This window comes from Dermacentor silvarum, chromosome 4 (genome assembly GCF_013339745.2).
Source record: "Dermacentor silvarum isolate Dsil-2018 chromosome 4, BIME_Dsil_1.4, whole genome shotgun sequence".
Lineage (NCBI taxonomy): Eukaryota > Metazoa > Arthropoda > Arachnida > Ixodida > Ixodidae > Dermacentor > Dermacentor silvarum.
In genome coordinates, this window is record NC_051157.2 from 47,662,160 (window position 1) to 47,804,514 (window position 142,355).

A 142,355-nucleotide genomic window follows, 5' to 3' on the forward strand; every position below is an offset into this window, starting at 1 on the left:
CCCGACGGCCACGTGCGCCGACGGCGTCCATAGCCTCTCTCTCACCTATGCGAGAGCGTTCTCGGGATAGCGCCCCTCGCCCACGGAGAAAGAAGCTTTGAGCCTTCGCCTTCACTCTTGGTTACGAACAGTTTGCCAAGCTGACCGCTATTTACGTAGCGATGTAATTAAACGTGTTGTTGTTCGTTGTGTCCCCTCGACCTTGTCTGTACCCTCTCCTCTGCTGGTAAAGCTCCAGACCACTGAGCGAGCGCTACCCTTGTAGGGACTCGAGTACCTGTTTCCACGGCGGCAATCAATCTGCGGTTTGAACGGCACAGTCATACATAGCTCGCGCTTCTATCTACGGAACACTCTGTAAGCAATTTGAGCGTAGCCGGTATGGGAATGTCGCTGTCGTGTGTCTTTAGAAGTAATATCACCACAGTGGCCGACAGGCCGTGTCCTTAACTTCTAAACAGAAGACGCATCCGGTGATGCGAGAGCCATTATATAGCTTATTGATGCTATACTGCGCGCGTAAGAGAGGAATATTTCCTATAAAAACAGCAGCTCTCAAGCTGATATCGCCACTAAAAAATATAAAAAATAATAAAAATAAAGTTATTACAGCTTGTAAAAAAATATTAGGAACTCGCGCGACGCGAGCCGCCATGCACCTGCCTCTTTGGTGACCCACAGTGGTCTAACAGGGTATGTCTCGGGCTAGAGCCGACGTTACGGCAAATAACATAAGGCCTTCCTTATACCCCTCTCTCTCTTGCCTACCGCCTTCTTTAACCATATATCCTGCAACGCGGTTTTCGCATCTGTGCTTACAAACAATTGAGGCGTAATAGGTTATTTGTGAATATGGGGCCCTTGGTGTCGGCGAAGTCACGCCGTCAACTGCGGCGCTTGAGTGCCGCCTTTTTAAGATGACTAGGTCACAGCGGTAAACATGGAACTGTTGGGTTGCGTGGCACAAAACTGCACTAAGAAGGAAGACGAGCAGCAGCAAGCATGCGGCAGCGTAAATGACTGTACATAACAGAGCCATGCGTGGTGTCCGCAATGGTTAAAGACGCTTAATTAACCGCTTCAGGCCCCGCTTCCGTATATGCCAAGAGCAAACGCAAATTAAGCACTTACACGGACTCCTCGACCTCAACTCCCTCGTACATGTAGTCGTCCATTCGCATCAGATACTTGGCGAGCTTAAGGTTGATCACTATTGTGGCCGAGAAAAATAAGCTGACGAGCCACAGGGCGAACCACACACCGTTCTGTAAGAAAACAAAAGATGGATCACTGCCGAAGAAGTAGAAGAAAGTCAGCAGAAGTTCCTAAACGTGTCAGGATGGAACTTTACCCCCACAAGGATGCGTATTTTAACTCCAATCAGTACACATCTTAGGGCTGAGCATGGTGTCCCGCGCGCACAGGCAACATGAACACATGACTGCGGACACTCGCTGTCAAAACGCTGACGTGATGAAGAGCGGCAGCAGCAGCAAATTGCCCTTTGTGCTGCCTCTCGGTTCAACGCGAATTTAGCGGCGAGAACACAGTGCCCACGAAGCCATCAGCCCTCGGCGCGAATAGACTCCGTACCTACCGCAGATCGCTTTCAAGGCCCGCCCTGCCACGCTCAGCCGCGCCTTACGCAGCCGCCGCCGGAGTACAAGACGTCGCGTTTCCTCCCTTGCGCGCACGAAATCGAGCCAATAACCTTCTTGGCTCACCCTCACAGGCCCCCTTTCGCTATTCAAGGAAGCATACAATAAATTTCAAACTTCAAAAAGCAACGTTGGCATCCCATATTGTGGGTAAGTTGCCTTAAATAATGAAAGTAAGTGAGTCGAAAGCTTTGACCATTACAACAATAATAAAGAAGAAGAAACCTTGTGCCAATCAGCCGAACAGGCAAGAAGCGTGGAGGAAAATATGATCGCGCACCATACGCTTGCACGCACTCCTGCCAATTTCAACATGTCTTATATTTGCGGAGCTATTAGAACACATCTGGCCTTTGCGCCACGAAACGTCACACATGAAACAAGTGCGAGTACTTGGACAATCGGATGTTTGTCTTTGTCTAATAAGCGCAGACCCATTAGTCTTTCATCGCTTGGTTTAGGCTGGTAATACAACTATAGCCGCCGCGCGACCTGCATTTGCAGTATACGGAACGACAGCTTTAGCGCTCACCAGGTTCGCGAGTATTGCGTAGCAGAAGACGTCGAAGCTCCTCTTGTAGAGCGTGGCGATTCGTAGGCAGCTACTGACATGGCTGTAGAACTGTATGGAATGCACAGGGAATGTAACACAGATTCGCTCGCGTTCGTATTAGAGGGGCATCGTGGCACCCACGTTCCAGTGCTTGAAATACCGAGAACCTCGGTTAGAAAAAAAAAAAAAGAAAGAATGGAGATATATTCTTACGCGATCAGTCAACTTCTGTATGGTACTTAGATGGTCGCCCACTCTGGCAAGGATGAAACTGTAGTGGTTCTGTGCAAGAAGCACGCGCATATGTTTCAGAACAAAGGTGCATAATAGTTGCGATTCAGAATGACGAGCTTTTCGAGGCTACGCAAATCTGCTATCCGCTTACTTCGACACAAAAAATAAAGCAACAGTCCTACCCTGGTGCAAACCTCCTCGATCGCCTAATTATCATGCCTGTCTCCTCCAATAAGCCATAAAACGCTTTTTTCTTCAATAAAGTTTTATTCATTCATTGACGAAGTTAACTTACCAAAGCATCTCGAGCGCTGTGAGGTACGACTAATTATAATAGAGGCTTCAGTATAATTTTGACCCCATTTTGTTCGCTTAACGCGCAACTAAATTTAACAGAACCATTTTTTTTACGTTAAACGTCTTTCAGTTCGGTCTGCATTAGGCGGTCGCTTGCTAAAACCGCATGTAACAAAACCATGTTATAATATTATCGCTTATGTCTTTGCACTCGTACTGCACACGCGCCTTACTTTGATATCGTTGTGTAGAGAAAAAAAAAAGCCATTGCTCGATCAAACATGCCTTACCTGCATTGAGGGCGCCGTTTTCACGTCGCGCATGACGTAATTGGAGCTAAATTTAGCCTCTCGCTCGGTGTTTAGAGAAGCCTATAGCGTGGCAGTACCTTATTTTTTGTCGATCCGAGCGGGAGCTTGCGACAGCTCATTCTGCCATAGTGGGTATAATTCACCGAGCTCAAATTGGTGCTCACAATAAATTTAAGACCAACTATTGTGTAATTTCTTCCAAGATTTTGATGGTTGCTCGGCCATGGCGCCTCCGCGTTCGACGCGTGAAGTCCAGAAATAGCGGAGATGCGAATTCGCACCCACCACATTTGACCATGGAGGGCCCACTACGAATATTACAAGATTAGACAGTAAAGGACCCCCACTAGCTGTTAAGCTAGTGAGGGTCATAAGTTAATCATATAAAGTTAAGCAATTAAGCTTTGTAACGCGTGAGGTAATGTCACTTCCGTATTTTGTTACGTCAATTCCGTACTCTAGTCCCCATACACCTGTAGCAGCACTCACAAGACGTTTCACGTAGCCCCCTGCGGCTTCATCTCCAACACAGCCTACCCAATTTTTAATTACTCCGCCGCCATTGGAATGCGGTTGTTGTAGCAAGCAACTGAATCCGCAACCTCGCGTTCAGCAACACAACACCATAGCCGCTGAGCCAACGCGGCGGGTCCGAAAATCAGACAATACGAGCGCACGAGTTGTCTGTTTCTTTACTACGCCCGTCTGCATTGGCTGTGATGTGCAATGACAGTATGGATTACCGACAAGCCCGTCGCGATATCTCGATAATGCACGGTTAATAATGGGCTAAATAAAGCGCGCATATTGCGCTGCAGTCGTCGGAAAAGCGCTAACATGCTCCTAGTCGCAAGTGCGGGTTGTCTTCATATCCGCCGTGATAAAGATAACGATCGACGAAGTACACTTGGTTGGGCCAGTTGGCGAAGCATAGCTGTTGGAAGAGAGGCGCAAGGTGACACAAATACAGAGAGAACAACAAATGAGACGAACGCCGCGACGAACGCTCTTATCTATCCTACTCTGTGTATGGTCAACAGTGGTCCAACAGAGAATGTCGCTGAAGCCAATATTTGGACAAAGGGATTTCGCCGATTTCCTCCACGGCATGCAACTGCTTTTCTTAGCAGCGCTTATCTATAGGCATGTAGCTCACTCTCCTCCACCCACAATAAGGGGACGAGAAAGAGACTTACCATACATATATCTTACCATACTCTATAGGCTATGGTAATCACGGAAGTAGAAGTCTCCAAAATTTGGCAGCTTCACCCTTGACAACAATAGCAAGGTCTACATAGTGCTGTGCTCGGACACCTTGGACAGTGCCCTTACTAAATGTTGGTGCGACATGACGGCGCGACGCAGCACGCAAGGCGATCTCACCCGTGCAGAAGGAACATCACCCTGCCAGGCATCATATGACAACGCTGGCGTGATGAAGGGTGTCGTCAGTGGCGTTGCAGGCGTTGCACCAAAATGGTGCACGAGACCGACCGCCAGCGTTAGACAGCGCTCAGTGAAGTATTAGATAACACGGACTTGACGTTTACTGCCCCATTCCGCTCAGAGCAGTGCATACACACAGGAAAGCTGGTGTGCTTATATAGTGGCGTGCGCACAACGCTCCTGCCACCAGCGAAAGGAAAGAACGCATCCCTGGCTCCGCCACCATGATTCCCACCCTTATCGAGAAGTACAAGATTTTCATTTCAAAGCCGTACAATTTACTTAATTTGCAGGAATCCCCTTGAGAAATGTGATGTCAATCCGAGCATTTTTTGACATGTCCGTACTCTTTGTGACGTCGGCCATTGATGGTACGTGGACTTCGCTTCGTCTTTTTTTTTTTTTTTTTTTGCCGCCAAACACACTCCGCATCTTTGGAGGCCCGTACGTGAGTGGCGCTTGCGCCGTCGAGCGGAACAGCGCGACAACGGAGGCGCCGACAGAATTTTTGCGTCTCCAGCGTCCGTGTAATTGCTATCGGGGACGGAGGTGTATTGCACTGAGGGTGGAGGAGTTTAGTTATGATGGCGAAGGAACAAGTAGGGGGGTTCTGCTGTACATTCGGCCAAAAGTAGGGAATGTTAAAAACAGAGAAAGATCTACACGTGTAAGCAGGTGCGGTAAGTCCGGTATAGGCCTTTTTTTACCCAGTAAACAGTAAATAAGATAATGTGCGGTGTCAATTCGCGCCTCTCTTCTATTAACGATCGTCGCTTCTTTGACAAACGTTGTTGGCAGAATTTCTGGCGAGTTTCCCGCTGAAGTACCGCGCTTACATCGTTCATCTTGACGCTGATGGTGTTCTCCATGGCCTCCCAGCAGTCGTATAACCTCTTCTCGGCCTCCCTCCACTTGGTCACGTATGCCTGCGGTAGGTTGTTGCAAGTTGCGTCGGAAGGGTGTTGTGGTGCGACAAGACACGACCTTGGGTTCGCACTCGGGGAAACTTGTTTCTCCGTTTGTGCTGACAACGCTGAGCATTAATTAAGCAATCGAACCACTTAAAGTGGAAATAGATGTCAAGTGTGCTTAACCTGTTCGAGTAAATGGGGACTACCGCTCTGAAATACCAAAAATAACATTTTTATATCAGCAGGAGGGTATCCCTTCTTTTTTTGGAAGAAAGGGAGGAAGCCAATAGGTTGCCTCCTTTCTTCCCTTCCAATCTGTACCGACCAATACCAAACGAAGTGTCTTGCGAATTTTTCGCCAATCTCGAAAATACGCATTGTTTTCCACATAACGCTCGCATGCACCTACTTCCTATTTCTCTTCTGCCAGCGTGCCCTAACTGCTCACAAAACCTTTCGCGACACTTATAAGCAAGGAACACGCGTTATGCACTCGTGGCGGCCCGCACGCGCAGTTTGAAATTTAATGGCGCATGGTGTGCCGTATTATGAATTCTGAACAAGCAGCGCAGGCAACGGGCCCACGGAAGGAGGACAACATGTAGTCCTGTTGTCGGCGTTGTTTGCTGAGAATTATGTTCTCCAACAATATCCCAAAATGACACTCTTGGACGGTCCGTATTCGACTTTCCTCCTCTGAACGGTTACAGCAAGCGAGGGTGGACTGAAAAAAAAAAATTCTATGTGAGGGCTGTCTGGTCGCGGATCATCTCGACATTATGTAGAGTGCTATCATGACTGGCGATGGCGCGCGAGCGCCAGCGAATGAGGAAATGTTCTTACAAAAAGAGTACGAAGCTTTTAGTTCGCTAAGTGCTGCTTACCATTAAAAAGCGGTCTCCCTATTAATATGTACGTCATCACGATTGCCTGCACCTGTGTTCTTACACACGGTTCTAACTTAAGTACAGTTTGTTTTGTATACAGGTCCTAATTAACAAGCTTGTCGTTCTTAAGAAGGATTTGTAATTGACCGGCTGCTTTCGCAAGTATTACGGTCGCTCTTACGATTGGCTACCGCCTGTTCTTACGAACCGCTCTAGCGTATACGAACAGTTTTGTGAATACGTCTTCGTATGTCCATATACTCACAAACTTATGGGCTGAATTCACAAAACTTATCTTTCCTAAAAACGTTTCTCTTTCGAAGTCCGACCATCTTTGCTCATGTACGTTCACTATAATATACGCCGGTGCATCTTCTTAGGGAGTGCTTCTTAAATTCGGCCCTGAATTTCTTGAATGCCTTAGTCATGTAGGCAACCGCGTTTGCAGAACAGCAATACTAAATGGATGAAGGTGCTGAAGCCAATTCGACACGCAGCAACCCCCGCCGTCAAATTTTTATACGTGGTGCGCCGTAAGCACGGAAAAGCCGCTTACCTTAGCAGTAGAGATGTTGTTTATTGGACCTTTATGCTGTAGAAAGGACAAAAAAAGGGGGTGATAAGATGTTAATATTCCGGCAGCAGAAGACACAATTCGCACTCTTTACTGCCGTGATATTAGACAAGTAAGCGTGTTGAATGAATTCACTTGAGTAGGAGGTCTTCCTCTACAGCAATTCGTGCGCTTACCGTGTCGGTAGCCAGCGTGTCGTGGAGGTTTTCCACGGGAGTCGCCAGGTCCGCCAAGTCCGTTCCTATGAGACCCTTCCAGTCATCACTGTAGCCTTTGGCGCTGAATGCGGTCTTGTTAATCAGCTTGAGCAGGTACTTTGGCGGATTCTAAGAAAAGATAAGAAACTAAATGCTCACAAGTTCAATTTTGCTCAGCTCATAAAAGTTTTAAGAAACTGCTGCAAAGATAACTTTTCTGTGACACCACTATTTTGTATTTGCAATACGATACAACAAAGCAAGACGTTCTCGATAACTATGCAACACAGCAACTTCTTCAAAACATTGAGGCACCAATATTCACGAATTTTAAGGCTCTTCTCCACAATAACGGTAAGTATGAAGAATAAAAAGTAATTTTCCCGAGTTAAACTTGTGGGGACGTTTGTCCCACGAGAGTGCAAATTTTGTCTTTGGATGGACGGAACCACACAAGTAAGCTTGTCTGGAACACCTGGGCCCATATTAAAAAAAATAGTTTTTACGCTAGAATTGCTCGCAAGAGAAAATTTCATTAATCCTGAGGCTGGACATACTATAAGCAAAAGCAGCCGGCCTATGGAAAAGAGCACTTGCGAATGAATTCGTCCCACGAACCGAATCCGCATACAAAGGTTTTCCTTCGCTTATAGTATGTCGAGCATCAGAATTAACTGAACTTTACTACTTTTACGAACAGTTCTAGCGTAAGGGGCCTTTACGAATTGGGGCTCTGGATCCACATTCACAAATCTTTTTGTACGTAAGAATTTTCATTCATTGGCCAGCCGCCTCCGATTATATGATCGCTATTGCGATTGACAGGCGCCTGTTTTTTATAAATCGTTGTATAGCATGTAGACAAACAGTAACATTATTGTTATTATGTAACAATTCTCGTTTTACTTTTTTCATTGTCAATCGCTGGCGTAAGACTACACCTTCTTATCGCGGATAACGGCCACTCGCCGCGACGGGTGATAAGAACTAAATACACTTGAACGAAAATAATTCTTGACTCATAAAAAGGTTTGCCCCCTGTGGGGTTTATCTGGTCCCACAACAATATTTCGTAATCTATCTTGCGCATCTTTTCTTCCTTTAACGCTGTGAGCCCGGTACTTCCAGATCACGAACGGCATACACGTTGTCAGCGTGACACTGCATCCTTGACAGGAAAGTAGCGAGCGCAGAGTATTCAAGAAAGGAAACACAAGCAAGGCAGACAACTATTATCGTTGCGGGACAAAAGGGCGCGGACATTTTTAAATGTTTTAAAGTGGGTTTATTCAGCTCGACAGCAACAAACGCAGCGGCAGCTCCGAAGCTGAGCAAGCTGACGAGCGGGGTCCGAGCCACGCGATGGCGACGTGAACTGCTAAGCTCTCACTCTTTTTCTTTCCATCTTATCAAATATGGTCCCAGGTTTGTGAACGCACCGTCCTGAAACTTTACGTTTTTTCCCCCAAAATCTCAAGCATTTTCTTTCCACATTTCAGTTCTTCTTCTCGAAGCTATCTTACTTTGTGTGTCTTACGGTACTTTCCGGTACGCGAACATGAGCACAAAGAATCGAGCCCCATATTCACAAAAAGAGCTCTTGCACCAGAACTATATGCAAGAACAGACATACCAGGGTTAGGAGCCAATAGTGGAGTTAGGCATATTGTTAGTGAAGGAGGCCGGCAGTTGACAATAGCTCTTGCGAACGACAAGGTTTGTAAATTCGGTTGTACCCTGCTCTACAGACGCAATCTCGCGCGTCGCTCCCGCCGAGACCGAAGCGAATTTTGGCGAGGGTGCTTTGCAGGAAGTTCTGATGGCTCATACGGTTGTGGTGGGCTTAAGTCTGGTATCTCACTGTGTTCACCCACTGGAAAACTCCATAATTATGGCATATCCTCTGCAAATACTGGCACTGACATGTATGCGCATGTACTCACGGCTACTATGTACGCTGCTTCGAGTGACTTGAGGTCAGTGAGGCTAGTAGTTGCCAGCAGTGTTTCGTTTTTGGCGCACTTCCTGCATCGAATTATAAGCATATTGTACAGAACCCATGAGACATCGCAGCACTCAAACAGGTAAATGACGAGCAGCTCGTCATCTTATTGCCAATATTTCGACACTATTGCACTTTGCTAATGTTAGGTAGAATAAAAAAAAACATGTTTATAAATCGCGAGTACTTTTCGTGCGCTAAAAGAATTCTAACGAGCGAGCGTTTCTAGACATTGCGTAATAATTATTACCATTTTCTTTTTTACAAGAACCCCAGTACACGAGTTCTTCGGCTATAATCATTTAATGAGTTCGGTCAATCATTGCAAGCCAAAATTCTCACTTCCATGTTGACATTAACGCGCTAAGACGCACGGAACAGTTCAGCTGGCGTCTTTCGGTGTGCAAGGAAACGCGACCCGTTTATACTGAACACTGGAAGCGCAGGCGGGTGCTTCACCTGAGCACTATGCTGGGCCTCATGGTGGTGTTGTAGAGCTCGATGGCTTTGAGGTTATATTCCGCCTGGTGCGCCACATCGGCGTCATCATCCCGGTGTGGCACGAACATTGTGAGTAGAATCTGAAATGAGAATATAATTTTTTTTATGAGGGAGCGTTGCAACATCACGGTGTTGTGTCCCAGACAATGGCCCCATTCCTTCGAATCTCTTCCCATGCAGTCTTGTGTTCTGTTTGAGATAACCAGCGGGACACAACGCAGAGGAGTTGAAAACATCAGCTGTTATTCTATTCAAACTCAACATCAGAAGGGGCGCAAAAGAAGGCAAATTAATTTTTTTCTTGAAAAACGACACACGTAACAGGTCCAAGTGTTTATTGAATGATCCGGGCTATGCGTAGAATCAGTAGAATATGCTGCTGGGCGAGTTAGTTCAGCGCTACCCCATGCGAGCCTCGTCAAATTGATGCGATCTTGCTGAAAAATTTCGGCAAGAGTAGAGCAGCGGTAAGCGCGTTTTTTTTTTTTAATGCGATCATCATTCTTTAGGAACTTCACCCAGTTAACGCTATTTCTGTCGATGTTTGTCCTCCTCGGCTAACCTCTTTCCCGCCAACTTGTGTGACGGGGTAGTCCATGGTTTAATGGATAGAGCGTAGGGCTGCTGTGCAGAGGGAACTGGGATCGCAACCAACTGTCAGGTGAACTTGGGTCACTGGTTATGTGACAGTGATTATGTGCCGCTCTTCATTGAACCTTTTCGACGCCAACTTGAGTCTCTGGTTATGTGCCACTGGATTTGTGCTGCTTTTCATTGAACCTCTTTGAGGCCAACTTGGGTCACTTGCAAGTAGGACGCGTACGAGTTCTTGTTGCCCGTGGGCGAAGAACTCGGTTCCTAGCACGCTTCCTAACATTGGGCATGTTAGGAAGCGTGTCCCTGAGTAGGAGCCACTGGAGACAGCACATACTCAGCGCACCACCTACACCCCACGATAGGATATATTGTTAATCGCATTAACATCGTTAATCATCCCCGAAGGATGTATGCACCGTAAGTTTTTTTTTTTATCTCGTGAAGGGAGAGACGCATATCTCTATATGCATGGAAGTGTCCGAAAGTGAGTACTTCGCACTGGCATCTTTCTCAGACATCCAGCACACCTTGAAGAGACGTCTCGCGAACAAAGTTCCGTCTGTCACCGTTATTTAGTATCTCATAGTGACAGCGTGTAATTTTTACTGTCTTGTGATGTTCGAATTATGAATGGTTGTACTTTATTAAAACGCAAGCAATCACTATTGTGTGGGCCGTTATATCGAACGTGAACACCACCGTCCAGTCGCTAAAGTTGCAGAAAGGAAGAGGTCGGCGTCCACTGTGCGTCCTATCGTATCGTTTTCTTCGCTTACTTGTTTGCTTTATGTTACTAAACGCTAATTCAAGATGGGTTACGAAAGAACCAGGACATATTACGTAGTCTTTACCACACGGATACTTTTTTGACGCAGCTGTGACCACGTTTTAGATCAATTACAGTCCAAGGCAAACTGCACGACTAATAATTATATTTATGTGGTACATTACGACTGTTATGATCTGTAGAACAAATATTATTGGCGCTATAATGCAATTATTCCTTTCACTCTAATCTATGCCTTTCTTACCTACCACAGTTTACGGGCGGCCTATGCCAGTGGTGAAAGGGGCTCGGACCACTGGCGATGAGCTAGAAGGAATATCATCGGAATTGAATCGTTACATTATACCAGCTTAGATGCTACGTGAATGTGTTAGCAGCTAAGACGCCGTGTATCTGCACACTCACGTGGCCTGCTATTTACTCTGTTCTTATCTGGTAAATATAGTCGTCTACTTTGTAGCTTGCCGATACAGTTGCTCTAAAATCGTTAACTGACTTAAAAGAGACATTCCTAGGGATTCCACGTGGGCGAAGTTACTCACGTCGTCGAGAAAAGTTAAACGATCGGTCGAATAGGGCTCGCATATGTACTGCTGGGAGATCACGCCACCCATCATGAAGAGCATCGAAGACGGCGCCATGACGGTGCTGAAGAGCCACATGAAGAGTGTGCTCCTGCGGTGTCAAAGAGCAATGACGTGTAAGAGTATAGAAATATTGTCATGATTCTGCGAAGGGCTTTCGCCACTTGTGCGACATAGTAATGGTTATCTATAGATAAGCTTTCCATCTGTAAACAAAGAAGCGTGCACGGTGACTTGGACAATAATCTTAAAACTTTGCCCCCAGTTATTAACCTAGACTTTGAAGAACATTCACGGTATCGTTTGATGAAAATTTACTTTGTTTACAATTAATATGACTGTGGCATATTTATGACATCATGTTCTGCAGTTTGTATGTTTAGGGATTACTTTCTGGCAGTTCGTTGTAATGTTTACCCACACAGACGGCAGCCGGCGAACCGGTTGACACGATGTCACGGATACGGTATTTCGTTATAGCGACCGCGTTCTCGCGGGTCGAATGGGAAAATGCGCGTGCACCGAAATTTCAGCGAACGCTGAAGACATTGCAAAATGATGCAAAGGAACGTTTCCGGTTATCCCCTCCTTCTCGACCTTACATGCATTCGTGCTTACTATGCTTAAACGTGGCTCACTTCAACACGATGCCGGTACACACTGGCGGCTAAACTCGCATCGTTCTGGGGGTAAAGCACGTAAACGTGTCAACAGTTTGCATTGTAAGACGTGTGTATAAATCTATATGGATAGTTTTCTCTCGAGGAAATAGATTCTTTAATCTTATTTAGCCTTTTTTCGACAAATATAGACGCATGAAGCCGGTGGTTCTGTAGCTTTGAGGCAGCATTTCTTTAGTATAGTTCCCCACGGGACGTTCAAATTTTGCTGAGCGCAGAAATCTCAAACGCACACGACAAGCAGGACTCCACACTGGTTCGAGATGAAGCCGCGTTTGTTGGGTGGTATCTCCGGGCTGTGGACGAGGATTCCCAAGACGAAGCTTATGCCGGCGACAGACTCCAGCACAATGGCCGCCGTAGACGCCACCTTGCTGTATTCCTCCCTGAAATGCGTAATTTTGGTACACTTTCAGTAGTGGTATGATGAACATAATTTTAATCTATAGAAGACGGGAGTCAAAAACACAAGAAGAGAGGGAGCAGTCAGTTCTTTCTGTCGAACACGAGGACGCGGCGGCAGGAGCAAGTGATAGCTCACAGCTCGGACTGCGTTGCTATGGTCACTGTCTCTGAAGCTCCTGCGTTTTGGGTGTAGCTTGCGAATGTTGTCACAAATGGGCTTTGGTTATGTATGATCAACTGACTCGCTGCCGAATTACTTAAGTGACCTGAAGCTTCCTGAGTCCTGACTATATATCATCATTAAACTCGACTAAATGCCGCGGCAGATGGTATAAGCCATATAAAAAAGAAATAAGCAATAATTCTATTCATGCTATATTATGCAGTGCCCTCATGGAGAACTCACCCGCTGCCAAAGACTACGTCGTACGGACTCAAGCTGCCGAGAACACTCATGCTTGACACGTTGGGGTAGCGGGTTGCGAGCACCTTGAGAAAAAAGAAAATGAAACGAACATATGAGAATATGCCGCCAGCTGGCAATTGTTGCGCCTAGAAAGGCACGAAAACTAAGTAGGCTACCGCGATCGCAACTTATGCTTTTCTTAAATTCACATGCGTAACATTTCGCATTTTGGAGGTCGGCGGTGTATATTGAATTGAATTTTGAGGTTTTACGTGCCAAAATCGCGATTTCATTATGAGGCACTGTCACGGAGCGGCATATTTTCTCGAGTTTTCGAGTGGTTTTGACGCCAATTAACGGCCGCCAAAAACGTGGTGTCCTCACTGTGCGGCGTATAATTTCGAGAAGGCGACACGCCGAATTACGGGCGTCAAAAACGTCGTGGCCTCACGGGGTCACATCTCGATTCGAGACGCGACACGCCGATTAACGGACCCCGAGGTGTACGTGGGCGACCGTGTGGTACAGTGACAGGGCTCGACCTTGGAGACATGTGAATCTACCGGCCCTCGTCCATGGTGAAAGGGGCGCGGCCAAGACCTTTGGGAGGAGTCATGAATTAATTAGGTGAACTCTGCATACCGGCAGTTCGCCTACATAAGAAACTAGGGAAACGAGAGGCTATTTAAGCGCAGGTTTTGGGCCATGCTAATTAGTCTAGAAGCTGAACCTATGCGCTGCTGAGTAGCCATCGGGGGGCTAGGGCCGTCCAGTAACGCCTGGGCCGCCTGGCCGCGTCGGAACTCCGAGGAACTAGTTGACGTACGCGACGACAAACCAACGTCTGCAACGAAGCTCACGGTAGTTCGCCTCAAGTTAGCTCAACCTGCTTGAGAGAAGTCGTCAGATCTAGACTCCTGGGAAACCCAGCCCAGCAATCACATCCACCTCGACAAGATAGGACCACCAGCATTCTTCGGGAAAGCTCTGTGCACCGACTTCATGGTTTATGGACTTGCTGCTGCTGCCCGGCCATGCGCATTACACCATTTGTTTTCTTTTGAACGTTGTTTTAGTGAAATGCTGTTAAGTGTATTCTTGTGTATTTTATCCTCGCACTGTTTCATTTTCATCATCATCATCATCATCATCATCATCATCATCATCATCAGCCTATACTTTATGTCCACTGCAGGACGAAGGCCTCTCCCTGCAGAAAAGAGAATAACTGCATTATGACACTAACGCGCACCGACAGTGAACGCTTCGGTGGTCTCAGCACTACGACGCCTCGATGCCAGCATTCGAAGGGACGCTGGCATCAAGAAGCACTACCAACGCCAGGTGGCGTTCACCGTACTCAGCACAGCGGAGCGTGGCCTCCGCAATTAGCTCTGAAAATGTTTCTGAAGTTGATCGCGGAGGCTGCAATTACGACGCGCTGTACGCGCTGATTTGACTCGGTGACGATTCAGTTACGTGCTTTGTCTTGCGCGTTGTATTAGTGTGTCAGTTACGTGCTTCGTCTTTCGCGTTGTGCTAGCGTGTGCAGCGTAGTGCAGCTTCCATATGCACGACGGTTACTCATGGTCATCGACGTTGGTAGTCGTGATGGAGGAGACGTGCCACCAGGCGTCAGCGTGGGTGCATCAACGCCTAAGGGCGCTTTAGCCACAAAACACCAATAGACATTATATATCAATGTGCAATAAACATTACACTACTTCTGTGAAGACACGTTTCACTTTCGTGTTCTATACCGATTCCTATATAAGAGGGATCAACCACATTTTTTTATACCGACTGTTAATTGCACGTATTTATTTGTCTTCCTCATTGCGCTATATTAAGTTCAAGTGCGTTAGTCTGTCTTGTGTTTATTATTATTATTTTATTTTATTATTTTGTGTATATTTATCAGTCAATAAATATCTTGTTTTTTTTTTTCTTTACTCCCGACTCTGACTCTTTTCACTGTGTTCACCCGAGTACGGAACGACCAACCGGCTTGTATACCCCGTCGGTTGACTTCGCGCCGACGATGAATCGGTGACAGCTGTGACAGGCACGCTGTAGTGGGTGACTCCGGATTAAGTTTGACCACCAGGAAATCTTTAACGTGGCCCCAATGCACGGGACACGGGCGTTCTTGCATTTCGCCCCCATCGAAATGCGACTGCCGTGGCCGGGACTTGGATCGCAAGACCTCGTTTTCGGTCGGTGGACCGACCGAAACTGTTGGGTAAATAAACCAAAGATAACCCAGATTACCCAGTAAACACACGGCGTTGTCCCATGACGTTGTTCCCAGTGTTTTTCCTTGTCAGTGCGAACCCCAACTCGGCCGACTCACAACTTTAAGCCCGTAAATGCCTTTTAGGGATTGCGCCCAATGTAGCCCAAGCACATCCAACGAAATAGAAGGGATGAAAGGATGATAAGATTCGGGGTTTTCACGAAATGCGTTCGAAATTATTTAAAATTAGGGAAGCTGAGATAAATAACTTTCTCTGGACTGCATATACCACAGATGCACAGATTTGAAAACGAGTCCATGTAGCAATTAGACAAGTAATTATTCAAATTACTTAACTTTCTAAATGAAAGTTAAGCGTTTCACTACAAATAAAGTTCAAAGAAAGCAAAGTTCAAAAAAAGAAACCAACGTTTATGTCACAGCTGTCACCACGCGATTTGTTCCAATGGAAGACTTGAAGCAAACCATCCGAAGAGGTGAAAACGATTTCCAGAAATGAAACAAAGTTGACGCTGCTCATTTTTACAGTGCAATTATTTATGTCGATTACACGCAGAAAAACGAAACTAAGCAACTTAAGAGCGCAACGGTCACGCCCTTATTAGACGCCCATCTATGAGCGACGTGACTGCTTGAGACTCACCGTCGGGCGAGCATCAAGGGACCGTTCTTATTAAGACGCGATCGAGCTAGCTTCATGCTTGCCCGACGTTAAGATTCAAGCAGTCACGTCACTCATAGATGGCGTGTAATAAGGGCGTGACCATTGCGCTCTTCGGCTGTTTAGTTTCGTTTTTCTGTGTGAAATCAGCCTGAATTAATTAGGCTGCAAAAATTAATTGCGTCCACTTTTTTTTTCATTTCTGGACACGGTTATGAGCTCCTCGGATGGCAAACTTCGTCTTCCATTGGAACCAATCGCATGGCTTTTTTGTTTTTAAAAGTAGTCTAATTTGCATATTTACTTGTTTAATTACTACATGAAATCATTTTCCAATGTGTGCCACTTTGGTAAATGTATTCCAGAGGTAATAATTTAATAATCTCACTCTGCTCTAATTTTAAGAAATGTCGATAGCATTTCTTAAATAGAAAAAAAAAACGTTATATATAGTTACGCTCAAATTTTTTTAATGTGTGCCTAATTCGCTGCGCAAGTGGATAACCTTTTTTCAAGGTCACGAGGAGATAGCTAGAAACGTGATAGCGTTCATGCATAGCTTTGAATGCGCAATGACATGCATCAATTAGTATGCGGAAGCTTTGTGAAGCAGTGTACAAAGGCTACGCCGCGTTTATCGGCCTAGCCTGCCGAAGCAATGTTGGAACTCGTTGGAGATATGCAAAACATTTTGGGTTGTGTGACACATACACGTTCAATATCAGGGAGCCTGCTTATTTTTACCGAACACGCATATAGTAAGCGCAAGAAGTCGCTTCGTCGCATGCAAATGTCGACACTTTCTCCGCTAGAGTGCGCACGCACTTACAGCCGATTCCAAGAAGCTTATTTTCTTGATCCTGCCCAAGTCATTGCGGTCTATGTCGTCGAACTCTGTCTGAATAGGGGAGACTGGAAAGGGAGGAGAATAAATGAAAGAAAAAAACACACAAAAGTAAGTTTTCAAATATGACACCGGGCTTCAAGTATTATTAATGACAAATCCTCAGTTTTATTTAAACACTCACGCATGAGGAAGCTCTCTACTGAGGCGTTGAACTTTTCTTGGAAATCGGCGTGAATTGTTCGCGTCACCTGAGAAAGAGCAACAAAATTAACACACCACTCTAACGTTTTCTGGTATCGTATCATATTGTCTGTGCCGGTGAAGAACTGGACAGTGCCAAAAGTGTGAGCCACGAATCTTTCTATTTATTGGGCGAACACATGACCCTAAAAACAAGTAATACTCAAAGCACAACGATATCGGCGAGCGAAACAAAGTACGTCTGATCAATATAGACAAAGTTCTTACTGGAAAGAAAAAAAAATCATATTCACAGTAACGTGCTGCCTAATTGAACAACAGAGATTATAGTATAAGTGACTTTCAGGTAGCCGGTTCTTTCACTCATTAGCTTGCTTTGAACACTGAAGCTTCACTTATGTTAAGGAACTATTTACAGCGAAGATGTTAAGTGGGGTTTCATAACTCTTTTCGTGCGGTGGCGACGAAGGAATGCGGCAGTGGTTGGCATGAAATGTCATTCAGCGAACAGCCAGCTATACTCAGCTCTATAAATAAAGCCGTCGGAAAAAGCAGCCAGACGCCGGTTCAGCATGCAGGAATATGCGTCGGATATATTGGAGAGTATACAAGTATACTAATCTCGAAAATAGTAAAGTATTTGAAAACTCTCGGGCGTAAGGAAGGAATTGTGCCAGTTTGCAAAGTCGAGTAGATATTGAGCAGAGGCAAAAGAGACCCCTACAGAACATCTGATAGATGCGAGAACTCTTAATACAACTTTGCTGTCTTTGAGTACGAGTTTCTTGGATGGCTCAGCGAACTTCTAAAAGTTAGTGTTTATTATTCTTTTTTCTAAGATAAAATTTCTGTAAGACACCAATGCTATGCATATTTATAGCTTCTTACACGTGTTAAAGTTCTATCAAGACGCAGTTTCTGGCGTGAAAGCGCGAAATAGTATTCCGTCTTAGTTTCCAAGAACATGATTAGCGGTGTTCATCGAACTGCTGTTTGTTTGACATTGAGGGCAGTTTCATGCAACTGGGACTGCATGCCATGGCAACCGGCCGTCCGCGTTTCTTCCACGCCTTGCTAACCGAATGTTTAATTAGGTGTAGGTGCTCATTTATGTAGAATACAGAACATGAGGATTAAGATAAAAAGCAGCTTTTAGACAGGGTGACGGAGCTCTCACCCTCTGTAAACCGCACACCGCTACACGGCTCCTTTCTGCCCCCCTCTCCCTGAATTCATCCCTCCGTCTTAGCGTGGAGACAAGACAGCGCACGGGCTAAAGAGGTTCCGGAGTCACTTTTAACGCTATAGTCATAAGGGAGGGGTATTCTGTAAGAGTTCACTTAGTGAAACCCCCAAGTTTCCTCTGCCTATTCTGCAACCGCAGAGTCGATAGTGGTGCAGTCTTCGACTGCTCCGCGGAGCAATTTCGGCACAAGAGGGGCTCTCGTCCAGACAATGGAATGTTCGCGCTCCGAAAGGAGGATATATTGTTGTTTTGAATGCTTCATTGCAATTATTGAATACTTTGAACGAGGCGAGAGCTGACAGTGAGCTTTACTCTAATCCGATATCTGCAAGCCTATTATTTGGGAACCATGTTTCGGGGTGTTTACGACCGTTAATGAGATCATGTATGCCGAATCGGCGTACAGTTCAAAAAGCTATTTGAAAGGAAACATCTAACTTGTTTTCGCGCAACCTCTACTGGTTCTGCGTGAATTCGAACTTGATGTGTGAACCAAGCAGCTTTCATGTTGAACGTATTGTTTTCATGGAACACGTTTGTATGCAGCATGCATGTTTGAGCCCCTACGGCTGATTCATTGCCTGTTGATTTCTGTAACGCAAGAGGAATGAATAAACTTCAATCAATCAATCAATCACCCAATCAATCAAATTTGAGTGCTGTACTTTAATATGATATTATTCTCGCGTAGGTACATACGTTGAGTATATTCACTCTGGCCGCTTCTGCGTCCTTCACGTTCTGCTGGCACGAAGGATCCGACGCGCATTCCTGAGTTTACAAGAAAGGTGAACAATCAAAGGACTTCTGTAGACATCGAAAAGGCGCAGGAAGTTTTATGAAGAGGAAATTCATGGAAGATCATGATATACAGGCGCTACTATGACCAGCAGACGAGCTATGGCTGTAATGTTTCTCGATAGTATTCACGCTCCCTCTCAATAGGCTCGGAAAAAAATAAAGGAAAAAAACTGAACAGTAGCGTGGTCGATTCGGTATGCAGTGTGCGTTACAGGGCGGGTGTTCACAAGCCAATTTATACGACTGTGCAGTTCGTAAGAACAACCAATCTGTTGCAATAGCTAAGGAGGCGTCCAGTGAGACAGTTTTAAGGCTCTCGTACTTTGTTTTTTCGAGATCAACTCGACGAGTGCGAAATCTCTCAAGGATTTGATTGTTGTGAATGCTAAATACCGGAACTAAGTAAAAAACAGTCAGGCACATGTCGGTACAAGCAGGGTAAAACACTAAGTGCGGTAGAGTTAGACTTATTTTTCTTGCAAAACCTATCATTCGTTATACGATGAAGTTAAGGTGGAGAAACTGTAAGTGTTGTTCATCACTTTCCTACGCCATTTGCTGGCACGTCGCATATACCAGCTGTCCCCAAAAAATGTCGCCAAGAATTACAAAAATACTAACGAAGTGACTGAAGTTGAACTTGTTGGTGCGGCTTCATAAAAAAAAAAAAAAAAAGAACGGTGCGATAAATTTTATATGGAAGGGAGTGCAGAAAAATAGGCGTGTACATCTCTCCCATTTTTCTTATCCCGCTTGAGGGCTTTACGGGAACGCACTCACTTCATGTTAATGGACGTTGCACATGTTCACGCTTATTCATGGGTATGTTTCATTGTTCAGAAATAATTAGTTAAATTAACTATAAAGTGTAAATGAAAAAGTTGTGAAAAATGTCGAGAAAGGACCGATAACAGCGTTTAAAGCAACCTATAGTTCTTGTGCGGTTCTTTTATTTTTTTACATGAAAAAATTCCTGCCAAATTAAAAAAAATACTAGGCGACAACGCGTCCATGCGCCAGATAGAGCATTCCTCTCAAACGTAAACTTCTCACACGGTCCTAGGTTAATGCGCTGGGAACGAGCTGCATATGCGACGCCCTTTCTCCGCCACGTCAACAGTTTTCGGTGTCTTTGAATAATGGTTCTTGTCGTCTCTTAGACACTTACTTGTTTGACGCTTTCAAGAACTGCAGTAAGGAGAAAAAAAGAATGGAACATGCGCGTACAGATTTAGGCGAAGGTTTCTTCTAGGTGACCATATTGTCACTTTCATTGCTTTTAAATCAAATGATGCTAGCTAGACGTTATTGCACTAATTAAATGGGTAATGTCCCATAGGACACAAAGGGCAAGTGTGTTCAGTAAACGTTTGGCACGCACGTTTTAGAGAATAGGTATAGGGATCAAGTAAGCCACCATCTACACAATACTAAAAATAAAAGAAATGCAGGAAACTGTACGAAATCCCCAAATGCGATTGCGAACTTCACTTTTTTTAGAGAATACTTGGCTGCTTGAGAAGTACGTTTACTATGCTTGTGCTTCACAGAGTGCATTGCCGAAGATGGGCTAGATGAGGGCGTTCATAGAGTGGGTGGTAAACTGTCCGGGCAAATTGTCTGGCCAACTAACTGAAAATTAGCCAAATATGGGCCAATTTTCATTTACTTCGCTAAAAAAGGTTAGGTGCAGAAATGGGTACGAAAATTCTCTGAAATGAAATTAAATATGGAAGCAATTTTTAGTTACTTCCGCAAAGATAGTTGATAATCACACTTTTATTCTTCGGGTGCAGGATAGCATTAACATTGTCTTTCGCCGCCAGAAAACCTCGAGAAAATGCGATAGTAGAAATCGCTAGCAAGAAGGGCTGGTAAAAGTGGCAAAAAAATCGCCTTTAAGCACAAAGAGTGTGCAGGCGACTCCCTGTGCTGAAGAAAAGGTATGTCTAATAGTGAACACTAAAATCCAGAGTTCTCGAACTCGCCTAAATGAAAGCTGTGCGCAGGGAACATGTCAGGTAGTCTTTGGCTCGAAGCCCTGTCTAGCCGGCCCCAGCCCTGACTAAGCGCTTTTCCTCCGCGCATTCGATGCCACTGACGCTTGCGTCTCCTGGCGCTGATTGCCCCCGCTTGTGACGCACTGCATTCTCGCTGACTGGGTAGAGTAAGCGCACTCCATTGGAGAGTACGTGAACTCTTGGCTATGCTGGGTGTCTAACGTAACTTGAGCCAAAATTTAAAAATATCCATGCGCCACGTAGCTGGACAGAACCAAGGTAATGTTGTTTGCCGTCGCTTGGACCAAGGGGGACAATTTTTTGTATTTCGCCTAATTGCATAATTAGTTATTATTAATTATTCAACCGGTTCAATATTATGTTAAGAACAAAAGTGTCAATGAAAAAATTGTAGACCATCATGAAAATTCCCTATACCTAGGTTTCTGTTTTCAACACGTGCTACATAAAAGCTTTTTCCAAGCCTGAAAACAAAAAAAAGCCCGCGAAATACAAAAAAGGGCCGTGCGACTAGCCGCGCGGCACCTTCTCATTTGCTCCAAGCGACGGCAAACAACATTACTTTGACTCTGTCCAGCTATATATGTGGCCATTTGCATATTTTCAAATTTTGGCACAAGTTACGTGGGACACATGGTATAATCTTGCTTCAAGGAGCGTTCCATTGTGTTCAGACCGCACGACCGGAAAGCAGGAACAACTGCCTGGGGCAACACGTGTGCGTCTCATTTTAGAAGTTACGCGCACACATGAACAAATCCGGGCCCACGTTCACAAAACTTTCTTACGCAAGTGTCATTCGCGACTGGCCATGGCAAGGGTGGTCGTCTCGTTATCACGGCAATCACTACCGTAACTGTATGGTGCTTATTAGGAAAAGCTCTTAAGCAAGAGAAGTTTTTTATTGCGATAGCAATTATATGGACACTCCAAACTAATTTTGCCGCCGCCGTCGTCGTCGCCGTGATGTTCCGTATATATTTAGGTATATGTATGCTATATGCCTGGCCCTGCTATATGGCATGCGGTATATGCGGGTTATATTGCCACACCATTCTATCACTAAAGTTGTTCATACCAGGTTTTACATTCTTGACAGCAGTATTCCTCAGAATTTATGACAGCCCACAAGCAAATGCCATGAAACAAAGCACTAACCGCGCATGCCTTTTATCTTAATTATTATCAGACATAAATGTATAAGAGCGAAACGATAACAGTACTTAAACTTGAAAATGATGCAACTTCATTGGCGCGGATGTGGAATCGGTCCAGAAAAGGAGTTTGAAACATACCCGATTCAGAAAAGTGGCGGTAAAGTCGCTAAGAAAGACGTTGGCTTTAATTAATAAACATAAATGAAACTTTCCGATGGCAGGATTCAGACAGAGTACCGCTAGCATGACAGCTCGTTCTTACTTGTTCCTTTACGTTTACTTCAATTCATACTGCCACTACAGCTACGAGTCTTACACTTCGTGTAATATTCTAACATGTTGCTATTGCATTCATTGCTTCGCCTTTATGGCGAAACTGTGATAATTTTTAATATATAGAACGAGATCATTTGATCGATTAAGCTCCCGAAAACTTGTCAATAAACACGTTTGAATTTTTAATCAACGCCGAGCAATAGAATCTTGAACTTATTTCTGTCACGTACAGTCCTTTAGCGACGCGAGTACAGACGGCGTTGGAAGGCCGCAGTCGGTCAGCACTTGGTCTGCGTGATACGTGATGTTCTTCCGGTACTCTGAAAGACGAAAAATTGGGCTAAGATTTTCGGTGCAGCAGAATTGCTAACTCTTGACTTGTAAAACCTTCTCTACCAACTAAGATAAGAGTGTCCGTTTCACTGTGTTTGCGCTGCACTGTGACGGACAATTGAAGCTTCAGACCTGTTACAGTATTCAGAAAACATCGTCCACTTGAGTAGTTCGTGAGGTCTGTTCTTGCGAGTCTGGCAAGGTAGTGAGAGTATCGTCAACCAAGGCCGCTGGCTAATGAAAAACAGTTGGCATAAACGTAGCCTTTCGCATTTGACCTGGCGTTTGAATCCTAAGACCTTTGATGAAGGTATTCGTAGTTGCTGCAACCGCAGCTTATGTCTGGAAGTGTGCGTTATCTACAAGTAAGCATCTGACAAAAGCTGCGTCCATCATCCCGGCCACTAGCAAGGACTAGGTGCTTCCCATTGTACATGACACATTTGTCGTTTGCATTTGGGTTATCCCTCTTTATTCACGTCTCTTTATTGTGCAGATCATCAGCCGGTTCTTTTAGGGATCGCCCAAGGCCATCCCATAGGCTCTTGGGCTTTCAGTGACGGATGCATCAAAACATTGTTAGACCAGTTTGATTATACTGGTTTGGGCCCCATGGGGCTTTAGAATGCCAGAACTTATACAGACGGCGAGAGTGTTACAATCGGGTCATTTCAAAATTCAATTGAATTGATTGTTGATTTCTTAGTTCATTAAGAGCAAGCTGACCAGAGTACAAACCTTGGTTTCCAGAGGTCATGAGGCTGAACATTTGTTCCCTCGTTGACTTTAGATCGGCAAGCGTGTTTCTCAGGCTCTGTTCAAGCGTCGCGCCGGTGTGAAGAGAAGAGTTCATGGCAATCACACTCACATATGCGCAGGAAATTGATCCGTGAATAATTTTGATGACTCACCTTGATAGTGTCGACGATGTAGCGCCGCACGTCGATGACGCCTGGCTGCAGGACCTTTTCACTCTTTTCCACAGGCGGTGGCAAAGTGGTTGGTGCTGCCCCACAGCCAGAAGATGGAGACACTTCATAGCGAAGCAGTCGCATTGCGGAGAAAAGCCAGTAAATTTCCCGTTGGTCATCACAATTGAAATAATAAACATTAAAGTTACACTTACTGATGTACGATAATTATCAAAATTACTAAAGCGAAGCTTTCCTTGCGGGCTCAAGTGAATGTTGTTGAGAAGGAAGATAAAGCGAGACGACTAGCTGCAGAAGACTACGCAGTCAGAACTAGCCGTGAAGATGACACCAGGCTGACAGATGCCCTCAAAGGCAGGCTGTTGTACATCGGTTATCCTTTTGTGCAACCGGGAGTCTGCGGTCTCGACTGAATACATAAGCCCCAGGTAACTAGTCCGGCAGTGTAATAAGTACCGTGGTGGCTGTTAAATTAAATTGTGGGATGTTACGTGCCAAGAGCACGATATAATTATGAGACACACCGTAGTGTGGGAGGCCGTAAAATGTTGACCAACCTGGATTCTTTAAAGTGCACCCAATGCAAGGTAGAGGCGCGTTTTTGCATCTCACCCCCGTCGATATGCAGCGGCCGCGGCCGGGATTTGGTCCCACACCCTGGGCTTAGCAGCGCTACACCAAAGCCACTACGCCACCTCGGCGGGTACGTGTGGTGCCAGTGACTGTGCGGACAGGCCATGGGTGCGATTCTCAACAGCAGCAACAGTCGCAGCAGTGGCGGGGGCGGCAGCAGCCGCCACCGCCACTGCCCATCTAGCCAGCTCAATCAGCCCAGTGCATCCAACCAGCCTAGCTCAACCAGTCAGCGACCGTTAGAGAATCGACGCAGTTCTCACGCGTTCAGGGCGACCAGGAGCACCATGACGACGGTGTAGAAGTGCAGCACTCGCATGTACTGCGTGGTGATGTTCTGCACCTTGCGGCCGCCAAACGCGCCCACCATGCGGGCGAGCACAAAGAAGAAGCCACCCACGAAGGAGCCGATCATGAGCACCGTCTGGACGACGCACACGAGGCCCAGTATGGGCTGGTACGTGAACAGCTGCGATGCACCAGAGAACAAGAGACCAGCGCGATGATACCATAATTGCTCGTGGCCCATGGTTCAGCTTTGCAAAGGCAACTAAGGCAGTAAACTGTCAGGTCTGAAGAGCCTCGTTGGCGTGAAGATTGGGAGCTCTGTTATTTGTTGTCACATCAAATCGAGATATGATGTAGCTTGTATGGAAGCTTAATAAAGAACTAAAGTGCCGATGGCACAGGACCGCACGTATCGGTTCAGTCGCGTCTCAGTGTTTTAACAGGAACATCGCAGCCTGCGCTTCTTGATGCTTAGAAGTACTTTTTTAGAAATTAGTGATTCTCTTGCTCAGTTGAAGGCAACTTGCGCACCTATACTCGAGTGTTCATGAGACGCCCAACTCGTCTGTACAAAATGATATGGTTGCGAATGGGATGCAACCAAATGCCTGCAGTTGAGTGGGAAGAAATTTATTATAAAATGATTTATCAGGACACTAGTGAACTGACTAGAACAAGATTTGTTACATTTATAAATTTTATAAAATGGTGATAAATACGGCGTGTAAGGTTCGTATAACGTCAGTTTTATAACTGTATTTCTCACAAAATATCCGCATGCTCTAAAGCCGCACATAACATACAAATTTCTTATGTAAATGTTCCTTTTTACCTCATAGTGTGCTGCGTTAATTGGACAGTTAACTGGAAGCCCATAATTTTAATTTTTCATATTTTGCGATTGCCTTCAAGTTTATTATAGACCGGTCTGATTTCATTTTAATTACTATTCAGTGCTTAAAAAATATACAATATCACTCTGAGCCAGTACTAATGGAAAAACTAGCCTACTGACTGGGTCTTAAGAAAATTAAGGAAGTAACTCAAGCTTAGGCATCTGTAAATTGACCTTTCCGTTTGAAAGCAGTAAATTTTATTTGATTCCGTTCAGTGGTGGCTTAATCAGAGCCTCTTGTTTTTGAGTTTTACGTGTATTTGAATAATCGAGGTCCGATCCCAACCTTTATTCTATGGCTGACGTGAGTTTTAATCGCTTGCATCATTGTAGAAGGCAAAACGGTGCTAACTTACTGCGCTTGCACGCGCAACTTACTGCGGTTATGTAGGTGAGAAGCTCATTGTCGGTTTCCTTTCTTGTCATTATGGCGGTGATTAAACCTGCACGAAAAAAAAAAGAAATAAACGCTTGGCCATGAATAATTCAACTCGTTTTGCACGGTACACCGTATGTTCCATTTATTCATTAAAGCGAGGCTCTGTTCCCGAGTTTCTCGTGGCTGCGACCGCCTGGTCGGTCGGTATCTCGGCGGTGACATTTGCGATCATATGTGCGCCGATTGAAAGTACCAGCAAACGGACTTAGATAAGTCCCGTATGTTGACCGACAAAACTAGTGTCAGTATGCGCACCTCCGTTCTGCTTATTAAGAGATTAAATTCCTGCATAAAACTTCACATGAAATGTTGGCTCGTAGGTATCTCTAGAGCACACCGACAACTTAGTGTAATTGTGCATTGTATTCAACGGATTCATTGATTTACTTGATTTTCTCTGATTTAGCCATTCGGTATCTGCCACGGGATATGTGCCCGGGGTATGTGCCCATTTTCGGCCAATCCTCGCAAATGCCTGCGCAACAAGTAGGGACACAGAACCTATAGACGCAGCTAGATATGTGCGATATTTCTCTGTGAATACTCTTGTGATCACTACTCTTTCCTTGACAAGCATCTTACATCGTCTTCGTCCTCGTGAGGTCGGTGCGTAGACCATCTCAAACTGTACATCCGCCTGTCTTGGTGTCTTGCTGTTCTGGCTTCTGAGCTGAGTGGTGCATAAACGCAAAAATTGCGCGAAGTTAAAGTTGTGACTTTTGTGGTCGGTAAACGTAAAACATTGCCTGAGGTTGCATGCTGTGTATAGGATGAAAGTAACACGCAACTGTACGCAACGTCGTTAGTTTTACAGGGTTTAATACGCATCGCTTGACTAAGAGTCTCGTGACATATGCGGGGTGTTCTTGTGACGACTACCGAAAAAATTTAAAATTTGCCTGTGGCAGATCATCATAATCATCATCACCATCATCATCATCAGCAGCAGCAGCAGCACCAGCAGCAACAGTAGCAGCCACTGCAGGACGAAAGCCTCTCCCTGCGATCTCCTATTACCCCGGTCTGACGCTAGCTGATGCCAACTTGCGCCTGCAAATTTCTTAACTTCATCACCCCACCTAGTTGTCTGCCGTCCTCGACTGCGCTTCCTTTCTCTTGGAATCCACCCCGTAACTCCAATGGTCCACCGGTGATCCATCCTACGCATTACATGGCCTGCCCAGCTCCATTTTTCCCTCTTAATGTCAACTAGAATATCGGCTATCCCCATTTGCTCTCTGATCCATACCGCTCTTTTGCTGCCTAGCCTGTGGCACATGCTATCTGTGGCAGACAGTGCAATTCTAATCCCTAATTCAGCTGGATTGTTCGAAGAGGTGAACACTATCCACACGAGAAATCAAATTTCCCATGGTGGCTGAACGATTGCAGTGCCCGAGTTCCCTCTATTAATTATTGTAGGAAACTCTATGTCAGGCACTCTGTAGGTTTCTCCTATCACTCTTCAAACTCCGCTTCGGTCCGCAGTTTGTTCGGGTGCGGCATGGCGATGCGAAGGCGAGTAGTAAGCGGGCGAGCGCCGGTCTCATTGCATGCCGGTCCCCCGACGCACTGAAATATCCCCGGCGCAAGCGCGATGTAGCACTCATCCGACGTGCCGACGGTGGAGTCACTGCGCACGGCACTCTATCGCGTCACCCTTCGTGTGAGGGGAGTAGGAAGAGCGTCGGACATTAGAGTGCCCTACATTCAGGATCAGCCCGCATTTTTAACCGACATACCCCATAAGGAAAAGTGGCGGTAACTCGCCAAGAACGACTGTCTTTAAATGGACGACGAAAAAAAAATTAACGGGCTAAAAACAAAAGGCAAAATTGTGTGAATGAAGTTACAACAAGGTTTAGGTGCGCATTAAACAGCCCCAGGTGGGTAAAATTGTTCCCGAGTCCCTCACCACGGCGCGCCTCGTAATCATATTATGGTTTTGGTACGTAAAACCCAAGAATTTAATTGATAATTACATAATTAAGTTACAACAACCAATAAACTTATTTGTTGGCGTACTTTAGTTCTAAAGTACCGTTAGCGTAAGCCGAAAGGCGAACCGAAAATAACTGAGCAGAACGTTTGTTGTGCTTGTATACATGGAAATTTGACGTGCGGTTGCTCTGTAGCCAGTTGATAAACAGGCAGTAGTCCCAAATGTGCATTACGGCTTATAAATTAAGCCACCGGTATACAGTATGTGAAAGTGGAAACCCAACAATGCACTCGACTCATTTTCGACTTTTTCGCTTTGCAGTATTATAAGTGCTGATAACACAAAGTTATGCTGATAATAGACGAGTATACTTACTGGCGTCAGTGACTTCAACAGTCATTGCGGACACTGCCATCTCCACCAAGCGGTAATAGGCGCGCAAGTAAATCTCAGGCTCCTCCCGTGCGACGCTGTCGCCCATCGCAGATGATGTCTCTCGCCCTTTTGGGTCCTTGATGAGGAAAGGATCGATGTACGTGTGCGCTGCGGCGATCACAAAAAGGGAATTCACTAGTTGGGCCGGTATTCTCGGGAGATCACTTTTGGCGATAAATGATCACTGTCGCTTGGCATAAATAGCACATCACGCGTATGGCGATTCAAGGTCGTTTTGCTCAATCAGCCAATCAGAGCCCACTGAAAGTGATATCTCCGAAAGTGATCGTCCGAGAATACGCCCCCTCCTCAGAGCCCTGAAGGACTAGGAGCTAGATAAGTCAATGCCACTTGAACGCTCATCGTTTGGAAGTAAGTGATGCACTGCCATTTTTCATCCGAGATTAACATTCAATGTGTACTCTCTAGGCGGCACTATATATCACAGTTAACATGTTAACACCTTTATATGGGTGCAGAAAGAGTGCTTGCTTTGTACCATAGATAATAGCCTCACCCTTAAAGGGTAACATCAAATTGTTAAAATGGTAATATCAATGTGGACGCATGAAGTTACATTTACGGCGACCTTTTTATCATAATACAGCTGCGTCAGACGACACCAAAAGTACATGAAAAACTTTAGTAGCCATTGCTATCAAACTGTCCTGTCAGATACATTGATGCACATCAGGGGCGGTATTCTGTAAGAGTCTACTTAGTGGACTGTTCATTTCGGCTGACGCTGATTGGCTGCTGCTTCACGTGCAGGAAGGAGACTGGCTGGCACCTTACTGCCCGTCAAGCAGCAGCCAATGGTGACAGCCGAAGTGGACAGTCCACTAGGAGGACTCTTACAGAATAGCCCCCCAGGTGACTGTAACTAAGACACGTTTTTAACTACGGCTCCTCTCTTCGCACGTGTTGTTTTAGCTATCGGTCGTGTACAATACTTTCTTTATAGCCTTAAGAGCAAGGATTCAGCCATAGGACAAACCAGAACCCTTGCGGAGGTAAAAACATAGAATGCAACTCTATATGTTTCAGCGTGGAAAGAGGCGCCTTTTCTACTTTTTACCTGTAAGTAAAGGCGTGGAAGCAAAATACGCGCGAAACACCCCCCCCCCCCCCCTGTTTCTTTCTTTTCGCCGTAATGAGTATAAGTAATGAATTAAGTAATGAATTTTTGGAATATGTGCTGACAGAGCGCCGGCCTTTAAGTGTTGTTTTATTCCGCATCGAAACACACGAGGTCTTGTGCGAAGGCCCTTCAAGCTTTTAACACTGAGGTCGTTACACTACCAGGCCACAATGTATAAGCAGTCACCACCTAGCGAGCACATAGCAACGCACCTCCCAGACGCTTTGTTCAGCACCCTGCACCGGCCGGAAGACACTGCTGTTCTTTCATTTGTCACTCTAGTGCCGCAGACGCCAGCCGCAAGACGTACTAAAAAAATGAAATAACTTTCCAAATGACACGAAACGCTTGTTTGAGTGTGACACGCCCAAGCTTGGAAATATTCGCTATATGAAAATTTATGAACGAGCACGACTTTTGCCTCGCGTTAAGCGTTAAGCGTCATAGCAAACCTTATTCGCGTGTTGCAATTTTGCTTCCTTCGCTTGCTAGGCCTTGTGTTCAGGCGCTGCTGTAAACTGCATGTGGAAAACTTCAGCACAACGCAACGTGTGACTCCACTCTTCCCAAAGGAATGCTACGTCACAGCGGAAGGCTCGCACTAGAGGGCACAAGTCAGCGGGAAACAAGAGGTGGGGACGCTCCCACTGCGGCGTACCTAGAGTGACGCGATCAGGCTGCACACGTCTTAGAATGGCTACTCTTCTTTGTCGCAGCCTATATTACGAAAGACCAACGCCTACAGTCGGCCAGCAAATGCTATGTCCAACTACAGAATGTGCACACTGCATTCGACAATGAGTTCTGTGTCACCCGCTGTACGCCTTTATGGGACCAATGTGAAAATTCGTCCGGTTGTCCTACAGAAGACATTTCTTGCAGCAGTAGAAAAATACAAGTCCTTTTTCTTCTGCTCACCTTACTGCACGTTGGTTCCTTGCTCGTTTTTTCTTTAAATCGAAGGTCTGAAGCTGAGCGACGAAACGGACACCCTGCTGTTCGCTTCCTTTTCTTCTCCTCTGTTCACTCGCGGCGCGCTTTTGCAAAGTGTGATTCTTTTTTTTCATTTTGGAGGATTCTTGTCTTCTATGAGGTTATGACTTCCGAGCCGAGGAAGCTAGAAGCTTCGCAATGAAATGAATATATACATAAAGTAGGTGAAGCAATAGCGCAGCAGTAATTTCGTTTCAAGCAGGCCGCATATGATGATGATGATGATGATGATGATGATGATGATGATGATGATGATGATGATGATGATGATGATGATGATGATGCACCTCTGTTATGGCTCGCACCCACTAAGGGGGATAGGCCAAGAATCGGGCCGCCATATATTTGCGTTTTTACAGTTTCAAGTTTTTGAGCAATGCACGCGCGAAGACCCAATCGGTGACGCTGGCTTGACATAGTTAATGGCCGTTTCGTTGCCTAAGTTTACGCCCAACGACGTACCACTGTGAAGTTCCTTGCAACTATTAGTTTTTGGGGCTCATAACGCAGTATCACATTCTTTTCAAAGCCACAAGAAGAAGAAGAAGAAGAAGAAGAAGAAGACGTACGGGAGATGGCGAGCAGTGTGCCATTAAAGAAGGCATACCATACCATACAATACCATGGCGAGCACGTTGCATGGTCCGAGGCTCACCGTCAACAAGATGACCGAACAGCACTCCCGCAGGGCTGGCAGGCGGCGTTCGCCTACGCCGGTCGCTATGCTGGCGGCAGACATGGCCCGCGACAAGTCTCAGGAATCGACCAAGTCCACCGTCGCCAAGAGCACACAGATGCGCTCGGCTCAGGCACTCAGCTTCTGGAGCATGTACTCTTCCGTCGCGGCGCACATAAATCCAACGTGAGTTTTGTCCAGTGGCACGGCGCGGTAGATTAACCTAAGCGCTGCAAACGGGAAATGGAAGGGGGTGGGGGGGATGGAGCAGTACGTACGTATTTTATGTATACACTCGGTAACCTTCAAGTGAGGTATAGAGAAGGGGGAGTGTTCGAGCACTATATAGCCGTGGCACCGGCTTGAGCACCAGCGCTGTGAATGGCAGTGCCAGTTTTGCATAACCACTTATGGATGTAACTATATGCTAATAGACCCAGCACAACTGCTAACACGCCCTTTTAACGTAGCGTCGGCAACATTTAGTTAATTTAAAAGTTGAACACTTGCCCTTCAGATGTGGTGGATGTCGAAAAAGCTCACGTGCAGCAATGCTGCTTTTAGCACACTTTTCTAGAGCAAGAGAGCGATGCCCAGCGGTTCACGTTTGGCGCTATCTAGTCAAGGACGTTGGGTCATCGCAATTTACAGCAGAGCAAGTGGTTCCTGATCCTCTGATAGCGCTCTTCTCTGTGCTCAATGAGAGGCCATACCTGATGACAGCAAGCCTCTCCTTCGCACTGCGGCTATGGTGGCTTCCGAACGCTAACCCGGCGTATACGGCATACTTATTGACATGATGGAGCGATGAAAATTAATCGCAGACAGAGAATTCGAGTAGCTGCTACTAGTTCATCCGGCCAGCCATCCTAAAAGAGAGTTGTCTGCAACCAGCGGTCTATACAAGTCACATTATTCTTGAGTTATACTGCGTAGAACACAAAACAGAGCAGTGTGAACATAACAACGCGTGGTCCTGCTATCAGGACACAGTGAAGATAGAGCAAGGAGACATTTCCGAGCTCGACGCTTCCGTGCTTTAGGCAACTGGGGCCGAATTCACAATGCCTTTCGTCCGTAAGTGCTGTTTGCCATTGGCTGGTGGCCATCGCTGAAGATAAGTCCTGAGATTGCGATTGGCTGGCATTTTTTTATTTCATTTATTTTTATTTTATTTTGAGATACTGTCAGTCCAACATTGGACCTAGATAGAAGTGGTGAACATAACAGGTCAGCACAGCGCTGCGTTAATGCAGTAGCACTTTGGGACATTAATACAACAAAAATAGGCACGCATCGTAACATATCGATTCAGTAACGCTATACAAAAATACAAAAGTGCGATTCATTGCAATACAACAAGAACACAGCAGTACATCAAAAGGAAATAAAAGTAACACATCAGCACTGCAATACCTAAAAGTCAAACCGAATATCGTCCTTACAAGCAATGTGGAACAAGGGTTGAAAACAAATCGCGAGTTTTGGCATTTACAACGTGGGCAGGAACACGGTTCCAATCATGTGCGGTCGACGAGATAAAGTTATGTTTGGAACAGTTCTTTGTGAAATGTGGTGCCCTCGCGTGTTTGTTGTGCTTATTACGGGTAATTCGCGTCTTTTCCTCATCAATGTAGAGACCCTTGTCTACCAATACTAAGTTCTTTATTATGCTGTAGAACGGGATAAGTATTTTTTTCTTTCCTTCTCTGACTAAGAAGAGACAGGTTCGCTTCTTTATGAAGTGGGGTTACAGAGTCACGCCTACAGTACCGGGAAAAAACAAAACATAGTGACCGTCTCTGTAACTGTTCTAGCCGTGTGACTGGTTCCTTTGTTATACCTTAGACCATATGGTCGCTTAGCGCAAATAATGAAGGAGGGACGGGGTCAAGGGAGCGCCTTTGTATACGGGTCCCACAGCTCGCAGGCATATTCCAGCATTGGACGCACAAGCATCTTGTATGCAGTTAGTTTCATTTCTGGGGATGTAAGCTTGAGCTTACGTCTTAAACATCCTAAAGTTTTATTGGCCTTTCCTACAGCGGTGTCAATATGTGGGGTCCAGCTCAAGTTCGATGTTATAGTGACGCCTGGGTACTTATGTTCATGAGCTCGCCGCAAGTGGTTGCCTTGCAACGTGTAAACAAATTCTAATGGCCTGCGCTTATGTAAAATTGTCATGAACACTGTTTCAGCAGTGTTTAAGGACATCTGCCACTGACTGCACCATTCGTTAATTTTTTACAAGTAATCATTCAGAATAGTTCGCTCATTTACGGATTTAACCTCAGTGTAAATGATGCAGTCGTCTGCGAATAGTCTTGCTTTGACAGGAGATTCTGCAATGAGATCATTTATGTATAACAAAAATAACACGGGCCCAAGGAGTGATCCATGTGGCACGCCTGATTTAACAGAAAATGTGCTATAGATCGTACCAATAGGATTACCTAAGATATCTTTTAGTTTATGAGTAGCTTATTGTGATTAACTTTGTTAAAAGCCTTCTTAAAATCTAAAAAAATAATGTCGATTTGGCCCTTATTATCCATTACTTTGCAGATGTGATGAATACTTTCAACCAACTGCGTGACTGTCGACACACATTTACGAAACCCGTGCTGATACCCACTAAGAATGTTGTTAGTTTGGAAGAGTTGAATGTGTTTGGAGACGATGTGCTCTAATATCTTAAATGATGTTGAAGTCTATAATTTGAAACTGACATGCTGTCTCCTTCCTTAAATATCAGGATAACCTTACTGATCATCCAGTCAGGAATTTCGCTTTAGGAGAGGCACTTTTGAAGATTATGCCAAATAAATCTAGCTACCCATTCCGCATATATTTTTAGGAAAATGTTCAGAATGTCGTCTGGACTTGCGGATTTCGTTGTATCTAGATTAAGCAGGAGAGTAAATATACCGTCATGTGATAGTATCACGTCCTTAATATCTAGAAGATCAGGGTCGCGCGCAAGATACGTTATTTTTCTATTATCTTGTGTAAAAACACTCAAAATAAACTGTTGAATTCCCCAGAAATAGCAGACTTATCGTCGATTGTACCCTGTTCAATATTTATTTTGGTCACTGACTTCCTGGGGGACCGAAAATGCCGCCAAAACTTTTGGCGTGATTCGAGGAGAAACTTGTGCATCGTGACATTGTGAAACTTGTGCTTTGCATCTCTAATCAAGAACTACTTCTTTCTTAACGTAACTACGTCATCAGGAATAGTGTGGCATTTTGATCACCTCAATTTGGCTCTGCGTCTGGCGACTTTCCATTTTAACTTAATAACATCTTGCGGAATTCGGGGATTGTGAAACTTTTTTTCTTTTTCCTCTGAAATGGTACATGTAGCTTCACGCAATTAAGAATTATGGATTTAAAATATTGCCATAATTCGGTAATGTTAGTAGATTCACTTAGACCCGACTGTTCAAATCCGTCGAAGCAATAATGCAATTCATTGAGTATGGCCGTGTCGTCAGCCTTATTGAAGTCCCTATAATTGGTAACGTAACGGGCTATACGGAAAAGAGCCAGCGTCAGAGACATGCTAACGGCGGAATGGTCGGAAATGCCTGGCCAACTGAGTATAGTGCGGGCTTCGTGAGGCCTTTTTGTCTTACTAGTTCAGCGTAAGAACTTTTTGTGAATACGAGCCCCGTTCTAGGGGCCCGTATTCAGGATCGATCAACTGCACCAAAATAGCGCCAAACAGTCAAAGTTACTTTGGATTGTTCTACTACGTCTTCCTTAATAGACCACTGTTTAGTTTTTAAACACATTAATGAATTGCCACTAATCACTATAGTACTCGCTGTGTTGCGGCTTTGCAGGCGCTACATCACGGTGGCCGACCTGGCGTGTGCCGTGGCCACCGTCCTGGCCATCGCGGTGCTCATACTGAGCCTCACCTTGTTCGTCAGCAGGCCCCTCGATTTCGGGGCGAAGAACGTGTTCGTGAGCGGCCACTTCGGTCGCGTCCAGGGACTCAGCCACAAGGTGTTCGGTCACACGGACGTGTACGCCTTCCTGGGCGTGCCGTACGCTCACCCGCCCGTAGGAGAGCTACGATTCCGGCGTACCTTCACGGACTACGACATCGACGCCAGACGGGTGTGCTTCCCTTGAATTAAATTCACTTTCGATCGGATTTCTGTTGAATAAAGCCATTTCCCAGTTTAAAAGCGGTGACGAAGAGTAGAGAGCTTCGGAAATAGCAGACGCAAGCGGCTTGGCGTAAGCAAGAACAGCGTTAGCGGCAGTGCGCCACACGCAGAACCCAAACTACCCAAACTCACGTGGCCGTCTGTTTTTGTTCTTTTGCGCGTGGTCCGATATTGTTGGATTTGAGGCCGCTATTCTTAAGATATACGACAATAATGTGTTGTAAGCCTGACATTTGGTTGTATCGACAGTCTTCTATCGTCACAACAGAACTGTCCTTGCGGAAACAGAAAGACGTCCGGCTTATATACGATACACAGAAAATATGGCGTTTCACATTATTGCTGCCTGCGGTGCATCGTGAGAGCTTCCCATTAAAAATTTTAAGCGCAGTTTCAGTGCACTGGGGGCTTCGTAAGTCAAGGTCTGGATACCTCGAAAAGGGAGATGGTGTCAGGATTCCTACTTAGCGAACGTACTTTGAACACTGGATGCGGCTTCAATACCGCACTTGCAACATGTACGCTGTCTTTCACCGTACGTTTATCAGTAATAATTTTTAATTAGCTAATTGGAGGTTATCCCACAATTTACCTGACACGGCTAGAAATTTTCTCCAGCAAGAATTATCTCTGTCTCGAATCGATGCACAATTTTCAGTGATTGGCGACAGTCGTCACTCAGATAACCCAGTATTAGATGCAACGTACGCCGGAGCTGTAACCGGCATGTTCAGAAACAAACATTGGTAAGCTCGTGCACAGGGCTTGCTGATCGACGCGACTGGGCCCAAGCCGGCGTGCGTGCAGAGTTCCCCCGACAAATTGTTGTCGGCAATCTCCGAGGATTGCCTGCACCTCAGCATCTGGACGACGTCGCGCGAGTGCCACTCTCCCGACTGCGCCAACAAGGCTGTCCTCGTGTTCCTCCACGGTGGCTTCTTCCAGATGGGCGGCAACATGCACCCTTTATATGACGGAAAGTACGCTCCCAATTAAAATCCAATAAGATAGTGAGGTGTTACGTGCCAAAACCACGATCTGATTATGAGGCACACCGTATAGTGGGGAACTCCGGGTTATTTTTGACCACCTGGGGTTCTTTAACGTGCACCCAATGCACGGACTTTTTTTTTTGCCTTTGCCCTGATTGAAATGTCGCCGCGGAAGCTGAGAATCGATCCCGCGGCCTCGGACGCGCGTGATGATGAGCGCGACGCCAAAGCCACTACGCCACCCCGGCGGGTTACAGTCCCAATGTGGCCGCTATGGCCTGCGCGTATACCGTTCTTGCGATGCATGTGCACGTGAATGGTGCTTCAGAGCCGATGACGCCACAAATCGACAGCTAAGAGTGTGGGCATTCTACTGATTTCTATTAGCTTATCTACCATGACTGATGTGTGCACTCCGAACAGAGTAATTTCTGCAAATTAAGGAGCGTGTTATCGCATTTTCGTAAATACGAAACCTCCGGTCTTTCTTTCTTATTGTCCGATACAATCAAACCTTGATTTAACGAAACCATATTTTACGAACTTTTTTTTTTATTCTACGAACAGCCTTCAATTCACCAGGCATAAATACAGAACCTGGTGCGTTGAAAACCTCGAAGCAACGAAGTGATGCCAACGTCTCGCCGGGCTTAACGAAATTTGGGGGAAGTATGGTAAAATATGGATATGTTGGGTTTCAGTTATGGTGAAGGATGCCATTCACCAGTTGAAAAGGTCTTCCGCTCCCGTGAAGGAACGCAAGGCGTGCTCGACGCACTCCCTGCCTACAATAATTGTATACGCAGGGCAAAGATTGCATCTTTTCTGGCTATTGAATTTATTGATTTAACAAAATAATTCTGGAGTCGCATCGAATTTGTTATACCGACATTCAGCCCTATTTAAATAACACCATTGACTGGGCTTTAGCGTAAATAACGGCAAAAGCAGCGCAGACTTCAACGCCTCGGTTAACTTTTGTTAGGTCAGAAAACATCAATGGTCTCATTAAAATTTTAATAGGTGTTTTACACCTATACAGCATGGTTAAGACGAAGTCAAGCGTCAGAAGCGTGTTGTAACATAACACCTGACACCTTTGTTACGCATTGTCGGCTACTGCAAATTTAACTCCTATTGATGGAAACTTTAGGCCGTAAATGACCATTATTATTTGCTTCGTTCGATAGATAAATTGCTACATTATCATGTACGCTTCCTTTTATTTTTACTATAGTTGCTTGTGGGCTTTTTTATTGTTTCTTTTGTTTACCCGCTTATACCTGTTATATTTTGCGTACGACATCCACCCCCCCCCCCCCCCCCCCCCGCCCCGTAATGTCCAGGGGTGTAATGTCCCACGAGGGGCCTTTAAGGCTCCAGTAAATTATGAGGATGATGATGATGTATGAGTAAAACTATCAATACTTAGAGTGTGTTACCATTATCTAGAGGCAAAAGACTTCGGGTTTTCTATGTATATGCGAAATGCGCACATATATAAGATATACCGTTTTTACACGTGCATCGGTGTGAAGCCGTATGTGGTCAACGTAAATTATATGACGATTCCGGACAGATAGCGTCTCGAGGACCCATAACAGCTATCGTCAAATAAGGGATGTCGCAATGGGTCTTAAGTTCCCAAGAAATTAGTTACTCCTCCGTAGTCTGCACATTTTATGTTCCTGTAATGACCAATTCCCTTAAAAAAGACAGAGACAGACCAACTTGTGGATATTGACACGTTATCGTATTGACTCACGCATATCGTATTTAAATGGCGGTTTGCGTTGCAGGTACCTGGCCGCTTACGGCGACGTCGTCGTCGTGCTGCCCAACTACCGTCTCGGGGCGCTTGGATTTCTGAACGACGACACTAGCAATGCTCCCGGAAACGCGGGCCTCTACGATCAGCTTTTGGCTCTCGAGTGGACGCGTCACAACATCGGTAGCTTCGGCGGCAACGTTTCTAACCTCGTACTCGTGGGCTACGGTGCGGGCGCAGCGGCTGCCGGGTACCTGCTCCTCAGCAAGGCGGCTGGCGTCGCCGAGGCGGCCGTGGTGCCCCAACGAGCCATTCTGATGAGCGGCAGCCCTTACACCAGGTATTTGATTAACGCAATTATGTGTTCCGCGTAGAATGCCTGCAGCCTGCAGAGCTGGGACCACATTTTTTAACGATTCATTTCTTTTACCTATTGTCTTTAGCTATAAGGTTCCTGTGGGAGCAGGACGGGTGTTTTTTCAGTATCTGGCAAAATGCGCACTATCTCTCCGAGCGAAGCAGGCGCCGCTAGTGGCCGGAGCACTGGAGACACTAGTCAGCCGAGAAACTTGCTGTGGGTTGCTGGCCTCACCGCCTTGTGACAGAAGGTCCCTCGGCTGATGTATGTAGACGACATAGTGCTACTAGCGGACAATGCAAGATATTGAAAGAGATTTGCTAATATGTGTGGCAACGCAGCGACAAATCTAGGTCTTAAGTGTAGAGCAAAGAAATCGGGAATTACGATCTTCACTGAAGAGACGAGCAGTTACGGGGTATCAATTCAACAGCAAGTCATGCCCATAGTCAAGCAATATAAATACCTGGGCATATATATAAATGAAGGAAAGACTTCATGAAACATTCACCAAGATAATCTCAGCTCCGCTCCGTTTCAAATTCACCGCTCCGTTTCAAAGAAAGCGGAATGCAGCAATGCTGAAACATTGAGCACTTTGGGTCTACAATAAATACGAGGTGGTACGAGGAATTTGGAAAGGAGTAATGGTACCAGCGCTAATGTTCGCAAATGCAATTTCGCGCTTAAATTCAAATATGTTTAGGGGACGGAAGCTAGCCAAAGGTCGGTTATCTAGGAATCAGGACCGGCATTGGGGGCCCACTGTAAAACCACAAATGAGGCAGTGCAAGGTGATATGGGTTTTCCTTCTTTTGAAGTCAGAGAAGCAGCGCAGAGCAAAATGTGTTTTGAACAAGACTCAAGAACATGCTCGAAAAGAAATGGGCCGCTAAAGTGCACAAATATCTGTGGCTCAAAAATGTGGATGCGGAATGGAGGAAGAAGGCAAGAAAGTTGGCAACCAACTACAGGGTAATTGAAAGGGTGAGTAGACAATCAGGAGTCATAAAGAAGAAAGTGAGAGAAACAGAGACGGCAAATTGGATACAAAGGATGGAAACAAAAAAGTCCATAGAGATTTAAATACGGCAACAAAGAAATCATGAATGAAAATTTGTACAATAGCACAAAATGCCTTGCTGTTTGAGGCCTGATCTGGCTGCCTGGCGACAAAAACATACTGGAGCAAATATGCGCCACAGGATGAGGCATGTACCTGCTGCAGCAAAAGTCCAGCACATCGCAATGAATGCCAAGATATTCACCCAGCAGGACCTGTAAGGAACGTCCAATTTCCAGAAGCACTGGTATTCAAAGCGGATTGAAGTATTAACTGGTGAGCAGTGGAGATAGGAAAGATACGTTTAGAGTATTGGTGGGGAAAAAAAAGCAGGGAAGAGATTAATAGAATCGAAGTCGTTACAAGCATAGACAACTGTACAATACAGTTAAAGATGTTTTAATGAATAAGAAAATATCAAAGAGAGATGAGCAGAATGCTAGACTGCGATAGAGCTAGTAAAACCTGACTAGCTCAAGCAGGCTAGTTTACTATTTGTCACCGCTCCGTTTCCAACGGGATAATGGCGGCTCAGTGGCGTTCGAGCCAGTGACGAAGGGCTGAAACGAATCTAAAATGAAATGGGGATGATACGAAAACATGGCCCCTTCTGACCGTACCGGTAAAGGCTACGCTCAGCATCACTATTGCCGATTTTAGGGACATGTACTTAAACGCAGGAACTCTCCTTCGCGACGTATGAACGTCTTGCCTTCTTATCTGTGGGGCCTTGGGACTCTTACGACTCCAAGCACTCCTGATAACTAGGAAGTCCTCTACATACTGATCTTCATCATTCTATTTGTGTCCACTGCAGGTCGAAGGCCTCTCCCAACGATCTCCAATTATCCCTGTCTTGCGCCAGCTGATTTCATATTACTTCTGTAAATTTCTTGATTTCAGAACACCTCCTAATTCTTGGCCGTCCTCGACTGCGCTTTCCTTCCCTCGATATATTACACACTATATTTGATTAACTGTGTAGCCAGAAGGGGTGCCGTATGTACCTAATGACTACAGTACTTGTCGCTTTTGTGAAATCATTTACTCAATTCTACAAGTCCTGAGGGTTTACATCGCTGAACACATGGCAAATAACCATTTATTCCACGCTACGCCCTATCAACCTAACAGTCAGTGCACTGTGGCGCTTTAGCAGCTAACAGACCGTGTAAATTGTGGACATGTGTCGTCTGCATCCTGGTACCTGTCGGCGACGAGATGTGATCCAAACTTCTGCAATGTGGCTCTCGCGTTCCAGATACCCAGACAACACCAAGTTTAAAAGTCACCGCGTGGCAGACCAGGCGAAAAGGTTGCAATGCATGAATGGCTCCACACCAGACATCTCGTGCCTACGTGCGATAGACAAACGGCTCTTCGCAAAGACGGCCGCTCCACCCCTTTTTTTCCCATCGTTCACTGGGATCATTCCGTCTCCGCCACGACAATGGATGGAGGAAAAGGTGTGTGTGCTATCTATCTATCTATCTATCTATCTATCTATCTATCTATCTATCTATCTATCTATCTATCTATCTATCTATCTATCTATCTATCTATCTATCTATCTATCTATCTATCTATCTATCTATCTACCTGTCTAACCATCTATCTATCTATCTATCTATCTATCTATCTATCTATCTATCTATCTATCTATCTATCTATCTATCTATCTATCTATCTATCTATGATGGAACATCTGAGGGGAAGAGAGAGCTATAAAAGTACAGAACAATAAATGGGGCTAGTTCGTTCGTGTTGATTTTGAGAGCGCGCCGACTTAAAAGCAACCACACGAGTAACAGCGAGTGACACACCAGCTTACAGGTAAAAGCGCGAGTGTAGCAACTGATTGCATTTTCACACGTCTTTATACTGAGATATGTAAAAGATAGGCTGGTACAAAAGGGATAAACACCACCATGCCTTACTCCACACCATTCTATCGCGCACCAGCAAGCAAATCAATTTCCATGGTTTACAAACAGACGGATGGTGCACTCGCACACGTTTCTGCACTCAGTGAAGCCCCCATGACTGCCAATTCGTAAATCCCTCTTTCCTTGTCGTCTTTTGTTCGCTCTAATAACTTTTGTTTCGGCAAATTCCGGCGTGCCTGCAGCGTCGCGATTACAGCTAGGTTTCCGGGGTGGGTTAGCTGCTTACAATCGTTTATCTGCTCCTGCGTTGAAGGGATCCTGAATCACTTTTTATCGAAGTCAAGAAATGCATTTCCCGTCAAAACAGTCTGTTTTAAGAAATACTCTGCCACATCGAGTACTTCAATTCGTTCCACAGAAGCGGAGTTATTGGCAATCAAATATCGCCTGTGAACCCTTTCGCGGTGCTCCCGGTCCTTCTCCAATTCCTTGCACTGCGCGTAGGTTACGGCGGAGCGGGGTGGTGCGCACAACTCTCCGCCTACTGAACGTCACCATGGCACGCAGTTCAAATTTGATTTTGCATGTTCGCATAGACGCCACTACTTCCGATTATGGCGCCTACGACGCGCCTAACTTAAAGTCCCTATATAAGAAAAGTACCGCCATCCTTTGATCAACGCCGCTTCGCTCTCTCCTGTATCTCCGATTGGACGATGATAGCGCGCGCTTTGACTTCTTTATATTTTGTTTTCGCCTCAAAGTCATGTTGAAAGTCCTGTTCGCAGCCGCAGTTGCCGGCGGCGGTGGCGGCGCGCGCCCGGCCTGAAAGTCTCAACGTGGACTTTCTAGGGCCGCCACCGTCGACTTGTTTTCGCAAGCAAAAAATAAGGAAAAAACCACGCGCTTTAGGAGAGGAGACGACGTAGATGGCGGTACTTTTCTTATATAGGGACTTTAGCCTAACTCGGAGGCTATCCCTCAGCTTACGGTTGAGTTCACGGTGACTGATCCCTTTGCTGTGCTACGGTGCACTAGATAGCAACGCGCGGCTATTCTCGCACCGAATGACATAAGTAGCACATTTTCCTTCGCACTTATCTCTACCGCGATCACGCAATTTTCGAGGGTCGAACAAACTTCATTTTCATGTTCACTCGTGCGAGTACGTCAGCAGCACGCAACGTTTATAACGTTGGGCAGTACACACATTGGCTAAGCGATAGATGCTGCACTCCGGGCTCACGCTTAAAAGATTCCTAAAGTAACGATCTTCGACCATGATGACGACACACCTCGAGGATGTGCAACTCGGGAAGCAGACGACCTGTTCGTCAGATTTTGGCGCTCGGGCCTTGAAGCACGTATACTAATCAGAGCACGCTGTTGTCCACAGCGAGCCGCAGAAGCTGAGCGAGCGCGCTCGTCGCGCTACCCTGCGGCGGCCGTTCTGTTACTCAAGACCACCGGTCTACGTATTCCATGATCTGTAATGTCAAATAGGACAGCCATCAGTACCGGTACTCGTATCCATACTGCCGTTTTAATGCCCTTAACTTTACGCCTTCAATTTCTCGCTCGGTTCGCTGCGTGGTCCTTAGCTCCTCAATGTTTTTAAGGCTCATACTTGGTATTGAGGACGTCGGGATAAAAGATGCGTTACGGCAGCTTGACTAGTCATAGGCCTCCACGTGAAATTATGCAACATAGCAATGTATCTTATAAAGCGTGGCAATACATAGAAATACAAGCTATGACACTAAACCATACATATGACGGCGTACTTATCATACAGTGAATATCCAGTTTAAAAATAACAATTATAGAACTTTCGTTGTAACAAGACAAACCAATAAACACCAGAAAGAGGTGATGTAGCTACTTACCACAACTTATTAAACGAAATTATCTTATCACTTTTAAGTCGTTGTTCAAAGGCAATAAGATCAAGCTGAAATAATTTGTACGTTCACAGTTTTAACTTTATCGATCGTTTGATGTGACAATAAGAATTGTGCCGGTGGTTAGCTGTAAGTTGTCAGTATTTAATAAGTTCTCACTTAGAGGACCCCGGAAGCTCGTATGCATCCCTTAGCGGAAATGCGGGGCCGGTTAGCTGCCGCATACAAACCTAAATGGGGACCGAAACATTGCGGTAACGACACAGGAGCAGCAGGTGTGCTAAAAATCTCCATTAACGCGTTGTTTACCGGCTCATAGGAGGGCATAACTGGCGCCGAAGTTCTACTGGGTCACATGGACGACGAGAGTCCGCTCGCCATGCTGTTTGCTCGCCTGGTCGTCGTGCAGCAAGAACGACTTTCTGAAGCGACGAGGGCTGCCGCTACAATCTTCGAGGCACTCAACATAAGCGGCAAGACCCTGAAGGCTATCGTGCGTAAATACGCGAAGGTAAGTGAACCTGCAAGAACATGAACCCAAGGCGAAGTTTGCAATACTTTTTTTTTTCTTTCTTGGGAAGTGTTTGTCATTGTCCAGCCTCATTCGCTATCACCATGGACCAGCGGGCATGAACTGTTTCTTTTCCTTTTAATGCCATAGCACTATAGGCGAACTTCACCCACTTTGGAGATATCTAACAGAAAAAATTAGGTGTAGCTTCGCACTAGTGCTGCGAAGACTGGGCAAACAACGAAGCTGGCGACCGCACCTAGCTTTATCTCGGTTCGACCAAGTTCTTGCGAGGTTATGCTTCGATACTCGGCCACGTTTTGCCCAAGGAGCAACGAACACTCGGCCATCAAAGTATCTGGACGCTTCTGGACGCTCAAATGCTTTTGCTCGGTTTCGCTTGGCGAAACAAGACGCAAGTGCGGCGCGGTGACGTCACGACTTGCGGAGGCAGACGCAGCTGTCCTCAGTGTTTAGGCAGGTGGGCGGAGCTTGGCGAAGGCCTTGCGAAGTGGCGCGGAGTCTTGCGAAGCCACGCACAGCTGTCACAGATGTTGCTAGACAACGCAGGTGACGTCATCGCTCAGCGACGTTTTGTTCGCGACACACGGACTGACGGTCTGCTTAAACAGCTCCGCTGTTAATATATAGGCCGATCCGCAAGGCAGTGCAGTCTAACACAGCGTCTCACAAAGCTATCTGTCACGAGGGAAGAATGCACGAAAGTGACACCTGACGTATACGCCAGAAATTTCAAATAGCCACTTTGGAACGAAAGAAGCATGCGTTTCTGTGCATGAAGACAGTGGTTCAAACCCACCATCGTTCGCGCATTTCTGTATAGGCGGACTTCACCCCCCTTTAAAGGTGTCTAACAGAACAGTACATGTGTGTTGAGCGTACGGGATCGCGTCACAGTGTGCACGAAAACGAAAGTTTGTAAAATATAGAAACGCGAGGTATAGAAACGTCACTTCCCTAACTATGCATACGTCACAATCATCACAATCTAAGTATTATATCGCATACTTAGGGAGTTAGTGGTGCTATAGGTTATTGCCTAGTTTTATTTTAGTACTATACATGAATCCTGCGCCTTTGTGAGCATGCAGTTTCTACACTAGAGTGGTTCTCTCGGCAAATTGTGATAGTAAATATATTATGAACTCAAATGTCCGACCAGCCTCAAGCAGTTCTTTATTCCTAAAGGCCTTGGTTCAGGAAATTGTCTGTCAGCCTCATGACTGTCCGACTGACTAACTAACTTCGCTTGACTTAACTTGACTTCACTGACCGACTGACTTGACTTGACTTGACTTGACTTGACCTGGCCTGGCCTGGCCTGGCCTGGCCTGACCTGACCTGACCTGACCTGACCTGACCTGACCGACCAACCAACCGACTGACTAACTTGGCTTGACTTCACTGACTAACTTACACTTCACATCTTTCAGGCTAACCACTTGGAAACGATGAGCACCCTTACCAAGATTCTGGCGGACCTGCTGGTGATATGCCCCGTGCGTAATATGGGCCGCTTGCTTGCCTCGGCCGGCGACAACCGTGTCTTTCGCTACCTCGTCTCTACAAACACAGAAGTCAACGCCATTGCGACCAAAGCAGGTGACATGCTGCGACTCGTGTTTGGCGCACACTTTCTGAGCCCTGTCGAAATGGCCACCTGGCGCCACGCCAGCGAGGCCATCATCGCCTTTTGGACGCACTTCGCTAAGACAGGGTGCGTATAGCGCTGCCTTCGCCGTAATTTTCTTTGTGAATTAGGCCTCGAAGGCCGACTTAATAGTTTTTGCTCTTTAGAAGATATCGTCATCGGCCGGCATCCTTTGTTAATACTTAAGTGACGATTTCCCGGCGTCTGTTCTTACTAACAACCATTTTAGCGTACAAAGTGTTTTGTTAGTACGAGCCATGTGCCCGCATTTTCAAAGCTTTTTGTTCGCCAGTACTGCTTGCCATTGGCTCGCCACGTTCATTAAATAGTGACGCAGGAGTATGGGCGTAACCGATATATCCCAACATCCCGATCGCATGGTACCTGCTCTGACGAACTGTTCTAGCGTAAGAACTTCTCTTGTGGATGCGGGCGTTGTTCTTTACCACTTTTTGCACGCACACTCACATGATTCGTGAATTATTGTGGTTTCACTTCATCGAATAAAGCAAACGATTTGCTTTCTACTAGAGGGCCTGAGACCATATGGCAGGCAATATTTTCCAGACTTCGTTGCTTAGTTACCCGTTTTCCTTCTTGCTTGATGTTTCTAACTTGCTTTTCTTTATGAATGGCGTCAGTAGACTAGTCATGTATATAAGTTAAGGGTGTAGGAATTGGAAAATTTCCGCACCAAATCTAATATAAACATTCGAGAAAAACGACTACGAATTCAGAATCCAATGTCAAATATTTTGTACAGTCGGTCGACACTAGGTGTCCATTCAATCAAGAAGGTTGTAAATGAAATGCTGCTTTCAGTTAGCTGTAGCATCATTACAACGACAGTAATGAAACAATGAACAGCACGAAGTAAGATTCACGTAGATTGTTGTGTTCATTGAACGAGAAACGCCTGATACTATAGCACCTCACATTGTTTAAACGGAATGCAAACGCAGTGAGACTAACCGAATAACAAGTTGCTTTGGCTAAATCAAAATGACGAATTCGAATATAAGCTGCTTAAAAGTGAGGCATTTTCATTGAATGACCGCAAATTGTTCAGTCAGGTTATCTGTCCCGCACGCTCGCTCAGGAACTGATGCCTCTGAGCAAGAACCACGGCTCTCTTGCAGCAAAATCATTCCCAACACTCACCACTTGTATAAGTGTCTCCGAGGCGGTGTTCGGAGTCTCGAATATTCGACCAGAAACGAATATTCGACAATTTCTAATAGTGCATTCTCGAATCAAATGCGAATAATAGAATAGCAAGGACTATTCCATTCATATTCGAAATTTCGAATATATTTGCACACTCCTAATATAAATACGGGATCGTTTGTCAATAAATATAGTTGGAATTCAGGACCCATCTTCGCTTTCTTGTTTTTTGTATCGCATCCCGCGCTGGTCGTCATAATGCAGAACCAACTCTCCCAAAGCTACGCCTATTGGACGAGCCGCTTTGTTTGACTTGCAGGAGTATCCCCAACTTGAACGAGCCGGGACAAGGCCGATACAGGATCGAAATCGCTGCAGAACAGGAAGCCAACGTCCTTGACATTTGGCGGGAGCAGTGCCAACTGCTCAGCAGCCTCGGCATCTGACGATTCAAGTGTCTTCCGCCGAAACGCGCGCGGTCAATTTGTTTACGCTGCGCGTACTTACCCGTGAAGACTTTATAATCAGAGCCAACCCCCCCCCCCCCCCCCCCCGAAATCCCCCTTCTGTTGTGCTTTGGAGAATTGGTCGTTCGCATTATTTATATCTTGCAGTACTCTGCCAATAGCGCACAAACATTAAAAATGCGCGGGCGGTTTACCGCATAGAAAACCTATAGCAATTTTGTTACTGTTCACCCTTGCTATGTTGCGTCGGAAGCGGTTAATGGGGAATATATTTTCGGAAAGGTTACCCGTGCAGGCCGCCACGTGCAGTTAGATGGCACTAAGAAAACTGGGACTTCGCCTGTTTTCTTTTGCGCAGCCTTTGTGGTGCGAGGTGTTATGGACATCACTGTGAAATAACTTCGGTCACTCGCTGTTGCTTTTGTGAATGTTCTGAAAGTTTACTTTACTGACTTGGTAACGGTGTATATATCTTCTTAACCATTCGATGTATACCCTGGTTTGTAATGCTTCGTGAACTGTGTCCAGCACGCGTGGCTTCGAAGAGTAACGATTGTGACTCGCAGACACTTGACCAGTGCAGTCGTGCAAGAGCCTGCAAGTATAGATTGCCGACAGAGCTTCATTGTAGCAGGAGAGCACGAGTACTGTGAAAGAACACCACCATTACCTGTCATGAATATACAGGCAAACATTCACTGCATGGTAACCAAAGCGTAAAAATTAAATTAAATTTGGGGTTTTACATGCCAAAACTACGACCTGATTATGAGGCACGCCGGAGTGGGGGACTCCGGAAACTTGAACCACCTCGGGTTCTTTAACGTGAAACTAAATTTAAGTACACGGGTGTTTTCGCATTTCGCCCCCATCGAAATGCAGCCGCCGTGGCCGGGATTCGATCCCGCGACCTCGTGCTCAGCAGCCCAACACCATGGCCGGTAACCAAAGCCTAATTCATCCTGGGGCGAAGGTAAGTAGCAGCCAGTCAGTGAATCTGGGCTGCAGCAAAAGACCTGGCGGGAATTCTAGAGATCAGCACTCTGAGATCATGACATGTTTTCCGTCTGAATTAGCTCGCGCCTTACTCATTCTAGATGGATCTGAAGAAGAAAATTATAATCATAAGCCTATTTCTGGCCACCGCAGGGGCAAGCCCGCCCGTCGCGATTTCCAATTATTCCTTTCTTGTGTCAGCCGACACCACCTAATGATGGTGATGCCGGCACCATTTTATAGGATGGCATAAGAAATAGGATAATGTGAGTAATTTGGAAAGTACCCTTTTGCAATCGGTAATTAAATGTTACTCATATTAATGGTGTGCTACGCCAGAATGAGTTCACTGAGTTGGTGAAAGCGAACAAAGCGTGCTCGATGAGCATGTACACGATTCCTTCTGATAATGTCAGCGTGCTTTTCCAAAGGATCACGACATGAGCATTTATACTAGCACATGCTACGTAGTTTAGATCGGGTGCATGCGTCGACGTTCTCTAAATGCTTCAAAGATCGCAAAAATTAAGGAATTAAAGAGTACATGAACGTAATTGGTGTCTCTCCTTCTTCCCTCTATCGACTTGTTTTGTGCGATTCCTTCATTTTCCATTCTTGCGCCTTTCCTTTCACATCCCACTTGAGGTACTCGGGGGTTGTGTCACTCCCGAAGGCAGTTTCGCCGGCTGTTTCCGAGTATTACTCCGAACACGAACAGCCACAAAATACCAACAGTAGCTACAGTTGAATTGAGCCTTAAACATCGCACGTATAGTAGCAAATTGATGTAAAATGCGCTGCGATGGTATGGTTGGATGGTCGTTTCCTACAGTGAATTGGGGGGGGGGGGGGGGGGGGGGGTACGAGAGTCAGTGAATTGGGCGGCGAAAGGATTCAAGAAATAAAGAATGTTGAAATGGCTGGGCAGTTTCACCCGAAGGGCGAAGCACTGAAATCGCTAGCAAGGTGTATAGCGTTGCGCTGCAGCTCCTCAGACGCTGTTCTAAGAATACAAAAGACGCGACACGTTGGCGCGACACACCAAGCAAGGCAACTTCTGCGGCGCACCAGAAACACCACCCTGGCAGCTACCAGGCGTCTCACAGCGTTGGCGTGATGGGGAGCGGAATTGCAGGGGTCGCACCTCAATGTTCCAAGATATGAGACGGAAGTTGGTGGCGTACTGTCCGTTCTACTCGAACCACTTCATGCACCACAGTGCATACCTTCTAACCTTCCACTCGTGGGCCGCGCATGAGCACCAGAAGCATAACACCACGACTACAATGGCACCAAAGGCGACGGCGCGAATGCGCTACGAGTGCCCGTATACTCTTGTTCTTGTTCCCCAATGAAATTGCGCAACCCACTCTGGGGCATCGGTCATAAAAAGTGTTATTGAAATGTGTAGATGTCGAGGGAGCCTCGGAGTTAGCGATACGTACACACTCTGGGGGTTGGGTCAAGAACCGGGTATTCCAAAATAAAATAAGAAAGAAGAAATGTAAAAGAATTCAAACAACGTTTAAGATATGTAGGTTAGAATTGGAAGATATAGATTGGAGATAATAATTTTATGAGAATGAAGGACTAAATTAAAACGTAAAAATTTAACGAATTCAACTCAATTTGGCGGAAAGAAAAGAAAGAAGGCGTGAAGAGGTGCGTGCTCTTCGCTTTCTCTTTGTCTTCTGTGCGTTGGGAGAAACTTAATAATTCTTTTGTTATATCTTTCCTTTCTTAATTACTATGCGAGGTTTCTCTCATCTCAGTATGTGTGGCCGTATCCTCGCGTCTATGCGCCCCTGTGTCATGGACACATCATTATTGTCATTTAATGAAGTGAAGATAAACGTGACGCTATGAAAGACGTTACTTTTCCTCAATTTTGCCATGATGGAAGCACCTCCATATTATTTTGGAATAATCCACCCATTTCTTGGCCAATCCCCCACCGTGGGTAGGAGCCACATGCGTGATAGGCAACAACAACAACAACAACAACAACAACAACAACAACAACAACAACAACAACAACAACAACAACACAACAACAACAACAACAACAACAACAACGACAACCAACATAACAATAAGCGATTCTTGGCCTATCCCCCTCAGTGGGTGCGAGCCATGATAAAGGATCATCATCATCATCATCATCATCAACGAAGGTAAGTTAAGGTAGCCGTGGACAACGAAGAAGAAGAAGAAGAAGCAGTGTCTCTTTTGGTCGTACCATGGCGGAGTTATCTGACCGTTTAGTGTTCGGCCGCGAATATACCTACGAGCAGCGATCGCTAACGCTTTCACGTAGGCCAGACAAGCGTCGCCCTGCGTACAGCGCAAAGTTGGACGCCAATGCAGATGCCAAGGCAGATGCCAAGGCGGGGGTCATGTCCACCGATATCTCCCGCGACTCGTCCAAGTCCGCCGGTGCCCAGATGCGCTCGGCTCAGGCGCATAGCTTCTGGAGCCTGTACTCTCCCCTCGCGGCGCGCCTAAGACCCACGTGAGTGGCAACTTGTCACCGCCGCTAGCTGAATCGCTGCATCATACAGGTTTATTGTATGCCACTAAACCTGTGTATAAACGCAACTTGCTTCACTATTAGTGCCGAAAGCAAGTATATAAGTACTTCTGACGAAAGAGGAAGAGTCATTAGTGCCGGTTTAACGTAAGGATTTTTTTTATTCAATTCTATTTCTTTCGCCTCATTCGGTCTATAAAGTTTTTATAACTGTTCGCGGCGGGCCGATACCTCCGATAACGTGGGCGAAGTGCGAAAAGGAATAGAATCGTAATAGAGTCATTCCATTATCCCGGCCTAAGTTATAGCGAGCAATAAGAAACAGCGAAATGTGGCAAGAGATGCAACGCGATTTCACACAGCTCATTTTGATGCTGAACGCATCTAGTGGCCGTCCTTGTCTATTGCGGCCTACTTGGCAGTGGCTTGCAAGAAAACGTGTCGATGCGCTTGCTTTGATAATAGAAAAATGTTGCAGCGAAATAACACACGCGCAAGAAAGGTGAGAAAAAGAGAAAACGGACAGGACAGCCCTATTGTCCTGTGGCAAAAGTCGAATCACTAAACAATAGCACGAGGCCGGTGTGGTCGCCGCGCAGGCGGTACTTCACAGGGGCCGACCTGGCGGGTGCCGTGGCCACTATCCTGGCCATCGCAGTGATCATCCTGAGCCTGGTTGTGGTCACCACCAAACCACCCGGTGGCGGAGAGCAGCAGGTCCTCGTCAGTGGCCACTTTGGTCGCGTCCAGGGACTCAGCCGCAAGGTTCTCGGTCACACGGACGTGTACGCCTTCCTGGGCGTGCCGTACGCGCACCCGCCTCTGGGAGAGCTGCGATTCCGGCGCATCTTCTTTGAATACGACTTCATCATCGGCCAGGTGCACTGTTGATTACATTCTAATGCTAAAAGTTCACACTAAGGTTGTTTATGACAGTTGAATAACTCTCGAATAGCACTGCCAGTACTAGCTGCCCCCTTTGCCGTCGTACGAAGAGCGTTCACCATGCATGCATCTATAGGTTCGCATACACGGTCCGATCCTGAGGTTCTTCGAGCGGAATAGCCTCTCATTCATGCTTTATATGATTTTCTTTAGTGATTCAGTATGCTTTATTCAGTCACTGCCAGATCGGGCACTTTAAAACTGAAGCGCCAAGCTGCATAAGGGCCGATTGAGAAAAATAAAGAAAAATTAAGCCACCGGCTTGGCTGCGAAAGGACTCGCGATGCCATCGAATGCATGAGCCTGACGAGGAAGTTCTATTTTGACGAGTGTGGCCGTGAGGCCTTGTGAGAACAGGTGAATGCCGAAACACAGATGGGTCCCATTATTTTATGGGTCATTAAGGGATTAATTATGGATGAGGTACGATACCAACACCGAGTTTGACGCAACCGATCTCATTCCCTCGCTGCAAGTCTCGTAGGGAAGAGGAGATTGCTCGGTGAAAATGTGGCAACATCTACAAGTAACAACAAAACAAAACAATAAATGCGTGTACATGCACCAATTTAATTAGATTTTTTTATTATTCCTATATGCAAGCGTTACAATGTCTGACTCGATCTGACCCTCCATCGCGTCGACCTCCGCAGGGCCCGCTGATTGATGCGACTGTGCCCAAGGCCGCGTGTGAGCAGAGGGCACTTGACGACGATCCGCTGGCGACTGTGTCCGAGGACTGCCTGCACCTCAACATCTGGACGACGTCGCGAGAGTGTCTCTCTTCTCAGTGCGCCAACAAGAGCGTGCTTGTCTTTCTCCACGACGGTTCTTTCCAGACAGGCGGCAACAGAGACCCGCTATACGACGGAATGTACGCTCTCGCTGTTGACTGGTTATTTGGCAACGCGAAGGTTAGCGATAGTTAGTACTTGGCCCTGCGAACAGTATTTTTAGCAAAACGCTGACGGAGAACTGGAGACCGCAACCCAAGCACAGGCCTTTCGCGATCCGCTCCTCTGACTGCTTTATGGTACCAAGAAAATCACAGATGCGCCACTTGAGTGCGACTACACACACACTTCATGATTCTACGCAGGTGTTCTGTAATTCTAGCTATGAGTGAGGCTAGCGGAGCCGCAACATTGACAGAGAAGGCGCGAAGTGTACGAGGTCAAAGCTGAAACTTAAGGTGCAAATTTTAGTCGGAAAAAGCAGCAGTTTATAAAGATATGATCGGGGATCATATTTTGTAAGGGTTCTTTTCATTTAACGATCTATTTTATCCGACGTCATTGGTCCGCAAGAAGCTGCGCCCAGTTCTCGCCGAGACAACTCTGTGGCATGGACGATAAACAATGAATAAAACAGAAGCAGAAGAAGCCTTACAAAATATGGCCCCAGGGGTACAAATTCGGCGATGCTGTGACTGCGACTGGAAGCGCATGTATGTACGCATTGAAGAACGTCCAAGGCGGTAGTTCGACGAGACTTTGTTCGAGCATAGAGCAGCCTAGCTCCTCGGAGGTAGTCTCTGCAATTTTTTTATGCAAGTTATTTGGGGCTTTCAGGAAATGTAGTCAAAATGACTTCGATCGACTCTACAGAGTTCGAATTCATAAGGTTTTTGTTCGTAAGAACTGTTTGTCATGTATGCTGACCACCTTCGCTTATCGTATATGCAGCATTATGATTGGTTGACATCTGCTCTTACGAACAGTACAACTGTAAGCACTGTGTGTAAGTGTTAATACAGGGCCAGGTGTGTACCTAGCCCTGAGAGTCCTCGGGAGTTTTCGCGAACACATGGGGCGCAGCCCGCGTAGCATGCAAATAGTACTGTGTTTGTGTTCGCGGCCCTGCAGATGTGTCTTCTCGGGTACTTTTTTACAGTTTAAAAGTTTGCAGTCGCAATGGCTGTTTGACCATGAGCCTGCCGCCTTTTCAAATGTCGTGACTGCATCTTTAATGCGATTAGCATTCTTGGCCCGACGATTTAGGACTGCGTAAAGAATGCTTCAAGAAGCACGAAACATTGCGCCAGCGATGCGATCTCGGAGGCCATACAAAAAGGACGGTCATGCCACTAGGTGTCGCCGCTTGTCCCGAGGGAAGCGCGAAAGCGGAGCCCGGCTGTAGTACACGGCTCATACATGACGCGTTTCGGTCATGGCAATACGGTGTGTCGCTACATGGCTGGAATGCTTATTGCATTAACGTCGACCGCAATCGTGAGATGGGTTCTACTGGAATTTCGTTTATTCTAACATTAAAATTGTATAGCTATCGCTCACAGCCGTTTTCTTTTTACTGAAATCGCGCAACATCATAAAATTTTTCTTGGTCCACGTCGTTCAATCATTGTCACGTCTGGTTTGTCCGGAAAGGGAAGAGGAAAAACCAACCGTCATACGCTCATCTCACCATCTCTGAATCGAGCCGTTGCAGGGACATGAAAAGGTGTTGTGACCTGCCCGAAGTGATAAGCCCGGACTGCGCCCGGTTGCGCAAACCTCTTCTTATGCTTGAACTGTTCGCAAGAGCAGGATCTACTGAATTGTGATGTCGGACATGAAGCGAACGTACTCGGCCAAAGGCAAGAAGCACTCACGAACTGAAAGGTTGGTGAACGCAGCCCCAGATCAACAACGATGCTTAATACTTTATAGGAGGATGAGGAATAAGATATGCAATCTCTTGGCTAAACTTTAATGAAAACACGGCAACAGTAAGCGCTATAGAGACGCGTGTCACTGTATGTTCCCTATTGTGATTGGATGGCACCTGTCCTTACGTACCACTCTGTAGAGCATGCACTGCTTTGAGAATACGAGATCAGAAACTGAATTCACAAAACTTTAAGTGCTGTTTGCCATTTGTTGGCCGCCTTCGCCAGTCGTATATCCGGCACCATCAGTGGTTCTTTGCGGTACGGGCTCTGTTCCACCTGTTCCGCAGGTATTTGTCTGGCCTTGGCGACGTGGTTGTCGTGGTGCCCAACTACCGCCTGGGTGCTCTGGGCTTCTTGAACAATGGCACCTCCGCTGCGCCCGGTAACGTGGGCCTCTACGACCAGCTGTTAGCTCTCGAGTGGACGCGCCGCAACATCGGCCGGTTTGGTGGCAACAGCTCAAACTTGGTGCTAGTTGGCTACGGCTCCGGCGCAGCGGCCGCCGGCTACTTGCTCGCTAGCCAGGCCGCCGGCGCGCGCGAAGCAGTCGTGGTACCCAGGCGTGTTATCCTTATGAGCGGAAGCCCTCTGACGAGGTATACATATGTTTATGCAACATCATTTTCCATGAGGTTGCAAACATCATAGATATGCAACTAAACATATACATTCGTGTGCACAAAGGATCGCTTTTCGACACCGTTTAATTCGTTGTCACGTGGTGACACAACCGTCGTTATTTTATTCGATTATATGGGCACACCACGGGCATTTTTGTCGTCGACGTCGCCGTGAAGTTCCGTATAAAGTCCAACGGCGATAAAACCGTCGCCGCGCGCCGTACGCTGTGTGTGCGAGTGAAAGCTTGCGAGGGTGAGCCGGCAACCGCAGGTTTATCCTTTCTCAAGTGAACCACTTAGTAGAGAGGAAGGCGGCCGGAAACGCGCGGCCTTCGTTCGCGCGCGAGGCACGAGGAGGAGGCGATGGAGACGGGGGGGGGGGGGGGGGGTGCGTTCTGCTCTTACGGCTGCTGCTCACGTAGCTGCCGCGCGGGCGCCGTATCTTGAAAGCGATCTGCTCTGTGGCCGAAGTGTGCCCCCGCGGTGGCCTCCTCTTCAAAGCGATCTGCGATGGGTACAAAGTGCAAACGCGCATGCGCCGAGTACCGGTAGCTTCGTATGTGCTGTGCTTTCGACGTTAGTTTGCCTTGAAGCGAGACGCGAGACAGCGCGAAGGTCAATTTGCCCGCTGCTGCTGGCGCGCTTTCTCAATCGTCTTAAACAGTTTCCGCGGTCATCAAGCCAGATGTTTTCATGTTTACCTGTGCGCGCGTGACACCGTGCTTGTTTATTTAGTTAGTCAGCGAATATTTACTACTTTGTACGGCCGAGAAAACTACTATCCTTACTTCTTATAGCTGTCTACTAATTTGTTATCGCAATCAATGCTTCGCCTTTCCGGTGAAACTGCGACTTTTTTTTACTTTTTTTTCTTTTACTACACCAATTTAAACAATTCAAAGCACCATTAAAACACAATCCCGAATGCCGTGCACGCTATCCAATATTGGTTACGCAAACACGCATGCATGCACGCACTGGGTGGTCGAAATACTAGAAAACATCGTAGTGGATCCAAGGGCTGTATTTATAGTTCGATTCTGTCAATTTCCTGTCAGTGAGTGGCCGATATCGGCGATAGGGAAGGCGTAGCCTAATGGCTGCCAATGACGATCGACAAGAAGATTGAAAAACAAAAATAATCATTACATTACGCGGCCCCAGAGCGGCATAACGCAGCCGCCTTGTGAAAGTTCCGCTCGGTTACATTTCAGATATCCCGACAACACTGTGACCGCGGGCCGGCACGTGGCCGAGCAAGCCAAAAGGATGCGCTGTCTGAACTTTGGCGAGCCGGACTTCAAGTGCATGCTCGAGGCGAGCGCGTCGCTGATCATCCAGACGGCCGTGCCTCCTCTCTTTTTCCCTTCTTTCACGGGGCTCATACCGTTTCCTCCTCGAGAGATGCTGCAGAAAGAAGAGGCGAGTATTACATCTGGCCCAGTAACAATGTCATGCCGAGGCTTGGGACGCTTGAGTTCTTCCATCTCCTTAGATCTCAGACGCTATATACGTTCTGGCAGAGCAGGTGACACATGTTTCCAAGCAAGCGACAGGCGAGCCCACGAGATGGCACATGGGCTCTGTGCTATAGGACGCGACAACCTAAGAATGCAGCGGCATTAGTACCACCGTCCAGCTCAAAGATCATTTGTATAAGTGCGCCGACCAATTAGGTTTGCTCTTCTCAATGGCGTCAAGCGCTTTTCTGCATTCCTGCGTGTTTATGACGGTTGATTTCACCGTACAGATCTTCGTGTAACTATAGTTTTACGATAAAACGTGAACGTCTTGACTAGTTGTATGGGAGATCACAATATCAGGACTCAGCCAAAGGCAATATTATTGCGATAGCAATTTCATGGACACTCCAGGCGCACTTCCGCCGTCGGCGTCGCCGTGATGTTCCGTATGAAGTCCAGGTGCGATAACGTCGTGGCCGCGCGCCGTTTGCTGCGGGTGCGAGTGAAAGCGTGCGAGGGTGAGCCGAGGATGGCCGCTCAATTTCGCGCACGCAGGAGACGAAGGCGGGTGCGAAGCGCGCTGTCTTCCATTCCGCGGAAGGGGGGGAGGGGACGAGTTTAGCGGGATGAGGGCTAATGGCTTCTTGTGCGCTGTGTCCTCGCCGCTTAGTTCGCGTTGAAGCAAGACTCAGGCAGCGAGTAGGTCGATTTGCTCGCTGCTGCTGCCGCTCTTCCTCACCACGGACACTCGCTTTTATAGCGAGGGTACGCGGTCATTGCGTGAAATGTGTTAATGTTTGCCTGTGCACGCATGACACCATACTTGTAGTTCGTTAGTAAGCGAATGTTTAAGAGTGTATACCGTCAATAAAACTACTATGCTTACTTCGTATAGCTGCCCAATAATTTGCTATCGAAATCGATGCTTCGCCATTCGGGCGAAACTGCGACTTTTTTTTTTTGAGTCAGCAACAACGAGCTTTTATTTTCCAGTTAGCCTAGCTTTTCATTAGCAGACCAATAGCACTTAAGCTGTGAGCGGACCCCAGTTACCGTTAAGTCGGGGACAAGTGCTGGTTTTACCTCGTTCGAGGACCATGCACGGAGGGCAGGTGCACTGCGGTTTTGTGGGTGGAATTTGTTGACAATTCTTGGGTTATTGTAGCTGAGTTATAGAGCGCTTTGGTTTGTTACAGCGTCGCAGGTTTGTCATAATGCCTCAGGCTATTATAGCGCAGTATATGGCGGCGCATGCGTTCAATCTCGCAGAGCTAGTACAAGCACGCGTTGCTGAAGCAGCGTGTTTTGTACAATTCTTTCTCTTCTGGCGTACATACGTATGTAACAGTAATACCTTCCTATCTCAGCTTCGAAACACCTCCCTAAATTTCCTGAGCGCGAAAGACGACGTATACCATTTAGTGAACCCACGTGGAGTTGTTTTCCAGCCCCATTTCGGAGGCGCCACCTATCACACACTCGCAACACTACTAGTTTATCTTTATTATCCCTCTGTGGCACGAAGACATGTATAACCACAGATGCATAACCACAGATGCATGTCGAAATTCTGCTCTGTCCTGTTGTGTTTTCACGGGACATTAATGTAAATTGCTTGCATATTGTTGTCGCGTAAGCTTACGTCGCTGCCCCTTCTCCCCAGACCCGCATAACCGGCGTGGAAATACTCCTCGGCCACATGGACGACGAAACGGTGCACGCCGTGCAGACTGGTGCAGACATTGTCGAGTCGTCCAGCAGTTACGAAACGACGACCGCAGACGAGCTCTTCCGTTCACTCGGCCTCAACAGTTCCGCCGTTGACGCCTCCATCGAGAGATATAAGAAGGTATGTACTACGTCATCCAATCGTGTAAAATCTTTAAGTTAGGATTGTGAGTCAGGATTTCGCACTAAAAATCGGAACTCTGCAATAACAGGGATGTTAGCATTCTTATTTTCCGGTTTTAAATTTTAGTTAGCGCGTTTGCTTTCACAAAACTGATCTATCGTACAGGCTCACGTAAGTTGAAATAACTACGTCAAGTACAAAATGAAGTGGCAATTATTCTTACAAAAAATTCTGGCCCGAGAACGTTTTTGTGAGCACATGTAGGTCGGAGATTCAGGTAATATCAGGCACAAAACGGAGGCGGCTGCTGCTTTTACGAACAGTCCTAGCGTAACAACTTTTTTATTGCGAACACAGGTCACGGGTTCGTGTGCACAGCACTTTTGTTCGTATGACAGCAGCGTACGTGATATGGGACTCGGCCATTTCGTGGCATACTTAACTGAAATATGGCGCTTATTACCTTGAAAACGCAAGACATAAGCGATCGGTTTTGCCTACACGAAACGTGATCTAATACTAACACTAATTTCTTGCTCGAAGAGAATTACTCTAGCAAAATGATGTTTTTAACAATATTTTTTTTTCGAAATTTGCCTTTTAGAGTCAGGCTTACTGTTATCGCACGACTGCGAATAAACGAGTTTATAAAACGAGTTTACATTGTTTATCCCAGTTATTTGTCCTTGGCCAGAAGTAGCCGTCGTGTCGTAATCATCGTATATACTTGTCGTGTCGTCATCATCGTTGTTGCCGTATTACGGTTGTCGTCATTCCTATTGGGTTGTCGTCGGCCAGCTGTCAATGTAGTGGGTTACATTTAATGTTTCCCTTTTGATGACTTTTCACACCGTTAGTATTTTTTTTTCAAAAGTTGTAGTACAGTAAGCTTTACTACAAGAAACACCTCATATTTGTTAGCCTCCTTCCGCATACCAATAAATACGCATAGCGGCCAAGATTGACGGTGAAGGGAGAGATCACTGCTATCCTGTCGGTTTCCGGCATCTATTGCAGGCAAATCTTCTGGTTCGCTACAAAGGATGAAGCGCACTGCACTGCGCTGTCACACTTCAGTTGCTTCAGTATCGGTTTATGCTAGGTGAAGTAAGACCTATCCGTCAATATCTTGCATGCTTTGATTTTGATGGATTGGCCTTCCATCACCCGCGAGGTTGCCATCTGCATCGACATAAACTTGAGCGTTCGGAGAACGTTAGATAAAAATTTTACAAACGGGAAAATTGATCGAGAGAAACGACGAAAAAAAGGAAGGGACACCAGCAGCCGTGATAACTGCGTTGCTCTTTCCCTATGTTTTCCATTTCGGCCACAGCTAATCGTGATCGGCTCCGTACGATGCTATCCGCCACACACTCGCGTGTTCCCTTTCATAATGCTCATGATAGTACGCTTTAAGCACGCATGGCAGCTACATTTGTGCCACCCTTACACAATAGACAGTACCTGTGCCGCGATGCAGCCATGATAACTGCGCTGCTCTTTCCCTAGGTTTTCCATTTCGGCCACAGCAAATCGTGATCGGCTCCGTACGATGCTATCCGCCACACACTCGCTTGTTCCCTTTCCTAATGCTCATGATAGTTCTCTTTAAGCACGCATGGCAGCTACATGTGTGCCACCCTTACACAATAGACAGTACCTGTGCCTCGATATGTGCAGGGACATCGATCTTTGTGGCAACAGCATAGGAGGCCTCCTTTGTTCCTCAAAAGTAATGATCTTAATGGTTATAGCTAACAACGCGGCTAAGACAAAGGCGAGTGACACAATGCGTTGTCTTCGTTTTTGTCACACTGTTAGTTATAATGATGCACCAGTGCCAAACTTACCGAGTTTTCCCTTTTCCTAAGTGTTACAAGCTTCTTGCGGTCGGCGCTTAGTATGGTCTTGTCCTCAGGTCCGTGATGTAGCCTACTAGTATATTCCCTCTCACCCATTCAGTGCAATGAAGTGAAAGCTATGAGTCGTGTCAGCCAACCAAGAAAAAGAACCGGAAGAAGTGCTCCTCCACTAATCGCTTTTGATCGCGTGATGCCGACTGAATGCAAGTTTCGCGGAAGGATTAGCAGCTCACAATGGGTGAGCCCTCCTGCCTGGCTCTTGTTATTGATTGACGGACATGCAGCCGTTGGCTGCGTTATACTGTGCGCTGTAGTCGAGTTTTGCGTAAATGAGTTTTGTGGCACCACACTCGGCTAGTGCAGAAGTACAGCGGGGAGACGACGGAGGTGTTACACCAGATGCTCGAGGACCTGCTGGTCGCGTGCCCCGTACGCGAATTCGGACAAATTCTGAACTCGGCGGGTGAAAATCGCATCTTCCGCTACCTCATCTCATCCAAGACCAATGGTTCGGTGGTCAAGGCGGGCGACATGCTGCGGCTGGTCTTCGGGAAGCCCTTCCTGAAACCGCTCGAGCACGACAGCATGCGGCCCGCTAGTGAGCAAGTCATCAACCTTTGGACGAGCTTCGCCCGGACAGGGTGCGTCCTGGCGAGCATATTGCTTTGGCCATAATGTATACTCGTTCATTCACTCACCCCAAACGCGGAAGGAAAGTGGTTGTGTATACAGGATATCCCACTATGCGTATGAAAGGGAGCACCTATTCAGGGCTCAAACAGATCAGCACTGAGGCTCCAGATCTCACTGCGGAACATTCATTTTACACAGCGCCAATAAACACGGACAAGGGTGAACACGAGACGAGCGCTGTAAGTTCTCCCTTGTCCGTGTTTTTTGGCGCTGTGCAAAATTAATTAACCGTACCAATTAGCTCGCGCCCAAACCCTTATGAGTCACTTGCTTATGAAACTTGCTGTGTAGCTCTCCGGGCAAGGTGGCGTTCCTTCTGCATTTTTTTTTATGTCGGTGTGAAAAGAAACATTTGTTACACTCTTGAATGAAAGTCAGGTGTTCCCACTGATACTGATCCGCACGGTACGGAGTCATCTGCCCTTGACAAGAGCATCTTATTATTACTCATTCTGATATAACATCAACGTTTTATCTAGCAGATTGGAAATAAGTAACTGATACAAGGCCTGTCTACAAGTCATCATTCCACATTTACAATATATCGGCGATTGAATAATAACGATTCGTTCCTTCTAAGAGTGTATGATCCTGCCAGCTTCTGTAAAAAAGACCACATTCATGTTGTTAATTTGTCAATAAAATGTGGTTTCAAGGTTCTCGGCATCGCCGATGACGTATAATCACCGTATTGTCTATTACATTATTCACCAATTCTGACATGATGGTCGATCATGGGAGGATTTTACGGAAGACTTATGAACCGTGGCTCTTATTTATGCAAATGTTTATACTCTACAGCTTTTCGAACAGCAGATGCCAGTCGATCGTGACGTTAGACAAATTATTATTGAAGGCTACTAGTTAATGGCGAAGAGCACTTACGAACGAAAAACTTTGTGGTTTGAGCCTCGGGCCCGCATTTACAAAACTTCTCTAACGTAAAAGCGGTTTCTCATTCGCCGGCGCTCGGCCTCCCACCTATTATGACAAAGATGTGCTTCATAACGAAACGATTGTCGTAGTGATGGCCCATCGTGGACTGCTCTTGAGTATGCGAAAACTTTTGCGAGTACTGTTCCTAGGACTTGGCAAAGCTGCTCTTGCGCAAGAAAAAGTGGTAACTTCCAACGCTGACCCACACGAAAGACAATGACAGTAAAGACGCCGGCTAACGACGAGTACTTCATATGACTGTAATCATGTCAACGAAACAATACAATAGACAACACAGACCTTTAGAGTAAGTAGTCTGCGCACCGCGAACCAGGGGCCGCTACAGGCGCGCCGCCATTGAAGGCCTTCTCGAGAGCAAGCAGACATCAGCCGCCGCCGGCCGCTCCAATAACGTTCCGCTGGGAGGCCGAGGATCGCTTAATACTATGGTACTATTTATTTAAAATGTCGAAGAGTAGATGGAAGACGTGCTCTGATGTGAACTGCAAAAACGGCACCAGACACTTGAAGGTGAGAGATGAGATTGTGTGCGAGCTTCATCCGCATCAGCTGCACAAGGAGTGCCCGTGTTCATGACCATTCATCATGCAGACCTTTCCGCAAGGCGAGCACAACACGATCAGCCACCAGCGCTAAAAATATCCGGTTGCCGGCAACGACCGGAAACCGATTGCCGGTAATGACAGCTAGGCTAACACCGCTTGCAGCAATAACGCAGCGTTATGCCACTGCGCCTGAAACAAAATATCACAGAATGTTGAACTTCGATACGCATGTAAGTCAGCGCTACGTCCTCGACTGACTGAAGCACGACTGATTCACTCGAGCAACTTCGCTTTCCATAGAAGCGAAGTCAAACTTGGAATAATAGGCGGGCATCGCGAGTTTTCTCGCTGTGCCGTGAATCAAACAGCAGGCGAGCGATCGCTCGGCCACTTGCAACATTTTTCTGAAAGCGTGAGCGACTACATTTTCATCTGCGCTGTAAATAATCAGAAAATATTTCCCAAATTGAGTTATCTCGTCAGCGCTGGTGACAATAATGACGTGGTCGGAACCAACCACTGTGTCCGGAGCAGGTCGCAAACAGGCATTTTCTGACCGCGCACACATACTTATATTCCCGAAGGAATTTCTTGCACATGTAATGTTAACGACAACACGCACACTGTCGTTCGTAGCAGTCTTACAAGTCTACCGTTGTAAAGACTCGAATATAACGGGTAAAACCAAACATCAGTCCACTACATTCGTCTCCTTCGACCGGTGAGCTTGCACACAATAAGATAGCAATGCAGACGGAACGGATAAATGGAAGGTATACTTACACTGCCTCTGCAGTTTTAACCAAAGTTTTGTGTCGTCTACCTGCTCACCGTAGTGGCTGAAGAAGCGGCTGTCTGAGCCGTGCCTGCGGCCGCCGTAGCCATCGTAAACAAGCGAACAAACGCTCACCTAAAGGTGCTCATTGCCGGGCACGGTCATGTGACCAAATATGGCGGCGCCCATGGGTGTGATCCTGTAAAATGTCTACAACAGATATGCGACAAAATACGACAAGGTCCCATTTTGCGACAGACCTGCGCTCCTGCTTTCTGCAAGCACCTCAGCAAAAATCCTGCTGAATTTTACACAATAAATAAATACAACTGTAATTTACCAGAGGACAACATACATTATATAGCATAAACGTTTATAAAGGAACCGTAAAAAAAACGAGAATGATTCTCAATTGTCGCAAGATGGGACCGCGTTGTATTTCTGGCTATAGAATTTTTGTGAACTTAATTTTTTTAAACGTCAGGCTTATGTTGCAAGAACAAAAGTTCAGGGCCCGTATTCAAGAAAAAGTACTTGCACTAAAGATTTTCTTCAGAGCAAATTCATACAACCAATCGTAATATTTGACATATTATTTGCGAAAGTGCCCTGCCAATGACATACAGGTCTTACTAACGAAATGCTTCGTGAATTCGGCCCCAGCTGAAGATAAACTTAGCTAGCACCTGGAGGTGTGCAAGACTCAAGCTCTGTCTGCAAGATAAACAAACCAAAAGATAACTTGAGGAGCCTTCACGCCATGTACGTGAAAGACATCGCGACACAGTTAAATACTAAATAAGGGCAACTGAACTGAAACGAAATGACAGTAAGAAGGACAGAACGATGTGCTAGAAACCTGTGGTATCATTCGGAGTAGCGCCTGTTTTCATGTGTGTGCAATCATACTATTCATAGTATGTGTTCGCAAGCACCATAATAGTGACCCGTCTTTCTATCCGCAGGAGTATCCCTGACATCAATGGGCTCATCTTCGGCCGGTATACCTTCCGCATAGCCCGCGCAAGGAAGAAGTACGACGAAATTTTGGATAGTCGCAAGGAATACTGCGAGTTTCTAGCCGAAGTTGATATGCAATGACGCATCAGTTCAAGGGGAAGTGAAGACGCGTAGGGGAGCTGGTGATAGGTAAAACGTTTTTAATGTGTTTTTTTTTCGAGTGTATACACAAACTTCACACTCTGAGAATGCGCGTACTGTTTCTATGAACATTAAAATGATGCACAAGAGCACAAGGTCGTGAGCTCAAGTCCCAACAGTAGCCAAATACCGATAGGAACAAACTTGATTTAAAAAAATGTTTTCTGTAGGTTTAATATGGGACCGGAACTAAAAGCCACGAACGTGGCTTGAAAGTTTTCCCAGGGCCGAAGTAGTAAATATGTTCGCAAGCTGCATCTCGCAGCCTGCCTTGTGTGTCTTCTTTGTAGTGTTTTTCATTTGCTGCATTCTATTAACTTTTTGAAGCACAGATTGACCAACACGACCTATGAAACTGTGCGATTCATCACGCTTAATGCGAACAAATCTAGGAACTATAGCACGTAGAACAGGGCTCGTAAGGTGGCGTAGGAACTTATCGCTAAAGTAACTGAAAATAAAAAGAAAAGACAAACAAAACCTCTCCCGGTGGCGCTAATAAAGCGATTCCTTTTTGCTACCACCATCATCACTGCAATCGTCATCACGATCATTAATTGTAACCGTAGCGACAAATGAAAGAGAACAACATGTAGACAATTGGGTAGGGTGGTTAACACGAACAGCGTCCGGTTGGTTACCCTACACAGGGTAAGAGAAATGAGGGAATAGAATGATGAGCGAAAGAGAAGGTTCCCTGAGCACACGTGCGTACAAGGAAAGTGCCACGTGATAAAAGGAGACAACACAGGCCCGTTGACTTTAAGTGATAGAGGAATAACAGTAGTAGTGCACATGGCAGTGTCATTGGCAAACAGATCAAAATCCGTTACAGAACAGAGCTCAAGGAATAAATTGGGTGGGGTGACAAAATTTAGCACGTGTCTATTTCAATGCTTGGTTCCGTTTTATGCTGTATACTGACAGCTAGCACTTCAGCTTAAAGCAAAGTACGTTGGCGGGTTAGTTGGTAATGGGTCTTGAAAACGGAAGCGCTACACGCACACAAAACTAAGGGATTAGGCACACCGATAAGTGTCCGTGTGCCTTTTGTGAACTCGCACGTCTGAACTTCACAACATAACCCATTTCATGCCCCGTGGTACGGAGGCGTAAACCATTTGACGCTCGAGCGCCACTGATAGTTGAAGCAAGGCTTGCGCACTTGGGGCACATCGGGTAGAGCTGCCGCTCATTTTTGGTTTCTCGATAGCTGTTACAGTGCATCTGGTGAAATCGACGACCGCTATTCTCTCGGATTCGCGGAACAGGCAAAACCTACCCGCGACACCTGCAGACGCTTTCTGCGCCATCAGGCGCGGGATCAATGCCTTTTATGTCGAATGGAAACAGGTGGCGCAAAACGACGATGACTGGAACTTGGAGTAACGGGATACTACCAACTATAGAGTGGGTAGTTGGCGCAGAAGCGGGCCTCAACTACCAACTACCATCTCTAGTGGGTAGTTCTATTACTCTATTACTGTACGTCCTATTCCTCTATTTGGTAGTTAACAATGCACGGTATGTTACTCTATGTTCCCGTAGTCGTCATTTTGCTTCACCCATTGCCCTTCGACATGAATTACCAACTCTCTCAAAGCAAGATCCTGCTTGAGCAATGTCTTTCAGATGGTGAGACGCGGTTGTAGTGCTTAGACGAAATTGACGCGATCGTACGCTCCCTCGGGAACGATGCCTGCAGTCGCGTTGAGAATCCAGGGCATGAAATGCGACACACTGGCGTACACCCCTGGGAAGGCAGCCGAGCCGCAGCCGACGCCGAAGGACACGACGCCGACGAGTTCATAGTAGGTTTCGCCGCCACGATCCACGTTCACGACCAGCGGGCCCCCAGAGTCTTGCTGCGAGCAATATTTATTTATTTTCACTTACGGCGCCCCATAACAGCGGTTATTAGCAGGAATAGGCAATTAAAGTAATGGTGAACAGGTAACTGACAGCACAATCAAGATAGTTAGGGGAAGGTGGAAGAAGGAAAGTGGCATTCAAAAGCACAGTAAGACCAGTTAGATAGGTAGGATGCATGCCGGGAACTGCGATCAGCTTCACCGTGAAGAGAACCATGGTAAGATAGCGTGCAGAAACCAGCTGTCAGAAGACTGCAAAACCAATGGCCCGTGACGTCACGCATATCTTAGTGTCTTTCAAACATTAGTTAATCGTTTACCAATAAGAAAACATTCCGCAGAACTCATCTCACAATGACTGCCGGCGTTAATTCGTTTAGCATTGAAGCAATGTAGCAACAATCTATATCAACGAAGGCACTTATGCTATCTGTATGTAGCGGGGGAAGCTAAGAACGTTAAATTAACAAAGCTGCGTTACTGCAGTTTCTCTACAGTCTACAGAGTGCACACGTTCAGACGCCACAATGAAAGCTTCATGCACTAAACGCGGCCTCCCAACAGCAGCCGGTATTTTTCGCGATGGATCTGTAAAATTTGGGTTTAGTATATTTGACATCGAAAGAACTAGAACGATTGCATAGGCTTCTGTTTCAGGAGTAAACTTTTTATTTATTGTCAGCTAAAGGATCGGGCGTTCTCACTTTTATCAGTCGAACATGCACTTAAACACGAGACTACGAAGAACAGCTGTGGCGTTAGGATAGAGGTGTAAAAGAAGCGTAATGACGTTGGTTTACACGTCACAGATTACGTTGGTATATAGTTCTATGCGACACTAAACGTTTGCCAACGTCTCGACTGGGAGGTGCAAGTGATCATACATTTGCAATGGGCGGAAACGCGTTAAACGTCAAGCATGACGTGTCGTATTTCTCGGTACATGCATCGCTACCTGCAGTTCTACCTGCTCCGAGAGACCAATAGCGTCTTTGTTTGGAGAGTTTGATGGAAGTCATCGAGCAGCTTCGCGTCTACTGATTTCCACGCATTTTTACAGAAAATATGGGTAGAATATAGAACGAATCCAGCAGGCCACATTTATGTAACGCTCCCATTAGGGTCCAAATAATGTAAATCGCTAATCGCGGCTCTTTACGAACAAATTTACCGCGTTATTTGAAAAGTGCACAATCCAAAACCGCGCATATCGACTCACCTGGCAGGCGTCGACACCACCGTCCGTAATGTTTCCGGCGCAGACAAAGTGCTCGTTGACGCCGTGCGGAAACTCGCGGTCGTAGCTACCCAAAGAGCGGTACGCTCGGTCGCATGCGGCGTTGTGCACTAGAGGAACTTGTGCTTCTTGGAGGACAGTCTGCAGGGTTCCACCTGAGTAAGTAAAGCACTGTCGTTATAACGGTGATTTATACAGGCGTCAAATGGCATATCGTCCGTCTTAAAATGGTTTCCCGGTCACTGCTCGCGTTAAGTTATAGCTCCTATGGGGAGACAAAGCTGCAGAGAGGATGAGGACAAGGGTTATCTTCGACTTTATGGCTTGCATTGCTGATGCACTTCATCTAAACGCGTTGAATCGCCCCATAGGCATGCGCGCCGTGACAACGTTGGCCGCGACCAGCGGGAATGCTTATCTAAGACGGTCACGCGCACACGCACACGCACACACTCACACACACACGCACACACACGCGCGCACACACACTGACAAAGAGTACTTATGAATGAAAAGCTTCATGAATACGGCTCCCATTATCGCATGACATGTTAAATACATTTTTAAGATTTTGCAGTGGTTGAAATTGTCTAGAAAATCGTTTACGCACTCATAAATTTGGTTGAGAACCATAAACACGTATAACCCTCCCTCCCGTCCCCCCACGGCCTTTTAGATGCGAAGCACCTTATGGCGGGGGCTTTGTCCGTCCCTCCTTCCGTACCGCGACGTCCCACACTTCCACAGCGCATGCGCGTCCCCTCCCCCTCTTCTCCTCTCCTACGCTCCCTCCCTTTCTCTCCTCTAGGAATTCTCAACTCTACGGAGCGGCGCCCGCGTCCCACATCTCCACAGCGCATGCGCGTCCCCTCCCCTCTCTCTCCTCTTCTACGCTCCCCCCTTTCTCTCCTCTAGGAATCCTCTACTCTACGGAGCGGCGCGCACGACAGGTGGTGCGACAGCTGCATACTCCGCTGGGGGCGCCACGGTTGTTCCGCGGTATGAAAATGACGGAGCGCGCGCGCCTCATTCTCTCTCCTGTGCAGCGCCGCGATGAGCGCTCGGGCCGTTGCCGCGAAACGGGAGCGGTGACGTGGCGATACCGAACTTCGGGCTCGCGAAGCCGAAAGGAAACGTGAACGGCGGCAAGCGGACCCTGCACTCCGGGCTCGGGAAGCCGAATCGAAACGTCAACGTCGAGCGGTGGATCTCCCGTTCAAGGTAACCATCTCCCCGCTGCTTCGCATCCACACATGGTTACTTTTGCGGGAGATGGAGTAATTTTATTGCCATAGCAATTATATGGACACTCCAATGCAGATTTCTGCCGTCGGCGTCGGCGTCGTCGTCGCCGTCGCCGTGAGGTTCCGTATGACGTCAACGGCGACGAAATCGTCGCCGCGCTCCGGACGCTGTATGTGCGACTGAAAGGGCGCGAGGGACCCGCGCGTTCACGGGGGGCGAACGCATGTCGGAGAGCAAACGCGCGCTCTGCGCCGTGCTCCCTGAAGGGCTGCAGAATTAAGCGTCTCTTTCCTCCTTTCCATATACAGAGAGAGAGCAAACGCAACTTTTTCCGTCGCGCGAAAGGCTGTGGGGAGACGGGAGGGAGGGAGGGGAGGCGACATTTAGCTGCGGCACCAAATATGTATTTATATAAAAACGCCGCGCGCGTTCCGTGCGAACGCGGGCAAAACGCCGACGGCGTCGACAACAGTTCTGCGCGTTGCTGGTGCTGCTGCATGTCCAAGTTTATACAGCTCATAAAACTACTATCCTTACACCGTATAGCTCTCTACTAATTTGCTATCGCAATTGGTGCTTCGCCTTTCGGGTGAAACTGCGACAAATTTTATTTTATATAAATACGCATTTGGTGCCGCAGCTAAACGTCGCCTCCCTTCCCCTCCCGTCCCCCCACGGCCTTTCGCGCGACGGAAGAAGTCGCGTTTGCTCTCCATATATATGGTGATTGTAAAGGAGGAAAGAGACGCTTAATTCTGCAGCCCTTCAGGGAGCACGGCGCAGAACGCGCGTTTGCTCTCCGACGTGCATTCACTCCCCGTGAAAGCGCGCGTCCCTCGCGCGCTTTCACTCGCACATACATCGTCTGGAGCGCAGCGACGATTTCATCACCGTTGACGTCATACGGAACCTCACGGTGACGGCGACGGCGACGACGACGGCAGAAATGCGCTTTGGAGTGTCCATATAATTGCTATCGCAATAATAGCGCAGTTTTTATTTATTTATTTTTATTTATTTAATCATACTGTCAACCCTCTGCTGAGGGTTCTTACAGGAAGGGTTTTAAATACAGACAAACCATATATGTTTTGTATACATTAACAAAATCTGGAAGGCATTCGTCACAATCGGAAAACAAGCATGCGTCAGATTCTGAGATCGTTTGGAACCGTCATTAATGTTCTTTTGTGAGCCGCTCGCCTAGCCAACGGCAAAACAAATGACACAGTACAAGATCAATATTGGTGTGACCTCACTGACCATTGTACACCCGCCATTCATGATAGCGTTGGGCATGAGAACTATACCATCGGCTCGGCGATCGCCAATCGCAGACGGCGCTTAACATAAAAACGTTATGAGAACACGAGCCTTTTACGAAGATATATGCCCTGTCTACTGTGACGATACAAGCAATAATTTTTATTTATTTATATTTTTCTTTTTTTGGGCAAAGTGGGAGCATATAGCCATTACTCCCATCCCACTCTTACGATAAAAGAACTATAGTGAATGAATAATCAAAGGCGTTTCAATTTCTTCAACTATGAATATACGGAGGCGGTTTAAAATTGAGAACATTTTACTCTCTATTCCTGTCCGGGAGAATCGGTTGCGCGGTGCAATTGAGGGCGTGTTAGAATCAAGTAAATGTGGTATACGACATCTAGCGAGGCTGCTATGCGACACGCATCCACCCCTTTGCCCCGTGGTTTCCGGGACACGCGATGGTAGTGCCGTGGACGATGTCAGTAGAGTTCTTTTCTAGACAATGAAGCGACTCTGAAAGGGGCTATGGATGTAAAGTTTTACAGTTCTCTCACTGTCTCCGTCGCTCAGAGGGTGCCGCTCAGCTCCCCATGTACGCTTAAGATGAACATGTTCTACAGAGACTGGGCCCCTATTTTACGCTATAATTACTCTCAAGAGAGAGAAGTTTTATTCTGCAAACTGTTCATTACCCGAGTCGTCGTCTCTGGTAACAGATTAGGGACCGAAATAACAAAGCGAAAATTCGTAAGTTATGTTTTTGCCATTGGCCGGCCGCCTTCACTAATAACATATCCAGCATCAGGATTCTTTGACGTCGGCTCTTACGAAGAATTCTAGCATGAGATTTTTTGTGAATACGGGTGCTGGTGGTCACTTTAAGGTAGAGAAAATTGCAGAATGCGGCATATGGTCGTAAGAGGAAATGCCAGCCAATGCATATGCTGGACATCGAAGGCAGTCAGCCAAGGCCAGACAGTTCTTACTAACGAAAAGTTTGTGAATTTGTCCCTATAGACGTTCAACGGGGAGGAAAGCTATACTCGTTGCACGTTCGCACGTCATCGTTCGCATCCGCATGTATAGGGAGTAACGGTTGCTCGAAAACAGATTCCATGTTCCCTTCGATGTTGTTCATTACTGTACGTCCTCGCGAACTCACCGAAGGCGTTGTGTCCCCAGCCCAGCACGGTGGCTATTCCGTGCATTGTCGCAGCCGATTCAGCATTCGGCAAGCAAGCGAACGGCTGATTCACGCCGCGCTGTCGCGCTGGTATATCCAGCAGCAGGAGGGCAACGTCGTTGTAGTGGCGACGGTCGTTGTATTCCGGGTGCAGGTGCACCGATGCCACGTTTCTCTGCACGAACGTGGCGTTGCTCACGTCCGATATGTTGACGCCGCCCACTCGTGCGATGTACTTGGTGCCGTTCCTGCGACAGTGGCATTGAGCGAGACAGCCAGCTTATAGAAGTACGGAGGAGCCTCTAAATTTAGCGTGTCCCGAGCGAATAGCGTGGCCAGTGGGGCCGGTGCTGTTTATATGGAGTCAGTGCTGCTTATAATACTATATATTTGCTCTCAAAGTGCGATACAACGAAGAAAAAAAAACCCGGAGATGTGCGCAGCTTTCATCAGCCAGATATGATAGACAGTGGCCAGTTGTTATACTGCATATATGCTACAGTAATTATACGTTGGTAATATCACAACATATTTCTATGGATAGTATATCACTTCTTACTGCAGTGACACCATAAACGTGCATATTTAAACGATCTGGAATCGTGTGCGCAAATCGCTTTCGGGATTTCAAAACCAGGACATTAAATGCAAAATTATAGCCGACTGAGAAATAAGAACTGAAGAGGGCCATCTCAGTGGATATTCACATAGCCTTAAAAAAGGTTTGGGTAGCACGGTCAGTAATCGAAATCTTGTTTCCAAGAAAATTGAGATTACAGACACAACAACGCGTTGGCTGGAAACTTGGGCAGCGCTACAAACAAGAGAGGCGTTTGACACTGACGGGGCCAGAAGACGCAAATAATATCAAAATACAATATGCAGCTTGATATATAAATTATCAGTCATTAAAAGTGTGTCTCCTTGCGTTACTCTCATTAACTGTTATTCACTCTTATTCCCGTAGTGCTGGTATCTTAGCAGAATAACTCCGAGACGCGTTGCACACATAGTAACCGTACGGGGAAGGGGTTTTTTTTTTTTTTTTTTTTTTTTAAGGAGTAACTGCATCGTTACAAGCACGCTGGATTTGAGGTGTTGGTGCAAGCTGGACATTGTGCTGCGAATAGCCTTTGGAACAATCAAATTCTTCTGAACATACGTAATGTTGCTTCAGATACGTGTACAGCCAGCATTTATATTTAGAACTTCGTGAAGCGCGGATGCTCACCTATTGTGTTTTCTTCCGACTACATCTGAACCACATCTGAACAAAAGCTCAATGACTAGCCATTTTATAAATGCTGGGCATTTAAAAATTCACCAGTTTTAATGCTCACTGCCGCACATATACTCACAGTGAATATACGAAACAATGAGCAGCAGAGAGAACGACCCGGGAAGTTATCAGCGTGCCGCCGCACCAGTAGTTGAGAATTTTCACTTCATCTCGAAATATGGCCACCTGAAAAGAAACGCGCGCAAATGCTGTATTTTTCTTAATGGAGGCGGGATTCCATCGATAGCATATACGAGAATTGTCGCGTTTGGTTCGCGAGCTGCCAGGGATGCATGCAAGAGCTTTCGTCGGATGAATCAAGTTTCTTTTTCACCCCGCTGTAGAAGAGAGACAGGCATTTGACCTAACAAGGTAGTCGTTTTACTCAGAGGTAGTCAAGGCAACCAGGTGAGGCCTGATAGAGAGACAGAGAGAAAGCTCTATTTTGCTCATATGATTCCATCTACGGAGCCTCTTCCTGCGAAACACAAATGTGTAATTTTGCTAGCCAGGCTAATAACCATCCCTACTGAAGCGTTTCATATGCATTTTAATAAATCAATATGTTTTCCGTACGATCCTTATGGAAAGATCATGGAATTTATACTGAATCTATATAGATTTCGTACGAGCTACACGGAAACATATGGAACGTTTAAATACAGATGGCCAGCCTTACTGTGCTACTCATAGGTCTCATAAACGGTCGAGATGTCTGGCGAGGTTTTGTTAATCTAGCTTGTGCAATGTGAAGACTCGCAAGTCCCTGAAGATACAATTATTTGAGATATCTGGCTATTTCGAGGCCATAATCTCTCGGATTATCGATATTACGAAACTTCGCCGCCGAAATGTCACTGCGTACGCCATTTTTTTTTTTGGTCAGAATTCGAGCCAAACAATAATTACGAGATGTACTGCATGCGATGTATAGCAAGATGAAGGCAGCCCTCCTCGAATAAAAAAAATGTCGGCAAGAAGAAGCGTCTTGCCGGGCACAAATGGATGCTGTGTGCTGCAAAACGTGGTTTATAACACGAACAGTTCCGTGCGCTTGTCCCGGAAGTCAAATAACACGAAATTTCTGGAATGAAAGAAGAACGTGAACAGTACGTTCCTCGTGCGCAGTTTGAAATAAAATTTCGCTCGTCATGTGTCTCCTTGCGTAGCATTTACTTTAAAGGTATCACCAATTAACGCTTCGCTTAACTTAGATTCCAACAAGGGTGTTGTATCTGCCGTCTTTTCTTACTTCTTTCGTTTCCTTATTAAGCTTTCTAAGGCTTTAACAAGTTGGTGGATGAACAGTAACGAATTTGAGTAGTAAATCACACACCGGTTACTTACAGCAAAGGCGTACTTTCCGAGGTTTACAGAGCGGCCTCCGAGCACGGTGGGAGTGTACCTCCCTGGTTGCATAGAAGATGACTCGGGTGTCTTGCCACAATCTGTACACGCGCAGATGGATTGAAAGTTTGATGAGAGCACAGAGATTCCGTATTCACAAGAAGCTCCTGCGCTAGAATTGTTTGCAAGAGCAAATTTCAGATAATCCTGCTGCTGGACATAGAAGGCAGCCCGTCAATGGCCAAGAACATTGACGAAGTTTTGTGAATTTGGCTCCAGGTTCACTTCTTCAGTACATAACGTGCCACTGGATGGCGCACAATCATTGCGCGTCAAACAAGGAAAGATTCCCACTTTTAACGAAAGTCGAAAGCTCGTATTTAGCAACAGTAACAATGTTCTAACGGAACGAAAAAAGGGGCAGCTCTTACAAGAACTCAATGTGACGTGCATACTATCGTCAACTTATCGTCTATGCGAGGCAATCTCAAAGGATACGATACGCCTATGTATACATTAGAAGTTGCGAGTTCAGTTGAATGACACGCTCATCATATGAAGCCAAAATTGCGCAAGGGGCTGGACTAACATCCACAGCTCTCATGGAGCTTTCTGAACCACACAGTTCTAGGTTTCTTTAATCGCCGTAGGCCAAATGGACCTTCACAATTTGACTGGACGGCACTCAATCATGAGAGATTAACTGTGACACCCATTTACTCTCGAATACGCGTCTTATGTAGAGCTACCAATATTAGGACCTGCAATGCATCGTCACCCTTCTTCTTTTCTTTCTTTTTGGCTAACAAGGAATACAGGTGTTTCGCAAACCTTCTAAGCGGCTATTCTCGGAAACCACGCAATTAGGGACCATGCGCACAAATCTCGTACGCAAGTGTGTTCATCATCGGTCAATGTTTGGGCATCAGCTGTTCGTGATAGTGATAGTAGTGATGGCGAAGCGACCGCCTCGGCGATGGTAAGTTGCGGACGGCACTTGCTTAAGATAATTTACGTATGTTAATACAAGTCCAAGGCCCGTATTCACAGAGGAGCTCTTACACTGGGATTGTTCGCAAGAGCAGATCTCTGCGAATCGTGATGCTGGACATATTAACGAAGGCGGCCGCGGTCAATGCCACATAGCACTTACGAACGGAAAGCTTCGCAAATTCGGATTTAACATATGTGTTTGGCCACTCCTAATCTAGGTGCCCTACCAGGAGAGCAAGACGACAGTCAGCTTTGCTTCATCCACCCTATTTCAGACTCAGCTGACCGAAACAATAGAGAGATTCATAGAAAGATAGAAGGTTCGAAGTGATTAACTGCGGTAGAACGAGGAATGTCACTGAAACCAGCGTTTTGACAAGGGGACTTGCAGCAACTCACTATTTGCTGTAAGTGCAACGAGTTGTTGCCCTGAAGAAGACAAGTCGCCTTGACGGAACTTTGGCTTCAGCGACATTCCTTGTTTTACGACAGTTAACCACCTCAGTCGACAAATGTAACAGAAACTGCACGTAAGTGTTTACGGGGAGACTTTCTCAAGGCACTTCTGAGACGATCGCAAACCTTTCCCGCCTCAGCGATGAGTGTCTCAAGAGTGCGTGCTTTGAGAATGGATACATGCAACGTACACCTGTTGTTCTCGAGCACGATCTGTGTCATGCGAATGGCTCTGTTGAGGGCCACACTCGACATGTCGTCGTCAGGTGGTGCAGGAGTCGTCTCTACGGCACCTATATGTTGCGAGCCTTGGCGTAAGAGCCTCGCAGGACAGCAGGCGTACGGCGTGGTGCCTCGCAGGTCGCACAGCGGTGGGAACTCCTTGCGGCGCACTTGGTCGCGCAGTGGCACGCAGCTCTCCAACGGCAGGCAGGCGCCCTGCTGACCACTGGGTGTCTCGCACTCAGCCGATGGTTCTGCGCGATGATTGCCGTGTCAAATTTAAGGGACATTGAAGAGACGTGCTAAGTTAGGCTACACTGATACATTGGACTTTAGACATTTGCTATAGACAAACAACCAATTGTATATAAAGATTCAGCACCCTAAACCAACTTGGACAAAGAGCATGTCGCACCGTGTGCCGCTCCCGCCGCTCAGCCTAAATGGAAGGAGTGGGTCTGTTGTGTATGTCAGAGGCACTGCACAAAAGCATGACTATCACAAACTCTCAGAATCCTGCTGCAGGGAAACTGGGTCTTCTTTTTAACGACGTTCCCGATGAAAGAGGTCAGTTCTCAAATAAGAACGCTCGCCTTTCTTCCTCCACATGCAGAGGGCAAAGTTTGATCGAATGGGTTGGGTGTGTTTGGCGAAGGCAACAAAAAGTGATGTGCAGTCTTACCATCTGCCGATCCGGAAAAAACGACAGGAACAGGCGGCTGGCTATCTTGAGCGGCGCGGTGGGGCTCTGAAAGCAAAAGTGTTCCACAGAGTGGCGTTTGCCTCGTAACATGGGTGACATATATTACGCTTAAAAGATTTTTCGGCGGTGAAATAAATAGCGAAGCTGAGCTCAGCTTGTTTTCAACGACGGCAGGAGACGGAAACGTATGTGTAGAGACTCACTGTACTCATAGTTGCTAAAACAGAGTGGCTGAATTCGTTCACCTACACTTTTTCCTACCCCCTCCCTTCTCTCCGAAATCAGCCGAGGAAGGTGTCAGCTTGGGGATTGCGTTTTAGCCACAATTACACAAAGTCTTAGCAAAGTCAAAGACTTTTGCTAAATCGACAGTTTTGTTCATTATGATAAAGCCCTTACCACTATTCCTGGTATGAATGGTGCAATTGTAATGACATGGGTTTGATCAGAACGTGCGTAAAATAAAGAAATCAAGAGTTCTTACGCTACCTTCTTGTTGTTCGCCGACGGCTGCTTCAGATCGGTCCGGTGTTGGCAACGCCGGCGGTAAAGTCGCTGCGCATATTGTAAATATAGAGCACCCAGACACAAAGACGAGAACGTTTTCTTGTATCACTTTTTTTTTCCTGTAAATACTAAAGGTTACGTCGCTAACCAAGTCATAACGAAATGGCCGCAGACCTTGCTGCTGCGTGAACGGGGCTAGGGTTCAGCGTGAGTTGCTAGGCATAAATTTTCATACTAATATTACTTAATATATATATATATATATATATATATATATATATATATATATATATATGAAACTCTACACCTAAATAAGAGTTCGCAGTCGTTATTTCCATGCCCTATGAGCACCTTCAATGGTTTATTTTGCCTTTTGTTGAACAAGTCATTGCGCTCTCTACCAGCTATACTTCGGTAATTTAGCATTAGTCAAAAAAGAATGCAGACTTTTGCTTAAAGTAAGCAAGGACACTATGTGTAAATGTTAGAGCCTTTAATCGCATTATCTGTGTTAGAATCTAAGGTGCTCAATGCCTGCTGCCTTGAGAAACACGACGCAAGAGTTTTGTGGAACTTGTTTTGCATCTAAGAAGATGCAACATTTTAAAGTATCATTGCTTGTGCTAAGGAGAGTTCGGAAAAGAAACCCACACATTTATGACGGTGCGACAATGAACACCATATGCATTTTCCTGTACAAAAGGAGAAAGCCACTAATGTTTTTTTTTTTTTTTTTTTGCACCTGTTTGTATACTAGTGCCTGGTGCTTAGTAGCAGGTTGTTTAAAATAAGCTATGGTCAATATACACGTTTAACAGCAGCCTAGCACATTACAATGTAGAAATGTAATAAACGATTATTGAATAAAAAATAAATATTATATATTCAATGGTTCTGTGATGGCTTTTGATTTCTTGTTGAATGCCCCTGAAATGTGCCATGGTGGGTAGCACGCGAAAAGGAAGAATGTAGATGGGGGGAGGTTCAGAGAGAATGGGGCTGCAAGTTCGTTTAGCCCTGCACAGGCCTATGCTTCCAACGATTTTTTTTTCTCTTGCTAGAGTTTCCCACGAATTACATTGATAGGAAGATGTCTGAGAACAAAAGAACGAGTCGTGTCACATCGTCAACGTTTATGTCCTACCCCTCAGCAGCTAAATCAGCAGCAGCTAAATCAGCAGCTGCCTTTTTACTTCAATTTGCTGGCATATCACCTCGCAGCCAAGAGCCCATGGTGTGTTCCTTCCAGCAGTCTCTATGTCTTCGCGAGGTGACGAAACATTCATAGAAAAGTGAACGGGCTTTATCAGTTCAATGTTGTTTTGTGCCAATAAATACTAGAATCTCCAATTTTAATAAAGGTCAAAAGATTCAAGCTGTCTCTGAATTTTTATAGAAATCTTGACGTCCACAAAATAAAACGTATTTGTACTCTGCTGGGCGCGAGCAATTGCCACTTATCACATGAGTGTAGGATTGGGCTTGTTGGTAGAACGTGGCTTAATGTCTGGATACCCAGCGCAACAAAAACGGAGGGGACAGCACTCTGTTCGCTCTTCTGTCCCGTATGTTCTTGCTGCGTTGTCTATCACGACATCACAGCGCTTGTCGTTTGAAATATCGCTCTAAATGAATATTCATATGATTCGTTATTACATGTCCAGCTTTTTTGTTTGGGCGCAGGAGGGGAGGGGGATAGAGAGAGAGAATAGGTCATACAGTTTGCACGAACGTTTCTAATGTGATGTGTTCCCTCAGCGAAATTAAATTATTCTGCAGCGATTTGTTAAATGCGTACAACAGGAAGGAAGTCCAAAATTTTCACGCCAAGCTTCGCTTTACTTGCGTTTACATTTCTTCTCATTTCTCTTAGTAAAACTTATATCAATTATAACGTTCTAAAAAAGCTTTGGTCCTAAACTTTACTGATGAACCTGCATTTGCTTTCTGTGTCGGCTTCCTCTTTCTCAGTATCACTTCATCAATGCCCAAAAATGTTGCGACTCAGTTACTACTAAGTGGTTCGTTTGAGAAAGGAAAGGTTAGCGCTTTCTGCGGCCCTTGAGGCTGGCCAAATGACATGACAGTCATGAAAACATGTTGACGTTTGTTTCACTTTGTAATCTCTTCTAGGTACTTCCCCAGAGCCAAGCCATCCAAGCCTTCGTGGAGTAGCTGAGAAAAACGAGCCGGGGTTTTCAGCACTTGTCTTATCACGTCACTCTAAGCACCGCACTCGCTGGCGTCAACTTTCGTTGCCGGCATCAGCGGAGTTTTCATTGCAACCCGCGGCCAAGGAGACATGACAAGTGCCACACGTACTTAAGAATTTTATAAATTCTAGGCACACGTGCTCATATTTGTATCCCCTTAAGATTTCGCCATTAAGTACCCAGGCATTCCTCCGCTGAACTGAAAACGAATACGGTCAACACTTTGGCCGTGATACATTCGCTGCGGGTAGACAATGTATTACGGGCCAGTAAATTAAAGAGAGAATGAAGCGGGCCGTCAGGCAGTCTTTTTGCCATTGTTTATACAGCTTTTCCAGCTCTCAATATTCTTTTGCGTTGTTGGATTCTCCGAGAGTCGATCATAATTTTTGTATAGAACATTATAAAAACATTAAAAGAAAAGAAAACACGTCGTAGATGCTGTTGTTTAGTTGTGGCTTCAAGTCATGGTCGCCTTACGTGCGCAAATTCAAGAGTCAATTTACTTTTCAGCCGGCAGCCTCGATGCGAGGTACATTGTAACGGAGTACGACGTGAATGCTCCTGGGAAAAACTTATACAAACTATATGCAAGTAAGTCGAGTTTTTCATAAATATTTGTAAAACTCCTGACTGAAATTAGCTCTTATACGTACAATTCTAGCGTAGGGACGTTTTGTGAATTCAGCCCCAAGGCACGTATTCAAACTAATTCCAAACGAGAAATATTTTAGAGAATTTTAAGCGTAATGCCTAAGTGTTCACCAAATTTGATTGAACTTCGTTTTATTTTTATTTTTTTATTTTCAGCGGATTCTTACCAAGAATGAAATGGCAAGTACGACCATGCACATTACCCCCATTCGCTCACCCTCGACTTGCTCGCCAGGAGTCGCCGTCGTCCCGCGTGGACGGGCTCTGAGCGGACAGCACACAATGGGCAGCAGAATCTCGACGCCGCAGAAGATGGGGAACTTGAGTCGGCCCACGCCCCTCAGCGACTCCAGGCACTCGTGCACCGGCATGCAACGGCCGTCGGTCAGCTCGAAGTTGCGGGTCGGGTGCCTCGCGCGACAAAGACCCCTGGTCGCTGAACAGCCGGAGGCACGTGGGATGCAGAAAGAACGAGAGAAAATCAAGGACGTATTCACTTGACGAACAACCACATCACAACATGTAGGATTCTTCGATTCGAGGCTGAGTGAGTAAACGCTGGGCTAGCTTTACAACCACCCGCCCTACGCACGTGTTTAGGGCTGCCTCGGTGCACCTCAACAACAGTAACAATAGCCATCGCGAGAAACGCTATGATCCAGACACACGTAGCTGTCGACTCTTTCAGAGCGCAGATTCGTTATCTGTCAAGGATCCCCGACCATCACCTAGCTTCGCTACCAGCCGAGAGACCTCAAGCGACCTTTTCAAAACTGATTAGCGCACATCGAGAGTGCATACCGTCATCTTATACACCGGCGGCGAAGCCTTCATCTCCCCTGTGGTGCCTACAACAGCCTCAAGTGAATGTTTACTATTCCCAGAATCACCAAGGCTAATCATCCGTTGCCGGCTCTGAAGAAACTGACGCTCCTATATACTGCACCAGACATTTCATGACTGCATATATATATATATATACTGCTGGTTCGACCTCACCTGCAAGTTCAACTGCTGCATTCGTCGTCCCAGCCAAGCAGGTTACAGTTAAATTCAAATTGTCGCATATGACCATCTACGTCGGCAGAACTTGCAGCCCTCCATGCTGCTGTGACCTACGTCACCGAAGAGCCGGCACAGAAATTGATCATATTTTGTGACTCTAAGGCAGCTCTTCACAGTATTAATTCTGCCTTAGATCACAGAACTTGCGAGCAGATGATATCCGACATCAGGGAAGTAGACCACCATCCTCGGGAAACAGGGCACAACATGATCTTTCAGTGGATTCCTGCTCACTGTGGCAGCGTCGGCAACGACATTGCTGACAGGGCTGCCCGGTCTGCCCACGAAGACACCCAGACGCGTCCAATACCATTGGCGAGGACGGACACGGCCAGGGAACTCCGTCTGCTTGCACCCGAAAAGTCACAAGCTTTCTGGAGTTCTAGTGCCTTAAATTGCCGATTGTATAAGCTGGACCCCTTGCTACGGCTACAACTGCCAACTAGCCTTTTCCGCGGCGAAACAACCTTGCTGGGCCGCTTGTGACTGGGAGTGGCGTTCACGAACGCTTACTCATATCGTATGGGAATGACCGAGAGCCTGATCTGTGACTCCTGTAGGTGCGAGGAAACCATCGAGCACCTATTGTGTACCTGTCCTCGCTACGACGTACAACGCCTCTCTCTCAGGACAACTTTAAACCGACTGGACTCGAGACCGTTCTCTGAGTCAAAGATACTGGGGCCCTGGCTACACCCGTCACTGGCCCAAAAAGCTATTCGGGCGCTGGTACACTACTTGAAGTGCACCGGTTTAAGAGACCGCTTATAGTGTCTCTGTAATAGTCCCACGTGTACTCAGCACTCACTCCCTCTCCCTCTTTCCTCTTTCTATTCCCCCTGTCCCTTACCCCTTGTGTAGGGTAGCAAACTGGACGCTCGTCTGGTTGAACTCCCTGCGTTTCCTCTCCTTGCTCTCTCTCTCTTTCAATCAGTGCGTACCTTCAAATGTACGCAAAACTGTACTCTCTCTCCTCTCTTTCAATTTTCATCCTATATTTCCTTCCCCCAGTGCAGGGTAGCAAACTAGACGTACGTCTGATTAACCTCCCTGCCTTTCCTCTATTCTGTCTCTCTCCCTCTTTCTTTTGATCTGGACCCAGGCCACCATGGGCTCAATCCGTCAATGAAGGCGCTGCTGTGTCCTTTGGAACTGCGCCATGGACTGTGAGCGTTGTTAGGATCCCCATCGTTTCATGCACAGACGTTTTTTTTTTTTCTCGCTTTCTTTTCATCGTTGATTCTTTTATTCTCCTCCCTTTCAGTATTTGTGGATTTTTTCCCCTACAGGGTTTTCCCTCTATATTTCAAATCGTAATATTCCTGTCTTATATCGTGTTATTTCTGTTGGAGCGCTTGAGTGTTTACAAGACACTTCACAGCAGTGCTAATGAGCCAGTATAAAGTAGCCCGACACCATTTCCAGAGCAGAACATGCTGATTTGAGTATATGGAGCTATTCCAACTGATAGCGTAGCCTTGTAGGAAAGTAGGAGCGAATATCGATCTAGGCACTAAATTTGGCCTATTTCCAAAAAAACGTAAATTTGTACGCGGACGAAAAGGATTCATATAGCTTGTCTCCTTGAACGTTCCTGCTTCACTCAATCAGTCCCCCCCCCCCCCCCCCAATTAATTTTGCGCAGCAAAGAAGACAAATTCCTTAGCCCTCAGCGACGCGGATAGCAATGCCTTCTTGTCACTGACATGAGATAGTTATGTATCGAAGGGACTGCCTGATCGCATCATGCATACTTTCGAACATTTTATTTTCTCGATTTGCTGTTTTGTTTCTGCGCGTAAATTTAGCCAGTACAAAAAAAAGAGAGGATAAAACAGTGGTTGAAAGCCAGTGTCTTATGCGAACTCCTTCTTTGTCCCGTGCGCCAAGTACTTCAGCACTATAACCCACTCAGGAGTTCCTGTTCATGGTAAAACGAAAACAGACGACAAAAAATACATGAAGGAAGATCGTATATTATGAAATTGCACTGAGATCTTTTCCTTCGATTTTCTCCCCACCAAAGTGCGGCCGTATTTGCCAGGGTTCTAAGCTCTGACTACGTAATCAATGTCAGTATCCTTGAGAAGTCGAAACCTTAGCAGTCGAACTGTAGCGCACGCTTAGGGCGTGCTTCTTCGAGTGCTCCGGTAATTACACCGATTTTGTACGTTTCTTGGAGGTAAAAACTCCTCGCCTTTGTGTGCTATTTCAAACACCGCGTGTTGGACATTGTAAAAGTGATTTCTGTTCGTCGGAACTTTTTACAAACTGAGAGTTTTCAGCTGATATTTCATGATGATGGTGATGACTATGATGATGATAGCATAATAATAATAATAATAATAATAATAATAATAATAATAATAATAATAATAATAATAATTAACAGTTGTAAAACTAGTAGCAGCAGCTGGCCGGGGTTTATGCCGCGAAGGCATTCCAGGGACATGAAGGAATTTATGGTGGAGGGCTCCTGATGAATAGTGACTGTTAGTATATATTTTTCATGCACGCGGAAGTTCCCTGCTGTACAAGTGCGCCTGCTCTGTGATGGTCAGAAGCTTTGGCGTAACAATGTTGCAACCTTTCTAAAACGTACTAATAAGTGAATCAGCAGGATGTTCAGAATTACATACGGACTAAGCCTTGCCCAGACACTCTGGCAACTTATCCTCCTGAACGCCGCCTTTCGAGTTATCTGGTTCAGATTACATTAAAGCGATAACATTGGGACAAGTTGGTTACGCGATTCTACCGGCTCAAAGAGGGAATGTAAGTAGACCAACAGTAGCAGCCTAACAGTTAAAAAGATGTGGTTGATCCCTCTTATATAGGAATCGGTATAGAACACGAAAGTGAAACGTGTCTTCACAGAAGTAGTGTAATGTTTATTGCACATTGATATATAATGTCTATTGGTGTTTTGTGGCTAAAGCGCCCTTAGGCGTTGATGCACCCACGCTGACGCCTGGTGGCACGTCTCCTCCATCACGACTACCAACGTCGATGACCATGAGCAACCGTCGTGCATATGGAAGCTGCACTACGCTGCACACGCTAGCACAACGCGAAAGACGAAGCACGTAACTGACACACTAATACAACGCGCAAGACAAAGCACGTAACTGAATCGTCACCGAGTCAAATCAGCGCGTACAGCGCGTCGTAATTGCAGCCTCCGCGATCAACTTCAGAAACATTTTCAGAGCTAATTGCGGAGGCCACGCTCCGCTGTGCTGAGTACGGTGAACGCCAGTGGCGTTGGTAGTGCTTCTTGATGCCAGCGTCCCTTCGAATGCTGGCATCGAGGCGTCGTAGTGCTGAGACCACCGAAGCGTTCACTGTCGGTGCGCGTTAGTGTCATAATGCAGTACTTCTCTTTTCTGCTCGTAGGCGGCGGCACCGCCCCGAGCAAGAGCGCGGGTACACGGAGGAGTGTTAGATATATAAGGCGCGTCTGTGTAGCTCTCTGCAAATGCGTTTGTGGCGCAATGGGTTAAACGCTCCGCGATCTATCGTCGCGGACCGAGAGGTCGTGGGTTCGATTTCCAAATTTTGCATGTTTGTGGAACTTTTTCTTCTGGTTTCTTTCTTTGTATTATGTTCGTGTACATTGTAAGCTGACGTATTTCCGTGACGGAAATACGTCAGTGAAGTCTTGGTGGACCCCGGCATAAAACACTTTCGTGTTAAAATAAACGTCATCATCATCATCACCATCAAATATATATAAACATCATTCCCTCCAAATTCATATCTTCAAGAAGCAGAGCTACGCATGTTTTATTTTTCACTACGTTTATCCAGCTAATTACCCAAATTTAAAAAAAAAGTGTCGACGAAAGTGATCAATAGAGAAAAACACCAATATCATGGGCAGTTTTGACCCCCATTGAATTCATACCTATTGTAGTAGTACGAAAGATGATCGGTTGAGCAGTACGAAAGATTACTGGATTGTGTCCAGCGTTCTTTAGTTCGACCAAGCGGTCTATTTGCATATAGTTTGCTCTGTATTGACTCAAGCATGCGCGAAGGCGCCCGAGAGAGGGCTAATTTTAGGACTATTAAAAGGGCTAAGTTTTAGGGCTACTAAAACTGACTACTGACACGAAGCGATCAACGCACTTACAGCTGGCGGCTTCCGCCTCCTCGTGAAGAAATAAAAGGGCGAGGAGGTCAAACAGAAGCACAGCGGTGCAGGCTCGCCGCCGCCGCATCCTCCAGCCCGCAGTAAGCATCGTGTCTCCTCCGTTTCCTCTTGCCGGCTTTCCTGTACCGGGCACACAAGGAGGTGCGGCCTGTCCGCGTCCGCACCACCACTGACGGGTTCCCGCCGCCGCCGCCACCGCAAGCGCGCTCGATGAGACTCGGTGGCCGCAGACGCGTGCGGCCTTGCACAACAAGGCCGCAACAGATCGTCTTCTTTGACGCACGCTCAAGATCTGCGTAATCAGCTGAGCGCGGGGAAAGCCCCTCCTTTCCTTTCCTCGGGCCACGTGCTCACTCTGCTCTCACTCTTCTCGTGTTTTGCAAGTGTCCGGCGACACCTTTCGGCGAGTGGGTGCGTTGTGTAGTGTATAGTTGATGCGAGGTGTATAGCGCGTCATTAAGGGGGACGATGGGGAGGAACGCGCTACAACACCTCGTATTATGGAATATCAATTGACCTAAACCCTAGTTTTTTTTTCTTTCTTTTTACGATGTGTGGACATGTTCACAGCATTTCATAGATCAACACTAATGCTTTCGCGTTGTCGTCAGATGTAGCCTCGACGGGAAATGGGACTGCACGTGGCCCTTCGCAAAGTAAGGGGAGGAGTGAGTGAGTCAGTCAAATTCACCATAGCCTCGAGACTATAGACTGACCTATACTTGACCCAATGTTATACGCTTGACATGTTATACGCTGCGTGACGACAATGAAGAATAAAGAAACAAAAATCAAACATGCGCACAAACATAAATGAATGCGCAAGCTTTATGATATACGAAAAAGTCGGCGTCGTAAGTACATACAGGTGACAATTCAGGCAGTGCTCTCGATGTCCGCGCCCAATTATCCGAGGTCTGGACGTTCTCGTCGACTGAGCGACCACTTCATGTCGATCGGTCGACAGTGGCAGTACATAGACCATATGCGGCGCAGAAAATCGAGAGCATACGCTGAGAAAATCAAAGGTCTAAGGTCATCACTCCCGCTACATGTAAGACAGCAATTGTGGCTCTTAAGCTGCCAGACGGAAGTTCACCGATGATTGACCTTTCATTCTTACGTAGATGCGGAAGGATGGAGAGAGAAAGAAGAAAAGACCTATCTGCTCCTCTATCTTGATCCAGTCATGCAAGCTTGTAATTCGTTTATGTACTATTAGTCCCAAAGTGGTACTATTAGTCCCAAAGTGATAGAAGGTTAACCGAACGCACCAGTGGTTTGCTACCCTGAGCTGCCGCGAAAAGGGCGTCGCATCTAGGCTGTATCTGCAAACAATTTAATTTTCACAAGCTCCTGTAACTTTCGCTAATCAGCTGCAGTAAGCGGATAATTTGGCCCGCAAACGAGTCACATTGTATGTCACGTTCCGTTACGTGGTATCGTATCTCCGTTCATTGCATTTTTAAAATGTAAACGTACTTTGTTAGTAAAGCTTTGGAGTATTGAGTTGTTCATACTTGCATTTATTTATTTATTTTTTCATTGCTATGAATTATTTTAGAAATTTGGTCACGCGTCATGAGGGGGGGGGGGGGGGGAGGCATTTAACTAGTCCAATACCACAGTGGGTGTGTACCACTTTGGGACTAATAGTACATAAACGAATTACAAGCTTGCATGACTGGATCAAGATAGAGGAGCAGATAGTATGTTGAGGTAATAAAGATAAATATATAACCACGCCCTTTGCAATCGCCCACACCTCCCGAAGCACTTTGCTGGCCGATATATCCGTTCATTAGATTACAAGCCTTGTGCACGGACCACCGAGCTGTCCTTCAGGGCCACTTTTTTCTAAAAGAAGGACGTCGTAGACACCATGTACGAGACAAATAACCACCGCAAAGTTCACACAACTTAGGCCGTGAGCATTTTGGGTGCGTTCGTGGCCTTGGTTAGAAAATTGAACTGTTGTGCTGTAAGACAGAGGGGAATATAAAAACAAACGAAGAACACGACTTTATTATATACAATAGCGCGCCACACTTTTATTAAATTAAACATATATTTGCTTGTCCGGTATCACGTCTGCCATGACGTTGAATATCCAGTCCACGTATTTTGAGACTCTCGTGTAGACGCCAGGGTAGGCGGCGGACCCGCAACCGACACCGAACGAGACGATGCCGATGGTTTCGAAGAAGTTACGCCCGTCCCGGGTGGTGTTCATCACCAGCGGTCCACCGGAATCTTGCTGCAAAAAAAATACGCAACAGGTTCGCTGTGGATCAGAAAGTAAACAAAAGCCACGTGTGTTCAGGAGCGTCCGTCAAAGGTAATCGAAATTTTCCATAATCAAGTCTCACTTTTACAGTACGCTCAACGTCTACCTGACTTACTGCTCCGCGTCCAACGAGCTGCCTTTGGAGCAAAGAGATTTTATGTGAGGACAATATCATGTTCTGGACTGCGGATACATGTCATTGACGTCATCAAAACACGTCTTCATGGAGTTTGATATTTGTCGCGCACTTCGTTGTTGGAGCCCGAGAACATGCAACGATTGCAATCCGTTAAATTGTATAGGGCTTTACGTCTAGAAAACACAATCTGGCTGTGGAAGGCGCCGTAGTGGAGAGCTCTAACTATACAATATACGGTATAGTTGCTGCCGCGTGACATGGCTGCCGACATTATTGCTTGCATACGACGTTGACCATATTGTTCTATGTTCTGGCAGTGCGACAAATTGGCCAACACTGCCGATGAATAATTTGTTGATGCATTGTAGCATTGCATTGTTGATGCATCGGAGCATGTTAAGAAGCATGCTTTAGTGCCTCACCGACCATATGTTATATGCTTTCGGCGACTATAACATTGCATCAAGAGAAGCACTGCGTAGCATTTGTCCTTGTTTTTTGTTTCTTTCTTTCTTTCTTTCTTTTTCGCTCATAGTTTACCTGTGGTAATATAACGCCGAGCCTACAGCCACTCGGCGTACCTGCAGTGGACCTCATTTTGTTGAAAGGACAAAATTGGGTAATAAATGCTGGAAAATATGGAAAACGTCAACGTCACCACGGTTCCAGCGTTATGTGTAAAGATTGAAGTTCGGCCTTCTATTTTATAAATGGTCGCTATAGAGTAAACGGCTGCTTATTTGTTAATACAAGGAACTTTGCCGCCAAAGAACAACTAAATTATAAAAATAAGTGTTCGGATATCGAGTTAAACGAACTTTTTTCTTTGTCTTCGTTAAAGCGAACCTCTTCCTCTGTTGGCAGGCAGCACAAAACAGACGCGAAGGCAACGGGAAAGACGACACGAGTAGATGTAACCCTCTGTCTTCTCATCCGTGTTGCGCTGCGTATGTATATCCACGGATCCCGAACCGACTAGACCGATCGGAGTGTTTCGGAATGGTGGGTTACGTTTGCCAAGATGTAGCTTATAGCTGCGTACCTGGCAGGCGTCGACACCACCGTCCGTGATGTTGCCGGCACATAGAAAGTCGTCGTTGATTCCGCGAGGGAACTTGGTCTCGTACGAGTCCAGTTTCTTGTAGGCCCGTTCACAAGACGGATTGTCGACGAGTGGTATCCTGGCCTCCTGGAGAATCGTCTGCAGTTTTCCCCCTGCGCACGGTTTTCGTGCAGCGGCATTTAAAATGGCCGTCAGATGTGTCACCGCCACTGACCGTTAAAAACAAGATGGCTCAAGAAAACCAAGCTGGCGCACACTAAACTCGAGCAATTTTGTGTTAACTAGGATTTCTTGGCGTTCGCAGAGCCGTTGCGGTTGCGTAGTATAACAGATTGAACAGCATCTGAGAGGTATGCAGAAGTGACATTAAATATACAAGCGCTGTTTCGACCGGCTTCTACGCAGATAGTTTTCTGGCTAGTACAGCTGAAAGTGGTGTGCATGTACGCAAAAAAAAAAAAAGGATTGAACTGTCAAGATGAAACAGCGCAAACATTCGCGTTGTTTGGGACGTTCCTCCGTGGTCGGGAAGGTAACTTAATTGCCCGGTTTATATCAACGGTATGTGGACAAAACACTCTACAATCCATCAGTGCCCGTAAATAAACAGTTAAAAAATCATTTTTATGTTCTCATTTCCTCGGTGTCATCGTCAAGGCTTGATTTCGAGCGAATTCGGTTTATACTATTAACGCGTCAGGCGCCATAAACCAAACATCACTCCGGAGTTAGTCACGGTGTTGCTCATTGCCTGTATTTGCGATTCCTTAGTGAAACGTGATTTGTCACGACTATTTCGACAATTTTCTTGAATTAGCGCAGTTCAGAATGAACGAAGGAAACAAGACAAAACAAGAATAAACAGCGGACAGAAAAAATTCGGGGCAGCTTCACACTAGTGGTGCGAAGACTGGGGAAACAGCGAAGCTGGCCACCCCACCTAGCTTTATCTCGTTTCGGCCAAGGTTCGAGAGTCGGCTATGTTTTGCGCAAGATCACCCGGAATCATCAGCAGCCCAAGGAGCAACGAACACTCGGTCATTAAAGTATCTGGGCGCTCAAACGCTTTTGCTCAATTTCACGGGCTCGTAACTCCTGATCTTCTGCGAATCGCTGAAGTTTCACCGCCGACTCAGGATCGAACCGAAGTCGTCTCACTCGCTCTCTAGAAGCGGCGCGGCGGAATTGGTGCCGCGCTTCCTCTTCTTCGGTTGCCCCATCTTCGCGGCGATGTGCTCGGCGCGGAGACGGTGGGGCGTTTGTGTCGCCGCGGCGGCGACGCGGAGCTATATATCCCGTGAGTCGGCGCAGTGACGTCACGGCTTAGCTCCGCCTCTGCGCAGCCACGGCAACCATTCCGCACGGCGCGGTGACGTCATGGCTTGGCAAAGCTAAGGCGAAGCGATGCGGCACGCGCGATGACGTCACAGCTCAGGCAGCTGTGGCGAGGCTCGGCGCGGTTGGCGAAGATGGGGCGAAGCGTTTCTAGGCGACGCATGGTGACGTAATCACCAGGCAGAGGTTCTGCGGCATACACTCCTCGAGCTTAAATCCAATACCAATACCATCCTCGAGCTTACACAGCTTCGCTAGTTCACTGTAAAAGGGGCTTTAGTTGGTACATGGGTATGTGCCATTGCGCTTGGACCCTTTCTGGACTACCTTCAGGATAGGCCCCCATTTCGGGCGTACACCACCGGACTCAATGTGCACTCACCGAAATCATCGTGTCCCCAGCCGAGCACGGTGAGTTGTTGCGAATCAGGCGTGGAGCCAGGCTCGGGCAGGCAGGCGACCGGCTTCTTGATGTACTGCTGCGCCGATCGGTTGAGGAAGAGAAGCGCCACGTCGTTGTAGTGAAACTCCTCGTCGTAGTCCGGGTGCACGTGAACCGATTCCACTTGGCGCTCCACGAACGGCTCGGTGCTGCCGTCGGATATGCTGACGCCTCCGATGCGGACTACGTATCGCGTGTCATGCCTGCGGTGAAGAGGACAAAATTCATAATAATATAACAGTGCGTCGGCTACGAACCACGCAGAGAGAAAGATATAAAGCAATGACACACGGAGGACAACTGGACGAGCGTCCGGTTTTGGTATACCCTACACTGGGGGTAAGGGAAAGGGAGCGCACTTCACTCGATCGTACTTTAAACCAAGACTCAGGAGATTTGCATGATCCCGAATAAAGTAGCTCGAGTGAGCCTTGTCCGTCTTAAACTTGCTTATTAGGCTAATGTGCAAGCCACAGGTGGTCGTGTTGAGCGCGCGTTAAGTCGGGCTGAGTTACGTCGCTATAGCGGGGTACAGGCCTTTCACGGCCTCCAAAACACCTCCTTCAAGGACTTTTGGAGTAATATTATTCACACTCCTAGCGTAATAATATTTATTATTTCCAAGAAAACTAAAGTGCCAGAGATGTCGATGCGTGAGTGGAGTTCGTAGTCAAGATAATAAATATTTAGACCTGCTTAAACGTTCCTTGTCTTTGCGAGTATACTTATCGAAAGAGAATGACAGCCGTTCCTCGAGTAAGTTAATTGTAACCGGATGTATGTCTATTTTAGTCCAAGAAACTGCTGGTACTAATTAGCCACGAGCTCAGCCGGTCATTTTTAAGAGTACGTGCGCTCGCGCTTAATTACATCCCGGTTGATGATAATGTTCAGCGTGGTGGTGGCGATGATAGTGGTTCACCGCTCGTGCGCCGGCATACGACAATAATCCCGGCATTATAGTCACTAGCGCTCTTCGGTGATTCCTGGAATCCAATAATCTCTCCCGTGCCTATAATTTCGTCGTCTCGCGCTGTTAGCATTTACTGATAGACGCTCGAAAGAGGGGTGTCGACAAGCAACTGTTTGTTCCAGTAATCACTGAGAGGAGTAACTGAAACTTTCGGTAACCCTAGCAACTTACGTCTGTTAGTTCTAAAGCTATGTACATATTACACAGTGCTCTCAAGCTTGCAGGATACTAAGTAGCCTATATTGGGAGCAAAAAATTAAGAAAAACATTTAACGCCAGATTATATTTTCGGAAGCGACGCCTAAGCGGAGTGCGCGGGTCATGACGTCACACTGGACGCAGTACGCCTGTTGATCTCATTTTAGATTTTTTCTGAATAATATTGCAGAACACTGAGTAAAATTTTAAAAACAATTTTTTTTCTTGCTACCTGGAAAAAAGTGTCATCAGCCAACGTTCAAAGACTACGTTAGCACCAACTCATTTGCCACACATGTGCAGATAGAGCCAGCTTCAATGAGGACTGGTTTGACATGAGCGTACTTACAAGTCACCATAGTAGCAGTGAGCAGCCGATAGGACCACCCTTCCCAAAATTAAGGTTCCTCCGCACCAGAAGTTCAGTACCCTCACATTGTCCCGGAATACGGCCACCTGTGAAACAAACAAACATAAATGTTCGGCACGGATGGGTCCCCTACTGCAATACGACACTGCAATATTTAACAGGTGCTATAATGGGTGAATACAATGATCCGCAAATCCCGCCGTAAGAGTGAACACTACTCCCATAAACTTATCTGGCGGTCAGAAGCAGGGCTATTCGTTCGCTTGTGCACCCATGCACAGTTTCCCGCTTCTCAGCCCAAGCTATACTGCTGCGTCGTCTATAGTTGGAAACAGAAAGATGGAATGCGGGCATAATTATTTATCCCGTTCTTAACCTCATATAGATACAGAAATCACAGTTCGTCCTGGCCTAGTAAATTATTGAAGTTGTTGAATAGCAGGTGGCTGGATGGATACAACTTTATTGAACGTCCGGCAAAGTTTAACGCGATCCGGGCTTAGGTCTCCCATGGGGCGACGTCAAAGCTAAAGCCCGTCAAGGCCCTGCCTCAACGCCGCCTTACGGGCTTGCTGAACTGCACTCGTCTGGATGCCGAGGTCTAAGCTGCGCAGAGCGGCGGCCCGCCTTGACCGGCAGGTCATTAAACATTTCTGCAAGTATTTTGCATGGGTCTCGCAACGGAAGTTACGCGTGCAGCCGTTATCTCTGTCGTTAAGCGGTCCATTGATGTCATGATGTTCGCGATGTTTTCGATTGGTGTCTCAGATATAAATACATTTAAGTGCGCCCCTAATTTATCCGCCTTATACAAATGAAAGAAGGAAGTTTTCCACAAATGTTATACCTGCCTCTGTTGAAAAGAAATCAATTCTCGGTGTTACGAAGAAAAGAAACCGGGTGATGAATCGGATGAACATTTTGCGTTATGTTCAAACTCAAGACTAAGTATACTTTTAATGCGTACCTAAAAGCTCAAATTCCTCAAATGCGGCAAGCAGCGAATCTGGAACAAAAGTTTAAAACGTTTCTGTGGATGCCTGACAAGGGAAATAATACCGATTGCTACTTTGCCTGATGCTGCAACACGCTGTTCTATAGCTGGTCGGCAGAAAGGCCAAGAGCATGATACTGTGTATTCCCTGCAGCAGAAAGACCCTGCTTCCGAAAAAAAATATCCATCACTCTTGTAAACGGAAAGTGTGAAAGATAAAACAGACACGACAGACGCTGTGCTATTGGTCCAAAATACCAAGATAGAAAACAGTGTGCTGCACTTGTTGCAGTGTAGAAGCAGTGGTGATGGCGCGCAACATTTTCGGACCCAAAGTGGAATAACCTGGGTGAGTGAGTGAGTGAAATAACTTTTATTACAGGTCCGGCGAGGACGCGAACTCGTCGCGCACCCGGCTAGTCCCACGTCGGGACCGGCAGGTCTAGCCCACCGGCCCGGTCGCGGGCACGCCGGACAGCCAGGATTTGCTTGTCTAGAGCGGGGTTACGCAGAAGCGAGTCCCACTCATCCTTGCTGAACTTGGGGTATCTCGACCCGCACTCCCAGAGCATGTGTGCTAGAGTGGAGGTATGCCCGCAGGATGGGCAGGCGTCGTCGCGATATACGTCAGGGTAAACTTCGTGTAGAACGGCCAGACACGGATATGTGCCGGTCTGTAAAAGTCTAAGCGAAACAGCTTGCGCCCTATTCAATTTGGGGTGAGGGGCTTGGAAAGACCCTTCTGGACATGTAGAAAAATTTTGTTACCTCGTTGTGAGTAGCGGGAGCATCCCTGTGGCCGTAGGGGGGAGGGGTGTCGGCTCTCCTTACAGAGGAAGCGCGGTCGGTGAGGTCGCGCGCAGCCTCGTGAGCAGACTCATTGAGGTTCGGGGGAGCACCCTCGACCGACCCTACGTGAGCGCGAAACCAGTGAATCGAATGATGCGTGAGAGCATCCGGATTGGAGACGCTAAGAAGACGAGCAGCTTGCTCGGCGATGCCACCCTTCTGAAAAGCCCTAACTGCCGTTTTGGAATCGCTGTAGATCTCAGACCCACGACCGTCTAGCAGGGCGAGGGCGATGGCGGCTTGCTCGGCGACTTCGGGGTCTGAAGTGCGAATTGAAGCGCTATTGGAAAGCTTGCCGCTGGAGTCGACCACGACGACGGCAAAGCTCTTTCCATCGCTGTACTCTGCGGCGTCAACGAAGCGTGCTCTGATGCCTTGTTGATAGATCTGTTTCAGATCTAACCTGGCACCATAACTTTTTCTGGAGAAACGCACTTAGAGCACTACAAGCAGTACCGAGGACAGACAAGCCAAAGTGAAAGTTCTGCCTGTACAGAAACGGAGCCGGTCGATTATTTGCTGTTCGTAGAATCCTACGCTATCAAGAGCGCTGCACATTGTCTGCATGCACTACTCTTACGGAAAAAAAAACAAGCGTACACGAAACAGATATATCCACTCCGTGTGTTTTCATTTTGCCAATACAGCCATTGTACGGCTCCCTAGTGACCTCGAAAGGAGACGGCGAGAGCCTCGCAAAGGTGATTCACGTATACGCGGCTTGCAAGGCGGCCTCGCAAATCGCATAGTCACATAAACACAGAGTAGGAATAAGGATGTTTCTCACAGAAATGGTGCTTTCTCTATTGTTGTGAAGGCGGAGGGGAACCGGGTAAAACAGAGCGCATAGGCTACTTCGTGTGAAGATCAGCGACGTTAGCATGCGGGGCTGGAAGTGAAAAGTGCACAGTAGCACGCGATATTAGGCCCGCTTAGACTTACCCGCACTCTACGAAACGTTTGCACACTTTGGGACTTATCTTGTACCCGTGCAATAATCGTCATCTATATTGTGTGCTTTTTTTCTTTCTTTGACGCTGCGCACCCTGTAGTTGCAAAGCTCACGCGTTAACACGGCATGCGCGTTAACAGCGTGACATAGAATTCTTGACAGATAAGTAGCGAGCGCAGAGTTTTCAAGAAAGAAAACGCAGCAATACAGCTGTCGATTACTGTTTGGGGACAAGATATGACCCAAAGGGTGCGAACTTTCTTGAGAGCACAAGTGATAGTAAACACCCAGTGAAATGAGACCGCTAATCGTTTACATTGACGGCAAGCTTTATAGTGGTTGTAAAGGCAAGTCATGGAATAATGTCGAAACAAAGAAATTTATTTGTTTTTGCTTGTTTGTTGAAATCCCGTTTGTAAAAGCACGTCATTAATTAATATCGAAACAAACAAATTTAATAGTTTATACTTGTTCAGATCCCTCGATCACTAGCAAGGGCTCTCTGTGGACCCAAAAATGTGAGCTTGTTTTGGCGTTAGTCTGTTACCTGGACCGGTACAATGTAAGGATTCCTTTTGGTCGATTATATTCCTTTCATAATATCTACCGTTCATGGCCCGCCGACCCCGATGATAACAATGTGGGCGAAGTGCCGTTCAGACCACTGATCCAGCACGAGAAAGAATAAAATTGGAATAGAATCGTTGTATTATTCCAACTCTGTCTTTATAACGATGTTTCACCCGAACAGATGTTCCGTTGAAATCTCGATTACATCAGTTTCGGCACTGGATGACATTCTCCTAAACCAATTTCAGGTACTTCCCCTTCCGCACTAGTTCCGTCTTCATCGTATATGAAAAAGGCTTGCAGAGACGCTTTGTAGGGAACTTATAGGATCATAATTTCAATTTCCGCGACAGCAAGTCCTAAATAATCGAATACTGAAACAAAGCTTTTGTGGGCACGTTAGATGATGTAACATTTCATATTCGCGCGCTTCCGCCTTCGTTGTCGTTTTTTTTAACAACTATCCGTTGTTATTCCAATATCGACTAGCGCATTATTCATATTTTACCTGTACTGACCCTGACACGCGTTTTAGTTATCTGTCCAGGTATAACGAAACGCACGATTTAACGCGAGATTTACCGGTGAACACATACCGCTATCATGACAGCATGGTAGGTGGCTTCGCCCCAAGAATGCGATGTGATTTTCTACAAACCAGTGTCGTTATATATAGACAGAAAAGATATCAATAAAATACATTACAAGCCCAGTGAAGGAATGTTAGCTTTGCCGCTAGAAGATACCCTTTAAAATCAAATGGAGTTGCCCATTTACAAAACTTGGAATGTGCTGTGTAGCTTCTGTTGCAGCAACTGCTTACCATAAATGGATAGGACCCAAGCTCGGCGTCCTTTCCACCTTTCACGACTGGTCTGAAGTCGATGTGACCAGGTTTACTAGGAGTCTTGCCACAGTCTGAAAAAAAAAAAAAGAGATAAAAAGTGGGCAAGTTTGCACTATGTCGTGCAAAGCTTAGGCACAGCGAAATTGTCAACCCTCAAGTCTTACTGGCTGCTACTACTCATGCGTACGCGTAAACTTGGTTGCTGCTAGGTCTTAACTTGGTTTAACTTAACTACGCATGTAGGGAAGGTATTCTCGAGCGATCATTTTCGGAGGTACCTTCCCTTTCGCGACATTTCACGTGACTAGCGCTGGACGCGTCGGCGCCTACGAGCGACAGCGTTCCTGGCATGCCACAAGCGCAGGCAGGCAGGCGGGAGCCGTGTCTGTGTCGGGCGAAGCGAGCACACACCTGCGCCGCCGGTTACTAGGCTACGCGAGGTGACGTCATCGCTACTGCTTCGGCGCATGTGCGGCTAGGAAACGCGGGTGGCGTCAGCAGCAGCTCTGCGTGTTGCCTCGTTGGTGCTGCTACAATTTCTTTCTCTCTCTTTCTCGCTCTCATTTTCTCTTTCCCTCTCCCGAGCATTGCGCACGCTGCGCGCATGCTCTCCTTCCCTCTCCTTAACGTCCCGTGTTAAGGCAACATGTGCACGGCACGGAGAGGAGGCGAGGCACATGCCGCTCCGCGAGGTGGTTGCTAGGCAACGCAGTGACGTCATAGCTCGGCGAGGTTCTGCGATAGCAGGCGCCACTTTTTACGGTTAGCTAGAACAGCTTCGCTTTTAAAAACAGAGGCTTCTGAGTTGACTATATATGTTCTGATAACAGTTTGCGGTTATTACTGCAGGGACTTGATTGCATCAGGTTGCACGCACTTTCCTATACGACATTTAGTTGAAAATACTATATAGAAGTTTACAGTAAAGGTCAATACCACACGCATAGTTGGTTCATGCAAGGTTCCCCTTGCTTACGCCTTATTTTGTGAATATATCAGTAGGCATTTTATATATCCGCGTTTGGTTCATTAGTTCTCTCTCGCTCGTTTAATTAGGGTTTCAGGCTCATCTCTTCCTTCTTTTTTTTCTATTTTGTCTGTTTTTTTTTCTTTTTGACGACAGAATTTCGAAAGATGTTCCTTCATTCACATTTCCTTGTCATGCACCCGCCGCGGCGGCTATAACCTATATTTAAGTCTCAACACAAGGTCGCGAAGTCGAAGCCCTCAAGCCGATCCATTCCCATTTCATATGGGATCCCAATGCAAGAGCATCTGCAGCCCGAGATTACGGTGCACTTTAAAATACTCCACATGGTCACAATTAGTTCGCAGCCTTCCATCATGCAGGAGGAGGAGGAGGAGAGAAAGAGAAGGCAGGGATGAAACGTCACTCATACCCCGTTAGAAGCAATCAGTAAATTTGTCCGTTCTCATTACTTCGCCGCTGTAATCACTATTCATTTCGTAAGAAGGGTTCTGTTTTCCTGTGCGCTATTCAGCCAGCTGATACTCTCACCCGGCGCAGTGGCTCATGAGCTATTGCGTTCTACAGCTAAGCACGAGGTCGCGGGCACGATGCCGGCTGTGACGACTGCATTACACGGTGGTGACTTCATGAAAAAGTAATCGTGTACTAATACATAGGTGCACGCGAAGGACCCTAGGTGATCAAAATTATTCCGGAGACCTGAATTACGGCGTCCCTGGCAGCACAGATGCTGATATGGGATGCTCTGGTCGTTGTTGAAGGTGAATCACAACCCATTAGACAAGGAGCGATCTCGGAAACGTAACACAGGGCTGTACCCTGTCTCTGCAGTAGTCCCTTGCCTAATGCGCTATGGTTCACCTGTCGTACGACACGAAATAACCCGAATTCCTGTTTCAGTGTCGTTGTTTCCTTTTTTTCTTTTTTTTTAACCTATAAAACTACACAATAAAGAAAGAACCAAACAACCACTCGTCTCCTGAAAGGGCATCACAGTGCAGATCGGTGAGGGCATCACGCCCACCAACTCGAACAGCGACGTTATTCTTCATTCATCAGGTATTCAACCAAGCCATAGTATCGCGACCATGTTTCCCTGTTATCCTTTTCCGAGACGTACATTTTCCGTTCTCGTACTTGAGTCCGGCGATCTTTACGGCTCTGTCCAGAGGTGTTCGCGTGGGTGCACTCGTCTCCTGAAAGGGCATCACAGTGCAGATCGGTGAGGGCATCACGCCCACCAACTCGAACAGCGACGTTAATTCTTCATCAGTTATTCAACCAAGCCATAGTATCGCGACCATGTTTCCCTGTTATCCTTTTCCGAGACGTACATTTTCCGTTCTCGTACTTGAGTCCGGCGATCTTTACGGCTCTGTCCAGAGGTGTTCGAGTGGGTGGAGTGGTCGTGATCGCCATCTGGACCGGCGGCTGGGCTCGCGGGCAGCAGGCGTACGCGACGCCCTCCTTCAGGTCGCACAGCGACGGGAACTTCTTCTGGCGAATCTGGTCCTGCAGTGGCCCGCAACTATCCAGGGGAACGCACGCGCCCGGCTGGCCGGACTCAGCCACCGTGCACGGAGTCCCTGCAGCGCCCAGTTTCGCCAAACGATGACACACGCGCAGCACGCACTGCGAATATGCAGGAATCTGAGAGACCCAACTCTATAGGAGAAATCAGCAGTCTGGTTCACATTCCGCACTATCGGACAGAGCTCTTCCCGTTGTCGCGTACGGTCGATTTCGCACGTGGAAGTAAACACACATGTGTGCATAACACATGCACTTTACAGGGCGCATGCATGCGTACGCGTAATCATTTTCACGTCACCAATGGGCTGGCTGTCTATCGAATAAACGGTGTTCAAGCGAGTCCCTAAATACAAAGTTTACGAGACGAAACAAAGTGCTCGAAAGGAACATTATTGCTTATTCAAAGTGCACCACAGTTAAATTAGGCAAACAGTTTTCCCAGTGTACACGTATGCATGAGCTTAATTGTAATAGCGGAAAGTAAAGGGCATATTAGAGTTACTTGTAACCAGTTTAACGTGCTGAATCGTATAACTCCAGAAGTGATAGTTGTACGTTTGGAGAGTTTCTTGCTAAATGCAAGAGTGCTGCGTTTAGAAGAAAGCTAATTTACATTCTTATGACAGACAGTGTGCCTCTGTTTATGGGCCAACTTATCAGGAAAAAAATGATAATAGCACGGTTAGCCATTGTGCCCTCAGCCTGCCTTCGTCGTATACCTTTTTAATGAATCATACAACAAATTGAACTGTCCAGTCTCTTATTTACACTTCGAAACGAAACGAAAATGCGCATCATTTATAGTTGCTTTCAACCTGAACGCCAAATACGAGCATCCACATTATTTCGTGTATAGAAGCAGACAACTAAAGGTTAAGCGCTTTTGCCAAATTTGCAAGGAGGGTCAACTGGAGCCTTTTTGACCTATGAACGCGTCTGCTCACCGAAAACCCTTCTCTCGCGCCCCGGTGATCACGCTGTGACTTCTCATTGGGCGAAAGACTCGAGCGCTGTCTTACGATGCGCGATGTTTCGTCGGCGCTCTTCAAGCGGCTATGAGAACTCGTTAGAGTGCTCGCAACTTGCATGTGGAGAGCTCTCTGCGGCAATATCATTATCGAAGGCGACCAGATAATGGCAAAGATCACTTACGAACAAAAACCTTTGTGAATTTGACCAGGTCTTTACCGTTCTTATATAAGCTAGGCTGTGTCCTAAATAAATTTATAAATAATATCAGCATATTTTCTTCAAGATTTAGTAACTGGATTTGGTGGACAATGAATACTAGTTCAATCTGCGTTGTTTCTCAAAAGGGTAGAAGCAAGAACTCTGCCGTTTAACCCCGATCTGACGAACTTCTTAGGAGACAAGAATTGCATTGTTTAACTATAGTAGTAGTTTCGTATCGTTCAGTTGAATAAAGAACTGCATTCAATTAAGCGGTTGTGCCTATTTGCAAGAATAGGCGCCTATCTGCTCATTGCAGAAATTGGTAAAATAAAGTCCTGTAAAATAAATAGTTGGCACGATACCTGCAGGCGGTTCTCGGACGACTGGTTGAGAGCGGTCTGGAGTTGGCACCGGTGGCGGACGAGTTGCTGCGTGCAGTATACAATAGGTTAAGCTTTCGCACGTGTTCCGAACAATATGTTCAGACCATTTCTATTTTGGCTACCTTAAGCCACTAACTCTTTCTGACCACTTCGACCACTGAGTCACTTTTTCAATTATACGGTTTATTTTCAAGAAGCAAACATGACCTGGAGTAAAGCGAAGAATCGCACTATTTGGTGTTCATTCATCTGGTGTGTCCTGCGTTAATAGCCACGCTAGGTTTCACTCAGCGCATTACAAGGTGAAACTTTACTTGGAGGATCAAAGAAACCCCCACCAAGACATTGCCATAGATTGTGGTCCGGAGAACAGGAGGTAATGCGAGTATGCTTGCCCGTCTGCGACATATCGGTGGAAGATCACCTTTAGCGTGTCTAAATGTACGTATAATGAACTTAAAAATTAATGGCACAGCGAGCCATTTTGCAAGGATGAAACTTGCCCCGCTGTCTGAAAAATTCCTAAATATTTAGGAAGAAACCACGGGAAATCGGCCATATGAGAACCTCTGGGTCACGGCATATGCTATATAGACAATATTTTGACAAACTTTTTTTTCTGTTTCTTTTTTTTTTTTTTCATAACGCAACCTTTGCAGCAATGATATGTGGGAACGTATTGCAACTGCATGTGTGTTCCTTCATATGAAAATTCGAAGACATTGGTAAAAATGCACGGTCATGTACGCGTAAATGCTATTTGATTATATCTATTCTTATTATTAGTGTCTGGCTAAGTACTATCGAGTAATTACAATCAGGACGTCAAGCATCATCAGAAGCTGGTTCCTATATTTTCACACTGGTAATTGTAATTCAATTTCAATTGGTAATTCTCACGCTTAAGAAAGTTCTGTTCTCTGTAAGTCTATAATTCTTTAGCTTGACCCATGTCTACCTTTATTAGCCTATAACTTCAAAGTTGGGCTACTTATTCAACCATACTGATTCAAAAAATACAGTCAAGAGACATGATTTAAGCGTAAGACAGAAGTCGCAGACTTTACTGGTGCTTCCGCTTAGTGAGGCACGCTCATTGGCGTCGTAACGTGCAGCCACGAACACCTACGCTTGACAATAACACTATGACTGCAGGCCCGCGCGTTATTCCGCTCCACCATCCGTTTGTGTGCCACAAAACAGCATGGCTCTTTTGGCAACTGTGAGCGCACTGTTGAGGACATTCTTGCCATTTGTCGTGTCATTTGTGCCATGCTTGTAAGTACTGCAGCGGTGTTCATATTTGCCGACGTTGTCGTGATTGGCTGAAAATCATTCAAATTTGAACGTAATAACATACTCTGTCGTTTCATCACAGTAAAATTCTCATTGATGACATCAACTATATCTCCGACAATAATAGACAGCGCTGACCAAGGTGAAGTATGATCAAGATTATCAACAAGGCTTCCGTGAGCAAGCTGAAATGTCTTTTTATTGAATACATTTTACCTTGGTCGGCTCTATGTGTATTATTGACTATATGATCATCCCCGGCCAGACGGTATTCCGTCAGCCCCTCGACATTATGGTCTATCATCTCGTTTGCGATTTCCTGTCCACATGTTACTCCCGTGGACAATATGAGAAGGAAACCCGCCGTGGTTGCTTAGTGACTATGGTGTTAGGCTGCTAAGCACGAGGTCACGGGATCAAATCCCAGCCACGGCGGCCGGGGCGAAATGCGAAAACACCCGTGTACTTAGATTTAGGTGCACGTTAAAGAACCCCAGGTAGTCAAAATTATTCCATAGTCCCCCACTATACGGCGTGCCTCATAATCATATTGTTGTTTTGGCAAGTAAAACCTCATAATTTCTTTTTAATATGATAAAGAACACCAAACCTCCTCTGAGGCAGACTTCATTTAATCCTAACACCTAACTTAATAATTTGACTTGTTGAACACGTTTATGTTCGGCATAGACATCGACCCGCTGTCGCCAGTTGAGAGAAAATTTGGGTGTTTTCTAATAAATTCCTCTAGTAATTATACTAGAAGCCTCTTGCCGGCAATGCATACCGTCAACGCATATACTGCATTGTATCTTTGCCTTAGAAATAGAACATCCGCAATTCCTTAAAACGCTCTCGAACCCTGTTGAGCGACAATGCTCTATATATAGTGATGGCTAAGTGATAGTAACTGGGCACCGGATGTTGGTCACAACGACGCTTCGGCCACAAACCTGGAGCAGGGGCAGGCGTTCGAGGAGGGTCCTTGTTCGGGCAGCACACAATGGGCAGCAGGACGCGCACACCGCAGAACATGGGGAACTTGAGTCTTCCCACGTCCTTCAGCGACTCTAGGCATTCGTGCAAGGGCATGCAGCGACCGTCCGTCGTCTCGTCGACTCGGGTTAGGTGCCTCGCTCGACACGACTGCCTCCTCACTGCAGACGTTCACAACAGTCATGCGGCAACAATTAAGTGTGTCTGCAGAAATAACGTGCCTTAAATATACTTGTTCACTAAAATAAAATAAAAAGAATCTGACCCCGTATTCTCAAACGTGTTCTACTCGAAATTGCGTCTCATTGTTCCTCAACGCCGCCGACTGCAGTGCACGCGCCACCACTCCTCAAATAGCGATCACGCTACGCTTTAATAACGCTCCTCGCAACTACGCAATTATAGATATATAAACAGTGTTGAGCGCAACGAAACAGTTGGAGATTCTTTCATGCTACAATGTCACTGGTATATGATTCAACAGTGCTGCTCTCCACTTCATGCAGGCGTACTGCTGCGCTGATAAATCGATCACCTGAGTATGCCGGTCATGGTGTAGGGAGAGCGCCAGATAAAAAGAAAGTAATTAGGGCGCGCGCCGAGCAAAATGGGCATTGATGTAAAGGTTCGTCGGCGAATGCGCTGAAATGGTGAGAGTAGTCGCTTGAGAAGCACCTTACCAACCCAATGACTTCAAGTAGAGGATCAACATCGATTTACCTGGATATTCTTCGGCTCCGTTCCCTCAGTGTGACTCTATCGATCTAGAGGCGATCCACCAATTGCCCCACTCACCGCTCCCTATTCAAAACTTTTGCAAAGGAAGATCGCGGACAAAGGAGATTAGAGTTTCTAACCTGAATGGCTTGCATACGTTTGGACCAATGAACCCAAGACACGGGGTTGTTGGCGGTGAGGAATAAGAAGCTACTTAATCCTGAGAGGTTGCTTTTGCCACTCCTGTATAAATATTTAGTGTTTATTAGGTGGTCTTTTATTGTGTCATCGTTCATACCAAATTAAGACAAACTCAATTCTTTTTTTTTTTTTTTGCGTGCATGTAAGCCTCGATACAGATATATTGTGAGCGTTATCTTTGTGTGAAATCAATACATTGTTGTGTGCTTACGCCATTTCATTAATTATATTTTACGAGAACAAATTACGGTATGTAGTTTTTTAAACGGCAAATTCCCAATATGCTTAATCATCATCCTGAAATATTCAACATCACATAACACTCCTCTTTAGGAAGCAACCTAGAGCATATTGTTTTGGTTTCTTTATGAAAAATGCCGTGAAAGTTTTGAGGGTGCATGTCTGCGGGTGCTCATATTTTTTGTTGAGTGTTGTATGTGTTTGTTTCTTAATGCTCTCGCTATGTCAGCATACGTTTACCCTACTTTGTGCATGACTGTCCTGTACGGGTGCATTTATTCGCATTGTTGACGCATTATACTATTGGGCAAAAGCTCTGTATGCGTTGTGACTACATGACTGTGACTAATCATCTATTGCTCATTATTTTCTTTCCTTGCCTTTGAAAAAGTCAAGTGTATACTTACTGTGTTCATATGTACATGCTGAAAAACCTCTTTAGTAATATGTATAATATGTGTGTGGATGTTCTTCTTTTCTCGCTATTATTGTCAAAGTTTATTACAATTTGTGCGTTTGTTGTTATTGTTTGTGTTTTATATACCACATGGTGCTAGCGGGCCTAGGCAGGTGATCATGAATGCCACCTTTTGCCTCAGCATCATGACAATCATGTATTGTCACAAAAATTGGTAAGTAAATAAATATGTGGTGCCGCTGCAGTTACAAGTGTCCTCTTTTCTTTTTTCTAACTCTGGCTTTGTGAGACGTGAAGGCCTGTTCTGGTTTAACGAAAGAAAGATTCCATGCCAGCTTCAGAAATACTGCGGTGTTTTCATTTCTTCTACAGTAATCTCCCAACACTGAGTCGTAGGCTAGAACGTAGTAGTTTGAGCACACTTATTTCCTTGTAAAATGTCATATCAACTAGCCAAACAATAAGTTCTGTTAATTCTCTACAATAACTGTCAACTTCCGAATGTGTTTCGTTGTAACTTCGAATGATGGTGTCTGCGCGGATTCGCTAACAAAGAACTGAGGAACCAATGTAAGCCAATAAAACCCTGAAGTCACCATTCCTACACGTAGAGCACAGAAGCCAATAAACGAAGCAATTGGAAAACGTAATCACCCAGATATCTCACTAAACCTGCCCAGGGACTGGAGAATTCGCCCCTACCGGAAACGCCCAGATTCTCAAGTGTAGCACTAAACTCAAAAGCCAGAACTGTTTGACTGCCAACTGGAGCCTGTGGAATAGTTTCACGGAAACTGAAAATCAACGCACTTTATTAGGGCCTACTCAAAAGCAAACAAGAAAATTCATGTTTCCCGTTAAATAGTGCTGTTTCATACTCATGCTAGTTGTATTTGCTAAGACTCTGGGGCGATTATCGACAGTTCTAAAATGTGGTAGCCCAGTCACGGCAACATAAATCGAAATCTAACTTACAAAGGCAATTTACTACATGTTAGTTACATGGTTCAAAAATGTAAAAAACAGAAACGAAAACAAAAAATACACGTAGAAAACGAAGAAGTGACGAGAGTTTCGCAAACCCCGTCAGAAGCCCGCGAATACACGCAATATTGCCGCGCGACTGGCCGCTCTAGCATAGGCGTATTTACCAGGAGGGCAAAGGGCACTTGCTCTACCCCCCCCCCCCCCCCTGTCAAAAGTGAGGGGGCAAAGTATGCCATTTACCCCCCCCCCCCCCCCCTTTGTTTTTATTGAAAGCGGGCACTTTCGACTGCACGCTGGACAGTCCAACACTTCAGCTCAAGCTAAATTTCCTTTCTTCATAGAGTAGCCACGTAAGTGATGCTTTTCTTTACTACGTATCCCTGTCTTGAGCAGTGAGGATTGTCTTTTCTGCCTCCTCAGGACCCGCTGTATCAGACGACGCGCGGGGATTCGCCCATAAAAAGCTCGCGCTGCGGAGAAGGCCTGGCGCTGGCCAGTTCCCGCCCAGCAAATGTCAACTTGCTCGACTTGCTCATGTCCAGTTTTTTTTTTTTTGGACCGCTACAATCCGTATTTGATCGCGTTCACGACTGCCAGGGCGTACCTCCTTTGGTAGCGCTGCCCGGTAGCCTCTGCATACGCAGCTGCGTCCGTGTAGTACGTATTGTACCTAGCGTTATTGGAGTACATCGATTGAATATGTTGTGCGCGTGCTTTGCGCCTTTCCTTGTTGTACTCGGGATGCATATTCTTGGGAATTGGAGCTACTGTAATTTTGGATCTCACCGAAGGAGGGAGAGGTACGGCCTCTTCGGTGAGATAAATCGGGTATGCTGGGATATTAAGTCGTGCCAATATTGCCCTACCAGTTTTTGTGAAGCTGAGGCGCTCCCTCTGTCGCATCAGAGTGGCCTGCCTCAGTTCGTCGAAAGTATTGTGTACTCCCAAAGCTAGCATGCGCTCCGTGGAGGTAGATTTAGGCAGGCCCAGAGCCGCCTTGAAAGCTGTTCGAATTATCGTGTTGGCCTGCCTCTCCTCTTCCCTGTTCAGGATTTGGTAGGGCAAGCCATATGTGATTCGACTAATCACTAAGGCCTGTACGAGCCTTAGGGTATCGATTTCTTGCATTCCCGCCTTTCTATACGTCACTCGACGTATCATTTGGGCTATGTTGTGGGTTGCGGATTTGATGGTTTTGAGCGTCTGTGCTGCTCTCCCGTCGCTCTGAAGCCACAAACCCAGGACTCGCATCGTAGGTACCTCTCGGACCATTTGGCCCTCAACCACAATGTTAATCGACCCTCTGGATTTGTAGCCTTTCGCGTGTATCCGGATGACCTCGGATTTTTCGGGCGCGCACTTCAGCCCGCTCGTTCGGGAAAATTTCTCCACCTCTAATACCGCGGTTTGGAGCGTGTATTCTTTTTCCCCTAGGGAACCTCTGCTCGCCCACAGCGTGATATCGTCAGCGTAAAGCGTGTAACCTAGGTCGGGTATCCGATCGAGATCGCGCGCGAGGCGACACATCGCCATGTTGAAGAGCAGAGGAGATATTATCGCTCCTTGAGGGGTTCCTTTGCTCGGCATTTTAAATATCTGCGATGTGATTTGGCCAATACTGATGCTGGCCTCGCGGTTGGAAAGAAATGCCCTAATGTAATTGTAGGTGCGCTCACCACAACCCGAACGTTCGAGTTCCTCGAGTATTGCGCCGTGAGAGACATTGTCGAAGGCTCCTTTGAGGTCTAGTGCTAGGACTAGTCTCTCGTCACCGTACGGAATATTGGTTAGAATCTCGTCCCTTAGTAGGAGGAACGCGTCTTGACACGATAAACCTGTGCGAAATCCTATCATGGAGTCTGGGAACCAGCTCCGCTCTTCCAGGTATCGCTGTAGTCTGCTGTGGATCACCCTCTCATAGAGCTTACCGAGGCAGGACGTGAGCGATACCGGTCGGAGGGTATCAATCGAGGGATTCTTTTTCGGTTTGGGGATCATGATTATTTTAGCCAATTTCCATTCTTGGGGCAAATCTCCCTTGGCCCAGTACTCGCTATTGAAAACCTTTGTTATTTTCGCTAGGGCCACCGAATCCATGTTTCGAATCATTGAATTTGTGATTGTGTCTGGGCCCGGTGCCGAGTTTTTAACTGCGGCTTGCGCCGCTTCGTACACTTCCGCGTACGTTATTTCTTCGTCTAATTTAGGGTTGGCCTCTCCCGCGTATGGTCTCACCGTGTAGGGTGATGCCGCCGCGGGTGAGGGTCCTATGTATTTGTTCTGAAGGACGTCGACTAGTTCTTGATCTGTACCCTCGAAATTGTCTGCTATAATTTGGAGCTTCTTGTTATTCTCAGTACGTGTGCTCATTGGGTCTAGCATACTCCGGAGTATTCGCCACGTACTGGCCATTCCCAGTGTCCCAGATAGGTTTCCGCAGAAGGTCGCCCACTCGTTTTTAGCTAGCTCGTTGGCGTGGCCTTGGGCTTGCTCTGCCAATAGAGCGATGCGTTGTCTTAGGTGTTTGTTTAGGCGCTGTCTTTTCCACCTCTTCACGAGTTTCCGCCTCTCTTCCCATAAGCTGACTAGGTGAGAGTCTATCACCGGCGCCTCCGCTGTGCGCTCTATGGCTTTGGTGGTGTCAAGCTAAATTTCCTTTCTTCATAGAGTAGCCACGTAAGTGATGCTTTTCTTTACTACGTATCCCCTGCTTGAGCAGTGAGGATTGTCTTTTCTGCCTCCTCAGGACCCGCTGTAGCAGACGACGCGCGGGATTCGCCATAAAAGCTCGCGCTGCGGAGAAGGCCTGGCGCTGGCCAGTTCCCGCCCAGCAAATGTCAACTTGCTCTACTTGCATCATGTCCAGTTTTTTTTTTTTTTTTTGGACCGCTACATCCGTATTTGAAAACACAATCAGCTTGCCATATTTAACCTGCGGGAGAAGGTGAGGTCCGGACAAAGTGCTATAATCAGCCGCCCCCAACGACTGGTGTGCCTTACGGCATGAAATCACTCGGTTATCAAATACTGGAACTATACATAGTTTGCTTTGCACGGACGTCATCGCGGACGCCATATTGGGGTACCAGCAGGTCGGGAAGGGGCGTAAGCAAGGAACATGACAGCATGACAGCAAAAAAAATCGCGTCTTGCGTCTAACGTCAGAGCGATAACAATGATAAACCGGTGAAAATAATCGCCGTGAAAAAGCAAAACAGTTCATTTGCGCGTGATAATACGTTGCACTGACGGCATCGTAGTGGCCATCTTAGGGTACCAGCGCGGTGAGATACGGCTGTGTGACGTCACATGAATACTATCTATACTCAACCTCCATCCAGGTATAGACTACATAGCGTTGCAGTCTCAATATCTTATCACCATCAAAAATCTAATCAAACCACTTACAGGTATAACTGTCGAATTTGTGTAATCACGACTTGTACGTCTTCCGACGCGCGAAAAGCCGTGGGGGATGAGAGGGAGGGCAATTAGCGTTGTCCTCCGGCAACTTGCAACTGCGTATTTCGCAAGGGCAACCGAGGATCGCCGCTCAACCTCGTGTCGGTCGTGTTGCGAATGTGTCGCGGTCGCGCGTGACTTGTTATTGCTCGCGGGTGATATTGAGACCCCGGTCCCGAAATGGCAAATATTCTTGCAGAGCTCATGAAATTGTCCGCTGGAGAGTCTAAACTACTAACAGAGGTACAAGACCTGAAAGCTCAACTTCTCCTAACTGGCAACGCTATCTCTGAACTCAGTACACGGCTGACTAATGTGGAGACCAATTGTCTGCGTATTGAGCCTATGCGACGGCAGCTGGAAACGTTACAGACAGACACACTTAATACTGCTAATCGAATGGTAAAACTGGAAAGCCGTTTTGACGATGCTGAGAATCAGTCCAGACGCAATAACTTCCCGACACTAACCCAAAAGAATCTTTCGCGAGTTCCGAAGAAATAATCATTCGCCATTGCTCTCAGTACATCAACTTCACATTAGATCGTCAATTAATTGAACGTGCACATCGACTGGGCAGACACACCCAAGGTCGAAACCGTCCAATTATTGTTAAATTCAATTCCTTCAAAACTTAAGAAGCGATTTTGTCTAATGGCCGTAAATTAAAGGGTACCCCTTACGGCATTGGCGAAGACTACTCCCGCCAGGTCCAAAATGCGAGGAGGCATCTTATCACCTTTGCAAAAAACAAACCTATGCCTTATTCACTTCATTACAAAACAATGCACATCAACTCCAAGCGATATGTCTTTGACGAGTCACCTCAAGATATCCAAGAACTAACATAGCTATCACGCCGTCAAAAACTGCATCACTGTGCGACACCTGCCGCTCGTTCAATTCCGTCATTTTCAGTTATCTATACTAACATACGAAGCATCCTTACAAAACGTGATACTATATAAAACCTTGTCTCATCACCCGAAAGCAACCTGCTCATACTAACCGAAACATGGCTCACAGATGACGTTCCCCATAAAGAAATATTAGAAGACCTGCCAAACTTTGAAGTAATCCGCAAAGATCGGCAAGGACGCAGAGGTGGAGGCGTCCTTATAGCCATTAAAAAAGAACTATCGTTTTCCACCGTTCACATAACCTCGGACTTAGAAATTGTATGGATCCTCTGTCGTGCCAAACCAAAACTACTACTTGTAGGTGTATGCTACCGCCCCCCCCCCCCCCCCCTGCAGTTCTGCCGATTTTCCCAGAAAACTGAATAACACCCTAAGCCAACTAGTTAAAAAATACCCTAACGCGCACATTTTGCTTTTCGGGGATTTCAATTACCCAAACATTGATTGGACTAACCCTCAAATAAATACCGGTAGCACTGAATTCAAAGAGTTCGTTAATGTCTGTCTGAATTATAACCTTTCACAATTGGTAACTGAACCAACGCGTGTCACACATGATCCTTCCAACATTCTAGATCTAGTATTGTCTTCAAATCCTGAAACACTATCGTCTCTTACTTACTGTAACGAAATAAGTGACCCCAAAGTAATTCATGCTACATTCACCTTATTCCCGTCCCCGTGCCATACTCATAAAAAAACAATCCGCCTTTACGATAAAGGCAATTACCCAGCAATAAATAATGAATAAGAATAATTTTACGAGGAATTTCAAACGGCATTTCAACACCGATCTGTTCAAGAAAACTGGTCTCTTTTTCAGGAAAAAGTGGCACTTTTAACTGAAAAATACATACCAACATTATCGATTCATGCTAACCGCCATAAACCATGGTTCACAAAAAGCCTGAAAACACTCGAGAATAAGAAAAACGCCTTTTTTGACAAGCTAAGCACAACCCGAACGATTACTCGTGGAACAAGTACTACGAATCAGAACGCATTTATCTATCAGCAATCCGCTCACGCAAATACACTTTCTTTCATTTCGACCTCGCTAACATGATAAGTGAAAATCCAAAGAAATTTTGGCAAATCATTGACCCGCTGCCATCACGCACTATCTCCTTCCCGAATGAGCAGGGTGAAATCTTATCAGACTCTGACATTGCTAACAGATTTAATACAACCTTTTCTTCAGTGTTCACTAAAGAACCCGACACTCCCTTACCTACGTTTCTTGCGACGTCTCTACCTATAATTCCGGCTATCACTTTCTCGATACATGAAATTTCAAATATAGATAATATTAAACTTTCGTCATCCACAGGTCTCGACGAAGTCACCTCGAAGTTTTTAAAAAACACCAAGTTCATCTCTGCGGCATGCCTAACATTGTTTTTTTTTTTTCCACAGTCGCTGTCTTCTGGAAACCTTCCGAAAGAGTGGAACATGAGCAAGGTCGTTCAAGTCTACAAATCGGGCAATAAAAATGTGCCTTTGAACTACGCCCCATTTCCATCACGTCGGTGCCCTGTAAGATCATGGAACATGTCATATACACCCATATAATTAACTTCCTTGATACTAACAATTTCTTTTACCAATCCCAGCACGGATTCTGCAAGGGACTAACTTGCGAAACACAATTGGCTATTTTTCTTCACGATCTGCACTCAAATCTCGATATTACCATAACATCCTTGACTTCGCAAAAGCATTCGACAAGGTAGCTCACCAACGACTGCTCCTAAAACTTTCTCGATTAAATCTACATCCTACAGTTTTAACATGGATCGAACAATTCCTGACTAATCGCATGTAGTCGGTGTACGTCAATAACAATACTTCTGAGCCTCTACCCGTAACGTCAGGCGTCCCCCAGGGCTCTGAATTAGGCCCCTTCCTATTTTTAATATACATTAATGATCTACCATTACACGTGTCGTGCAAAATCTGCATGTACGCTGATGATTGTGTCATTTACCGCTCAGTTACTAATAATAATGATCAAATCGCCCTTCAGGAAGACTTAAACAACATTCAAAATTGGTGTCAACGTTGGTTAATGTTCCTTCTTCTTCTTCTTTCTGGGGTTTTACGTGCCAAAACCCGTTCTGATTATGAGGCATGCCGTAGTGGAGGGCTCCGGATTAATTTTGACCACCTGGGGTTCTTTAACGTGCACTACAACGCAAGCACACGGGCGTTTTTGCATTTCGCCTCCATCGAAATGCGGCCGCCGCGGCCGGGATTCGATCCCGCGATCTCGAGCTCAGCAGCGCAACGCCTTAGCTGACTGAGCTACCACGGCGGGTGCTAATGTTCCTAAACCCTACCAAATGTAAAGCAAATTCGTTCTCTCACCGTTCTAACCCCTTGGTAGTTCAATAAAAAATCACTAACGAACGAATTTAGGGTGTAAAGAATTATAAGTACCTGGGTGTTACCGTCTCAAATGATCAGGACTGGTGTCTGCATGTGACTAACGTTATCTCTTCAGCTAACAAATCAGCTTGGGTTCCTACGACGTCACTTAAAAACGCACCACAGCATGTGAAACTATTAGCTTATAAAACACTAATACGACCCAAACTGGAATACGCATCAGCCATTTGGAGCCCTCGCCAGACTTTCCTCATTACCGCCCTTGAGGCATTTCAGAATCGGGCCATCCGGTACATTCACTCCGCCTTTTCATACGATGTCAGTGTAACTTCGTTAAAAGCAGAATCGGGCATACAAACCATTTCCCACCGCCGTTTAATTGCTAGCTTATCATTATTTCACAAATTCTACCACAGCGTACTCAATCGTGCGCACCATATATCTTGCCACCGTCACGCATATCCCATCGCATAGGACATTCCTTAAACGTAGCGCGTCCACGTGCGCGTACTATCACTTTTGCATCTTCTTTTTTTTTTCTCGAACAGCCAAAGACTGGAACGGCCTTCCGCACAACATCGTTTCTATACCCTGCTCATCTGCCTTCATAGAAGAAATTGCCTCGCATTATGCCTTGTAACATTTTATATTCGTTGTATCTCATATTTTTGTAACCCAATCCTTATGTAATACCCCAAAGAGGGGTGGGTCTTTAAGGAAATAAAGTGAAAGTGAAAGTTGTAGGTAATGTTCAAGACAGGCGGGTAATTGGGGCTTTCGCAATAAATTACGTATGCAACCGCTTTAAAGTGTTATGAGCGTGTCGAGCGGGGAAGAATTGAGCCCGCTGCTCTGGCAGAAATATAAAAGCCACGAAGGCCAAATTTAGCCAAAATTGGTGGTACGCTCTGGGAGTTTTCGGTGCGAAGTGAAATGCGGTTGAATCAAACACTGTCTTTGTAAAAAAATTCTTCTTCGAGTGTTAGAGCGTGTGATATGGCAGCTATCAGCTATGCTTCCCAGTGTCCTGACATAGATGTAGATTTTAGGTTCATAGTTCTTGGAAAGGGGAGAGGGCCCATGGTAAGCGCAATGTGCGACAAAATTTGTGCGTTCTTGTCCAGTTAGAAGCCTTGCAAATAATTACTGAGCCGTCCTTATGTCCCTCGATTTTCATGCCTCATGAGACATTCCTATACTTGGTTTCAGCGATGTCCTCGGTGAACTAAACAAGACACTTTGTTCATATGGGCGAAAATAAACGGCGCGTTATGGGCAATATGTAGGTAAACTTCCGATAGAGGACTGATTATGGCATTTGCAGTAAATTACGCATGCAAGCGAACCGGAGCTTTACGAATATGTTTTAAGAACAACGCGAAATTTATCTCGCTGCCCTGGGAGAACTCTGTACTCATCATCATCATCAGCCTATTCATGTCCACTGCAGGACGAAGGCCTCTCCCTGTGATCTCCACTTACCCCTGTCTTGCGCTAGATGATTCCAACTTGCGCCTGCAGACAGCAATTGCAATAAAATGAGATCGAGAATCACAACACTCGAAACGGATTCCGACACGTCAGTTACATAAGTACGCGCTCGTGAGTTTCAGTCACGCAGTTTGCGAGAAGGAACCGCAAACACGACGGCAGCGTGAAGTGCGCGGTGGTGGTGGCGTCGGCAGGCCCCATCGATAGACGATTCGACTTGCAAGCGGTACCGTAACATCTTCAGCGCGGCAAGCCGGTCGCTGTCGAACAAAGCAGGCGCTTCTGGAACATTCCCAAACCAGCGGCTTACCGAAGCGTGATTCTTTTTTTTTTTTTTTTTTTTTTTGGGGGGGGGGGGGGGGGGGGGGGGGAGCTATCATTTTCCTCTTCGGTTCTTCGTATATTTTCTTGCACCATCACGATTGCGCCGAGTTGAACTCGTCGATAACGTGTACGGCGCACGAAGGAAAGACGCCTGGGCGCAGTAGCGCATGCGCGAACAGCTGATAATCGTCAGTGAAATATACATATAAGAAGCGGCCGCCGGGAGGCCCGCCCGTCATACTGAATTGGACGCTATACCATGCTATACGTAGCCCGTGTCAGCTGAACCAGCGATTGGCGACTTTAGACGCCACTTCACCGACTCCTTTCACCGCCGGGTTCTAAGCTGTGAGGCGTGCTCGAAGCTTTGCGTCGCGGCTACTCCAGTTAGGACCTCAACTTCTGCAAGCGCGGTTATACCAGGCTAGCACGACCCATTGGTGCTCCTGGAATGCATATGCTACGCTCGGCGGCCATTTCATCCCTTCTCACGCATCAGCTGTCACGCTTCCCGCAAACGCTTCCGTTGCTGTCTTAAGTCGCGCCTGCAGTCAAGTTTTCTTTTGTTTGTGTGCGCCTGGATAAAGAACTGACTGCGCCAATCAACTGGAGTACAACGAAGCAACTGTCGTCGCCCCGTGCCTTCCAGCTAACCTACAAGGTGGGCCCCTATATACGTATATAGCTTAGGGTGACGCGGGTATTTTCATTTCTTGCTGTTCTGTCTACACGATGGACATTTACTAGTTTAGATGTTGCTGCGCAATTACCGTTTTTGCACGCATATTATACGTTTCCTTTTTTTTTTCCTCGACATTTCTGGCCACGGAACGCGCGTCACCTTATATTTGGGTTCGTGACACGAATATAACGTTTGCTTTTTTACTTTCATTTCGCCTGCTCACCGTCAAGCTTTTAACTGCCCGTGTATTTTGCGCAGTCTTCTCCTGATAAAGAGCGCTGTTGGTGCCGCATCAATGTGGTAACGGCGTAATTATCGCAACTCTGAGCAAGACGATAGACGCAGTTGTGCAGGTCTTCAATCTCGCACGGTGGATCACCGCGCAATCCGTGAAAGGCCTTGTGTTCGATTGTGTCGCGGGCATTTCTGGGCCGCTGTTTGTCCGATAATCTTAGTGGGTGTCACATTGGACGACGCCGGGTTCGCCGACTGTGCCAGAGCCCATCCTTTTACTTTTTTCTGCGGCGGCAGTTCATACTGTCCGAGACACCCCCCTCCCCTTTTCGCGGTATTTACGTGCAAATACGGTACGTTTCACGTCTCGCTTGCCGTGGACATTCATTTTTTTTTTTGTCTTCCTAACCGTAGGTGAATCCCGTGCAACCAAGTGACCGTGTCACTACTACGGGGGACAACGCAACCAAGTGACCATGGCAATTCTCCGAGGGACAACGGAGCAACCGTCATCGCTACGTTCGATCTTCGGCAGTTATATTCACCAGGTGCGATTCTAGCTTGCGAGGGTGGCGCGGCTATTAAATCAACTAATTGGCAATGTTAACTGTTTTAGACTGATTGGCAAGAGAAGGCCGCTGCCACATTGGGTCGTTGTCGTGACGGAAGCGGAGAGGACTGGGCGGGGCGATTGTAGCTTTAGGCTTAGCTGACACTACGAAGGGTAGCTCGCACTGCGCAGGCTCCAGCTGGCAGGGGTCCTCTCTCGTTTGCGACACGGACATCGGCCCATTCCGAGTGCTATTGCTTCCCGTTCATAATTTCGCGTGTCGGCGCGCGCGAAATGTGGAAGTAAATTGCACCCGGAATTAATTAGCGTCAGGTTTCTTCCAGCGAAACAGAAGAAGAACGGACGTTGCCTACGGTCTGCAGCGCGGTGCGCTGCGGCGAAGACGGTGGTGGGTGGCCACTTTTTTTTTTCTTCCGTATGTTCTCGTCCCTACGGCTGTGTCACGCCGTGCTTTCGTCGCTCGACAAGCCAACCATCGTAGACTAGTCCCATCGCCCACTCCAGTGCGATGACACTTGGTGAGTACGTGCTTTCTGGTTACTTTCATCATTTAACAAGTGCCTTTTTTGTTAGGTTTCAGTTCTGCAACCTGTGCCTTGGCCCCTGGCACATGTTCCTGCACCCGGTCGTGTCTGGCGCAGATCACGTTCAGCACCCGTCTGTCGTCCAGCAGCTGATCGTGTCTTCACTTCTGTTCCTGCCTCACTGCTATTCGGGTCCTGGTGAATGAAGATGCCTGCAATCCCCGCCCTGCAGAACGTCCACTGTACGTAAGTATATCAAGTTCTTCCAGCCCATGCTGTAAAGGTGTCTTGACAGGTCGTTCATAAGATGCCTGCTTGTCGTTTCAGTCTGCCACACGCACGCGACCGAGTTTCCTGCACCCGGTCGTGTCTCGTACAGATGTTCAGCACCTGCCGTCCTACGGCTGATCATGTCGCATTTGTTCCTGTCTCACTGCTTTTGGTGTCCTGCTGCATGAAGATGCCTGCAATATCCGTGCTGCAGTACGTAGACTGCACGTAGGTATATAAAGTTCTTCCAGCCCATGCTGTAAAGGTGACTTGACAGGTCGTTCATAAGATGCCTGCTTGTCGTTTCAGTCTGCATCCTTTGGTGCCACACGCACGCGACGGATTTTCCTGCACCCGGTCGTGTCTCGCACAGATGTTCAGCACCTGCCGTGCCACGGCTGATCGTGTCACTTCTGTTTCTGCCTCATTACTAATGGTGTCCTGCTGAATGAAGATGCCTGCAATCTCCGTGGTGCAGTACGTCGACTGCACGTAAGTATATCCAATTGTTCCGACTCGTACTGTGACGGTGTACGTGCCGACAGGTACTTAACAAGATGCCTGTATGTCGTTTCAGTCTGCAACCCTTGTCTTGACATCTGCCGCCCATCAAGGTCTGTCCCACCAGCGTAGTAGACAATGACACCAAGTGCAGACCGTAAGGAGGCAGGCGTTGCTCTCGCCACTCATCGCCTTGCTGCTCCCAAAAGTCACGCTGCAGGAAACGTTCTTCACTGCCTCGACAAGGCCACACAACTATGAAGTCCCAAGAAACAGCACGACGTCGCGTGACATGAATGCTCATCTAACATCCCGGTTTGAGTTATTCGATCCACCCTATCGCAGTACTACGGCCACTCGATGAAGTCGCATGTTCTTCAGTGGCTGCGACCGTATTATGTGGGTACCCAAAAATCCCACGGGACATGCTGTTCTAGCTCATCGTAGTGGTACACTGCTCAGACTCTAGCATTGGGTTGATCTGGGGATTTTCGCTTCTTACTTTCAATGGCATTCTATGCTTTTGTAATGGTACACCGATGCTGCTTTGCGTTGCCGAATTGTGTGTGCATGCGCTCGTGTGTGTGTGTGTGCGAGCGCGCGCCTTTGAGTGTTTGTGTGTGTGTGTGCGCGCGCGCGCGCCTTTGAGTGTTTGTGTGTGTGCGCGCGCGCGCCTTTGAGTGTTTGTGTGTGTGCACGCGCGCGCCTTTGAGTGTTTGTGTGTGTGCGCGCGCGCGCCTTTGAGTGCTTGTGTGTGTGCGCGCGCGCGTCTTTGAGTGTTTGTGTGTGTGTGTGTGTGTGTGCGCGCGCGCCTTTGAGTGTTTGTGTGTGTGCGCGCGCGCGCCTTTGAGTGCTTGTGTGTGTGCGCGCGCGCGTCTTTGAGTGTTTGTGTGTGTGTGTGTGTGTTGCGCTCATTTCATCTGGTAGTTCACATCATTCTGGCTGGGGTGCATTTCCAATTCATCCACGAATCGTTTGACTGGTTTCTTGCAATCGGTGACATCCTTCTGTAAGCTCGTCGAATGCTCTGCGGTGGTGGCTGCGAATTGTTTCGAAAACTCTTGCAACGTTTGCACTGTACAACTCATCCACTCGTAGATTTAATTGTGGCACCTAGTAGTTGTCAAATTCTTTGGTATTCCAAGGGATTTCTGTTCGTATCTTTTCCTCATTCACATATTCTTGGTCTTTCAAGTGACTCATCGTGCACAATGCAAAACAGCATCAATGTACCATAACAAAAAGCACATGGTGTGAATTAAATCCTACAATTATGAGCACATCCTTTGAAATCTGGTGCCGGCATGGCACCAAGCTCTTACATTTTTTACTGTCTGCCATCATTAATGATGATAATAAAGCAGTGTACCACCCTCCAAGGCAGGTTCTGGATAGCTCTTCAGACAAAACTACCACACATGCCTGCTGTATTCAACAGACTGTTTTGTCACAGTTCCTTTTGTCCAACAGGAGTGTTTACTGCCCTGTGTAAACTTACCTGCCTGTGTTTATTTACTATGACTTATTTGCTATTTCTATGACATGCATTTGCTCACTGATGTTCCCTGTGACTGAATAAAATAGCAAGGATGTTCTTTCATATTATCTTTCTTGCACTGTTTGCCCCTATGTGAAAAAGATTGTAAGAACTACCTCTTACACAATAAATTCTTTGCCCAGTTGCTTGAAGTGTACAGTTCTGAAAATTAAAATTGAGCCTGTGAAGTCTTTGTAGTGAATCACTTCGCTGCTCACTGGTGTTGCATGCCAGCTGCAATGAAATTTTGGACATAGATCCAGAGTAGATAGTGCAGCCTCTGCAAAATTCTGCATTTGAAATGCCTCTAGATGTTTTCAGCGTACCTGCCGCATGCTGAAATTTGGAGGCCATGATATCCATCCCATCACTGCCGCTTAGGCTGGTTTGAGTGCGTTTTGTTGTCGCATTTCTAAGTATTTCCTGTCTGTTATCATACCAGCCGCTATTACGAGGAGGAAATGGCTAGTTATTCTAAGTTACCAAGTGCTGTTGGGGACAATGGAAAAGCAGGTACTGCTGCTGGTGATACTTGCATGAATTGCAGCAGGCATAACAGCTAGCGGTACGCAAATTTCAATTTCGCAGCGAGTATCAATGTCCTTCCACAGTGGTGACATGGAAGGAAATTGCAGTGCAAGATAAGATTATAAGACCTAGGATGTTCGGCAGTCAATGGTCTGAAGAACGAACACAGTAAGTCGTGTAGACACACAGTATACCCAGGGATTACTTACTGTGGCAATGAAGGGAAAGTTACTAAAGCTACTGGGGGTGGAGCTACTGTTCAAATACTGAACCGGCAGCGTCTGAGAGCCATTTTTTAACGTGTACTGAGGCAATGGTTTTGCATTAGCCCTGACGTGAAAGATAAAACGAAACAGGTTTAAATTTTCTTTTCCCCAGCTTAATACAGTCGGAACCCGGATATATCGAATTCATATAGAAATTTTCAAGGGAATTTTACAGTTCTTCCAAATACACAATAATTCGTTATATGTGCGTTTGATATATCCGGGTTCCACTGTACAACAAGCACTTTGAATGTGACGTTTTCTTCAGGAGCGTTCTTGCTTCTGCATGCCTTGCTTCCGTAGCGTCCCTTCATTGCAACAGAAAGTTGTCCGCAAGTATAAGTACCACAGTTGATGTTGGACAGGAATCGACACCAGCGATTGTTGCAACTTCTTCCAATGGCTTTAATGTAGAAACACACCAGCCAATTTTCCATCATTCAGCATGTGCGAAGCATACATGTTGCAATCAGTGCATCTCTTACAACTCCAAGGATCTGTAGACCATTGCAAGTTTCAACATCTTGAACAACATGCAACTGCAACTTCTCCGTTTTTTTTTTTTTTGAGGCACCAATCTAGCCTTTCTTGCAGCTGTGTTTATAACGGCCAACAATGCCTTTTTACAAAGTGCAGTACTAATACCTGGCATCATTTCTTTACATGGCTGATGGCCAACTGAAAAGTACAGGTAAAACAAGGCCTCTGGTGCCACAAAAGTTAACGAGTGGCTGCTCTCATGTTGCATGCATTGTCAGTTGCCACATAAAATGGGCAACATGCGTTGGCACTTCCAGACCAGATGTTCAAGAAATTGTGGAATACAAGAGAAATGTTGTCATGCTGTCATGGTCATTCCACTCATCATACAGTCACCTAAATAAACCCCCTGTACCGTTTACCCTACCTCTCGACCTCATACTCGTCACGAAAGAAACAACCCTCGTTAAGTCTGCTCGGACGACGGCGTGGGCCGAGTAAGCATCCGTGTGACGCCCAGGTAGCGTAGGCCAGCTACCCGTAACGAGACGCACCGGTGGCGTATGCTAGAGAGCGACCCTCACTTCGACGTCAGACTGAGACCACGATTCCCGAATTCTACAATGATCACTAAATAAGAACACCAATAAAAGCAATAAAAAGGATCTACAGATTTCTTTTTCTTGAAAACATCAGCAGCGCTCTAATGACTTGCAGTCTTCACTTTATCTAGTGCTTCAAATTCCACATTCAAGTCTTTTTGCCACTTTAGGTGGTTTACAAGAGTGGTAGTCTATGACAGCATTCACAGTGAAGTTCCACAAGAGATGCATACAGCTCAAGTTTGAAAACTTTTGTGAAAACAGTTCCATATGGCACTTCTCGTATTCCCCAGCAGCTCCATCAGTGCACGGGTACAAGTCTTCGAAATCACGCACACTTTCCACGGTCACCAGCACAACATGTGGATGAAAGCCACGTGGGCTACATGATTTGCAAACACTGCCATGGAGCACAACGTAAGGACGAAGCAGCCCAAAGGCATGTCACTCAGGCCCATCTCTCTCTCTCTCTCTCTCTCTCTCTCTCTCTCGTAAATGGCAATTCGCTACCCCCCCCCCTCACAGTTAGGCTCCGGGCAACTTATACCTATAATTACCGTAACACGCATCGTGCAACACACGAATGTACATATTTTGGCTTGTCATCACAGTAAAATCTGCGAAGCACATTATCGTAGCCTGAATGAGCGATGACAGCTGATTGGCACAATGTTCATCGCCAGTGCTTTATGGTGGATGCCATCTTTAATATGTAGCCCAGAACAATCCTATTCCTTAGGGGTGCACATGTTAGCGCTTTATATCTTTGGTTCCTGTAGGGGAGCGTTAAAACTTGGTTCCTAATTGTCTACCTTAGTGGCACAAGCCGCTTCATTCTGCAGTGCCGCGCATTGGTAACTACGCAAGGACACCAGTACAGTTGTTGCGAAAGTGCACTAATCGAGCTAGTAAGCACCATTCAAGAAAACATAACTGACGGCCGTTTTTCCGAAGAAAAAAAAACGTATATAAGTCGCACTGTGCTGTAAGACCCACCAACGAAAAATTCAGAAAGAAAGCGCGACTTATACAGTAGGAAACTGTGTACTCAACATTTACCGTGGTGTCCTCCCACCCTCTCCCCCCACTCATATTCCGCTAGATTTGATATCGGTCGGACTGTGTACTCAACCGATATCAAATCTAGCGGAATATGGGTGGGGGGAGAGGGTGGGAGGACACCACACTAAATGTTTTGGCGAAGTAGCATGCATATGGATGAATCACTAGTTTTTTTTTTTTTAATTCCCAACAAGAAGTGCTCCAACGCATTACATGCGGGCAAGGTTTTAAACGCAACAATCATATGCGGGCAATTCTTTAAAGTACGCTATATAATTACAGGAAACTGCAACTTTTATTGCAACTCTTCGAAAGAAACAGCTTCGCTAAAAATAGGGTTATTGACCCTTTTGGCAGAGCAGTTTGCTCTAGAGGAACGAGATGGCGCTTTCGGCAGCGCGCCATACGTTGCCTCAGTGAATGCGCACGAATACGAAACCATTACTGCGTCTACCCTGCTACTGTGCGATCAGCTGTCGAAAATGCAACTGGGCGTACGCTAATGCACTGTGCCCAATTCATACTGCAAAATGTGTAACGATAAAGGGAAGACGTGCGCGGTAGTTCGCTGCAAAAATAGTGATTCACATATTAATGAATGGAATCAACCTGTGTCGCAGCTGCTGCATAAGGACTGCCTGTGTTGCCGCCCTTCGCGATGCACGGCTTTCCTCAGGGATAAAAAAAATATATAATTCATCCGCCTGCGCTGTATAGCTAACCTCCAAAGAAAAGACTTCAAGTCCGGAACGTCGGCACTTGGGAGTGAGTACCGCTCGTTACAAAATGAAGTAGTGCCACTTACTGGCATAGTAAGTTTCCCGCACGTTATTTACACACATCCACCCTTACTCGCACGAAAACTTACGCCCACCCTATCGCCAACGTGTGAGTGAATAGGCGCACACTTGAATCAATGTGCCGGAGCATGAGTGACGGCGACTACACCGACAAGACACGAATATTAGAAGCTGAATGTTTCGTGACGGTCCACAGAGTAAGCGAGGGACTAGCGATAATACATATTTGCTACGAGCTACCACAAAGTACAGAACATTTAAATTCCAATCTTTGTGCGCAGCAAGAACAAATTTATCGCAGCAGAGCATACCCGCGAGTGATTACGCTGAAAATAAACAATCAGATAGTGGCCGCACCGAGGAACTTAACTGAGTCGGAAATATGACAAGCCGCTGGTTCAAAATGTTCGCCAAATAAAGAACGCAGAGCACACTGATCCCGATCTAATTCATAAGTGGAAAGTTTGGGCAGCTTGGAATACATTTCTAGCCCCGCTTTTAGTACATGTCCTCTAAAGCTGTGGCCAAAGCTTCGTGTCGTGCACGCAGTCACCGTCTACGATACGCATCGAAACAGAGGTTTGTTGCGCCGCGCCGGCGTCACGCGCTTGCATTGTAAACGCGGAGGCAACGGAGGCGGCGGAGGCAAGCAATGGACGCGTCACCACGTGATCAAACATGGCAGCGCCCACGGGAGCGCCGCGAAAAGGGTCAATAGTTCTCAAAGGTCGCACACATCTGCTGTCTTTTTCGTCTTGTGAATATTGCAAGTCATTAATGTAGATTGTACTTCGTTGTGAATAACCTCGACTACACGTATGCTGTATGTTTAAAAACCAAGTACAATTTTTGTTTATTATTAAAATTGTTTGTAGCAAATGTGTATTCTGTATATGCGCTGTACTGCTGCTACTGGGCAGGATCAGGGACCTCTGTGAGGCGCTCGATCAATGCCTTTTGTCCCTGCATCATTTTGAGATATTATATAGTTGCAAGAAATAAATGCAAATTCAAATAATTTTTCGGGCCCGCATGATTCATCATGTGTGATTGATAAATAGGTCTACGTCTGCTAAATATAAAAATAATTGACAGACGGGTTTTTACTCTTTCACTTATTGTAATAGTATTTCGCAATGTGTATGTATGTATGTACACATATATATTATATGCATACTCAGAAGCAGTTGGTACGCCACTGCGCTCGAGGTACTTTGTGTGTATTCGCGGACTTCGTTCAGACTCGGAAAAACACTTTTATGTAGCACGCATTGAGCAACAGAAAGCTGTATCGGCAGTTTTTCATGTTACTCTACAGTTTTCTCATTGGCATTTTTCATCTAAATATAATAGTTGAGAAGTTGAATAAATATTTAAGAACAACATTACGTGGTATTTGCATATATTTAAATCTTGGTGCATGGTGGTTGGGACACCCTGTATACATCTACTATAATAAAAAATTTGCGAATGTATCCAAGTATCTTAAGATACAAACGGAAAGTATCGTATCGGATGCAATAATTGCGGTAGTATCTCGTATCTGTATCTCAAATACTTGTTGCCCGAGTATCTTGTATTGTATCATGATATAACTGCAAAGTATTTTTTACTGCCCCTACACGATGTTACACTTACCTCCATGCGCATTTTCACCCGGTCTAAGAGTAGAAATGCGGTGCCCAAGATGATGTGAAACATTATGTACACATTGCATGCGGCCCTAGAATGCCTCTTGTCGCATCGCTCTCTCTCGCTCTCTCTCTCTCTTATCAGCAATGGTTGTAAGTTACACTAAACGTGGATAATAAGGTGAGGTGTATCAGTAAGTTAAGCTGTTAGAATAGCAAAGTGACCCCTCTTGTGGTTAGAGGAGACTCAATACGCCGGGAAAGCAAGTAAAAACGAAAAACGAAAGATGAGTCCAAGGTGGCAACGTGATCATGAACTTCGCGCACCTCATCATGGATTTTGACAGCGTCTACAGTGGTTTATCCGTAAAGAATGAATAAATTACATGCTAAGTTTACCAAAGACTGACCACAAAATATAATCTCAATACGGTATGACATTCCAGAGCATACAAGGTAAGATTACACAAATTGAACGCTCGAATATTTGAAATTAATTCACTAATATAATACCTCTGTTCCCGATCGAAATATGTGCTTGGAAACTTTGATACTTGATTTGGAAAATTTGATTCTAAAGAATTAACAAGGAATGAGAATACAGTGGTGAAATTGCTTTTCCTTCTCAATATGGCGAAGCTGCTGAACACGGGAGCAGTGAGCGTGTGGTCGTGTTTATCGGATGACATCGGTTTATTTAGACGGCGACATCATTTTATTTGCGGAGCTTCCATCGATGGCAACAATACCTGAAGGCCATTGTCAATAGCTCCGTGAAAGAATGATAACGGTGGTGATACCATGTGCTTAGAATAATGTTCGCGCTTTTAATCTCGTGGTGCTTCTTCGGTAGCTGTGGCCGTTAATCATGCACTATTCCTTAACAAAGCCACCCAAGCCCTGGTGGCCACTTCACATGAAGGTAAATGAACCGCTATATTATGTATATACGGAAGAGCGAAGCGCGCTGGTGATCGGAATCGCTTGCAGGGCAAAAGAAAAATAATGAACGGAAATAAACCGGTCAATAATAATGAACCTGATTTCGTGAGCAGGTAATATACATTGGACAGCTCACGTACATTCACGGCGTTAAATTAAGAAGCAATGACATTTTTGCTTGTTTCTTACGACAAGCTTGAACGTTCATTGGCCCGCGGTGTGAATGCGTCCGTCGAAACATTCTAGGATCCTGCAACGAGCAGTCCCGAGTGTTCCCAGAAACACTGCCGATCGAAGCCGGCCTATAACGACGCCGCTTCCACAGAGGCCTGTAGCGGTACATTAGTCATCGAGTTGTTGTCGTCACAGTGGACACGCGCACGGATCGTGATAGGCGTGCAAATGACGTCCTGGGGCACCCACCTCTCACCGCGGCGTCTACAGTTGCTAGCCAGATCAAGACCACCGTGGCGGTCACGACCGCTGCTCTCGCTGGCGATGTCAACGGCATGGTCTCACCGGTAGGACACTCAGAAATAGCGCGAACGCGCGCTCTAGCACGTACGGCTTAACGACGTTCACCCGTTGCGCCGCGGGGGACCAAGCGAACCGCGCTGGTGCCCGTCGTCGCCGCCGAGTGCGTCAAACCGGTCGGCCGCAGAGACACTCCCGGCTCTTCCATGGGGGAACTTGCATCAGCGACGGGCAATCGCTACCGGCGGCGATAAACAGGCGACTACGCGCGCTCTTGCACGCTGATGGATCCCGACGAAAAGAAGAAAGAATTAATAGTAAACGGGCTCGATCAAAGAAAGGCGTGCAATAATCTCGCGTGGCACGATGCCTACGGAGCTTCGCTTGTCTGCGTCGTGTTTTCAGGGCTCTTGCGTGGATCGAGCAAGGAGAGGGGACATCGCTGACGCGTTTTCTGGTAAGGCGTCGGACGATTTACATGTGTACGTGGAAGCCGGAGCGATGATATATTATCGCGCAAGAAGAGTCCGTGCCAAGTTTTCCTGTTCTCTGCAGCGCTGAATACGGATCTAGTTGCCTGTTCTTTTACGCCAGCGCATAGGTTGTAAAAGCGCCAGAAACACGTTACATTCGTACATGTGTATACCATTCATTCACTCATCGAATGCCTTCCGCATTGAGACTGGTTATAGCATAACTACGTAGTATTGTTAGTGTAATATAGGGCTATTAGCTCTTATAGCATTCCAACCCGGACTGGTTCGCGCGCTTGCGAATTCCAGCGTTTCGGAGACTGGACGGTTTGCGGTCACAAACTCCTCCGGCGATTTCATAAATTTGGCGCTTGAATCCAAATGTTCGCATCATTGGTAGAAGGCCAGCTGAGTGTCGTCATGAGTTAATGATTAAAATAATAGTTATATTAAATAAAATATGCCTTCCTCTAATTGTGGCCGTCGCGCCGAGTCCGCGACGGCGTTATTTGTGTCGTTGCAGACTCGATCATTTTTGCCACCATTCTTCCGGTTGCGAACATGAACTGAAACTTGTCAGACGCGGAACTGGTCAGGAAATAAAATTATTGCTCTCTTGTTTCCCCGCTTAAAAGTGTTGCAGGCTGTACAGCAGAGAGAATTGAGTGAATCGAGCTGCTTACGCACGATGCATCGAAGTAAGCGAAAAGAAAGTACATACGTTGAAGCATTTTGATTTTCGGAGCGGCTAATATAATATCAGGGTCCTTCTATAATACAGTTTCGTATTCCGCAGAAATGATAGCGTGTGGAAGAAAACAGAACACTGTACGGTGGAGAGAGAGAGAGAAATAACATTTATTAGCCCCGAAGGAACTAAAGCCCAAGTCCGGGCCTCCTGGGAGGCTCATGCCTCCTGGCCCAGCACGTTCTTGACCTGCTGCACCAGAAGCGACCGCCATAGTTTTTCAAACCTTCGTGGGGGAGTGGTCCACTCCTCCCAGCTGTCAGGACGCTGGTTGTGTGGTAATTTGGAAAGCATTGTCTTTTTGAAGATGGCGTTTGCAGGGCACTCCCACAAGGTGTGTTTATTTGATGGATAGGCCCCGCACTGTTTACAAGTGGGGGAGCCTGGGTCCCTGTTAATATAATGCGTATAGTGTGGTGTAGGCCCAACTAACTTCCGCATGACGCGGTGCCATTATAAACAAGTTGTCAATGGACGTGTACGTGGTCAAGTAAACACAATTATTTGTCGTCGGCACTGACTAGCACTTTCTAGACGAATTTAAATACACATTGTACGTTAATGCCAGCGAAAGTCGAGCCCATGAAGAGTTGCTGCTGTAGTAGAGCTCGTAGGTGACTGGTCACATGCGCAAGTCATGGGTTAACCCGCAGCTGCGGCCGCATTCCAATGAGGGACATAGGCCCCCACTACGGCGTGCCTCGATCATGATCAAATTATGCACTCTTGCTTGTAAAATCTCAGAATCTAATTAAAGCTTTAAGTCACGAGTTCTGCTCCAGCTGTTTCCCAGAAAATGTTTTTTTTTTCTTTTCCTTATTTTCCCACTTTTAACCACTTCTATATTGCATATAAATGAAAACATCATTACATCACCGCCCCTTTTGTGAATAAATGCACTGCGCGGGCGGTGACCCTTCGACTTTTACAAGCTCGTGCGTATCCTCACCTTGCGGTTCTTCACGCTACATACCCTGAAAGGTATCCCAGTGCGGATTGCCCTGCCTGTGGACTAACGGCAACATTGAACCATGTGTTGTGGGAGTGTGAAGCCATCGGCTCCGCGTTCAGCGAGGATAGGTGGGCTGCGCTTTTGGGCAGCCCCGAACTCAACGACCAAACCCTGGCCGTCCAGAGTGCCCGCGATCGGGTCGTCAAGCTCGGCTTGGCGCGGCGGTCCATACGTGAGACTAGCCGGGTCACGGCGCGGGGTCTCCCCTGCGTCTTCTCTGGACCTCAATAAAGTTATTTCACTCACTCACTCCAATTTATCCGTAAGTTGTGGGCCCGATTATGTAAATGTCGGCATGAATTATTTGTGCGTTCTCTCACCAATAAACAGGTAAAAGAGTGCCTGCACTATGAAGCTGAGTTAGGTTTCTGGATTATTGTTCAAAAAAGCTTCCTTTAATTGATTTTTTTTTTTGCGAACTTTGACTCGGCTCAGAAAGTCGTAGAAGACAAACCAGAGGAACCGCTATATATATGATTGTGCGAGTTTGAGGCGTCCTTTGTTTAGGATTACCAGATCGTTCAAACATAGCAACAGTTGTCAGTTTTGTGCATATCCAAAACAGGGCTTATTAATACGTAATTTGCAGTCCACTTGGTGCAGAAGGCAGGCTGTGGTGCGTTCCCCCTATACGTTCATGAAACCAATACAGCCGCGCATGCACTGTCAATAGTATATATAGGTATCCTTGCGACGTGCAAACGGGCGTTCTCGCAGTAGAATGTCGCACAATATAGTAACGTAGATCGAAGACGCAGTCTTGAAAAAACAGACGCTTCTCTTTAATGGCAGGCCAGAAGAAGAGCTTGCAGCCTACGCGCTTCGTCGTCATTCATGGCGCCGACCTTTGCGCGCGCCGTCTCGCGGTACCCATTCTAGCTACTGTACCCGCGGTGCGGGAGCCCCACATCATTGAGTCAATTGCCCCCCGTGCGAAAAGCTACCGTCTCGGTCGCGTCAAAAAGTTCTTTCAGCCACGACAAGAAATGGAGCTCCTCAGGTGCATCTGGGCGTTCACGTACGCGCATAGTATGGTTTCATGCGCACTATACATAACAACTTCAGCGCGAGGACTACGACGGAGCGAACCGGGGTCGGAATCCGCCTTTTTCACGGCCCGACGGCGCATGCGCCCTGCCCTGGCGGATTAATCGCGAAACGTTTTGGAAGGGTCTCGCGCGCGGCCGTACGGCCCCATCTCAAGGAAACGTCCCCCGAAAAAAAAAAAAAAGCGCTCGGACGCGCGCTATACTGCCAACTTGTGCCGTGTACCGTGTTGAAACTCCACTGGTAGCTCGACGTCAGTGCAGTACTGCAAGCGTGCGTAGCGTAAGACTGGCTTTGGTACTGCGACGGGCTTGCAATGCACACAGACCGTCGCGCCGCGTAGTGGCCAGCGAAAGAAATATTTCAAAGAGTATCCGCACACTCAATGGCACAGTGTTACCGTGTGGCTCTCTATGCGCGGGCGCGTTTCTGTTTTGTTAACAGCTTCTGCATACGCCATGGAAGAAAAAAAAAGTGTTGCGTGCCTCAGTGCACCAACCGAGCGGCGAAGGATGAGATAAGCCTTCGTTTGTTTCCGCTGGAAACGTATCTAAGAAGTCGGCGGTGAAGCTCCGGATCGGCAAGCCTGTGACTCCGCGGATGAAAGTTTGTAGTGCACACTTCGTCGCTGAGGACTTCTTCTGGAGCAACATCGGTTAGTAGAATGCTAATCGACGTCCGAACGCTACCGCTACAGCCGAATATTTGTAAATAAGGCTGCCCAAACGCTCTCGTAACAGTTGATTATTTGTAGAGCCATTTAGCAGCTGGGATCTGGTTTTCGAGCGTAACTGACGGAGCGTAACTAGGTTCGGAGCTTCGCGCCGATTGCTTGCTCTGTGGCATATTTGCTTGCACTGACCTTTTTTGATTGATTTCAAAACAAGATCGGTGGTCTTTTTCTGGCTTAAACCGAAAACGCTGCAATCTTGCTGTAGCGTTCGTTCTAGATACGCTTCACGTCGCGTACATCCTTCAGTAAGGTTAAGGGCATCATTCGCCCTAGGTGGTGGTGGTGCTGATGTTGAAGCAGGCGGGGTTAGCCTGGCATACATAGCCGGCAATTGTTCCACCTCATCCTCCTTTGAGTTGAGATCAGGGGTGTGTCACCAGGTGTCGATGAACCCCGTGTCTCGCAGGAAGGTTATCAGAAATCGTTGCGCTCTCTTCCTAATTTCCGCGGGCCCTCCAAGGAAAACGACGTCTTCAAAGGTCCTGTGCGTAAGACCGCTATTTTGCAGGCGGTCGACCATCTCTTTTCTTTCTGTGTCAAACTGCGGCCATAGCCAAATGAAAATATTCGATGTCGCCAATGTCACCAAGGAAGGCACACAGTGGGGAAACGCAAAGCCCAGTCTTGAATAACCAAGCTGGGGTGCACGCGGAGTCGGTTCTGATGCAGTGCAACAGCGTCGCTTCTTCGCCAGTAAATTCATGTCATAAAATAACAAGCATGAACGCACTTCTCGTTATGCATGCTTTTGGTTATGCAGCGGCATTCCACAGCCGATGAGAATAAAATCTGAAAAAATAAGAATACACTCGGTGTGCGACGAGAAAGATGACAAAAAGCCCGGCGAGCTACCACACGGACGCCGCAGTCGCCTATTCTGATACTCTCTCGGTCCGCCATCATGGATCGCCTCGCGCGCCACCTGTAGTTCGTGTGCATTGCGTGAAACCCGCGCGATAGGCCGTCGAACCCATAACGCGATAGCCGCAACGCCTTCGTTGGTATATCTAAATAATCGCGCTCAAAGTGAGTCAAAACATGCCTACGAAGTTGAAAGGTTGAAATGCGAAAGGCTTCGACCCTCTCAAGCCGTGCACATGAATTTTGAGCCAATGTTGATCCTGTTCAGCGAAGGTTAGGCCTGGCACCGTCGAGTTCGTGCGCCTGCTACCGGCGGACCTGTATTGAAAAGTAAGCAAGTTAGGACGAAGGAAACTGCTTTTATAGTTCAGTTCTGGCCTTAGCGATTTGAGATAAACTACTCTTCGCTTCGTACGGCGCGTACACAAAAAGCTGCAAGCGGCGACACAGCGCTGCGCCCAACGGCTGTGCCAACATCTGTACGTCACCGTTCCTGTAGGCTGCCGCTTCTATTCGCAACGTAGATGGGTCGGTTTGTACGTGTTGGTATGCTCACGCATTTCTTCATTCTTGAGATGTACTGTTTATCTCAGCGTCAAACGCGAAACAAGAGACGATACGTTCGGTACAGCAGCATAAACAGCCGCCTCGCTCAGTTATATACCAACAGTGTCAGCGATGGAATCCGCGTTTTTGCGGGAGAACAACACGGCCTTTAAATGAGCGCTTATGTGAGCACATTTTTCTCTAATAATGCTTTATGACACGCGCAAACTAAGTATGCTGAACTTAAAGAAAAGCGAGAATCAGTAATAAATTATCAACACTTAGAGATTGACTCCAACCAAATAAGGAAATTTACTAGCCCGACGTTTCGGAACCAATTCGGCTCCTTCTTCAGGGGGTATTCTTCGGAGGTGGCGGTGTGCCGCTTTTAAAAGGTCCGTCGTAACAAAGGAGAGGAAGGGGGAGAGAGCGTAAGGTGCGAAGACACTTGGCAGGGCACCTGCTCTAGACAGACAAAATAGGTGGTGGGGGTGGTGTGTGTGTGTGTGTGTGTGTGTGGGGGGGGGGGGGGGGGCATCGGCGTCGCTGGTCGGCTGGGTTGACCGATGCTGGGCGCCCTTTAGTCGCGGGAATGCGTTGACGAGAGACAGGGGGGGGGGGGGGGGGGGACGAGTTGTTTTGGTGTTGCTGACCTAGAGCGGGGGGGGGGGGGGGGGGGGCTTCTTCCCTTCGTCGCGTCTGCAAGGCCATGAACATACACAGAAGGAAGAATGCCCTTCACGCGGTTTATATTACCCGCCGTGTTCTGAATGTGCCAAGACTCGAGTAGTAGCCTTTTTCGCCAGTTTGTCTCTGAAGGATTTGGGTTTCTTGGAAAGAAATCTTGTGGTCGGCGTCTTCGGAATGTTCGGCGACGGCGCTGCGTATTCGGTTGAATGTTCTGACGACGTTTTCATGTTGTCTGATTCTTTCTTTTAGATTTTTGGTTTCCCCGATGTACGACGCCGGACAGTCGGCACAGCTGATTTTATAGACGACGCCTTGAGCTTTTTCTTTTGGTGGACGGTCTTTTGGTTTAGGAATAAGGATATTCAAAGTGTTCATCGGTTCCTCCATGCTGGACTCAGTTTTCCCGGGAAGCAGGGCTGACAATGATGATGATGATGTACCTCTGTCATGGCTCGTACCCACTAAGGGGGATAGGCCAAGAATCGGCGGCAAGAATCGGCGGCAAGAATCGGGCGGTAATGCTAAAGAAAATTCATATTTGAAAACAAGAAACGCCAAGTAAAAGACAAAAAAAGGCAGATGTCGCAATAACTAGATTACCATGCGAGCGAGCAGTCAGACTAACTGAAAAGGTGAAAGTGAAGAGCTGTTACAACCAGGGGAGGTAATATTAACAAAACAATTTGGAGAAATCAATTTAGGTGATATGAATGCATCTGATGTGTAGAATACAAATACAATAATTAGCAGGGTAATCGTTTTGTTTCACTTAAAAAATTAAATACTGCGCAACACACGTCTCTGTGACTATAGCCTAGTGCCGAGGCCCCAAATGATAACAATACTGGTATGTTTAAACCATCCGCAAAATCTATTTTAACATCGTCTTCTGATTTCCACCATCTTTGCTTCTCATGGAATAATAATCAAGGCAATTGGAAGTTTCCATTACAAAATGGAGATGCCGTATACCGCCTCTAAATTTTTACTTACACAGGTCTGGTCTCGCTGTGTCCCCTTTATGTTCGTTCTGCAATGAATCCGAATCCATTGAGCATTTTTTTCCTTTCGTGCCGCCGATTTTTAAGAGAAAGAAAAATCTTAGAAATTGCATTTCGAAAACTTGTACTATCGTTAACCTCACAAACAATTCTCTCCTTCGGGGCGACTTCACTGGGACACAGTCACAGGGATACTTGTTTTACAATTTCATTAGAGATGCAAAAAGATTACCTAGCTGAAATTCTAGAATTATGAATTATTCATATTATTTCGCTTCTTTATGACAAAATTGCTTTATCTCAAAATTAAGATTAAATCTCAAATTAAGATTGAATTCTGTTAAATTTCTCATAAACATAGTTGAAACCGCCTGCTTCTTGGCCAATCCCCCGTAGTGGGTATGCGCCAAAGTTTAGGAAACGAGACAAGACAAGCAGGGGTGTGTGAGCGACGACTTGTTGCACTCGGCGTGAAGAGGGGGCTGGAAGACCTTTTTCGGGCGGGTGACGGTGACCGGGTGTCACGGAATCGTGGGGCAAACGAGGTCCTGGCGTCCGCGAGGCTTCAATCTCAAGGGGGCGTTCGCCATTGCGGGGGCACGGCGCATTCAGTGAAAATCCACGGAGCCCAGCCCGGCGGTAAGGACACGCCCTGTAGAGGTGATCGGCTTCACCGCAATGCAAACACAAGGCCTCCGGTGTGCTGTGTGCCATACGTCGCTCTTACGGGGTGGTCGTGCTTCAACCATGAATGGCGTGCGGCGAGGCCTGAAGTCGCCAGATTGCTTTTTCCACGGCGCGTACACCATAAAAGTCCGGGACGTCGCTTATACCTTGAAAAGTCGGAGATAACGAACTTCGTGCAACTTCCGCACACGACATGCGAGGCAGCGAGGCTGTGGCTGTCGTATCTCGGGCTGTGGTGTCTCGCTTCGCTCTGGGACTTGGACTGCCTGCCTGATTTCCTCCCGGACAACCTCAGCCAGAGCGAGTCGCGGTACCGATGCCGGAGCCACCTGAAGCTTTTGGAGGTGTGGTTTCGAGTGCATCGTTGCATCATCTGTGTCTATGTGGTCTTGTTATGCCTTTTCTTTACTGTTTTTCGCTGATGCCTTTTAAAGTAATCTTAACTTTGTTTCAAGCAATAACGTACGTTTGTCAGATTGAACGCGACGGAAGCAAATCAAAGGTATGAACTAGGAAAGATTACAATTGAAGTAATTAAGCCTTTTCGTGACGCACGTACCCGGGCCTGTATTCAGGAAACTTCTCTCTTGTGGCGTGCCTGCCGCGCCGGTCGCTATTATATTTAGCGGACCAAACGCTGGCTAATTCGGAAAGTATTTACGAAAGAGAAGCTTCATAAAAATATCATCGTCTTGAACTTCGATCAACAACGTACGACCTACTTTGCAAGGCAAGGTATTACGCCACAAATTCCTGCTGAATGGTGTAGCCCCTGTGAAAGGATGCGCCTTGTCCGTTTACGGTGCTATGCCAAGGAGAGCTCCTAAAAAATTACGGCTTGGCAACCATGATCAGCATGCCCCTCACTCTTTTTTTTCGTCCTCTCCAGTGCATGTGGTGGCTTTTGTTTTGTGTACTCTTGTCCTTTCGACCAGGTGGCTGGCACCGACCTGGCGGAAAGCTTCAATTCACTAAAACTAAAAATGTAAGTTTCCTGTGTTTCTTGCGAAACGAAAGCCGAGGCGGAGTCTGGCTGGGCATTCCCGTGACCTTGACTGCGTTGATGTTGCGAGGGGCATTTTGCTGGCGGCTTAATTTGTATCCGCGTCGGCCTCGCGGACTGACAAAGGAGTGAATCGTTCTGTTCGTTTCGCTCCTTGCTAGCGCGATCGAGAGGATTGTGTGACAATGAGTGAAGCTGGTAAGTACTGTTCATGAATCTTGTAACCTGTATATTTGTGGTCACTTGCCCCGTTGACGGTTTAAAATAAGCGGCGGGGCGTTACGAATGTATACTTCGCAATCTTGATCCGCGCATGTGCGCGGTTGTAAATTTGCCGATGTCACATGCTTTTAACTTACCATTCAAAGCAATCCGTGCCTTGTTGTTTAGATCATGCAGCTTTTCATACCGTATTTTAATCCCAAGAAAAAGTTTTTTGCTTTGTAGTTGTAAGTGCGGCAAACATCCGTTTTTATGTAACTAATGTCACTATCACGGTGTAATAACTATAAGCACTCTAGTAAAGTACGTGAAGCCAGATTTGGACAAATAGCTACAGCATCAATAATACTTTTTTTTCGAACTACTACCAGTTGCGAGTTTCACTTGCACAGTTAGCGGGCGTCCTGATCAGTGTTCGGAAACTATCGCAATCGAAATATTGTGTGTAAGGAAGTTGCCCGGCGTTCAGACAACATTTTGCGCCATTCCACAGAACCTAGATGGAAACAACACTGCCAGTTTCTGGCCGCCCTCAATGATGGCAACACAACGTTGGCGTGGACTTTGCTGTGTGGCTTTGAAGGACCTCCAGTCGATCCGGATGTAAGAATCATGACAGGAGGTGAAAACAAGCCTGCCATATGCATTGCTGTTGAGAAGGACCTCTTAGATATGGGTAAGTTTATAAAGTTCCCAGGAAGACTCTTTGTACAAGATTTTTACAATTTTCTTTCCACATCTAATAGCATGTAACAATCCATAAATGTTTAGTAGCCTCATCCGCAAAGCTTGTCTAAAAGGTATCCGATCATACCCCCTGAAAAATAGAAGCATCGCTTGGGGGGGGTGTTGTCATCATCCTAAATCTCCTTGAAAATGGTTCCCTCCTGCATCAGCAACCTGAGTTCCACGCTCCTTCCACTTCTCGAAACAGCCCTGCATGGCGCCCCTCCTCGGGAAGGGCTGGTAGGACAGCTGTTGCGTTGCACTTGCATCAGGGGTTTATCCAGAATTTCGACTTTGGGGGGGTGGTACAAGAACGCGGGGGGGTAAGAGGTTCAGGGTGCTAGCGCTTTTTTTACCACATTGTTTTATTTAATTAACGCTTATTAACGCTTTTCTTTCAGCAAATGCTGACAGAAAAGCTGCTAATTAGCAGAAGTACAATAATTAACCTTTTAGGCAAGCATATTAAATCACATCTTACAAGGGAGTTGGTCCTTGTTGGTGCATGTAGAGCTGATGTTGTTGCGCAAACAATACTACAACGAAGGTGGAGACAGACAGGCACGAACGAGCGCTATATATAGAAGGCCGAAATGTGTGCCTAGTTTTTCGGGATTAGAAATTGCGTACTATACTTAAACACTCATGGCATTCTGGCACCACGTTTGCAACATAAGGGACAGCATTTAGAGTATTCGTATGATTGTAGGAAGTTTATTCTTTTTTCGATGCAGAACAAAGTAAAGCAAGTTTTTAATCTACAAATCTTTATGAGAGAACAAAGTGCAGACGTTTTGAAAACTAAGTACAATATCACTTTGCACGAGAAAAAAGAAATACCAAGCACAATAGGCACGGCAAAGCCATATACCTTAAACAATACAATTAAAATATAACGACTAAGAACAAAAAAAAAAAAAAACGACAGATCCCACACCCTGTGGGAATCGATGTTATGCGAAGCAGTGTGTGGGGAGCCTACCAAGTTAACGAAACGACCATGAGAGCACCAATATGTAGGCGGCTGTTTCATGACCTACATGACAGGCATGTCATGACCTATCATTTATGTTCGTCATACACTCTTGTCATACTATGCCAATTTGGGTACATACCAAGTTAAAGTATGTACGAAGTTTGGTGCATATATGTATAGTACAGCCCACTACATTGGCCATGAATCGGGCGACAGTGGGTAGAAAAGGGAAGAATACTTAAATAGGATTTTCTTATTTAAGAATGAGATATGAAATGAATTCTAATCGTTAATATCAATTTTCATTATTATCTTAAAATTTGAAGTTCATATTTTTGTTTTTATGTAGGCTTGGTCCACAAACTGCAAATATTCATCCTTTTCTTCATCTGTTGGATTCCTAATATTGGGGATAATTGGAGCTTCGATAGAAATTTTCATCAGCGCGTCGACATGGGCCGGCGTCATGTGACATCTATCTGATGTTAAGAGCCTGTTCATGGTGGAAAAGCTTCTTTCAACGGCAGAAATTCCTACGGGAAGAAGCAGTGTCTTCAATGCAACTGATGACAAAGTAGGGAACATTCTTTTTCTCTCAACCTCGCAAGCAAGCATTAGCACTGCTTGCTGTGAAGCCAGCTCTCCAGGATACCGTCTGTAAATTCTACTCATTCCCCAGTCTAATCATTCGGAGCTTAACGATAACGAGAGCAATGTGCCACATTGTAAATTTTACGACTAAGTACAGGGGTAGTGCTCGTACTGTACCTATTGTGCATGCAAGTACGTTGACTTAAAAATGGAAAAACAGAAAGATCAAACGTGAATCTCGCATCTCATTCACGCGCAAGCGTTCATCACGACCTTAAGGATTCTCCGCAGGTCGCAGTGTAGCACTGTCGTCTGCGCGCTGAACATCAAAATTGGGCCTCAAAATTAAGTCCACGTAGCATCCACCTCCGCAAAGAGTAAATATTTCTTAAAAAGCAATTACCACAGTGCATCGGTTCAGCGAAATTTTTTTCCAGGATGAGTGCCTGTCTGAAAGAGGGAGAGGTGGGAGGGGCGTGGTCCGGAATAATTTTTTGTAGGGGTGTCCAGATCCTCCTGGAGGGGGGTGTTAGGGGGGTGTGTATAAATCCCTGAGTCTTGCATGTCCTCACAGGTTTGACAGTGCATTCCTTTCAGGTGCCTATTGATTTTTGTGAATAGCCAAAAGTTGCACAGGCTTATTTCCGGAGATTAGGGAGCTTGACAAACCACTGAAATACTGTGCCGTACCAAAAAAGACGGAACACCTTGAGCCGCACGAACAGAGGCACTCTCCTGGTACAAGGTGCCAAGTGTTCGAATTCCTCTGTCAAAGTCCTTAGAAAAATTTTGCTGGAACCTGCTGTGTACAAATGGCAAATGGCAACGGTAGAGATGGCAAAGCGAAGTGTAATTCAGTATTGATGACAATGATGAACTATGAAGCCGTAGGGGTTGATACGATTCTTTTCATTTTGAATTTTAGAAACGGTTACTGTTCTAGTACAATAAAAAAAATGCTTATTTACAAGAACCTTCGCAACCAAAGATATAAATATTATAATCTCATTAGCACATATATTTGTTAGTCAATACAAGCAAGGAACATATCTAAAATCCACACGGTCAAAATGGCAGAATCCACTGAAAATGAATGTTTGAAGGTTGTTTTGGCTTCACCGATGTCACAGAGATGTTCATAGCATTTGAAATCACGAAAATGTGGTGTTATAATTAATGCTGACTCTGCTGTGAGCATTTTATTTATTTATTCTTGAAGCGGCTGCTTTCGAGGCTACACACATCAGCGCAGCGAAGGGAGTTCGTCAAACACACTCACTGGCAAGTGCACTCCATAGCAAGCACCATTAAACCTTTCTGTCTGACAGCCTGTGAATGACACTAATGATGAAGTGCACCCGCTCTAAGTGTCACTAAATTTGCCCATCTGATTGGGGCATTAAACGGCATTTCAGCTTGCTAATGCCACCTGTCGGGGTTGTTTTAGACCAGACTTAACTGTACTGCTGAGATGTATACAATGCCCTAAATCTATAATTAGTAGGCCATATTTGAGGCTTTCATTTGAATCACATTTCCATATAGCTATGAATTTGCTGTTTCTTGATTTGCTCCCATATGCACTAACTGTAATGGATTGATTTGTTTATATTTTGTCACCTTTCCAAGTGGTACTTGCAAAAATAGAAAAGTAAATGGTGTCTTTCAAACATATAGTTTTATGTTGCTCTTCATGTTGAGGAACTTGTTAAATAAATGCTATTTTTCGTACAGTCAAAATATATCTGTTGGTCCCTGTGTATGCACATGCCTTACTGTGCTATTCCATTTGTATTGGAAGCTCTCACTCTGTTGCTGCCTAAATTTGTTTCAGCTCGGCTTCTAATCAAGAGCGGCTGCAGTGTGAACCAGTCTTCATCTACTGGGTTGTCTCCTCTGCACATAGCAGTTATGCGCAACAATATTGCCTTGGTGCGGCTTTTGCTGAAGAGTGGTGCCAGTGTTTCCTGTGTAGACTGCAATGGAAGGATGCCACTACATCATCTGGCTCTCTGCAACTACAGTGGCAGCAGTCTTGGTATGCACTTTCCTTATGCTGCAGTATATCCCCTTCAGGTGCTCTTTACACAGTAGTGCATGGAAAGCAGAAGCGCTGATGAAAGTAATTATATATTTTAAATGTGTAGCATAGATCTTGGAACACTTCTGATTGGAAATTTGCTGCAAGATTGAATAATATGTGTAAAGTTCTTTACTAAAACAAGTTGAAAGGTAGATAGAGATTACACAGGGAGTATCTGTGCTGGCTTTAAACGTTCTGCGTCATTTCTGACAAACTGTTAATGGTTCTTTCTTTCAGTTTCAGTATAAAGAACTACTTTTTCAACCATGTCGTGACATGCCCACTCATATTTCAAACATAAAACTTTGCATGGTATATCTTCTATATCTACACTATCTAAAACTAGGCCCAAAATAATGTTGCAGTAGGCCTTTAAGACAGGCACTTGAGAGCTAGGACATGTGCACAATTATACATTTATATTTGCTTAATCCCAAAGTGACTGAAAAAATATTGTGAAAGAAGAGCAATTGGCAATGCGTAACTTTTAGCAAAGATTCAATCATCAATTAAGTTGTGACAAATGGTTTAAAACAAATTATTTGTAGTGCAACAGTAGAAGGTGTGGTGCATATGAGGTTGATTGTGTGGTAAAAAAAGGCTTTAACTATTTTTGGCAATTTTTAGCAATAAGGTAGGATCTTCATAGAACAAATCAAGACTGAAACCTAAAAAATCTGTTTTAAATGTTGTTTCGGTTTCAAAGCCATGTTATTCATATTCTGCGAAATCCACTATAATCATTGCCATGTGCTCTGATGTCATCAAGCCTATTTATATACTAGCAATAAACTCTCATTCTTTGGAGAGAGTCTCGCCAGAAAAAATAACTGCATATACAACAGTCTCCTAGAATTTGAAGACGTTGAACAGGCACGTAACCCATAGTAAAGGGCATGCAGTCTGCTCAAGTTGACTTAAACTCTTAAGGCCCACAAGTATTGTTTGAACTGGGCATGTGCAAAACATACTGAGTGTGCAGCTTTCAGCGCCTCTTAAATGCTACACTCCAGATGGCTGAGAGAGAGCGACACTAGCAATGAATGAAAGGACATTGTAATACACAGTGTATGCCATGACTGTGTGCAATACTACTAGTAGTTAGTTGTGGTTAATCTCGGGGTATTATGTCGGAGAGACTGGTCGATTTAAAAGTAGCTTTCTCTGTAAATTTCCAGAAATCGCAAGGCTTCTTGTACAGAAAGGCGGCAACAAGGAGCACAGGGATAAAAATGGAGCAACACCCCTCTCACTAGCCTGCGAAAGCCACCGCAACTTGGCTCTGTTCCTATTGTCCCTTGGGACCAATGCCAGCACTGCTGACAATGAGGGAAACACTCCACTACATAACGCGTGTGCCTGGCAGTCAAACGATGCTGAATTGGTGAATCGGTTGCTTGCTGCTGGAGCACCGGTGAGTGTTCTGTTCACAGTCACTTGTTCCAGTGTCCAACTTATTGTGCTGTTAAGGGTTCTTTAGGTGGTTTTCAGATCCTCCTTGCATGTTTGCATAACCAGTATTGCCAACTGCACTGCCTTTGGGATTGGCCCGGTGAACTGGCTGTGGGTGTTAGCTTACTATAATTAAAGTGCAAGCAGCGCACTGTCATTTTACAGGAAAACATGTTTTTCCACCATCTTGTGAGGACAGTGACGATGAAGTTGTCTCTAGCTGTCGCTAATGCCGTGTGCGCAGTTTTGGTTTCATATTCGATTGGAATGTACGGGCAATATTGGGGACAATTTTCTTGGAAAAAAGGCTGCTTTAGGATAGGGTAAGTACTGCAGTAATTGTGAGCTGCCGTCTGCTCTTTCAAATCTACCAAAATAGTAATTTGCTTTGTGTGACCCTACAAGCACTAACATGTGCTTACACTACCTAGGTTTTTCCTTTTTTCTCTAGCTCTGCTTTATTTATTTCATGGCCAGTGAGCTGCAATAGTAGGCTATTAAAAAAAGATGGTACTCTATCCCATCACCTCTCACATGAGGGGAGTAGGAGGAGCATTGCACTGCTTGAATTTTTAGATCACACTATCTCCGGCAACGGTCCACATCTTTAGAATACACTTCTCCAGGCTTGTCCCATGAAAGAAACTAGAAATACGGAGTTTAAAACATTATGTAACAACTTAACTTCAGATCTTAAGAAAGGAAAATCAGCTTACTACAACAACAAATTTTCAACAGTCATGAACAGTCCTAAATTGTGGCGAACAGCTAACAGCATCATAAAAGGTGGCAAAGCACATATTCCGACGTATCTTTACATCGCAGTAAAAGATTCTCAGGTGTGCCACTTGCAAGCAAGTTTAACGAACATTTTCTTAATGCAGGCTCACCAAATTACTCACGAATGACCCAAGTGTTAATGCCTGTCAATTCATATGTTCCTTCCACTTATATTCACTGTTTCTAATACCTACATCGGAGGAAGAAGTTGTAAGTGCTGTAAAGGCAATCAAGGATGGGTGCTCGCCAGGAAATGACGATATTAGTGCGCGCCCTATCAAGGCCATACTTCCATTTCTCGTAGGTCCTCTAGTACATATTTGTAATATCATATTAGAAACCGGTGTATTCCCTGATAAAATGAAAGTTGCACGCGTAACCTTGATATTCAAAGGAGGAGGAAAAAATTATCTGAGTAATTACAGACCTATTTCTGTTTTGCCGCTCTTTTCTAAAATCCCTGAATGCATAATATACACGAGGCTAAACAAATTTTTAAATGCTAACAATATAATTTGTAAACAACAATATGGATTTCAGGCTGGAAAATCAATGGAGACAGCACTGCTATTCATAAAGGACCGTAATTTGGAAAACATTGAACAGGAACTATATACACTGGGCATTTTTCTTGACTTTTGAAAAGCCTTTGATTCTATTAAACATGAAATTCTGATGGAAAACTTTGGAAAGTATGGTATCAGAGGAATAGCACATGAGCTGGTAAACAGTTATCTGACAGGAAGAAAACAGTACACTAGTATAAATTAATTTCTGTCAGATATAGGAATAATTAGGTACGGTGTGCCACAAGGATTTATTCTTGGGCCTTTGTTATTTATTTTATACATCAATGATCTTGTTAACATCCCCCGGACACCTGATATTATCCTTTACGCGGATGACACTAATGTGTTCTTTTCTGGTCCAAATCTAGCCTCACTTGAACAACATGCAAATCAGTGGCTGAGTCAGCTACAGATCTGGTTAAATAGCAACGAGCTTGACTTAAATATAAAGAAAACACAATATATTATTTTCCGCCATTATTATTTTGAATCATCATGTCCAACTACGGATCTATAATACCAATCTATTGCCAACAAATTCTTACCGCTTCCTGGGCATCTGTTTCAAGTATGACTTAACATGGACGGATCACGTGGATCAGGTTCGTCTGAAAGCATCTAGGTCTATTGGTCTGTTGAAAAGAGTAAAATATCCTTTAGCTCTACGTTTGAGAAAGCAGATTTATTTTTCTGTAGTTCACTCCTATCTTATGTACTGTCAGCTAGTTTTGGGCACATGTAACAAATCAAATTCACACCGCGTTTTCTCGCTTCAGTTCAGGGCGTTGAACACGGTATTCCATTCTGCACCTGTTGCCAAGGAATCCCTGTACGACGCAGTTAAGGTACTGCCGTACTATCAACTTCACGGTTTGTCATTGGCTGTACTTATTTTTCATAACATTAAGCATGATTTTACATCCTTCTCCACTAAGTACTTAAACAGAAACCTTACCCATAACTTGCGCATTGTATCTATGGTTTGGTCGAAGTCACACGCAAATTATGGTACTCAGATCGTAGACAACCAAATATTTACACTCTAACACATATCCTTTAATGATCAACTGCATAAAGGATTGCAGAACCCTTTCTCAATTTAAGAAAAGAATGAAATTGATGCTTTCTTCTCCTGCCTCTCTTGCTTAGAATTGTACCTTTCCCTTGTCTTGAGCAAGTGCAATTCGAATGATTTTCTTCATAATTGTTTCCGTGAATTAGAATGATGTAATCAATGTATAATGTCAAATCATAGGATAATTTGTCATATGTAAAATATATGTATTGCTGAATTTTCACTGATTGCCTTGATCTCTCAATGTAGTGCAGTATTTTTGTCATGCCGATCTGCTGTCATGATGTGTGATCCCGAGGTGAAGGCCCTGTCAGGAGGCATTGTTGCCTCCTTTTGCCACGCCTCGTGGACATCCTGCACCGCCTATGTATGTCCAAATAAACTGAAAAAAAAAAAACACAAAAAAAGACATACTAATACGAGAAAGTGGGGGTAACCCACCAAGGAAGACATTGTCTTCAAAATAATCGTGACTGGCATGAACAAGTGCATATCAACATACAGAGGGCGCCGTTTGCGTAATGCCTTTTTAGTTAGCACATGGGGTGTGTAACTTAACAGTGTTCTGCAGTATCAAGTAAGGAACACTTTTTCTTGATCTGCCTTTATTTCAGTTATGTTGAGCTTTACTAAGCTGATCCAAAACGTGTAGCTTCTGCTCCAAAATGGACAATTCCTGCTCCAAACCTGCTCCATTGTTCCAAATTTACTGCTCCTAAAGCTACTCCAAAGTACCCTTGGCCACTTCCACCCCTGCACCAGTGTTTGCCACAAATGCATTGAATA

At 46.2% G+C, this 142,355-nt stretch overlaps 8 protein-coding genes and 1 long non-coding RNA gene across 15 annotated transcripts in view; 6 read left to right on the forward strand and 3 right to left on the reverse strand.

Moving 5' to 3' along the window:
* Window positions 1-7,005: 7,005 nt before the first annotated feature.
* Window positions 7,006-28,464, reverse strand: LOC119448096 (uncharacterized). The gene is made up of 15 exons (XM_037711575.2): window positions 28,338-28,464; window positions 25,960-26,024; window positions 24,662-24,867; window positions 23,745-23,866; window positions 23,572-23,647; window positions 22,731-22,820; window positions 18,945-19,016; window positions 16,980-17,046; window positions 16,781-16,863; window positions 13,034-13,116; window positions 12,456-12,608; window positions 11,501-11,633; window positions 9,533-9,654; window positions 9,015-9,096; window positions 7,006-7,200 (listed from the first exon to the last, which is right to left on the reverse strand). Exons 8-15 carry the CDS (start codon window positions 16,981-16,983, stop codon window positions 7,006-7,008), a joined length of 855 nt encoding a protein of 284 aa, XP_037567503.2. The 5' UTR covers window positions 16,984-17,046; window positions 18,945-19,016; window positions 22,731-22,820; window positions 23,572-23,647; window positions 23,745-23,866; window positions 24,662-24,867; window positions 25,960-26,024; window positions 28,338-28,464.
* A 2,804-nt stretch (window positions 28,465-31,268) lies between these two features.
* Window positions 31,269-38,524, forward strand: LOC119448594 (acetylcholinesterase-1-like). The gene is made up of 4 exons (XM_049666424.1): window positions 31,269-31,393; window positions 35,058-35,337; window positions 36,153-36,370; window positions 38,182-38,524. The coding sequence occupies exons 1-4, from the start codon at window positions 31,269-31,271 to the stop codon at window positions 38,522-38,524; spliced, it is 966 nt and encodes a 321-aa protein (XP_049522381.1).
* A 5,172-nt stretch (window positions 38,525-43,696) lies between these two features.
* LOC119448595 (uncharacterized) lies at window positions 43,697-47,222 on the forward strand. The gene is made up of 3 exons (XM_037711828.2): window positions 43,697-43,869; window positions 45,324-45,607; window positions 47,028-47,222. The coding sequence occupies exons 1-3, from the start codon at window positions 43,714-43,716 to the stop codon at window positions 47,152-47,154; spliced, it is 567 nt and encodes a 188-aa protein (XP_037567756.2). The 5' UTR covers window positions 43,697-43,713; the 3' UTR covers window positions 47,155-47,222.
* Window positions 47,223-50,411: 3,189 nt separating this feature from the next.
* On the forward strand, window positions 50,412-59,299 carry LOC119448596 (cholinesterase 1-like). Its single transcript, XM_049666425.1, has 7 exons — window positions 50,412-50,683; window positions 51,301-51,580; window positions 52,300-52,520; window positions 54,605-54,913; window positions 56,152-56,359; window positions 58,064-58,249; window positions 59,270-59,299. The coding sequence occupies exons 1-7, from the start codon at window positions 50,412-50,414 to the stop codon at window positions 59,297-59,299; spliced, it is 1,506 nt and encodes a 501-aa protein (XP_049522382.1).
* On the forward strand, window positions 59,260-64,188 carry LOC119449965 (uncharacterized). The gene is made up of 2 exons (XM_037713284.2): window positions 59,260-60,758; window positions 64,053-64,188. The coding sequence occupies exons 1-2, from the start codon at window positions 60,517-60,519 to the stop codon at window positions 64,186-64,188; spliced, it is 378 nt and encodes a 125-aa protein (XP_037569212.2). The 5' UTR covers window positions 59,260-60,516.
* Window positions 60,804-84,924, reverse strand: LOC119448597 (prostasin). Of its 3 annotated transcripts, XM_037711830.2 has the most exons (10): window positions 84,631-84,924; window positions 79,648-79,866; window positions 76,546-76,611; window positions 76,036-76,101; window positions 75,323-75,607; window positions 73,683-73,783; window positions 72,415-72,521; window positions 71,036-71,304; window positions 67,339-67,511; window positions 60,807-66,113 (listed from the first exon to the last, which is right to left on the reverse strand). In XM_037711830.2, exons 1-10 carry the CDS (start codon window positions 84,737-84,739, stop codon window positions 65,904-65,906), a joined length of 1,605 nt encoding a protein of 534 aa, XP_037567758.2. In that variant the 5' UTR covers window positions 84,740-84,924; the 3' UTR covers window positions 60,807-65,903. The 3 variants fall into 3 exon arrangements, with proteins under 3 accessions (XP_049521509.1, XP_049521507.1, XP_037567758.2); XM_049665550.1 differs by lacking the exon at window positions 76,546-76,611 and having other exon boundaries at window positions 60,806-66,113; XM_049665552.1 differs by lacking the exons at window positions 76,036-76,101; window positions 76,546-76,611 and having other exon boundaries at window positions 60,804-66,113.
* A 1,763-nt stretch (window positions 84,925-86,687) lies between these two features.
* LOC125944694 (clotting factor G beta subunit-like) lies at window positions 86,688-124,705 on the reverse strand. The gene is made up of 9 exons (XM_049665553.1): window positions 124,244-124,705; window positions 102,000-102,203; window positions 99,730-99,795; window positions 97,996-98,247; window positions 95,647-95,741; window positions 91,438-91,544; window positions 89,858-90,120; window positions 88,120-88,292; window positions 86,688-86,908 (listed from the first exon to the last, which is right to left on the reverse strand). The coding sequence occupies exons 1-9, from the start codon at window positions 124,329-124,331 to the stop codon at window positions 86,711-86,713; spliced, it is 1,446 nt and encodes a 481-aa protein (XP_049521510.1). The 5' UTR covers window positions 124,332-124,705; the 3' UTR covers window positions 86,688-86,710.
* On the forward strand, window positions 113,259-117,697 carry LOC119449966 (uncharacterized). 4 transcript variants are annotated; one of them, XR_005191299.2, is made up of 5 exons: window positions 113,259-113,851; window positions 114,521-115,447; window positions 115,529-115,703; window positions 115,781-115,963; window positions 116,049-117,697. It is a non-coding gene; the product is annotated as an uncharacterized LOC119449966 (long non-coding RNA). The 4 variants fall into 4 exon arrangements; XR_005191297.2 differs by having other exon boundaries at window positions 115,529-115,699; XR_007466367.1 differs by having other exon boundaries at window positions 114,521-115,443; window positions 115,529-115,699.
* Window positions 124,706-132,967: 8,262 nt separating the features above from the next.
* Window positions 132,968-142,355, forward strand: part of LOC119449967 (serine/threonine-protein phosphatase 6 regulatory ankyrin repeat subunit C) — a 10,294-nt gene continuing 906 nt past the window's right edge. Inside the window, exons 1-4 of one of the 2 annotated variants that reach the window (XM_037713285.2) lie at window positions 132,968-133,293; window positions 133,811-133,993; window positions 137,445-137,648; window positions 138,872-139,107. In XM_037713285.2, coding sequence (XP_037569213.1) covers window positions 133,281-133,293; window positions 133,811-133,993; window positions 137,445-137,648; window positions 138,872-139,107 — 636 coding nt within the window. In that variant the 5' untranslated portion in view covers window positions 132,968-133,280. The remainder of the gene's footprint in view (window positions 133,294-133,810; window positions 133,994-137,444; window positions 137,649-138,871; window positions 139,108-142,355) is intronic. The other variant, XM_037713286.2, reaches the window with a different exon arrangement.

Bases quoted from the DNA above. Each gene is read 5' to 3' on its own strand.
- LOC119448597 (XM_037711830.2), bottom strand. From the start codon at position 84,739: ATGCTTACTGCGGGCTGGAGGATGCGGCGGCGGCGAGCCTGCACCGCT. The intron at 79,867-84,630 runs GTAAGTGCGTTG...CCGGCTGTTCAG, and splicing joins GGAGGCGGAAGCCGCCAGCT to CGACCAGGGGTCTTTGTCGC. The intron at 66,114-67,338 runs GTGAGTCGATAT...TATTGCTCGCAG, and splicing joins GTGGTGTCGACGCCTGCCAG to CAAGACTCTGGGGGCCCGCT.
- LOC125944694 (XM_049665553.1), bottom strand. From the start codon at position 124,331: ATGCCGTTGACATCGCCAGCGAGAGCAGCGGTCGTGACCGCCACGGTG. The intron at 102,204-124,243 runs GTGGGTGCCCCA...GAACGTCTGCAG, and splicing joins TGTAGACGCCGCGGTGAGAG to TGAGGAGGCAGTCGTGTCGA. The intron at 90,121-91,437 runs GTAAGTACGCTC...TCTTCACCGCAG, and splicing joins CACTGCTACTATGGTGACTT to GCATGACACGCGATACGTAG.
- LOC119448596 (XM_049666425.1), top strand. From the start codon at position 50,412: ATGGCGGAGTTATCTGACCGTTTAGTGTTCGGCCGCGAATATACCTAC. The intron at 50,684-51,300 runs GTGAGTGGCAAC...GTCGCCGCGCAG, and splicing joins GCGGCGCGCCTAAGACCCAC to GCGGTACTTCACAGGGGCCG. The intron at 58,250-59,269 runs GTATGTACTACG...CATCTATTGCAG, and splicing joins CCATCGAGAGATATAAGAAG to GCAAATCTTCTGGTTCGCTA.
- LOC119448595 (XM_037711828.2), top strand. From the start codon at position 43,714: ATGGACGACGAGAGTCCGCTCGCCATGCTGTTTGCTCGCCTGGTCGTC. The intron at 43,870-45,323 runs GTAAGTGAACCT...CACATCTTTCAG, and splicing joins TCGTGCGTAAATACGCGAAG to GCTAACCACTTGGAAACGAT. The intron at 45,608-47,027 runs GTGCGTATAGCG...TTTGACTTGCAG, and splicing joins ACGCACTTCGCTAAGACAGG to GAGTATCCCCAACTTGAACG.
- LOC119449965 (XM_037713284.2), top strand. From the start codon at position 60,517: ATGCTCGAGGACCTGCTGGTCGCGTGCCCCGTACGCGAATTCGGACAA. The intron at 60,759-64,052 runs GTGCGTCCTGGC...TTCTATCCGCAG, and splicing joins ACGAGCTTCGCCCGGACAGG to GAGTATCCCTGACATCAATG.
- LOC119448096 (XM_037711575.2), bottom strand. The intron at 13,117-16,780 runs GTAAGTGCGTGC...TTTTTTCTCAAG, and splicing joins TAAGCTTCTTGGAATCGGCT to GTGCTCGCAACCCGCTACCC. The intron at 9,097-9,532 runs GTGAAGCACCCG...AATTCGATGCAG, and splicing joins AGGCCCAGCATAGTGCTCAG to GAAGTGCGCCAAAAACGAAA.
- LOC119448594 (XM_049666424.1), top strand. From the start codon at position 31,269: ATGGCCCGCGACAAGTCTCAGGAATCGACCAAGTCCACCGTCGCCAAG. The intron at 31,394-35,057 runs GTGAGTTTTGTC...GCGGCTTTGCAG, and splicing joins GCGGCGCACATAAATCCAAC to GCGCTACATCACGGTGGCCG. The intron at 36,371-38,181 runs GTACGCTCCCAA...TTTGCGTTGCAG, and splicing joins CACCCTTTATATGACGGAAA to GTACCTGGCCGCTTACGGCG.